Below are 144,179 nucleotides of genomic sequence, written 5' to 3' on the forward strand. Positions count from 1 at the left end.
AACCTTTTTGGCATCATGCTTGGATTAGTTTGGAGTTTGAAGCATATTCTATTTTTGCATTTCTCAAAATTCTTGCGTTGCTAAAAATGTCTGAGGGGGGAGATGGTGTTATCAATTGTTTTCGTTCCATTTAGTTTCTGCAGCACAACCTGGAATTTTTAAATGATTTAAATATTTTCCTACACTATGGCAAGGCGGCAGATGGACGTCCCGAACAGATGTCCCAGCGAACATTCCCTGGTTGTTGTTAGCAGCTAAGGAATAATTTTGCAGCTCAACTATATCAATATTAATGTTATACTGCTAATGGCTTTTTATTTCCTAGTACTGGACCAGCATACAAGGAAAGATTAAAATCCATGGTAAAAATGTTATAATATAATAAACATGAAAATATTAAATATATTTAACATGCTATGGACAATGGGGACTATTAGCAGAATGTGCTCCAGGAGGTTCACAGATTTTAAAAAAAACCTTAATTATGATTAACATGAAAAAAGAGTGCATTAATGATTTAAAGTTTGCCAATGGAATCAGGAAAAAAGGCAGTGTCAATTACGTATTGGCAAAGGCCATTTGCAGTAACTCTCATTTATTTGTTTTACAAATAGCATATCACTTCTGCTGTGTGTGAAAATCATGTATGCACGTGTATAAACAAGATGTAATTTGTTGCTATTTACACATAACTAGTGTATTTACCAATACTTACACCTACATAAAAGTTCCAAAAAATAACGTTTTTGCAGCAATGCCACTAAGGAACCATTTTGGATTCCTCAAATAACCCAATAAAGAACCTGTATTTTTTAAAGATATATATTTATAAATTATCATATGATACAACTTTGTCAGTTTACTTTACACTGAAATTCCCTTTGCATTCATATGATCATCTTCATCAAGATGTGCAGAACACACATTTACATATATAAATAAATGAACAAAAAAGTACTTTATTCTTTTTAGTTTTTTTTTTAAGTGCACTCCATGTTTTCCAGAATACTCTCCACACTTTACACTGCATGAACATGTAATATAGTGAATGTTTAGTTAATTGTCTGCTCAACCTTTACAGTTCTGTTGTTGAAGTGTTTTTCATGTTCAAATGCTCATTGGGAAACAACTTGACCTAGTCAAATTAATCAGTAGCCTTTCCTTTAACACCCCTCTCTTGCTTTCCCTTCAACCTTGATAAGACTGAACAATGTGGACTTAACACCACTGTCTTGCTTTTCCTTCAACCTTGATAAGATTTAACAATGTGGACTTAGTGTGTCCATGAGAATGTGTATGTGTGTATGTGTGTGTTCACAGGGAAGGCTGGGAGAGATATTGTAGATGTTGGATGTGACCCAAAACACACGTTAGCAGTCACCAGCATCCGTCACCACTTCAATCTCCCATGGGTTAATGGATCTGCCCTTTAACGTAACAGCTGACCATGATAATGGCCTTCAGTGGACTAAAGAGCTTTAAACAGAATTCATATTCCTTTAAATTAAAGCAAATTAACTGAATGCAAAAAAAGCTTCTAAAATAGATGTTTTTATTTTGGAGGCGTTTAGGGTGATTCTGATAAAAAAAAATAAGGACGTTTATTATTATAAAAATGATTTTACTTTAAAAGCTCATTTGTCCTTGTTATATAATTTCAAGCAGAATTATATATATATATATTATTTTGTTTTTTTGTAACTCTATGGTACACAATATGATTTCAATAAGGAACATTTATTTGTGGTGTTTTTCCTGCTTAAAATAGGACGCTTTAACAATAGCAATAAAAACTGTCATTATTTTTTTATTTTTTTATTTTATTTTTTACTTTGAATAACATTGTACCACAATGGACAAATTGAAACATTTTACGTTTTCATGTAGTTTATTGTAGTTAATGTGTTTATTGAAAACATAAATTTATTTAATCAGACACCTGAACAAACACATTTATCAAGTTTATAATGTATTACACATTTCATATTTAATAAAAAGTAACATTTCAATTTCAGCTGTTGCTCTCAGGCAACATTGTACCATCGTGGAAGTATTACCAAACCCATGACCTCCTCAAGTTACTACATAAAGTTATCAGATCAAGTTATCATATCCATCTTCATCCTCATCTCCATCTTCGATCTCACCCTCACTCTCTCCCTGCCGGATTGTCACAATATGACCTCCTCTTCCTCATCACATGACACCTCATCCTCACCCCATCAGTTGTGTTTTGTACTTTTTTTGAGTGCTATAGAAAAGTACAGATCATGTGCATTTATAATATATGTATTACTATTTTTATACATGCATTACAAGATCATGCAAAAATGCAAATATATTTCGAGAATTACAACTCTTTTCCTAACAAACATACTTGGATTCAACCTTGTGTGTCTGGTATGGCCTTAAGTGATTCCATTATGGTACAATGTTGCCTTGAGGCAACACACAGTTTTTTTTTTATTTACTCTGAAACATTTAATGATACATAATGTAAAATTCTTGAAAATACTTCTTTACTTACCAGTGAAGGTGACTCTTATTTTTTGTGGGTGATTAACTGGACGGAAATTAGTGAAAAATGCCCTTTTCATTGGAGAAAATATGGAGCCATGTGATCTGTGCACATGTGCTGAAACAGGACACATGGAGCCCTGTGGGTCATGTGGCCCATTTTGCACTTTCATTGATTAGTATTTGATTTCTTCTTCCCTGAGATATGTTTGATCAATAAATTGGTGTTTCATTTGATTAAAAATAATCTAAAATAGACTATGTTGCCTGGAGGCAACACCGTACCATAGAGGGTTAATGTAGAAAATAAACTTTGTATATACCTCATGGATAGGCTTAGTGAATAATAAAAGACATTTATTGTTTCATTGACATAATTTAAAGTGAGTTGCAAAAGTAAGTGAATCTGAAATCCACATTCTGCCTGAGCGCAAGAAATTTGGGTAGCTATATGAGCCCGTACAGGCCAAAGGTGCTTACTCCTTGTTTATGTAAGGTAAACCAAGGAGAGAAAAATGGTCCATAGGGCAAGAGAAGCAGTTATACCTATATATTTTAGGTTATTTGTATATTTGGAAATGTATTTGGTACTGCATCCGTAGAGGGGCTGCCATTGTTGTTTTGTGAGCTATGTGACGTCAGAGCGCGTAATTGGGAGTACATCGATCCAAAGTTCACGGATGGGAAGTCACGGGTTTGACTGGCGTTCCAGTGCACTATCACGGGTATAAAGGGTTGGAAAAATACAGGTTACGGGTTACCTGGATTTACCTGGATCATTTTAATGACATCTTTTCTCGTTAAAAAGAGGTTATGTCGTTAAAACAACATTTTTCTTGTTAAAACGACATCAAACGTATAGCGTCAGTACTATCAGCAGCTGTGGCATTTCTCCAGATCTCATTTACCCTCCTCCACCCCCAGCTCCTCCTCTTGTCGGTCAGGATTTGGTATTCTAATTCATTTATTATTTTGTGTGCGCCGGCAGCCGTCCGTGAGGGGCTGCCTCGTTACTTTCGTTTTGTTTATTTATTTTTTGTTTGTTTGTAATATTTTATTTTCCTCTCCAGTTAGCCTACGTTTTTTCTTTTTTCTTGATTGTTTTCGGTTTATGTGTGGGGTTCGACTTATAAGTTGGTGTCATTCTCATTCTTTGTCTTACTTTGCCCTGAAAAAGACAATTTGTTGGTTGAATGTTGGCTCTTGTATTTTTAAAAATGACTTAAGCTATACCAAATAAGGCTTTTTAATTCATTCCTTCTCCTCTGTTTACGTCTGACTGAGTGCCTTGGACCTGCCTTGTGTGTGTGTGTGTGTGTGTGTGTGTTTGTGTGTAAGAAGACCTAAAAGAGTTGAGGAACTATAGCCCTGTATTAGATGATAATGGGACAACTACTAATCAGGTTTGTAGTAGTTGCTTGTGAAACAGCTTGAGGGCTTCTAAATATGGGTTTTGGGTTATGGGCACAACGATGTCTTACACAGGTGAATAATTGCAGTGTGGTCCAACTTTTTGATCAAAGCCAGAAAAGACTGAGAACACAGCTATGAACAAAAGGCGGAAGGTGTTCTGTAATATTTTTAATAAGTGCCAGGAAAAAAAAAGAAACGGTTTCACTGCTCTACGATGAAATGTTGTTTTGATTTTAGGGCCGATCCTGCCCCTGCAGTCAATGTAACACTTCTGTCACTGTTCTGCCATGCTAAAGCCAGTTTGTGTTGTAAGAAACATGTTTTTCGTGCCAATATCAACAAGTTTGGTGGCTTAATAGTGAAAGCGGGCTCAGTCCTATACCTATACTAATTACTAATGCTAACATGCTTGCATAATAATGTAATTAACATATAAAATACATTGTTGATCATATACATACAAGTATTTTTTGGTAAAAACGTTAAACAAATAAAACATTTGCATAGAAAATAAAAATAATTTTGTAACAACATATGTACATTGAAATATTTACAGAAATACTGAGGAGTTTTACTGCATTTCCATATTTATCAAAAATTCGAATTAAATTCTTCACGATTCAACTGTTATTAATTTTTTAGTTTCCCAGAAGGTTTCGGGTTTGAGTCATGGAGAACGAAACACAGCTGCCAGTATTTTTCCATTGAAATCTTCCATTTTTTTGCTTGACCGAAAGTTCAGCAGGTCATGGTGATGTCAAATCATCAGTGTAATTGAGATGAGTGAAATCAGTGAGATGACTATCGGTGTTCTGCCTTTCATAGGTAAGTCATCATTTGAGATGGTTAATGTTCATATCGGATATCAAGGAAGAGTGTATCGTGCCAGAAACAGAGTCAGAAAGAGTCTGTAATTGTGTTAGTCTCGCAGTGGGGAGTATGGGTAAAAATAGGCAAATTGTTTTTGCCTTGAGTGTTAAGAATAAGAGAATCCATTGAGACTACAGATGAGGTTTCTGGAATTAGCTGACGATGATGTTGAGTTATCATCTGTCAACCGCAGTATGAAACAGTTTATTAATCTGTTAGTTTGAGAAAGGTTTTTTTTGCATGAGAAGAGACCTGTTTAATTGTGTGTGGGAGAGAGAAAGTCTGTGTATGTGTCTATAAGGGAAACCAGAGACAATTCATTTATTTCTCCATGCTTTAATGCATCCCATTTAGTGAAACATTTCATTAAGGCCTAAGGATCTGGATGCCATTGCTGGGAAGCTGATCTCAAAATGTACCGTTTATGTTTCTAGCTGATCCTGGACTGTGGATTTTGGAATTAGAGACATGGGCATTTTAATTGCCTCTTTAGAGATGTTTTATATGGCATGGCTTGTGGGATTGTGGGACTAATACCAAATATTTGCCCTTGTCCTTTAAACCAATAAAAGCAATGTTCCGGGTTCAGTGTTAAGTTAAGCATCAGAAAATCTTTTTAACTCACCCCTCACTTTGCAAAAATTGTGTTTACAGCAGTGCTGTTTTACATTATTTATAGTATTTATTAATATTTTGAATTAGCTTGAACACAGTGAAAACCAAACTGAACTGTAACTGCAGGAACAGGAGCACTTCAAGATCAGGAGTAGCCAGACGGAGACCCACCCTGCGTCTCAATCAGCTCCCTAGTTCACTAGTCAGGGCACTGATCAGGACATAAGTCAATGGGCTGACTCCCTGATCAGTGCCCTGACTAGTGAACTAGCGAGCTAATTGAGACGCACCCCCAGAGTGCAGCCGAGAGTCAAGAGGGGGAGGAGCCATGGTGGAGAATGTGCTGACAAAACCAAGAGTGATGGAGATGGAGCCGATGTAAGTAGGGGTGTCCCCGACTAAGGATTTACACATTTAAATCAGAATTGTCGAATCTTTCTATGGTCAACCGATAGTCGAATCATCTGTGTGTGTGAATGGGGTGGGAGGGGCACGACACTAGTCAGCAGGAGGGTAAAACTATTTTTATTTTCCTTTACACACTGCACACAGCAACAACTTTTAATAAAGCGACCAAAACTGCCTGCCAACTGACAGACAAACTGACAATGGCTTTCTTATTTAGGTTTAAATAAAAGGTAATGCGGTGGATAAACATTCGTAAAACGTTTTCTCATAACATTTTAACATATGTGATCGAAATACAGAACATCACACAAATATATAAAAGAACATTTTGATAAATAAACCTAAAAAAATACCTGTGTTTAAAGAACACCTTGAGTGCATTTATATGCACGTTCTTAAGCCGATTGTGCCTAAAGGTGGTCTCACACCGGACGCGAAGCTCAGCGCTGCATCTCGGGTATCTCACACAGCCACCAGACGCACACATTATATAAGCGCATGCTCAATTTGGACTTCTGACAGAAGAGCTGCACGATGGGTTTATCTTAGCGCAGGGTGAAATCAGTTTGTACATTGATAATTTGAGGGAAATATAATATAAATTTAATATAAAACCTTGAAATGGTGCTCTGTGGTGCGGCAGGATTTTAAACAACTTCCTGAGTCGACGCGGACAGGCGCCAAATGCCGCCGCCGGTGTGTGTACACTGATTGAAAACAATGTGTTCGGTGAAAACACTTATTGAAAACAATGAAGGCTCCTCCACACAGCTGAAGGCCCAGAAATCTGTGGGGCAGGCAGAGTGATTTCTGTACAAGTCGATGTCAAAAGGACTATAGTCCCAGGTGGAGCCAAGGCGAAGTCAACTGCCCTCATAATCCACAAGCAGTCCCATGGTGATGCACGATTCTGCCGGCTCACACACCTGGTCAGACTCTCTGTGGGACTCGGACACAGAGGCGATACTTGGTGATGGTTGGATGGTTGTCCTCTTGTCTGGCTCATACAATGCAGCAGACTTAGGGTCTCCTTCTGTGGCAGGCTCAGGTGTTAACTCCGTGCATAGTGTGGGAGGTGGCTGGCCGGGCTCTGGGTTTGGAGTGGGGCTGATGTCGTGTTCCTCGGAGTAGATAGTGAAAGCCGACCCATTGTGCACTAACACCGTCCCTGCAAATGCATAGAAATCCTCTTAGGGCCATTAACTGGAAGGTGTGCCTTGGACCACACAACAAGTAGTCTGGATCTAAACGAAGTCCCTTGTATGTTCCTCCATTGAAGAGTCTTTCTGCTTGAGGCAGATCAGTTGGACAGTGGGTCAGTCATTTTAAGGGTAAAAAAGGAGAAAATGCAGCAACAATAAACCTAATTTTGGCTCAGTTTTCTGTGAAATTTCGGTGTGGCTTGCCAACATACACAGCACAAGAGGCTCAAGAGCACAATCTTTCATTACGCAGAGGAATATATGCGAGCCTAAACAAAGAGACTACACATTAACATTGACATGACCAAACAAAGAACAGAAGGAACTCAGGAAGTCTACATAACAGAAACAGGTGTGACGAACTAATTAACAAACAAGGAAACTAACAAGGGAGGCAAAGCAGGGACTGAACAAAACCGAAACTGAACTGCACGTTACTTATGTTACATGGTCCATATAGTCTCATATACTTTATATTAAACTATTATAACAGTGGAATTTCAGTTATATCTTCTGTTGACATGATGCTAGTGATTTGCACAATTGTTGCAATATCCAGTCGCTATGATCATATGCTGTTTTCTCACTGTTGTCATTTTCCTTGTGTGTTTATTGAGAGGAAAGCATGCTAAACATATTTACATATTTACATCTAAACATATTCTACATATTTATCAGTGTCTGGATGTTCTGTGTACAGTTATTCAGGAAAGAAAGAGGCGGGAACCGATGACCGTGCAATCACTTAAAGGTCCCGTTCTTCGCGTGTTTTCGAAGCTTTGATTATGTTTACAGTGTGCAATATAACATGAGTTCATGTTTTGCGTGTAAAAAAACAGTATTTTTCACACAATTTACTTATCTGTACAGCGCTGTTTCCTCTGTCCTAAAAACGGCCTGATGATTTCCTTGTTCTATGAAGTCTCTCCTTCAGAAACACGTAACAAGTTCTGATTGGGCCAGCGCTTCCTGTGTTGTGATTGGACGGCAGCTTAGCGCACTTTGACCGGAAAGGTCACGCCTCTTACCATAACGGGGAGATGCAAGCGTTGAATGCGCGCTCTTCTCCACGTGGGAGAGCAACAAGACCACGCCCCCTATTTTGCGTGTTCTTGTGGGCGGAGGGTTAGTCAACAAACGGTTCTAGTGACGTCATTCCTGAAGGGTGTAGTCCAAACCGGCCGCTCGCTGTAGGCTTTGAAAGGGAACTTCTGTTAAATAAAATATCTCGCATTGAACTTTGAGCTTTATAATTTTTCAGGTATTATTTATGCTCTAACAGCAACATTTCACACTAACTAAAGTTTGAAAGAGGGAATCGCGAAAAACAGTACCTTTAAAACCAAAATAAACACACACTGAACGTAAAAACAACAGCCACCTCATGGTGGCCGCACGCACATAATAAAGCATAAACCAAACATGACATAAAGTCCAGGACTGTTCCTCTCTTGTCCTTCACTGTCGTCGCTCCTCCTTTTATCCACCTGAGCTCCTCTGTGAGACATGAGACCGGTGCGGCGCACAGCTGGTCACTCACGCCACCGGGCCTCGAGCTGTTCTCACGGCCCCTTTGCCTAGTCCTGGTTGCCACATACCCCCTTCGCCGCTCGCAGGCCGGGGTTCTCCTGAGACTGTGCTCTATAGACTCCCCCCCACATCACATCAGCTATGGCACCAGGAAGTAAGGACAGACGAGGCGAGAGAAAAAAAAACAGAAGCATGAGGAACAACAGAGATGAGAGAGGGGAAAGAAAATATATATATATATTGGTCCAGTTCCCGGACACACTGCCGCTCAGTCCTCATCCAGCCGAAAGGCTCTTCCTCAAGGTGCCATGCGATGATACTGGACGCTCAGTGAACGGCTGGACACTCCTCTGCCTTCTGGTGAAAGCTCCTCCTCCCCGTCATGACGAACGGCAGCAGGCTCCGGCCCACGGCAAACGGCGGCGACTCCTCCATTCCCTCTCGGATGCCACCCCACATCGACCCAGGAGTACGGCAGTGAGCTCTCCCACCTGGTCTGCATTCACTCCAGCACTACGACCTCACGAACAACTGCCACACACATAAAATATAAACCACGCAGCTGGTGTTCATTATCACTCACGGCCATAGACTGTAAAAAAATATGACATCACCCATAGGATTCCGATAAGCCGTTCTGAAGCGTAGAGACGAGCTGGCTGTTGCCATATTGGCAACGCGTCATCGCAAGTCACGCCCAGATAACAAAAAATGGGCAAAGAGGCAGGACTTGGAAAGAGCTTAGGTGATGCAATGACTATCCACCTGTTTCTCAAAGTAACCACGCCCTTAATTATGCAGAACTTTAAGGCTTTATATAATGTAAACAGATGAGTTATAAAAAAATTCACTCCACTCACAGTTGTCATGAAGGGCAAAATTAGCCATATAGACCAAAACCACAATTTGTACCAGGCTATAAATAAGTTTTTTTTTCTGCTGTAAAGTTGGGCATTTTAACATGGGGCTCAATGAGATTCTAGCTCCCTTCTGGAGCCTAGTGGCCAGTCGAGGAATGGCAGTTTAAATTATTTCCATATTGGCTTCAAGAGAGGCCACGGGAGGTTGCCACTTGCTCACGCCACTGGCCTCTCTATCCTCTTTTTAAAGGGGGGGGTGAAATTCTGTTTCATGCATACTCATGCATCATGCATGCTTTTTACACTGTTAAAGACTTGGATTCCCATCCTAAACATAGACAAAGTTTCAAAAACTAATGTTCAAAAACTAGAGCGAGAGAGGAAATGCACGCCCATAAACACTCTTTCAAGGTGCATATCCAGTCGTCCGTGAACACTTATGTCGGTTATAGTCCGCGCCGAGCTCCACTTTATTCCTATGGGTGACACCAAGCGACTTCAACGCCTCAGCACAGCATTCCGGGATGGCAGCGCTGCATTTGAACCGATTTGAACGCAGAAATGACGGGAAGCTTCACAACATTGCTTCAGTCGCGTCTCAAAATGGACTGCTGTCAGGACTTCACCAAATCATACCAAAGAAGTGTGTTTTTGACGGAGCGGTCCCAGCGATAAAGGTTCGGTCCTGCTTTGGAAGCAGCTGGTGAGTAAAACTGCTTCAAATGTCTCTGCTATTGGCTACCGTCGCATGAGTAAACATCAGTAAACGACACTCAAATACGCTAACGGTTACTCCATTGCTGTTCTCTGTATAACGTTACACTAGTCTGACGTGCAAAACCGTTTTGCTTGCTACTGCTAAGGTCTAACGTTAGTCGCATACAATAGTCCATAAATCGAATCATGTCCTCATAAACTGCGAGTAAACACCCCAATGTTGACAGGACCCTAAATACAGTACATACCACAGAGACGGACGTCCTGATGTTGCCGTTTCTCCTGTTCAATTTATTTCTGCCTCAGATTTGATTGTGGATCATTATCTGTATTAGCTGAGATAGCCATGGGCTTCTCCACACTTGAGGACGTCACCGCTTTGTTCGCAATCGTCATTCTTTAGCTCCGCCCACTCGATACGCCTCCAGGCGCTCGTTTTTTTCCGGAAAGACTCGGTAAAAGCCTATATTTCTTTTATAAATATAATAAAACTAAAGACTTTTCGGAGATATGAAGGATGCAATACTACTCTATAGGTACTCAAGATTGACATGAGATTGACTGAAACGGAGTGTTTCACCCCCCCTTTAAAATCATGTTCAGTCTCTTGTATGTTATGTGTGCATGAGTTCAAGTACGAGCAATAAGTCGCTGGCTGCAGTTCACTTAACAGCCACTGGTATTAACATGGGTTTCTGAATTCATCCACAAAAATGTTAATTGTTTACCAACCTAGTCTATATAAACTTACGTTCAATTTTCAACTCCTGTAATCATGTAGAGCCACTAAACTTCACATGATCCGCACAATGATAACAAAGGGGACTGTTTACTTACTGTACAAGCAAATGCAGCCACAAAACACTTGTGCAACTACTAAAAGGATGACATAAAGTTTACCACCCAAATAACAGTTTTAGAAGAATATTATCAGTGCATTGCTTCTTTTTAACTCTCTTGTCCCATAGACAAAAAGTGCATTTTGTTTGATTTGAGGGACACAACAAAATCATTTTCTGTGCTAATCTGTGCTAAACACCACAGATGCTGCCAATAGCACTTGAATCGAACCTAAAACATTCCTGCAAGATTGATACAACACGCAGATCCCTACATTAACTATTCAGCCATCTCGTGATTAATCTAAGAGGCCAATGAAACATTTAACAGGACATTACAGCAAGAGTTATGGTAACTAAAGAGGCCTTGGTGGAAAGTACAGAAGGCCATAGCCACTCTCAGACGTCACTTCATTAATCTTCATAGTCATAAATCTATGGTTATTTCTGGTAGCTGTCAGCAGAGGCACTTGTAGCGAGCAGTGCCATGACTTTATTTCGAGGATGGGCTGTTTATCAGAAGCTCAGTGTGGCACAGATGATTAACCTGCAAAGCCGGAGGGGTTTATAGTTCAGGAGCTGGATGTTTACAGATATCGATGCCTTAAAGGGTTGCCATCTTAGTTTGTAATTGCCTTTTTTCCCTCATGCGCAAGGACGTCTAAGGGTTATGCACACGATGCATGGCAGTCACAATACTGGCAGTGCCTCTGCATAGAGGATTTCTACAGAGACAGACATGCAGAGTTTAGTTTCACAAGTGAACTTCCTTTTACTACATCTTTCGCAATAAATACAGTGCTCCATTTAGTGTCCAGCAACAGGGTGTTTTGAGATCTTGAAGAAATCATAAGGAAGGAGTGAGACACTGCAGACAAGCCTACATCACTAAATGAATGAACATGACGTGGTTAGGGATATTTACCCATCATTTATTGTGCACTAAACAAAGTTTGGCTAGAATAAATGTTGTGAATGTTTTATTCACCTTAAAATGGGTTCCTATAGGCAGCTTTGTACACTTATACAGTTTTTTGTACAGTTTATACAGTGCACAGATAAGTTATTGTTGCAATGCCATTATCTTGATAAACGTTTTCATTATATATCAATACATAATTTAAGGCATAATTGTTTTAAATACTACATGTATTTTCTGTATGCATCGATATACATTATATACATGTTGCACTTAGAATTTGAAGTTTACCAAAGTGCTCAGCTTGGTCACTTTTTCTTTTTACATCACAGTTTTTCACCATGACTGTTGCTTTGCAGTTTTGGGGCCAAACATATGATTTTTATTAGACGGGTGAACATATCCCACTTGGATTTATTGATTACCAAAGTTAATTTGGAGGAACTGGCCTTTAACCATGCACCCATTGCACTCTGTGACCATCAGCCAGGCTTACAAAGCTCAGCTTCTTCCCCAGAGCAATCAAGCAACATTTATCCAAACATGTCATTATTCATACAAATCGTCTTCCCAAATTGAACCGTATTGTGGCGATTATGCAGTGCAGACTTCGCAATCTAAGTTTGAGGTCTACCAAAGCATTGTGAACTACCCTTAAGAAAAAAAATATACTTCAAGTTTATTTTAAGTACACTTAGTAATGTTCAAGTATATTTTAAATGATGTTTCTTAAAAAACTAAGTTCGGGAGAAGCACGTTCAAATGATCTACCTAATCATGATGTCATTCCAACCAGCTGTCAACAATCAGTAATCAACATGTCTACCAATCAGCTCAAGTGGAGGATCACATAAATACCCAGTCAACTCACCAATGTTCCTTGACAAAGTTTGCAGCATCCCTCCACCACCCCTTCTACCTCACACGCACCTGGTTAACTTTCCTAACCAGAAATATGGGGGGAGTACTCTGGGTTCAGGCCAAATACCGAGCTCGGAGCCCTCTCCTTGGACAGCACGCCAAATACGCATACCATTTATTCTATCTGAATTATTTGTAAGTGTGAACTCGTGAAATGTACTTTATTAAGTTAGTATTCTAATATCAATGTACTAGTAGTAAACTTTTAAATTTCAATACTGTTTGGAACTAAACTGGCCCATTTTAAGTATATTCAAGTATAAGTTTACTTTAAGTTTAATAGTAGTAAACTCTAAGTACACTAAGACATATTTTCAGTCAAACCTACCAGAGAAGAAAATATGGATTGCCAAGATGCTTTACACAAATGTTTAAACTTCACACTCTAACTCTCTAGGAATGGCCAGAATGGCAACGTTTCGATCTGTTGTTTTGATGCCTGTAAATCTTAAGACCTTTTTAAGCTCAGCTGCTAGAGCCCTTGGAGAAAATGGCTTTACATTTTTATATCACTTTCAAGTTAATCAATTATTTATCCAAATCTAAAATGTTTTGAGTATCATTTAGGTCAATTATAGATTTAAATACCGCTCACTACTTCTTTACACTCTACAAGCTTTCACTGGGACAGTACCCTTTCAAAGTACATAGCCACAGATACATATTTTATCAGGGGCTGATGGGGACGGGCTTGATGTGATGTAATGCTCTACTGGGTGGTTTCACTGCTCGCTCAATAAACAAACTCCAGCTGGTCCAAAATGCAGCAGCTCGAGTTCTAGCTAGAACCAGGAAGTCTGACCATATTAGCCTAGGCCTAGTCCTGCAACACTGCATTGGCTCCTATTAAACATTGCATACATTTTAAAATCTTGCTAATTACTTACAAAGCACTAAATGGTTTAGCTCCCCAGTACTTGAGCGAGCTCTTAAAATATTTTAGTCTTTACGTCTTTGTGATCTCAAAACTCTGGCCAGTTGATAATACCTAGAATATCCAAATCAACTGCTGGTGGTCGATCCTTTAGCACCTAAACTCTGGAACAGTGACTAGTATTGTTCGGGAAGCTGACAGTTTTAAACGGTTATCCAACCGGATCTCACGAAAATGCCTAGTACGAGTGTGCAATGTCATTGAATGTATACGCCAAAACTTATATTGGGGTGTCTATGCCACGCTGTTTTTCAAGTGCATATGATACGCACTTTATGGCGTATTATACATATGAACCCTACCCAAGAGCGTGTCATATATACGCCATAAAGTGCGTATCATAGGCATGCAAATAACAGCGAATCATATGCACGCCAAAATTAGTTTTGGAGTATACATTCCACGACATTGCACACTCGTACTATTTATACGCATTTACATGTGATCGGGTTGGGTTATCACAGTCAGTTTAAATCTAGACTAAAAACACATCTCTTTATTATGGCAAACACAACCAGTCAGCTAGCCTGACAAGCCAGACCCACATCAAGATGTTTGGTCTGGAAACTCACCATTGACAGGGCTCAATCCGAGGGGCGGGATAAACGGTTGTCTTTCAAACTCCCTCTGCACGCGATAGGATAGCGCTACACCAACCGGAGCAACGACGGTGAAGGGGAGCTCGCTGACTGATTAAACATTCCCCGTATCCGGTCAGCAAAACCCCGAACACATCTTCCCTTTTTAAGAATGACTTCAGTGCCGTTCTTTGTTCTTTTCTCAGAGAAAAGCTTAACTCCAAGTCTTCCAGAGTCGCGGTCAGAGCTGATTCGAAAGACCGCCGCCGTTCGCCAGTTTCTGTGTTTACTAGAAGCACGCAAACACAACTCAGCCGTCGTCATTATGGCCCCGCCCACCGACTCTATACACGATGTGATTGGCCCGGCAAGAGTTAGGGGATTACAGCTCAGAAGGGTATTGAGAGTTCCTAGACGACACTTGCGGGCAGATTAAATTTGCTGCCGCTAGGGTGCGTCTAGATTTCTAGGCTACCAGTCAGCCGGATCTGGGCCGCATCCAGATCAGATGGTGAGCCTACATCTAGACACGACCACAACACAGCCCTGAAGTGTCAGCAGAGATTGTGTCAACCAGACGTTCCCCTGTGAGGCCCTCATCGACACTACAGCCAGTGGCACTGATCCTCAACAAACCCGTCTCCAGCGTGTTGACTCCGATCCTTAACTGATGGAAATGTATAAATATTCTGAATGTTCCAATCCAATCTGACTTACCTGTAAATTTGTCTGAATCATAATCATACAGTTTGTTCGTTAGCCAGAGGAGAACTGTACCCCCCCCCCCCCCCCCAAGGAGGTTTGTTTCTGTGCATCAAGCATGTACACTTGAGCTTCTGTTTAAGTTTAATGATCAATGCTGTGAAAACCCTAAATTAAACCTGTTCAATGTATAAAGTGACCGTGTCTCTACTGAAAATTTGGACAAACATATATTTTTATTTTTATTATCCATATATGGATATGTTTTGGATTAGTTTTACGAACTCTTTATGAACTGTTTGAAACATGCAATGTGTCAGTTGTGTAGCTGTAAATGGAGGGACAGAAATCTCTCAGATTTCATTAAAAATATCTTCAATTGTGTACATGTTTGGAAAAACACGAGGGTGAGTTTATTTTTGAGTGAACTGAGCCTTTAAATACCAATGCAGTGAAAAAGCTGTCAGCATTTCACATTTCACAGAACGTCTAGTTCCATGTCAAAATATTTACCTGTACTAATATCCCCCCCTAAGGTACTAATATGCACTCTTTATGTACTCAAATATGCACCCTGTAGGGATAAATGCGTTAAAAAGGTGTGCCTTCTGAAACAGAGTGACAGCTTTTGTCTAGTTGACTTTTTAAATGTTTTCTGCAATTTCCGAAATGTGCTTCCCTGTAATATCTGATTATTTCCTCTCATAAGACAAAAAGATGAGTGAAATATCCCCAGTGGTGTATTTTGTGGGCCTAAAAGCCAATGACATCGTGATAGCTGCTAAAAATCATTTGTCTCTGTCAGAGATTCCTCACTGGAGACCAATGAAGTCATTAGTCACTACAGTACTTAGTCCATTTACAGCTTTTAGCGGAAAAAGAAAAGAAAAGAAGAAGACAAAAACAGCACCCTGAAGATTGTATATTGGTTAAAGCCTAGGGCTGGTACTCAAAAGATTGCTGGTTCAATCACCACTGTGCAAAACATGTCACCTCAGTTTGCTCCAGGGGGATTTGCTCTTTAATAAATGTTGTGACAGTTGCCTGCTAAATGTTCTTGTATGTGTTATTGTATATATTGAAGCTTAAGCTTGTAAAACATTGAATGTAGCAAATTTATCCAAGCCCTGTTCTTCTGCTTTTATTTCCCTTCCAGATTTACAGTGGGAAAAGCCCACTTTAAGAGATCTGACATACATAATGACCAGAGGAAAGTGCTTGGGCCATGGCCTGCAGTTTTGTGGTATGAAGATGTGGTCCAGTCAATCAAGACAACCAAAGCCTCAGCAAACTGTAGGAAGATGTTCAGAAATGCAAGGACCAAATACGTGGGTTCAGCCAACCAATCAAAGGACATCGTGCTTTTTGGGAGGATGAGAGACAGGAACTAAACAGAGTCTTGCTGACAGACTGGGAAGAGAGGAACTGCAACCTTGTCAAATATTTGTAAAATAATGTTTTTTTTTTTTAACATTCAGGCAAATCTATTAGTAGAACCCCAAAACAAAATCAAGACTTTTTAAAAGGGCATAACATATGTTTTTTCTTAGCTTTTTTTAGGATTGTTTTGTAACTATCTCCTGTTGTTTCAAGAGAACCTTAGACCTATATTGTTTATCTAAACTGTATCCTTATGCAGTACTCATTGCGGAAAGCCTGCAGGAATTGGTTGGGAAATCAAATACTGGTGAATGTTCCATTATCACAGACCAAGGTGTTCCTGCAATCTTTTCCATGAGACCCCAATTGCCTATGGTAAAAAAAAAACACAAGACTGCTTGATGTGCACCAGATGGCTTGGAACTGGCGTTGAGATCTTAGAAAAATAAGTGGTTATCTGACGAACATTTTTTTGCATGCATTTGAAACTTTCATAAACACAGGCTATAGTTCATGTCCAGCAAACACAACACTCATGCAAGCACAACAGTAGTATATGTGGAAATTGGTGCATGCTGCATATATTCATTTTATGCATTTTAGCAATTTTGCATTGTGCAGATTATTTTTATAGAAAGGCATTCAACATTTCTTTCTCTGAAGGTTTAAAGTATGACACAAAAGCGACCAACCCTGTCAGTTGCGACGGGCCAGTATTTCTTGTCCTTTTCTGTTTGGTGCCAAATTAGGTTGGCTGGGAAAAAGGGTCAGTCTGTTGTTAGATTCACTAGATTGCCCTCTTATGGCCAGCTGCTGTAGAATTTGACACATTCCGGCTTTATGTCTGCCAGAAGTTGGTCATGGAAGAAATGTTTAAATATTACATCTAATATTATTTATAACTCTTCTCCTCCCCTCACCACTAGTGTCCTTGAGTGATAGTGGGGACAGATGTGTGTAAATCTACTTAAAAAATAAATTAAAAACTTTCATAATTCCAAGAACTCCATATGTTTCTAAGTGAAGGTCTTGAAAATTAGAAGTCTTTAGATGGGATTTTCTTTCTTTCTTTCTTTCTTTAGAAAAAATGTCAGGCTTTTGTGTTTTGCATGGTGTTTTTGCTGAAGACTCAACATTTGAAACAACCCAATAAATATGTTTGTTCTTAAGAATGTATTGTGAATATGGTCTCATTATCAATACTTGTCAGATCTAAGACTCTTTTTTAAAGGAACCGCTCATCTAATTAGCAATATTGGACTTTCGTCATTATCTGATAGGAGGTCAGACCTCCATCCAGTTCATGAATAACTAAGATGCTGTTAAAATCTTCTTTGCAGACTTGATTTGTCACCTTAATTAGGATTGTAAATCTTCTAGAAGTAGACTACTGAGACCTAAATTATAATGAGTAGTTTAAATGAGATGCTACTGTTATTGATTTCACATATACAACTTAATTTCATCTGACAGGTCCGTGGCGTCCTGTCCATTCACAATTTGTCTCAAAACCTTGTGAACTGCCTACCTAGACAGTATACTTTCAGCGTCATGGTGTCGTAACTATAGGCTACGGCAATGCGCCAAATATCCCTAAAAAGTAATGTGCTGCCTTTCTAAAAAGAATATCTGGTTATCAACTATTAATATTTGATGCGTTTACATGTATTGCTCGGGCTCATGATGATTAAAAATGTTGCATGCATCAATGACGCCACAAAACCTTGAGACAGCGACGCTTCATTATTTAAGGTGCGCAGCAGCGACGGCGGTGCGAGTCTCGCGCACTGCTCGCTATAAATACAGAAGCGCGCGCGACCCGCGCCACAATCCGCCGAGCTCTCTGCTTGCTTTAATCTTCTTTATATTGATTTACATTGGACTTTTCTCAGTCGATAGATACTAAAATCATATTAATACCGCTGTACATTGTTATTAAGACTACAAAGGCACTTTTATTCGTACTGGAATAAGTTTGTTTCCCCACTCAGGAATAAGTAATAAGACTCTCAGACTAAATGGATGATGGGAGCCTGATATCGCCTTTCGATTCGCAAGGACTGTGTCAAGGACTATTTATTTAAATTTTCCGTGTTAAATGTTATAAAATGTTCAGATGGGGTGATGCAGCTTTGGATAATCTGAAACGCGTCTCGAATGGTAAATATGTATCTTTTTTCTCATTTTAAATTTAAATAACCATGTTGACAAGACTTGTTTCTTCCTCTTTACTATATATAAAATATTATAATACCAAAAAAAAAAACTCGTAAAATGTAAACTTATTCACATCATCAAATGACTGGTACTGTGATCTTGAACCACTGCAATTCAAATGCATATTGTATTGTGTAGGCTTTGTTTAACCTTTTAATTTCGGCTACCTGATCTGACCCGTTAAAATAATTTACAGTTGGTGTAATTCATCAGTTTAATTTAGACATTAAATAATATTTTTGAAAGAAAATACTGTATAACATTATATACAGTGTTTTATATATATGAGAAGGAAAAAGGTGCAAATTTCAACACTTCTGACCAGCAGGCTAAATAACAGTTTGGAGTTGCAAAAATATAGACAAAGATATATATATATATATATATATATATATATATATATATATATATATATATATATATATATATATATATATATATAAAATCTTTGTCTATATTTTGCAACTCCAAACTGTTATTTAGCCTGCTGGTCAGAAGTGTTGAAATTTGCACTTTTTGCCTTCTCATGTAGCCTACCCTAAAGAGGAAATTGTGAAAAACAATGTTCCTATTCACTAAATTTCTGAAAGGTGTGTCAGTTTATATTTACAGACCTCTGGACATAATTTCCCTCACTGAAAGTTTGTGCGCAAACATGACAAAACAGTATAAACAGGAAGGAATGTAGGCCTAATCACTTGCTAGTTAACTAATTAAATCGTTCCAAATAGCCTAGCTGAGATCTGTGGCCAAGATAAACACTACAAATCCTTATTTTTACATCTTTGTTTGCTTATTGTACCTAACAGTTACACTTTATTTTACGGTGACGTATTTGACTTACTCATAGAAGTACTGAGTAATATTAATTAACTACATACATCTTACGGTTAGGGTTTGGTTTGTGGTTAGTTTGTAATTATAGGCTACTTAATTTACTATAGTAATAGGCCTACATCTAGTAACATGTAATTACATCATCTTAAAATAAAGTGTTACCAAGCTTATTTGCATCGTATAATCTCAGCTTTATACTTCTTTTCTCTTTAGCTACGTGTCTCTAAGGTCAGTGGTGCTCGTCCCATAGCCTGGCGATGTTAGCCATCCAACACAACATTTCTGCCCAGATTGTGGATGAAGTGCTCAGCAATCAGACCCAGCAGGTGTCTGTGGTGCTACCGGGGCGCTGCAGGGAAAACCGGACCTCTACGACCAACCCCACAGCAGCGGGCCTGTCGATGACACTGGGCATTGTGTCCAACATTATAGCTCTAATCATCCTGGCTAAAGCGTACGCTCGCCTGAGGAAGCGCTCAAAAGCCACATTCCTGCTGTTTGCAAGTTCTCTGGTGGCAACGGACCTGGTCGGTCATGTTATACCAGGTGCCCTGGTTCTGCGCCTATACACTGCCGGGGGACTTTGTAACCATCCGGATGCTACCTGCCATTTCTTGGGCGGCAGCATGGTGTTCTTCGGCCTGTGCCCGCTGTTTCTCGGGTGTGGCATGGCGGCCGAGCGGTGCATGGGTGTGACGCGGCCTCTCCTTCATGCCCGCGTGGTTTGCACCGCACGCACCAAGGTGGTGCTGGTGATGATATGGTTGTTGGCTTTAACTGTAGCACTACTACCCTTCTTTCGCCTTGGCACATATACCTACCAGTACCCATGGACCTGGTGCTTCATTAATGTGTTACAGAAAACCAGCATCACAGACGTGGCTTTTGTGCTGCTCTTTTCTGGACTGGGACTGGCCTCGCTGGCAGTGGCATTGATTTGCAACACCATCAGCGTGATGACGCTGGTGATCGCCCGTCTCCGCAGGAAGAAATGCCAACGCAGATCAGCTAAATCACATGACATTGAGATGGTGACACAGCTGGTGGGCATTATGGTCACTTCTTGCATCTGCTGGAGCCCTCTGCTGGTGAGAATGGCCATTACATTACATTACATTACATCTATCTATCTATCTATCTATCTATCTATCTATCTATCTATCTATCTATCTATCTATCTATCTATCTATCTATCTATCTATCTATCTATCTATCTATCTATCTATCTATCTATCTATCTATCTATCTATCTATCTATCTATCTATCTATCTATCTATCTATCATCTGTATTTTATTCATCCTTATTAGATGATTAGTAATATGGATTTATCTGTTGAAAACAATCAGTTGGAATAATAATAATAATAATAATAATAATAATAATGTAATAATAAAATATAAATTGAGTTAACAATATATATATATATATATATATATATATATATATATATAGAGAGAGAGAGAGAGAGAGAGAGAGAGAGAGAGAGAGAGAGATTTTATTTTTTTATTGAATATATTTATATTACAAACCATGCCACAATGTATCATATCTTCTTTTTGAAAAATGTATTTGCTAAAAATGTATATGAGATCTAATGGTATACTTTTGAGGAATCAAATCAAATTCTTTATTCTTACAGTTTTTCTCAGTCGCTTTGGTGCATTCTCACATCACTATTTACATTTGCACAACAGTTAATGCAGTTCTCACTGCAAAACCTAGTTGCAAAAGCGTGCCACTTGCTGATTTTTTATGAACAAGATAGTTAAATGACTTTGTTTTCAGATTTCTCTGTAAATGTTTTCCAATGCAAAAAAGTCTGAAAATGCTCAAGACAGCACTATACACTATTTGCACAGCCATTTGAAAAATACAGTAAAGTTACACATTACTGTTTTCAGTGAGGTAACTGAATACAAGACTGAATATGTATGTTTCACATTTTTACTGCATATGCTTTTTGCAATTATAATTTGTTCACAGCATTGTGCAAAAGACAAAAATACACCCTTATTTACAACAAACATAAACTCAATTTGGGTGTTTGTAGTATATATTGGAACGGAACATATACAACATATACCTAAGGCTTCACACACCTCTTCTCATCAGTGAAAGTTGAGATTCACCTGAGAGAATTTTTTCAATTTAGGAGACATTTTCAGAAAAAAAGATTTAAAAATATAAAAATGTAAAAGACAGATTGACAGATTTTGACAACTAGTTCAACATTTTTGTATGTAATGACTCAAGCAATGAAATGAGGACAATTAGTTGTATATGGAATGACTATTCAGCATTCACAAGTCAATTTTGACTGACATGACATAAGCAAATGAGGGTTGTATGAAAGCAATTGATGCATGTCCAAAAGCATTTGCAATATTTTGGAAGGAATGCGAAACTGCTATGATGTGCAAATGACTAAATGTTGTGGAGGTTGAACTAACTGTTGTGCAAATGTTAATAGTGACGTGATAAATGCACCAAAGAAACTGAGAAAAACTGCAAAATAAATTTTCTAAATTAATCAATTTATCTGAAACTGTCAGTTGTTGGTATAATATTAATAACAATAATAAAGTTATTATTGTTGGATATATTTATATTAATGTTACAAATCAAGAGACAAAGTATTCTATTTTTGTCATATAATTAGTTAAAAAAATACTGTGCTTGGAAGATACCAAAGTCTGCTGTCAAAATTCATGGAATTTTAGTATAAACATGAATGAATGAATGAATGAATGAATGAATGAATGAATGAATGAATGAATGAATGAATGAATGAATGAATGAATGAATGAATGAATGAATGAGGCAATTATATAGTGCTTTATGTACTTTGAAATCTTCCCTTTTAAATTTCTCTGAGCTGTGCAACCCAAAACAAATTTGTTATGTTTCTGTTATTTTAATCCTTAAAAATTGAATGAAGTATTTTGATAGTCTTGATTAATTTTCTCAGTTTGGTTCCATACTAAAAACTATTTTATCAAGGTCAAAATGGACCCAAATGCATTGTGAAGACAAAACACATTATGTCTCCTAAATGAATGAGCAGCCACTAAGCCATGCAGTTGTCCTCTGGAATGCTTCATTTTTTCTTTTGCTGCCATAGCATGACTTTATATAGCTTCATCTACTAACTTCCTCTGTTTTTCTGACAGATCTTTGGTCTGATGTCAGTCATCCGCTCGCACAGAGGCTCTATGGACGATGATCTGGAAACCTACAGGACTTTAATGGTAATGGGAGTGCGCCTGGCCTCATGGAACCAGATTCTGGACCCTTGGGTTTATATTCTTCTACGCCGGGCCGTCCTCAGAAAGATCTACCGCTTAACCACTGGCCGCAGTGACCTGAAGGGGAGCACATTCCGGCGGTGGGAGATCAGCTCCTTCCAGAACTCAGTGAAGAACGCAATTAATATGAACTGATGGCGTGATTCCAGGGTGTGAGTTCTACCACATGGAAAAAATGGGAAAAGTTAGAACTAAATCGTTGCAGTGCAGCGTTACTGAAAGCAGATGTTAGATTCTACTGTAGGCTATTGCTTGAATGGTGGAGCAAGATACTGGAAGTTATAAAGCAATGTTCTGGATAAATAACAGAGACTTCAATTATCTTTGTCATTGAACATAGTGGGGTTCTGGAAGCAAAAATCCTATTCATTTTCTCTGTTAAGGAATGGACTTTAACAAGTCTGTGCGAGTTCAATAAAAAAAATGCATTTAATTGCCAAATGTTGCAATGAAATATTGTATTTTACACTCTCATCAATGACTCATTGCCAGTACTAATTGTGTATTATTTTTAATGTTTATTTACATCATTCACAAAGCTTCATGGGATGCGTAGATCATTCCCTCATTAAAGAATAGTCTTGTATCTTTGCTTTAGAATTACACATGCTTTTTTGCCTCAGTTCAAAGTTAGCTATAGTGTTGATTGTGTTGAGTCAGTTAAATTTGTGAAATGTTAAGTTATATGACAGAAATAACCCTTAGCTACCATGTAAACTACAAGGGAAGAGAAATATAAAAAGGAGAAATCATGATGCAGTAGCCTATAATGCAGGGGATTCAGAGGATAAGAAAAAGGCAAAGAAAATAAGTGTTTTTTGGGCCTTTGTTTTAATAGTAGTTTGCAGTTGTTTCTTTCAGGACAAGTATGCATCATCTCCTGTGGTAAATCATTATATGATTATAGTGACTTTACCAAAAATGTTTTTGACTGAAGCTTTTTTGGCTTTAGAGCTATTGCACAGGATTACAGTTTTTCCTCAATCGATTTGACACATTTCTCCAAATTAATGTAGTTGCTCTCAAAACTATTAACACAGCAAACTACGGTAAACACACTCTTATGTTGGCAAAACAGTTCAGTATTCACTGCATAATGAAGCACTGCAGTTTATTCTGTTAATGCATTTATCAAAAATAAATACTAACATTAAAACTACAAGTGTGTTCTCTGTTGATTTAATTAAAAAATTCAGCTGTAGATACACAAATACATGAATGAAAATATACATTTTTCATTTTCTTTAATTGTGTTCTTCAAAGTTCTTTAATGAAGAGTTTAGTTGTATACACTGTAAAAATATTCAGGTCTCCAATTGAAAATTTTCAAGTTACTGGTCACATCTAAATTTTTCAGTTGGCCGAATTGAATTTCTGTGAATTCAATTGCATCAATTCACAGAGTTTTGTTTGTTGTGTTTTGAAAATGGTACAAAAATGCTTGTGATCTTTGTGAAGACCAATGAAAAAAGCTGCAAATGTTTTTTCCTTATATATTAAAGATTCGGATGGCTGTATGAACTGCTGTGATAACATTAGGGAATTTTGTGCACAGTGTTTTGAGAAAATGATGCTTTTGATTTGTAATTTGTATAAAATGAAGGAGAATTTACTGTTTAGGACAATTACAAGGTGTACAGATCACTGTGTTAAATGTTTTAAGAGCAGTTACCTGAGTTTGAGACATGAGAAATGTACCAAATCGATTGAGAAAAACTGTAGAGTCCAGTGCACTTTGTTGTTTCTATTAAAATATATAAAAGTAAAATAATGAAAAAATACTGTATCCCTGCAACCTAAAAGTTGAACTTTTACATGTGCATGACAGTTTCAGTGCTGTGGACCGGTCTGTATATGTGTCTTGCCCTGTTATATTTTGACCAATAAAGGTTCACTTGTGAAGAGTTCTTTCTGTGTCTACTTCCAGTTCAATTCAGTTCATGTTTATTTGTATAGTGATTTTCACAACATAGTTTCAAAGCACCTTTAAAGAAAATGCCTGTGTTTACATTACAATTTAGTGATCATGTTATCAGAGGTGACTGTCCAATTTATGTATTTCAGAAATGTATACAAATCACACAGTTAGCCAACAATGTATTAATTTAAACAGTGTATTCATTAGTAATGTATATGTTAACATCTGATTTGGATAAGACTTTTGCATTGGTGCATGTTGTTTCAGAGTTGGTGTCAGCTGAAGTTGTCACAGGATAATTCATAAAAGGGCAAACTGGATCCAAACTGGAGCTGACGCGCTAGGGATGGGTATCCTGAGATAATAGCCAAATGCCAAAAGCTCTTTTTCCTGTGGTGGACACAAGATATCTTAGGTACTACCAGAAGCCCCAACCCCTGCATCTTGTGACATTAAAGAGTGTGATGCATTGTACGGGGATAAGCTAAACCGTTTAGGGCCTTATAGATCAGTAGCAATACTTTATAATTGATACGGAACTTAGGTATACTGGTTATAACCAGTGTAGAGATTATAAAATTGGTGTTATATGATCATATTTTCTTGACCTAGTAAAAACTTTAGCAGCTTATTTATTGAGGAAGCTTGGCAACCAGCAGGTAAAGCATTACAGTAATCTAGAGGTCATGAATGCATAAACTAACTTTTCTGCATCAGAAACAGATGGCATGTTCCATAGCTTCGCAGTTTCTGAGGTGGAAGAAGGCTATTTTTGTAACATACGAAATACGATTTTTAAAAGACAAGTTGGTGTCTAATATAACCCACATCTTTAACTATAGAGGATGAAGTTGCAGTAGCTTCATCCTTTTAAATGCACTGAGCCTAAGAAATTCTGTGTATAGGTTTTTGGTTCAATAATATTGTAACAATAAAATTACAATATTGTATATCTTTAACACACTCTGTCATCCTGGATAATTTAACTTCAATTTCTATTCTTTACAAAATACATTTGAACCTTTTCCTAAAGAGCAGTTTGATATCTAAATCCGTTCCTAAAATAAGAGTGGATCTTTTACTAGCCTACATCTTTTATCACCTTGACATTTTACTGTGGTGCAGCAAAGGAGAAGGGAATTGCTGCCTAAACTGAAAGCAGCCAGAGAAAAAGGTGAAAGAGCCAGTCTAAGGTATGACAAACTTATCATTTGGCCTGCCATTGGACAAAGAGAATAACTGACTTTGTTTACTATCCAACTCCAATTGTGTATTATTGATGTTTTTAATCTTTTGTAAATATGTCATCTTTATTTGTAAACTTGTCAAAGAAAGGATTACTTTTAGCTCATTTAAACATATGCAGTCTTAGAAACAAGATTCATGAAATCACAAGAATCTGTTCAACAGAAAATATTCATGTGTTAGCTTTATCTGAAACACATCTAGACGACAGTTTTGAGAACTCACAGCTTACTGTTGATAAATACAAATTATATAGAAGAGATAGAAATCAAAATGGTGGGGGAGTTGCGTTTTATATAAAGGAGAATATTGTTGCTACATTTAAATCAGATTTAATGTGCAGAGATATTGAAATAATATGGTTAGAGATTAAACTTCCATTTAATAAGCCATTTTTGGTTGGTTGCTGTTATAGACCTCCAAACTCAAATGTAGAGTATGTACAAAAAATATGTGAAAATATGGACATGGTTTCAGATCAAAATAAGGATATCTTTCTGCTTGGGGATTTTAATATTGATTGGTTTTCAAAAAAGTGCTCATTGCATAAAAAGTTGTTTACAATGGCTACTGTATGCAATCTCAAACAAGTGGTGACACAACCCACAAGAATTGCTATGGATAATACATCTAAATCAACATGCATAGATCATATCTTTACTAATGTTCCTGATTTATGTTCACAAGCTGTTTCTGTGGAGGTAGGATGCAGTGATCATAACCTGATAGCAATTTCAATAATGATGAAAATTCCTAAATCTGGTGGAAGGATCATGTATCGTAGATCATATAAAAACTTTAATCCTAGATTGTTTGTTGATGAGGTCAATAACTCAAATTGGTCTGCAGTTCTTCAGGAGGAGGATGTAAATGCTTCTCTTAACATTTTTATGGACACTCTTAGTAAAATAGTTGATAAACATGCACCTCTTCGGAAAAAATCTATAAAAATCAACAGTGCTCCATGGTTAGATGAAGAGCTAATGTCCCTCATGAGGCAAAGGGACAATGCCAAAGATATGGCCTTCAAATCAAAATGTGATGTAGACAGAGCACATTATCGCAAGTTGAGAAACAAAGCTACAAAACTAAATAACATAAAAAAGAAAGCATATTATGGACAAAAAATCTCCAATTCTAGGAATGATAGCAAACAATTGTGGAAAGTATTACAGAAATTGATGTGTAAAAAGTCAAATAATTTGAATATGTACATGGAGACTAATGATGGTGACATTTTAAGTAAACCTTGTGATATTGCCAATCATTTGAATGATTTTTTTTTATATGCAAAAAACAATTAAGATCTTGTATGACAATGCAAGATACTGAATCTCCTTGTGACAATGTTAGATTTATTATGAGAGGGAAAATTTGCTCCCTGTCATTTAATACTTGTGATGAGGACAACGTTAAGAAGTTGCTTCTCTCTTTATCTGATGAGAAAACCCCTGGTAATGATCATCTTGATGGCAAAATTTTTAAAATTGTTGCAAATATTTTGTCCAAACCAATATGTCACATCTTTAATAGGTCAGTTCTCAGCGGAGTGTTTCCGAAGATATGGAAACAGTCTAAAATTGTGCCTTTACTGAAAGATGAAAAGGCAGGGTTTACTCCTTCTAATTGCAGACCAATTCATATTCTTCCTGTATTAAGCAAAATATTTGAAAGGTTACTTTTTAATCAAATGCTAGAGTACTTTACATGAAATGAATTGCTAACGAGTTCACAGCATGCCTATAGACCAGGGCATTCAACTAACACTGCATTAGTGCATATGGTTGATCAGTGGCTTACATAAAAGACTTGTTGGTGCAGTACTTTTAGATTTTACAGCTGCATTTGATGTAATTGACCATGATATTCTGTTGTCAAAGCTCAAGTATTATGGATTCTCACAATTGTCTGCTTCACTGATAAGGAGTTATCTATATGGCAGAACTCAGCAAGTATTTTTTTAATGGTAGTTTTTCTGATAGTAAATGTATATCATGCGGTATTCCACAGGGCAGCTGTCTGGGTCCACTCTTATTTTCAATTTTTGTGAATGATTTGCCCCATGTTGTTAGAAATGCAGAAGTTGTACTGTATGCAGATGATGCAAGTTTATTTTGTGCATCTCCTTCAATAACCGATCTAAGTATGAACCTTCAAAACCAATTAAATTTGATTATCAACTGGGTTAATTTGAACAAATTAGTACTAAATATTTCTAAGACCAAATGTATTGTTTTTGGTACTAAACACTTGTTAAATAAACCTTGTAACCTAAATTTGAACATTGATACAACTTTGGTAGAGCAGGTTACTACAACTAAACTCTTGGGTGTCAAGCTGGATAATCAGCTCTCATGGACTGATCAGATAAATCATATTGTTTCTAGGATGGGCAGAGGCATTGCTTTAGCTAGGAAGTGTGTGCCGTTTTGTCCACCCTCAGTCATGAAAACAGTAGTCCAGTCTTTGGTTTTGTCACACCTGGAGTACTGCTCAGTTATTTGGTCCAGTGCTACACAAGAGCACTTGAGAAAACTTCAACTTGCTCAGAATAGAGCAGCCAGAGTTGCTTTTGGTTGTTCGTACAGGACCGGTGTGAATGAGATGCACACTATATTAGTATGGTTAAAGGTACAGGATAAATTAAAGATAAGTCTTCTTTGTTACATGCATAACGCTATCTATAAAAACAAGCCTACATTTTTTTGTGGATAAATTGGTGTACAGTGGATATTGCCACCAACATATTACTCGGCAGGTCAGCTCAGGTGATTTAGTTGTTCCTTTTGCACAATCAAACTATATGAGAAGAACTGTACTATTTAGATCCTCAGTAGCTTGGAATCAACTCTCAATGTGTATAAGACAAATAAGCAACAGATCTTATTTTAAAAAAATGTTAAAAAATGTATGATCTGTAATGATAACTAAGTGTAATGACTCAAATTGAAGTGTATGTAGGCTAGTCTTTTGATAACATATTTTAAAAAGTGTAATGTGATTGTGTATATTGTTTTGATATTGTAAAATGGACCCCAGGAAGATTAGCGACCACTCGTGGAAGCTAATGGGGTTCCAAATAAATAAACAAATAAATAAACAAATAAACCTTGAAAATTTAGATTTAGAAAGAAAGAAAGAAAGAAAGAAAGAAAGAAAGAAAGAAAGAAAGAAAGAAAGAAAGAAAGAAAGAAAGAAAGAAAGAAAGAAAGAAAGAAAGAAAGAAAGAAAGAAAGAAAGAAAGAAAGAAAGAAAGAAAAATAGTCTGAATGACAAAACCACGCCCTCTCCATTCACTCTCGTCTGTCGCTAGCAGGCCAATAATCCTATTGGTTAACTGAGATCACGTGTCTCTGTTCCAGCTTAACGCACGCTGAGTCTTTTCAGCGGCAGAGAGTAGTGGACGGGAGCATCTTTGTCGCGGCATTGGTGAGTTGATAAAAACATAAATATGCTTAAACATTACATGGTTTAAAATGTTTCAGGTCCAAACATACCGTTTTAATATTTTTTTCTGATCTGAATGTGTTGTTTCAACACGTATTTGTAGTGATAGTGTATACATATGTTTAGCAAAGAGCTGTGGGCTAGCAGTTAGCACGCTAGCTCTTCACGCATTTTACAAAAACAGCCAGCATTGAACTTTGTTTAACATTTTGCCTTATATGTACGCGTGAATGAATTAAGTAGTGTTCTTTTTTCTTTCATTATCTAGTTATATGAACATTCGGACACAGTTAAGTTCGTTTTTTAGTTGTTTTGGGGGGAGGGTCACGACCATTTTATCTCGTTCGCCATCGGCCGTGTCTCGAAACTAAATGCGTATCTTGCTTAGAAACCATTTTTTTGTATGAATAGCCAGATATTCGGGTAAAACAGAAATTTACCACCACAAATGCGATCTTAAGGACATCTGGTTTTATTAAATGAAGGTAGATGTGTAAGCACTTCGGTGAACTGCTGTCCCCATTGTTTGGCTGCACTAAAATGGCCGCACATCTGTGATGTATACTGCGTTTTCCTTGTTTTCTTCCACTGGTATGTTCATCTTGATACCGTTTCACTTAAACCTGTCCGTATATTGAATTTGTAAGAGGTGCATTTTGCTGATGTTTTAATTTTAACTGACCGGTTTTTGGTTTTAGAGTTGCGGGGGTAGTTTGGGCGTCAACAAGTGCTTATTAGAAACAATAGACAAACTATATATATATATATATATATATATATATATATATATATATATATATATATATATATATATATAATCAGCGCAGTGAAATGATCTTTTAACAATTAAACATTTGTTTCCCAAAACCTGTTCACATCAATGCTCATAGATTTTTCTATGCTTTATGGTAAAATTTGGGGAGAAAACAAAAATATTTTTTTTGTTATTATATGCATTGTATTTTAATATAATTTCTTTAATATAATACAAGGTTTTCAAAATGGGGGTCAGGGTGAAGGAGTGCTAGGGAATAAAACAAATTCACAGTATAAATTGTTCTTTATGCATGAAATACATTGCTGCCCTTTACATTGTTGGATAGTAAATTTAGGAATTTAGTTAGAAGTGGCAGACATGGGATGGTTTCACTTGTGAGTTGAAACATTCACTGACAATTCAAGGAGATATACAATAAATGACAAACACATTATACCCAGATAAAAAGACGAGAGTGGCACTTAAACTGTTTTAGCACATGTGCAACAAGGATGTATATATGTATGTATATATATATATTTATTTTCTTTTTTTTCTTTACATACACACTCTATATATATATGTGTGTGTGTGTGTGTGTGTGTATATATATATATAATTAAATAAATAATCTGTTTCAGACTGGTAAATAAAGGGGTTTCAGTTTCTGGTTCTGAGCTGGTTGTGCTGCATCTCCTAGACCTGGATGATGATATTAGGTTGTTTTTTTGTCACTGTCTGCATGGAGATCTAGTAAATTGTGATGCCTGTGTTTTGTGAACATTGGCAAAGATGTGCACAGAAGGATTAGTATTAGGCTATGATTTATGTTGTTTCTGAAATCAGAATTGCTTCAAAAAAGCAGATGGTTTTGTATATTGGAACTGCAGACTTTTCCTTTTTAATAATAAATGTAAACATGACTATTTTGTACCACATTTTGATTGACTCTGTCGTTTAAATAAGAATTTTGCCATGTTATGTTTTCCAACTAATGAAAACTGATTGTTTTCCATTACAGACCATCTGGAGCAGCATTTCTCTGCCACATTTAGACCAACACTGCCAAACTGAAGAACCACTTTGTAGCCATTATGGTAAAGTATATGCATTTCATTGCTGCTTCATTCTAAGAATGAATGTCTTTGCTGACAAAGTCTCCCAATAATTGCTGATTTCACTAAAGCTAATTATCACTGTCTAGTAGGGGTGGGAGATAATTAGAGATAATTATGAGAAGAAATAGATAATTATCGTAATATAATTTTCCTCGATAAAATGATAACAATCCAATAAAGTATCGATATAATGTTTACGCGCTATGCATAATGCTGCGCATGCGTATTGGAGACCGGGCTACTGGGCGCTGCACCGTGTTGTTTACAATCACAGTGACTGACAGGCTTGGGAGATCGGGGTGAAGTGGAGCTGGAAAACTCAGAGCTCACGACCAGCTCCGAGGACAGTCAGGACACAGTTAGTTAGTTGTAGTGGGTGACTTGCAAGTTACCAAACTATAATCTCTAAAACATGGGACTTGTACCTCACCATCATAATTGTTTGTCTTTGGTGATGTATTGTATCAAATACATGCAATAATTTGATCCGATGTTTAAAATGAATAAAATAGGATACAGAGAATAGGACTAGATGGTGAGGAAAAGTGAGTGTGATGCACGGTGGACCAATCCACTGTGAGGAGAGAGGGGACTCAAAATGTTTCATAACTTAAAATGCATTTTTTTTTTGCCTGTTTGAGTTTAGTCTTTTACTACTTGCACAATTAAGTATATATAATAATATTATTGATATACAGTGTAGAGTAAAAACCTGCTGACCACAGTTAAGATTTTAATAAATAAATCTACCTCGGTTTTAATAAATTGTTCACCTGTTTTGGAAGTTTGTCATGTTTTGATGATAATGTATAGTTTTCTACATCTTTCACTCAGGAGCAAAATATGCCTTTAAACTTTAAAGAAATAAAGAGTTTACATTTATCGATATCGACTGATATTTTTTTTTTTGGCCATATCGCCCAGCTCTACTGTCTATTACTAATTATATAATTGAAAACCATATATACATACTAATTTTAAACCAAAAGGTTGGATAACCAAAAACCCAATTTAAACCAAAAGGTTGCATATGCATGTAAATTAATATGTAATGTATATTTATGTTTTTCTCTTTGTTTCCATAAAGCCTCCTCCTCTTCGTCATCGCTCCATGCGCATCTTTGTGAATGATGACCGCCACGTGATGGCTAAGCACTCGGCCATCTATCCCACCCAAGAGGAGCTGGAGGGGGTGCAGAACATGGTGTCCCACACCGAACGTGCCCTCAAGGCTGTCTCTGATTGGCTGGACGAGCAGGAGAAAGGAAATACCAAAGGAAACACCATGGAGTCTGATGGAGATTGTGACAAAGAGACGTCAGTGATCTGAAGTTTTTTTTTTTGCCTTCTCTGTTGTCATTATATCAGGGTCCCCGCGGAGTCTTAAAAAGTATTACATTTTAAAATCAAAATATTAGGCCTTAAAAAGTATTAAATTCGCGGAAGCATTGCGTTCTAGGTCTTAAATAATGTTGAACAGGTCTTAATTTTCCTACGTCCATGTAACGCTACCTCATTGAAATGCTCTCGCCTCCTGCAGCGTGCACGTGTGTGTGTGTTAGTTGCGTGGTGTTTGTAGTTCTTTCTTTCGCTAGACCAACTATTGTTCGCTCTATTACAACTACAAATTAGACAAGCATGCCACGTATATTGCAGCCAATCAGCCTTGTTATTGGCACAAGCCTCTTTCTGATCGTACCCCACAGACGTTTAAAACTGATTTTATTCTTTTAGCTGGGTCTGAAGGTACTCGCAGTTCCGCGATCGTGAACGCGAAAGCGAATCTTTCTCACCATCTTACTTAATGACCAAATAAAAGTATAATATACCCAATTGCACTAAATAGAGTTAATAACAGTGATGCAAACTCCGAACTCAGGCTGCTTGTGTTTGCTGCCTGTCAGCGCTTGCGCGAGTGTATTGAATGTGTTATTTCTAGGCTCATTAGCCTAACGTTACTCTTGAACGATCAAATACGCACATTATGCATATGTCTATATCCTGATTTGAGTTAAAAAGTTTGGGACGTGTCAGTAAGTACTGGATCTGCGCATTAGTAAGTTCTCATAGTGAAAGCAAACAAATATAGCTTAACAACACAAACGGGGGAAACAGCACTTACACTAAAAGGAATACTACAACTTTTTTAGAAATAGGGCTTATTCAACATTGCTACTTTGCTACATTTAGATATGTGGGGAAATGCATTTTAAGCTAAGCTAGCGGCGACCCTGCCAAACTAAAACAATGCATGCACTGCCCACAAATGCATTTGCCCACATATCTAAATGTCTAAAGTTGAATAAGCCCTATTTCTTAAAACGGTGGAGTGTTCCTCCTTGTAGATATGCGTCTTTATGTTGTATTTATTTGTCCTATTGTCATTTGTTTATACGTATATATTTTATTACTGACCGATTACTTGAAAACGTTTTACTTATATTAAGCAATTATTGCTGTGGTTTACTTTTAAGATGTTGGTTATATTTCCCACCCCAAGCGATCGTGTTATTAAAGATAGATAGCACACCCTGGACCAGCCTTTTTTGTTTTTGTAAAACCAAACAAGATTCATGCATTTTGTTTGTTTTATTGCCATGTGTGACTATTGTGCATCTAACATAATATGGTTAATATTGCTTCCTAATTATAAAAATAAATAAAAATGTTTGCAAATTTATGGAAGTGACCACCACAAAATAAAAACTAATTTTGGTCACCAAATAAAGATATATCTGTGTGTGTATGTGTATATATTATATATCTCTAGATATATTATATATAGATCTCGATCTCCTGGTGGGATTGAGCTATGAATAATACGTTTACTAATACTTTGTTCAATTGAAATAAATTCAATAATATAAGTTTAAGTATTTGAGTGATTCTGCATTTCCTATGCATGTTTTTTTTTATTGCGTGATATAGGTCTTAAATTTTATTCATAATGGCCTTAAAAAGGTCTTAGAAAAGTCTTAAATTTGACTTGGTGAAACCTGCAGATACCCTGTATATGATCAGTCAGTATCTCTCATATAACTCCATATTTTGTTTTCCAGTGAACCAAAGTCTTTGGATCAGGCCACGCGGTCCCTGCGCGGAGTCATGCGTGTTGGGCTGGTAGCTAAAGGTCTCTTGCTGAAGGGAGATCTTGACCTGGAGCTTGTGCTTTTGTGCAAAGACAAACCCACCATCACCCTGCTGAAAAAAGTGTCTGAGAACCTTGCTGTGCAGCTTAAGGTATACCTGCATCTGTAATTTTAACATTTTAGACATAAATAAATAATGTGTAAACCTCATTGATTTGTCCTGCAGCTCATCACAGAAGAAAAATATGACGTTAAACCATGTATCCGCGATGCCACCATTGTCATCAAAAACTCCAAAGAGCCACCGCTGACCCTCACTATTCACCTGACTTCACCCCTCGTGAGGGAGGAGGCTGAGAAACAGGCTGCCGGGGGTAGGTTTGAAAATCACATGCCTATAGTTCCTCTAACCACCTCCACGACCCCAGAGACAGGCAAATACAGTTGGGATGAACTCAGGCAGGGATATTGTTTATTGGGCCTTCAATGGAACTTGGGGATATTGTGTACAGGCTAGTCATGTAACACAGATTATGTTTACTGCCATCTGAAGTCTTGCAGTTCCATGCAGAATTATGTTAAAAATGTTGATGGCCCAATATACAGTAACATAAGTGATGGGTAAAGCTTTAAGTAAGACCCAGTTCCCTTTGAAGTATTTAAAAGGAGAGTTTACTGAAGGCTTACTGAGAATTAAGAAACAAAATCACAAACCTTGTTGTTTGCATGTGTTCATATAATGGAGAAGAAATGGAACAGTTTGCATTGCAGCAAAAATGAGAAGCGGAAGTATTGTCAAGCTCTGGTTTGTTCGCCAGGTCTTGTTGACAGAGCCTTTCTCAAAGAGGCTGTACGGAGGGCAGGAGGGTTATAGATAATGCTAGACCGATATTAGGACACAATGTAACGCATAAATTAGACTCCATAAATTAAATGCAACGCAATAAAATATGGTCACAGTATCTCAAATAATCTGTAGGTAAGACCGTTTTGGGACAACTTTTAAATCAAGTCAAAATCTTTTCCGTTGTTTTTTTGTTAAATTTTTACTTTTTGTTTTTTAGGGCTAGAGTGTTGGGATAGGGAAAATACTGAAATAACTTGTTTGGGTTAGAGAAAACAATTGACCTATCGCTAAACCCTGCTTTGCAATCCTATCTTGGCAGCTTTCGCCATTCTCCATTTTTATCTGACAAATGTCTGGTCTTTTCAGTTGTTTGTCCATAGAAGTTATGTCTGTTTGCATAATTGAAATAAATTGACATGTTATTAGACTTGCTTCCCCCCACATTTGTAGTAATGCCTAAATTTGTTCTTAGGTTAAAGTTAACTGAATGCCATGTTATTTCTTATCTATTCTCGTTGTTATACAGACAATAGAAACTGATTTGCCATCCTACAATCACTTTAAAACGCTTCTCCCTTTTCTTGTAACTTTCTGCTGTATTGTCTTAAAGACATACAGATAATAAAGCTTTGCTGTGTCACCGTTTAATCCAATCCATGCAGTCAAGTTGTGCCCCTTTCTGAGTGCATTTTGCTTCAAATCTCTAGTTGGTTCCTTCGAAACAGGTGGCTGGGCTTAGCGACGGGTCAATTGAGAGCAAACTTAAGGCTGAACTCAAAGCCTAGCCCTATCTGTGACCCCATGGTTACTGACGCCTGCCTTTGACCATCACAAGCCATCAGTTTTGCTGCAGTGTGGACTCGTTTTGATCATACCTCTTGTGTATCTGACTACTGCTGTCTGTGGTTCAAAATCTGATTCTCTCTGTCAAGCCTTCTAGTTTGTCAATTTTAGGGACGCTGGACCTTTGACCAACTGGACGCTCTCTGTCTCGGAAGGGGCAAGGCAGTGCACCCAGAAAAACAAACTAGGGGGTGAGGGGGAGGGGTTCCCCCATGTCACACCAACTCACAAAGGACCTTAGATCTCACTGATACACATATTATATTTAGCCAGACTTGAACCTCCTTATAACATTCACTCATGCCTCAAAATACAGCTGCAAGGGTTCTGTTCCAAATCATAGTGTGCTGCCTACCTAGATGCCATCTATAAGCAGGAACTTTGCATACATTTCTGCATTTTGGCAAGAGGCTTTCATCCAAAAGCGATATTATGTTTTTATACAAGCTCAGTTAAATATTTAATTCAATTTTGAAATGTGATTACAGTTTAGTTAAAATGGTTCTGTCTAAAACTATTTTGGTGTACTGTATTTTTTTTTTACTTGCACGTATTTGAATAAGCTAGAACATTTTATATGCATGTTTTGAAATGTTTGAAAATAATTAGATTTAAATTATCTCTAGCCTACTAATCAACTTAGTGATTATGCTTTTATTAAAAGGCTCATTCAAAGTCACATTCAAAATATTTGTGTTGAAAATCAGTTAGGAAACGACTAGATTAATCCATTTTATTGTCAAAGTGTAGCCTCACTTGGGTTTGGAACAGAGCCATATGCTCCACCCACTTGTAGGTTTCTGTCCATGCTGATGTGTACTATCACAGGAAGGGTTGCTTTTGTTTGGGGGGGTTCCCCCTCCTCTCCCCTCCACTGCCTTTGGTAGGGGTCATCTGCCTCCTCCCCCCCTGGCCGTGAGACAGAAAAACCCCTTGGTCAAACTGTACCTTGTCTTCTTATTCCACCTGCCAATAGAAACGCTATCAGTCAACGATCCCCCGGATGTACTGGACAGGCAGAAATGCCTGACTGCCTTGGCGTCCCTCCGCCACGCCAAGTGGTTCCAGGTTTGCATCTTGTCTTTATTTGTCTTCTAGTAGTTGAGTTTGTTTTTAATTTTGTAATTGTGTTAACCTTATTTCATGCTGGATTTTTTTCAGTTTGTGTGGATTTTTTTCTTTAGTGTATGTGTGTAGGTTTTATTTGTGGGAGTGTATTTGCCTCTGGTAAAATGTCATATTCTTGCTGGATAGGTTTGAATTGTGTTGCCAAGGACATCTTTGTCAATGCTGTCTGACCTGACTGGCTAATTTAAATAAGTTTATTACTTCGATAATGTTTTTTTTTACCCTTGTGGCATGTCATCATCTGATACTTTTACAGTCCAGTTTAATTTTTTTAAACGCCTTAATTTTAACTCTAAATATTTTAATGCAAATGTCAGGTGCAATATTTCTGAAGCCGGCTGTACCGTTTGACTCATGACTTGCCTGGGCCATGTTGCTATAGAATATTTCCCCTGATGTCATCAAATTTTCCTTAATATTCTGGGTTCAATGCATCAGCATCTTTTGCATAATTTTGTTCGCCACAGTTAATTTTGATGACCTGTAGCGTTATAATGGAATTAAGGCAAGGACAAAAGTATTTAAATGCACCACTTTTCAAAAGTCTAGCCATGACACCTGTGCAAAGTTAGATCCAGTATTTCAACTCTTGTCGATAATATAAATCCTGAAAAACCTGTAGCTTTTGCATGATACATACACGGAAACCAAAAAGGGTTGATATGTGCCTAATCTATCGTGATTTTCACAAAAATAAGCAGCACAAATGTTTTCCACATAGGTAATTATTGCAGAAATAACAAACATATTCCTTCCTTTTAATAGTATTACCGTTACTTGAATTGTTTTGCTGTAATAAATTATAATATTAATTCTCTGTGCTACTTTCACTGCATTTTTATCAAAAAAATGCTGCCTTGGCGACAGACTTCTTACAAAAACGTGACCAAATCTTACTGACCCCAAACGTTTAAATGGTAGTGTAATTATCCATAAATCACTAGATCATCAAAAGTAAATGTTAGTTACAGTGCTAAGGGACCTGCTTTGAACTTTATAGATCATGTATTAAACAGTGATTTGTGCTGTTTTTTTAGTGTATTCATGCAGCTGCATTTCCCCATATTTTAATCCAGATCTTGTATCCACTAGCACATTCTCACGTGTATCAACTCATGATATATCTAATCAGAAGGCCAGCCACAAACACAAGCTTTGTTCCTCATTTCTTGAGCATATATTTAATCTGCTCTCTTAATGTCTCATATGTAGCTTCTCAACTGAGTAATATGCTCTCTTTGTTTTTTGTACCTCTTAATCATTTGTCGCCCTCTATATATTAATGCTTATCGACACATTATTCAGTATCGGCAACTCACCCCTTTTGTTTTGTTTGTTTATTGTTTTGGTGTTGTGCCACATTAAGTCCATGAGATAAACCAATTTATTGTACCCCTCCTGCTTTTGTCTCTAGGCCAGGGCTAATGGACTCCGCTCCTGTGTGATTGTCATCCGTATCCTTAGGGACCTCTGTGCTCGTGTTCCCACCTGGGCCCCTTTGCGAGGATGGGTAAGTACGAAAACAACCCAAAAACATGGAGGTGGTCAATGTTTTTTTTAAATTGCAGCATAAGCTGGTATAAATTTCCATTGTGGTGCAAAGCAGCACTGCATGGGTGTTCATTCTAATCAGACTGCATCTGCATGCAAAATCCCCTACTCTGAGTAGTTACTTGTTCTGGAGGAAAAATAGTATGTTCTATATAGCATGTGTGTGTCGTATGAATGTAATCTGGATGTGCTACATTTGCCATGTTGTCATTATTGTGACCTACCAGCCTCAGTTTTTGCTTACCTGCTATTCACAAATCCTCTCGTATGGCCTCATTGGATAGTAAAGCATCCATTGTGTGCACTTTAGAATCTCGCCAGTATTAGTATCCTAGTAACGTTCTTAATCTTTTGAGTACTGTCAATTCTGACATTTTTTCTACTATATAGTAGGGAAGTATGTGATTTTCAGATGCAGACAAAATTTAGTTTTGAAATGTAGAATATGTAAGTGATTTTTTTTTTCTTCGATGTTTTTAAAACATTAGTAGTTATGGCACCTCTAAACTACAAAAATGCTTTTATCAATTTATTTCATTACAATTTACATGGATATTCAAGGAGGGAAAAACAAAGTACATTTTTCCATTAAATTGTGTATTGTAATTGGCAATTTGAGAATTACCTAAATTTTTGCTATAAATGTATACTGGGTAAACCCAGCCTGTTCTGCTGGTGAGTTGATTTCACCTTTTAGCTGTACATTCATTTCTACTGCTTCTATTACACTTTTGTGAGAACCAATCACAGACTGGCTTATCCACCTGGCACGCTATTGGCGTGTTTAACATGATGACAGATAGAGAAGCGATGGGATGTTGCTTGTTGATCACACCTCTTGTGGTCTGATTGGTTGAAGGACTTTCCAGTTGCGTACAGAGTCACTTGAATAATGCTCATTTATCAAGCCTCTTGTGCAGTAGAATATACAGAGCAGACTCCCCAGACCAATGTTCAATCTTAAATTGAGCTTGGTCTGGTGATAGGTAGACAACTATAAACGTAGATATTTTTTTCTTTTTTCTTATTATGAACAATATAAGCAAACCTTTCATTTATATGTTGGCATCCATGTAATGCAGCCCTTGTTTCTTGAAGCCCTTAGAACTGCTGTGTGAGAAGGCGATTGGCACTGGGAATCGGCCAATGGGAGCAGGTGAAGCTCTCCGCAGAGTTCTTGAGTGTCTTGCATCTGGAATCCTCATGGCTGGTTAGTCCACCACCGTTGGCATCTAAAATAATTACAATAAAGACTTCTACATCTTATTACAGTAGTACAGTATTAGAGACCATTTTGAGTGCATTCAACATGTTTAGCTGTTAAATGTACTGGGTACTGTTGTTGTATTAACCAAACAGCAGTATAGAATACAACAAAGTATAGAATACAACAAAAAATACTTTAGAAATTTCTCTATTTTAATGTATAAATATCTGTTTTGAGATGGTTCAGGCATTTGTGACCCTTGTGAAAAGGAACCAACAGATGCCATTAGTCACATGGATCGCCAGCAACGAGAGGACATTACTCAGAGTGCTCAGGTTTGTCCACAAATTACTTTGTGTTATTACATTTTTGCGTTAATTTGTTTAGAGATCTAATTTGAGCACTATGGGTGATGGTTGTAATGCTCTTTTTATTGACAGCATGCCTTAAGGCTTTCAGCTTTTGGCCAGCTCCACAAAGTACTCGGTATGGATCCTCTTCCTTCAAAAATGCCTAGAAAACCACGCAGTGACACTCCTATTGACTACACGGGTAAGATGGTGTGGCTGTGGATATTTTTCTATTTGTTTTTGTGAAACTGCATCCATCCTTTTTGAGTGATAAACTTGAATTTTTTTTTTGTTGTCTTTGCATAGTTCAAATCCCACCCAGCACAACCTATGTTCCACCTATGAAACGCCCCATGGAGGAGGAGGAGTCTACTGATGAGAAGAATCCAAACAAGAAGAAGAAGAAATTGCAAAAGAAATGTAAATGTTCTTCATATGTGTATAATTTGCTTGTAGTGGAGGTTTGCACTTAACTCCTAACTTGTTTTTGCCGTTCAGCTCCAGAGGAGAAAGCAGATCCGCCACAGGCCATGAATGCCCTGATGCGTCTGAATCAGCTGAAGCCGGGTCTACAGTACAAACTCATCTCTCAGACTGGTCCCGTCCATGTGCCGGTTTTCACCATGGCTGTAGAGGTGGATGGGAAGAACTTTGAAGCTTCTGGTCCTTCCAAACGCACTGCTAAACTACATGTAGCTGTCAAAGTAAGAAACATTGGTGAATTATTTGTCTAATGGGTCTGAAACACTTTAAAGTGTTTGTTTTTGCCACAAAAGCTACATGAACCCAGAGCTACATTGACCCAATTTAATTTCTTAGTGATTCAGAGTCTTTAAAATTTAAAGGGGTGATGAATTGAGAAATCAACTTTCCCTTGTGTGTTTGATAGATAAAAAGGTCATGGTAATATAAGAATATCCTCTAAGTTTCAGAGCTGAAAACTTCTTTGTTAGTCAAAGAAAAGCTTTTATAGACACCACGCTCAGCAAGCGGTCTTGTGGTTCATACTTGCGTCATTGCACAACAAAACACCGCCTCTATAGCGCGTAGTCTATAGTAGCCTCGTAGCCTCGCCCACCGACTCATGGAGGGCTCGTGCTAGCTGGTCAAGACCAATAAACATGCCGAGGAAGATGGCAAGATATGGCGGTTCACGCTTATATCATCCGATCTTGCGGGCTATGTGTAATATAAAAGTAATAGTCGAATCAGTCGAGGGTGGATCAGAAATAAATCATTGTGTTTGTTTGATGAAGACGTTTATGAGCCCTGTGATCGAGAAAATCATTCCGGTTGCCACTTCTCCCTCAATCTCTTCTTTCCCTGAACTGACAGCGTATGTGTTTTGTCAAGCTCATTAAATATGCAAACCTTGTCCAATCCGTGGGCGTTTACTTCCAAGTCTCCAGTACAGCACGCCCACCAAAACCCAGCATTCAGGAGAGAGCCTCAAAACCAGTGTAGAAAATAGCCTATTGGTTATGATGTTTTTAAATGTAAAAACCACACAAACATCATGTTGACCTCAAGCAACAGTATACTTTTTTTTTTAAAGCCAGTTCATGACACCTTTAATGATGATTTTCCTTTTCAACATAACTATTCATTTCTGATGTTGAATATTCATATAGAAAACTTAAATCAGATTTTGCCTGTGAATTTTTGCAGCCTTAGCAGAATTAGTTTTTTAAAAAAATTTTCCTTTTCTCCAGGTTTTGCAAGATATGGGTCTGCCAACAGGAGTGGAGCAAAAAGTAGCTGAACAGGTGAAACCGGATGAGCCAGTGACCACACAAGAGACTTTGCCCCCAGTGACCCAAATGGAGCCAGAAGCGGCACCAACTTCAGACAGCCCCACTGATGAGGTATTGAAAACCAACTTTAGAACGTAAATCAACATAGTGGCCTGTAAGGACAAATTTATAATTTCTACAGATTGCATTACATTTTAAGAAAATTCTTAATCAAATCATGATCAAGCAATTTTATACCATGGTCTGTCTTAAATCTCGATTGGCTGGAAGGTGTGCAAGTTGGTTCCAAGTCTCTTTGATCATTGTTCTATATTAATTAGCTGTTTTCTTTGAAGCGCGCGCACACCACTCAAACACAGTGCCCATAAAGACATTTATAATAAATGCTGTTCTTTTGAACTTTCTATTCATCAAAGAATCCTAATAAAATGTATGAGTTTTCACAAATTAATTATGCAGTCTGTTTTTGACATTGATAATAATACATGTTTCTTGAGCAGCAAATCAGGAAGAATCATGTGAACACTGAAGACTGCTGTCATTGGAAATAAAATACTTTTTAACGTATTTAAATTGAAATTTTGCCGTATTTCTGGTCAAATAAATTAGGCCTTTGCGAGCATAAGAAAACAACCAAACATTTCATTTGAATAATTTACTTTTAATCATGTTGTTCATGGAGGAAAGTGTAAATTAAACTTAATTGATTTAATTTTGTCTGGTTAGTCGCACCTAAGCTCTAGTTTTGTTGTTCAGTCTTACAAGAGCTTCTTTCTTCATGCTTGCTCTCAGACCGCTCGGCAGCAGGGGCCTATCCTTACCAAACATGGAAAGAACCCTGTCATGGAGCTCAATGAAAAACGCAGAGGACTGAAGTACGAGCTTATCTCTGAGACCGGTGGAAGCCACGACAAACGCTTCGTCATGGAGGTGAGGACATGTCGTCATAGATACATTCTAGTTTACATATCGTGTCCTTTCTAAGATCGAATTTGCATCAAAAAATTATTTATTTTAGACAGATAAAATAACAATAACTGCTGCTTTTCATTGTTTTTCATTCCTGCTTTCAGGTGGAGATCGACGGACAGAAGTTTCAAGGTACTGGATCCAATAAGAAGGTGGCGAAGGCCTACGCAGCGCTGGCAGCCCTGGAGAAGCTTTTCCCAGAAGGCTCCAACTCAGAGGCAAACAAAAAAAAGAAAATGCCACCAATGGTACATTGTTTTTTTTTTTCTGTTTTCAGTGACAATGAAATCTCCTCTTATATATTCTTTTCTTTAATGGTCTGATTTGGTGACTTCAGCACCCCACTGGATTTGGGATGGTGAGTGGGCCACCTGCTGACATGATGGCCAATCCCAGGGGCAGAGGTAGAGGACGTGGCAGGGGCAGAGGCCGGGGATTTAACAATGGTGGAGGATTCAATCAAGGTACACCAGATCTGTCTGCAAGCATCACTTTGTTTTAAGGATTTGGAGAAACCTTAACTGTAAGAGACCCAGTCTAACTTTTAAATGTAGATTAAAACTACAAAAAAATCTGAAAATCTCAACAACAAAAAAATGCAGGCTGACAATAGGGGTTGGACTTTTTTTCTTTCTTTTTTTCCTTTTCCTCACACAATGAAACCCATTTATTGAATGTTAAAAAAACGTTTTTTATAATGCTATTTAAAAAAATTGCTAGATTTAAATAAAATGTAAAATTAGATTTAAAATCATTTATATGGACAAAGTGAGATTTACACCAACAAGTTACATCTCAAATTATGTCTAGACTGCTTTGTAGACAATGCAAGTTGTGTTAACTTGCATTTGAACTTGTCCTCTTCTTGTCCTCTTTCAGGTGGATATGGAACGTATGGATATGGCGGCAATAACAACTCTGGCTACAGTAAGTATTTTTCGATTTCTCACTGGGGCCATTGATTTTTTTTTACTCTTTAATTTTAAATGAATACCAATTGTCATTTATCCCTAATTTATTTTAACTGTAAATCTTGAATTTATGGCATAAGTTATGCCATTTTAATTTCCTTAGTTATTTTTGGATTTCTCTTTAGTAAAAAAAAAAAATCTGTGCACTTAGCTCTGAATGTATTTAAACCACTACTCTGGGTTGGTTTAAGGACATTTTTGATGTCTCTTGAGTTCATGTAGGTGTCCACTATTGTATTTTTCTTTTGATTTTACATTTCTCTGCTTTGTTGTGCCATGGGACGCAAACTTTCCTCGGCGAAAAACGTGAAATGTTCCCAACATGCCAACGCCACTCTTTCAGAGGAAAGCTGCCTTGAGGGTGACCGGAGCAGAGAAATCTAAAAAAAAAAAAAAAAAAGCACAGAAAACTTTCTTTGACCTTAATGATAACTGATTGACATCATATGCCCAGTGACATTTGTCATGGCATGCCGAACACAGAAGACGTCTAATTCTGTGCTTCTCTGCTCTGTCTCACCCTTTAGGTGACTTTGTCTCAGACTCCTATGGCTACCACGAGTTTGCAACATAAACCACCCAATGTTTTCAATGAGCACACAAACATGAAATGAAAAAATAGACAGGGGGAAAAACACTGGTTACCCGCATTTTGAACTTGTTTCCTTATGTATTGTCCACAATCTCACCTCAAAAACCTGCACCAACCGATCAACTAACACTGTGGATGTGAACGGGAGTTTCTGCCTAGAGTTGCTACGAAAAGCAAGATGTTCTGACGTATTATTTGTGCCACAATCAGCATTGAGCATTCTGATTGGCTGACGGATGGTCACAAAAGTAGCGGACTGACATTTCATCCTGACTATCTTCACTGCAACTGTGAATCACTTAAGTCATTTTTTGCTTACAGTTTAGTTGTTTTTCTTGAAAAAATGTTTTCCTTCGATACATTGCCATGTTTTAATGTTTTATTGTTTTGTTTTCTAGTTTATTTATGTTTCTTTTTTTAATTGTGGTGAATGCCATTGTTTGTGGTGAACGAGTTAGTGCCGATTTTTAATATCAGAATATCAATTCTGTGAACCATTGAACAAACGCGGGTATGTTTGCTGCATTTTTTTTTTTTTTTTTTTTTGATTGTGGATTTACTTTATTTTTTGCAATAAATTTGAGTTACTTTACAAATCTGTGATATCTATGTAAAGTTTACTTTCTTTGAATATTTCTTAAATAAATTTGCATCAGGTTTAGCAAGAAGGTTGTTTTTGTGGTATTATGATTGAAACCATTTTCAATCTACCAAAATATGTCCTCCGTTAAATCCAAGTCATTATATGCCTATATGCAAATACAGTACTTATTTCTGCAGTTGCTTTCAAACCACTCATTACAAGTTTTAGAAAACCTAATTAGTGCAAATCCATGTAGATTTGGGCACACAGAATTTCTTCACTGTGTGAAATGACATCGCATGCTGCTGCAGCTTATTTTTAAAGCAAATTCAGCATGCCAAAAACAATTGATTTTCAAATTGTAAATACAGTCTACTTCACTTTCCTGCAGCGCTTTAAACCTGTAATGTTAAACTTTGTTCAATTAAAAGGTCACCCCATGACTTATTAGTCTTCTACTGGATGTCTGTCTTCATGTGATATGAATTTGCAGGTTTGAATTCAGCAAAATTTTATGACCTTGAAATGTGAAACAACTTTGCACAGGCTTGAATTTTCAGGTGATCACATTTGCATGCATTTGAATGGAAAGTAAAGTACCCATTACTGTACAGTTTTTAACAAACTTCAAAGCCCAATAAAATGATTCTGTAAAAGCCTTCAGATTTATGATAAACTGAATTACAATTAATAGCCCTCTGTTTAACTTATGCTGTATTTTTCCACTTCAGATTTCTATAATAATGGCGGGTCTAATGGTGGATCGGTGTCCTCTGGTCCTGGAGTGTCAGGTCCAGGCACAAACGCCCCTTCTGTTGGTGGAGCAGGGGTAGGCGGTTTTGGCTCATACTACCAGGGTGATGGGGGCTTCACCTCCCCTACAGGAACCCCCAAACCGGCCGTCAAGAAGCCACCCATGCACCAGAACAACAAGCCTCAAGGTCAAGCGGGCCAAGGGGGTTCTTTTGGTCAGTACCAGGGCTTTGGACCGAAGAAGAACTTCGGACAAGCTCAAGGTGGGGGGGGAGGAGGAGTTGGAAACTTCAACTACAGCACTGCTTATCCCTCACAGGTGACTGGAGGACAGGACTACAGTTATGAAGGTGATTAAAACATTGATTTATGCTGCTGTCAAATGCTATCAGAATTATCGCAAATATAAGTTTCCTAGTTGGAAACTGGACATGAATGTCCTATCAAGTTGCACTTACTACTGGGAAACTTGATTTCCCCAAGAGATAGGCAAGCATAAACCCGGTGTCCTTCATGATCCCTATTCTTTCTGACATTAAGATGCTTGAACATGTCAAGCTTGAAAGCTGAAACTTCAGAAGTGAGTAGTAGGACATTTCTGATAGCACGTGAAGCCAGCATTATTGTGTCCAAGTAAAAATTTGGGGTGTTCTACTGTGTTTCATAAATTCTGATTGGTGTGTCATAGGTTACAACAACCAGTCAAACTACAACTCACAGGGTGGAGCCAACCAAAATTTTGGTGGCAGCCCCGCCTCATTCAACAGCGGACCAGTGGGATACGGACGGGGTGATCCCAATATGAACTACCAGTATCGATAAACCTGCCTTCCTGTGTGCAGTCCTGCACCATCACTTCCAAACAAGGAGCATCCTTTTTGATTATGTAGTTCTTGATTTTTGGTTTGTCACCAACACCTGAACTAAAACAGAATAGTGGTCTCTAAACTTTGTGCAAAATAGTGTATTTCCATGTTTCTTTTGAAGTATGTGTATTTTTATTTTAGTTTAGTTGCTTTAAATCTGTGAAATCCCCCAAGCTACTGCCCTTCAGAGGGACATACGAAATAAACCCGAAACAACGCATGCGAGGACCTGATATTTGTTAACATGCAGTGACGGGACATGCAGTCCTTGAGTGATTTTAACCATTCAGACATGTATAAAGATTCAGTCTCAAGCTGTAAATCATTAGTTTTATGGATTTTTTTTTCTTCCTCTGTTTGGCCAGCTACATTTCATGATTTTGCCTGTAATCATAGGCTTTTCTTTTAAACATGTGACATTGTTTTAAATGGTTACGTGATTGTGAAAGTTGTGACGTGTCGGGTCGTTGTAGCGATTGGCTGTTTTGGGTGGGGGACCTTTATTTTTCCGAACATTGTTTAAAGAATGTGTGGTGTTTGTAATAAAGGATTTTATTTTGGAGGATATCGGATTTCTGTGGTGTTTTTGAAATTACTTCTCCAGGTATTCGTTATACCGGGTATTTACATAATACATTTGTCTAAAACATTAAACATCACATTCAAATCTGCTATTCAAAATGTAATTTAAACAAAAATAAACTTTTAGGATGTAATTAAATATTTTTCAATGTTTTGGACCCCACAAATGAAAACTGATAATGTTTTTATTTTTTTAAGCAGTATAAATACAGAGCCACTCTACAAATACTGACCTTTATAATTTGTTGATACGATTGAAAAAAACGTATGTTTTATGTTCGAATAATTAATAATAAACACAGATTTTACATTAGCCGCAAAAAATCTGTTAACACTAGTAGTAGAAATATGAATCTTCCTTAAATATAAGTAATACAAACAGAGCTGTTTAAATGTACAGATTGTTTTAATTAAAGGTTTGTGGACGCCACGACAGAAAGCTAGTATTATATATATATATATATATATATATATATATATATATATATATATATATATATATATATATATATATATATATATATATTTATATTCAACAGCAGCTCTGTCTACATGGTTTACGGTAAAAGGGTAAAACCAATACTGTGCGTTTTTGTTTCGGTGGTTACGGGTGGCTGTGTGATGTCATGTCCGTTTCCCCATCTGAGAGCAAGGCAACTCCAGCATGGCTGACACCGGGCTTTTGGAATCACTTTTACGGCTAGTGGAGAAGGTAGACGGCGGCATTGACAGCCAGGATGTGGCCGTGGATCTCGGGGTGGATCATCAGATGATCGTCGGCGCGGTGAAGAGTCTGCAGGCGCTAGGAGAGGTGAGGAGATCCCACAGCAGAAACACGCACTGACTGATGCAACAGCGGCGCAAATGAGACCCATTCAGCCCGCAGGATCTGGCTGTACTTCACTGAAATCATGCCAATCCGCTCATCAGAAAGACATGATCTTACAGACTATGATACCACCCTATATAGCGGCTAAAGTAAAATCTATCTATCTATCTATCTATCTATCTATCTATCTATCTATCTATCTATCTATCTATCTATCTATCTATCTATCTATCTATCTATCTATCTATCCGTCTCTGTTCCATGGTGTGTATATAGTAAATATGTCTATATGTCCCTCTGTACTTAGTTTTTGTAGATAGATTAATAGATAGGTCTCTATAAATATGTGATTGTTTGTCTGTCTGAACCTGGTTGAATGATGTGGTCAGGTGATCTCGGCAGAGCAGAAGTCCTCCAAACACTGGGAGCTGACAGGAGAGGGGTGTGAGATTGCTGAGAAGGGCAGTCATGAAGCCCGGGTGTTCAACGCCATCCCTGCCGAGGGTCTGCCGCAGAATCAACTCATGGTAAGAGAAGAACATTTGTGTGTATTAACGCATTTCATGTGATGATGAAAATGTATATTTTTGTATTTTATAAGATTATTACTTTCTATTTTTTTCTCAGGACAACATCAGTATCTTACATTGCAAAATGCTCAGTTTTTATTATGCAGAAAAAAAGATCTTTATTAAAAAAATGTTGGTTGAGAGTATCTGTTAAGTACAATCAGACATATGCATATTGAAATTATTTGTTATACAGAATTCTTTAAAAAATGTTTTGACCAATTTTCCGAAGTTTCCGACCAATAAAAGAAAAGTGTTTTTAATGCAAAAATAAGTCAACCTTCAAATAATTATGTTCAGTTTTGCACTCAATACTTGGTCGGGAATCCTTTTGCAGAAATGACTGCTTCAATGCGCCGTGGCATGGAGGCGATCAGCCTGTGGCACTGCTGAGGTTTTATGGAGACCCAGGATGCTTCGATAGCGGCCTTAAGCTCATCCAGAGTGTTTGGTCTTGCGTCTCTCAACTTTCTCTTCACAATATCCCACAGATTCTCTATGGGGTTCAGGTCAGAAGAGTTTGCAGGCCAATTGAGCACAGTAATACAATGGTCAGTAAACCATTTACCAGTGGCTTTGGCACTGTGAGCAGGGGCCAGGTCGTGCTGAAAAACCAAATCTTCATCTCCATGAAGCTTTTTAGCAGATGGAAGCATGAAGTGCTCCAAAATGTCCTGATAGCTAGCTGCATTGACCCTGCCCTTGATAAAACACAGTGGACCAACACCAGCAGCTGACATGGCACCCCAGACCATCACTGACTGTGGGTACTTGACACTGGACTTCAGGCATTTTGGCATTTCCTTCTCCCCAGTCTTCCTCCAGACTCTGGCACCTTGATTTCCGAATGACATGCAAAATTTGCTTTAATCCGAAAAAAGTACTTTGGACCACTGAGCAAGCTTCTCTGTAGCCCAAAGTGTCTTGACCTGGGGAATGCGGCACCTGTAGCCCATTTCCTGCACACGCCTGTGCACGGTGGCTCTGGATGTTTCTACTCCAGACTCAGTCCACTGCTTCCGCAGGTCCCCCAAAGTCTGGAATCGGTCTTTCTCCACAATCTTCCTCAGGGTCCGGTCACCTCTTCTCGTTGTGCAGCGTTTTTTGCCACACTTTTTCCTTCCCACAGACTTCCCATTGAGGTGCCTTGATACAGCACTCTGGGAACAGCCTATTCGTTCAGCTAATTCTTTCTGTGTCTTACCCTCTCGCTTGGGGGTGTCAGTGATGGCCTTCTGGACAGCAGTCAGGTCGGCAGTCTTACCCATGATTGCGGTTTTGAGTAACGAACCAGGCTGGGAGATTTTAAAAGCCTCAGGAATCTTTTGCAGGTGTTTAGAGTTAATTAGTTGATTCAGATGATTAGGTTAATAGCTCGTTTAGGGAACCTTTTCATGATATGCTAATTTTTTGAGATATTTTTATGAGCTGTATGCCATAATCATCAGTATTTAAACAATAAAAAACCTGAAATATTTCAGTTGGTGTTTTTAATGAATCTAAAATATATGAAAGTTTAATTTTTATCATTACATTATGGAAAATAATGAACTTTATCACAATATGCTAATTTTTTGAGAAGGACCTGTGTGTGTGTGTGTGTGTGTGTGTGTGTGTGTGTGTGTGTATGGTATGTATATATATATATATATATATATATATATATATATATATATATATATATATATATATATATATATATAATATATTATAAGATAAACTACACTCACCTAAAGGATTATTAGGAACACCATACTAATACTGTGTTTGACACCCTTTCGCCTTCAGAACCACCTTAATTCTACGTGGCATTGATTCAACAAGGTGCTGAAAGCATTTTTTAGAAATGTTGGCCCATATTGATAGGATAGCATCTTGCAGTTGATGGAGATTTGTGGGATGCACATCGAGGACACCAAGCTCCCGTTCCACCACATCCCAAAGATGCTCTATTGGCTTGAGATCTGGTGACTGTGGTGGCCATTTTAGTACAGTGAACTCATCGTCATGTTCAAGAAACCAATTTGAAATGATTGGAGCTTTGTGACATGGTGCATTATCCTGCAGGAAATTGCCATCAGAGGATCGGTACATGGTGGTCATAAAGGGATGGGCATGGCATTTAAACGATGCCCAATTGGCACTAAGGGGCCTAAAGTGTGCCAAGAAAACATCCCCCACACCATTACACCACCACCACCAGTCTGCACAGTGGAAACAAGGCATGATGGATCCATGTTCTTATTCTGTTTACGCCAAATTCTGACTCTATCATCTGAATGTCTCAACAGAAATTGAGACTCATAAGACCAGGCAACATTTTTCCAGTCAACAACTGTCCAATTTTGGTGGTAATTTCTTGTGCAAATTGTAGCCTCTTTTTCCTATTTGTAGTGGAGATGAGTGGTACCCGGTGGGCTCTTCTGCTGTTGTTCCCCATCCGCTTCAAGGTTGTGCATGTTGTGGCTTCACAAATGCTTTTGCTGCATACCTCGGTTGTAACGAGTGGTTATTTCAGTCAAAGTTACTCTTCTATCAGCTTGAATCAGTCGGCCCATTCTCCTCTGACCTCTAGCATCAACAAGGCATTTTCACCCACAGGACTGCCGCATACTGGATGTTTTTCCCTTTTCACACCATTCTTTGTAAACCCTAGAAATAGGTGTGCGTGAAAATCTCAGTAACTGAGCAGATTGTGAAATACTCAGACCGGCCCGTCTGGCACCAACAACCATGCCACACTCAAAATTGCTTAAATCACCTTTCTTTCCCATTCTGACATTCAGTTTGGAGTTCAGGAGATTGTTTTGCCTAGGACAACACCCCTAAATGCATTGAAGCAACTGCCATGTGATTGGTTGATTAGATAATTGCATTAATGAGAAATTGAACAGGTGTTAATAATAATCCTTTTGGTGAGTGTATATATGTAATATCACTAATGTTGCCTATTAATCATTTGAATTCAAGACATTGTTATGCATACATATCTAGACTTGTCTAGATATCTAATAGGTGTTTTTATTCTTTTAGAAAATGCAGAGCGGGAAGGTTGGTTTCAGCAAAGCAATGTCCAATAAATGGATCCGTCTGGATAAAGCTCACGAGGGAGGACCAAGAGTCTTCAAAACTGTGAGTTACATGCAGTGCTGCTCAGATCATTAAATAAACCCAAATAACTACATGAATGTGTTATTAATGTAGTGTGTGTGTCTTGCAGGTGGAAACGATTGAGGATGCAGTAAGGGATAAACTACAGCTGGTGCAGAAGGGACAGTCGGCAAAACTAGAGGAGAAAGAAAAGAATGAGCTGAAGAAACGTAAACTGCTTGCGGAAGTGTAAGAGAGCTTTGAGTTTCCCAAGTTGGTGTTCTTGGCCCTGTTTACACCTGGTGTTTTAATCTTTCAATTTTGTCCACTTTCCACCACTTCTGTCTTCATTTCTTCAAGGGGAGGATATATGGGCGGGTAAATGTATGAACTTTTTTTTAGGTCTTCCAATCTAATGGATGAAAGCAGCTCACACATTGGGCCTCATTCATAAAACCTAATAGCCTAGAAATCTAGACGCACCCTAGCGGCAGCAAATTTGTGATCTGATCAACCAAAACACAACTTAATACCAGTTGTAAACAGGGCACTTGATTCATTTAGCGTGTTTGATTAGTCTGGAAATGATGCAGGTTATTATTTATTGCATGAACAGTAGGGGGCGCTACATCTCAATGATCTCATCTCAGTTACAATTTTTGTAAGGCAGAAGCATGTAATTTGTGTGTATGCATGTATATATGTATGATTTTAGGACAGTTAAGTCTTACTGGATCACTAAAGGCAGCAGCTTCAGTACCACCATCACCAAACAAGAGACAGAACTGACTCCAGAGATGATCGCCAGGTGAGACCAATCGCATTAAAATTGGCTGTAAAACACTGTCAGATCCAGTTTTGAAACACAAGACCCTTCCACTTGTGACTTATGCTGGGTTTTTATTGTTATTATTATATAGCAGCACACTCATTTGGGTTTCAGGAAACACTTAAAATAAAGATTTTGTCTTTGGTTGACTTGTTTCTTTCAGTGGCAGCTGGAAGGAGAAGAAGTTTAAGCCGTATAATTTTGAGGCGATGGGTGTTGCTCCAGACTGCGGCCACCTGCACCCGCTCATGAAGGTCCGGACACAGTTCAGGCAGATCTTCCTGGAGATGGGGTCAGTCCTTTATGCCTACAAAACTCTTCTACCTTAGATGAGAAAGTTATCAGATTTATTTGTTTGGTCACCGTATTTTGGACAATTATTTCACTCATTTATTTTACAAAGTTATGCATTCAGCAGGCGCTTTTATCCAAAATGGAAGAAAAAGCAGTTTGTCACAGAGACAAGAATATTCGTAATATAATATTGCAGGTTTTTTGACAACTTTAGGAAGCAGGCTCGAGTGTGTGTGTGTGTGTGCAAGTTCTTTGTCAGTGTTTTAGTGGAGCATAGTTCCCATGACCTATATGAATGGAATGAAACCAATCTGAATGGTTTCTTATTATATTTGTATGATGCTGATTGGGAGCTTATTACTCATTAAACAAAAGGACCTAAAAGCACCATGGTACTACTATTTCTTTTTTGAACATGGTGCCATGGTATTTTTTTAAGTATGTTGGAGTAACATTTAAATACTATTTTTTTAGAGTTTCGGTGGGTCTTAAAAACATCTTTACAAAGTCTTAATTCACCCGTACACAAATGAAGGCCTATCTTCCTCAGTATTTTGTCCTGGTTTTTTTTCTATACAAATATCTAAAAGTCTTTAAATCAAGATACAAATATAACATGAAGTGTTGCTAATACATAATATGCAAATATAACATGAAGTGTTGCTAATACAGCTCATTGTGTTTCACATTACACTTTCTGCCTAATTTGAATATGTAAGGTGGTCTGGCGGAAGTTAGATATGAAAGTAATAACGTCTTCATTAACCCCCCACAGCTGTGTGGATTATGTTTATAATGGATGGATGCAATTTTTTGTGCATACAATTTTGGGCTGCCATTCAATGCTTGGAAACATCAGGATATTTATTAATAGATCTCCAATTGTATTCGTCTGGAAGAAGAATGTCATGTATACCTAGGATGGCTTGAGGGTGACTAAATCATGAAGTCATTTTCATTTTTGGGTGAACTATCCCTTTACGGTAATCGTTAAGAAATGTAATTACCAATTGTGCCATTCATGCAAAACCTTTTGCTCCATACCAATGTTTTGATCTTAGATCATTAATCTACAAGAATATTCCTTGTATTTGTGTCTTTCACTCATAGATTCACAGAAATGCCCACTAATAACTTCATCGAGAGCTCGTTCTGGAACTTTGATTCTCTGTTCCAGCCCCAGCAGCACCCAGCAAGAGACCAACACGACACCTTCTTCATCTCTGGTGAGAAACGTCCACCTCCGTGCTCTCCGCGGTATAATCTCTGTGGAGTTTTGACGCTTGCTGTCAAAGCATAGTTTCCTGGTCTCAAAGTAATTGTTTGTATTTCTCAGACCCGGCTCTGGCTCACGAGTTTCCTCAGGACTATCTGGAGAGAGTGAAGAAGGTTCATTCTGAAGGAGGTTATGGATCACAGGGGTAAGATGAGTGATATATGGTGTCATTCAGTGATTTGCATTGTTGTTTATTTCAAATGTTGCATTTACATTCAAATGCTTGGGGCCAGTAAGATACAAAATAAAAAAAAATAAAACAAAGGAAATTAATACTTTTTTTTATTATGGTAAAATAAACGGATCAAAAGTGATGGACATTTATAATTGCTAATTTATAATTTGTGAACATGATCCTAGAAATCTTAAAAGCATCAAATCAGAATGATAACTGAAGAATCATGTGACACTGAAGACTTCAGCTTTGATCACAGGAATAAATTACATTTTAAAATGTATTACAATAGAAAACTGTTATTTTAAATGGTATAATAATATTTCACAATATTACCGTTTTTAATGTATTTAGGATCAAATAAATGAGCCCTGGTGAGCAGAAAAGACTTAAAATACTAAGTGTCCTCAAACTTGTGCGCATTTGTAATTTCAACATCTGAAATCAATTTTAAGATACAAGTACGACTGGAAGATTGAAGAAGCGCAGAAGAACCTCCTGAGAACGCACACTACGGCGGTTAGCGCCCGGATGCTGTATAAACTCGCACAGCAGGTGAACACACACACACACACACACTCGCTCACAGCTCGTTTCACCGCCGTTTACTTCAGATCTCACTCGACTCTATCATTCCTTTCAGGAGAAGTTCACACCAGTGAAGTACTTTTCCATCGATAGAGTTTTCCGTAACGAAACTCTGGACGCCACCCACCTGGCAGAGTTTCACCAGATCGAAGGCGTTGTGGCCGACTACGGACTTACTCTGGGAAACCTCATGGGCATCCTGCACCAGTTCTTTACCAAACTGGGTACGGCACTCCTTGCTCTTTACAAATAAGAAAGAAAGTCTTGTTTTTATGAGTATAATTGGTATAAGTACCCATTTATAGTGGAGGAGGCTTCTTGAATGTTCCAAAGATTTATGATCATGATTTTGAAATATTTACCCCAGGAATCACAAAACTGCGTTTCAAGCCGGCATTCAACCCCTACACTGAGCCAAGTATGGAGGTCTTCAGCTATCATGAAGGTAAAACTCCATATAAAGTGATATGTGACATTAAATGTATGTAATATGCATTACGTCTTAATAGCATTAAGTCTAATATAACATTATTTCATAGCCTGCTGTTTAGTAAGTGTAGAATAAATGAAATCAAGTATAGAGTATAGAATAATATATGAAATATATAATAAATGATAGACCATTAAGAATGCACAAAATATCGTCCATCATATCGGTATCGGTTGTTATCATTATTGGTCGAACAAAAGACATATTTGCCATTATATTAAATAAATATGTATTATTTCCTTCAGCTGAGACACTTCAGATGCGCACTGTTCGCCATGATGGTTTTGTATTGCTTGAAATGTGATTAAAATCACTTCATTAAAAAAAAAAAAAAAAATACAGTTAAGTGCAACATGTACAGTGCAAGTCTGTCATATAGGCCTCATATAATTATAATTAGAAAATTATCATAATTTTGTGCTTGGGGCATGGATTTAATGGTGAGAATTTTGTTTTTGTGATCATGCTCTAAATAAATGTATAGGTTTTTATCGGTTATCAAATATAACAAATTATATTATCGGCCAAAATTATCATATTGGTGTATCCCTACATTCAATTATTTATAAATGACATAAAATGACATGGTCATGCAGTAACACACTATTTCTGGTTTAGGATGCTTTTGGAAGCAAAACTACATGATTAAGTAGTAAAATAGCATTTATATTGTAGTCGGCATTAAAGGGAAATTGCCATCTTTTCACTTTTGTCATGTGTATCCAGGTGAAACGGCTTTTCGAACAAGGAAAAATGTAGGACAAGATTTGATTTTGAATTTGAAAAAAAGAATGGTGTGCATTGTGGACCGATAAATAATTTATCATAAACACTGTGTAAGACATAAAATGATGTATGTCCTACATCACATCTTGTGTCAGTTATGCTTTTTTTCTTATAATTTGAATGGTGGAAGCTAGATATTTTTCTTTATAAAGTTATAAATATGGATGTTTTTCTTGCACAAATCCATCGCCTCGCCTCAGATGGTCTTTATTAACCCCACGGAGCTGTGTGGAGTACGTTTTTAGGGGATGGATGCACTTTTTTGAACTTTAAACTCAATAGGGACAGTCACTGTCATTATTAAACTTAGAAGCGTCAGGATATTTATTAAACTAACTTAGATTGTGTTCATCAGAAAGAAGAATGTTATATACACCTAGGATGGCTTGAGGTTGAGTAAATCATGGGCTAATTTTTATTTTAAAGTTAACTACTCCTTTAAGTGCTGTCTTGTAGCTATTTTCAAATTTGTTTTGCTTCAAATCAGTTTGTAATGGTTGTGATTTACCTCGCAGCTGGATGTTTCGTGGCTTGTAACTCTATGGGGAAAATGAATGGGAAAAACACTTCTGGAACCAAGACATTGTGTTGCCCTCTGTAGACGGAAAGCTAACTGTCTGACTCAGTGATCATTATTAACCTTTGTCTCTCTGAATCTCGTAGGTCTGAAGAAGTGGGTGGAGGTGGGTAATTCTGGGGTCTTCAGGCCTGAGATGCTGCTGCCCATGGGTTTACCCGAGGGGGTGTCAGTCATTGCCTGGGGTCTGTCCTTGGAGAGGTACATCAACCCGCACATATAATCGGTTGCAAATAAAAATTTCAAGAGTTGCTTGATTGTTTCTTTTTTTTTTTCCCTCCCACGTTCAGGCCCACCATGATCAAGTACGGAATCAACAACATCCGAGAGCTTGTGGGCCACAAAGTGAACCTGCAGATGGTGTACGACAGCCCTATATGTCGACTGGACTCTTAAATGACACGCACTCATCATCAGGCTCAGCGTATGGATTCATTTGTGCTCTCATGACTTATCTGCATTGTCTGCATCTATTTAAGCCACACCCTGAACTACACTTTGCTGCTCGGGCATTAGTTTTGCGGATCACGTTGAACAGGCTGACGTCAAAACTGGGAAAAGATTCATGTCTTTGCATGAGGAGGGTGACATTGACCTTGTTACAATGTCACTACACATTATAGAAATCCCTACTGGCCTCCACTTGAATCAAAGCTTCACTTTTGTTTGTTTGTAGGTTAATACTTTGGTTTATATATATATCAATTCATTTGTCATTTTCCACGGCTCGTTTTTTAATGACAGCTCTGTAAAAACAGCCACCCAGTTTGTTCTCACAAACCAGAATGCAATGTAAACTAATAAAGTCCCCATACTGTAGAAATATTAAATGAAAAGTGTTGCAAATCTCCAATTTGACTTAATTAATGGTTGTTTATTCCAAAAGCACAATTCATTTCAGAGCATTTTTTGTGCTCCTTTTTTCATGGCAGTAGCATCAGATTCCAGTACATCAGTGTTCATCTCTATTGTGCACATGTACGTTTGTGGATGCCGAGCGGTTGAGAGGTCTGGATAAGGGTCTTGAGTCATTTGTGTAAATCCAATGAAGAGGGTTAAGCTTTCTTCAGGCTGAGTAAATCTCCCTGTTGGTTAAATGGTACAGGTCCTTCTCAAAAAATTAGCATATTTCATCCGACCAATAAAAGAAAAGTGTTTTTAATACAAAAAAAAGTCAACCTTTAAATAATTATGTTCAGTTATGCACTCAATACTTGGTCGGGAATCCTTTTGCAGAAATGACTGCTTCAGTGCGGCGTGGCATGGAGGCGATCAGCCTGTGGCACTGCTGAGGTGTTATGGAGGCCCAGGATGTTTCGATAGCGGCCTTAAGCTCATCCAGAGTGTTGGGTCTTGCGTCTCTCAACTTTCTCTTCACAATATCCCACAGATTCTCTATGGGGTTCAGGTCGGGAGAGTTGGCAGGCCAATTGAGCACAGTAACCATGGTCAGTACACCATTGACCAGTGGTTTTGGCACTGTGAGCAGGTGCTAGGTCGTGCTGAAAAACCAAATCTTCATCTCCATGAAGCTTTTTAGCAGATGGAAGCATGAAGTGCTCCAAAATCTCCTGATAGCTAGCTGCATTGACCCTGCCCTTGATAAAACACAGTGGACCAACACCAGCAGCTGACATGGCACCCCAGACCATCACTGACTGTGGGTACTTGACACTGGACTTCAAGCATGTTGGCATTTCCTTCTCCCCAGTCTTCCTCCAGACTCTGGCACCTTGATTTCCGGATGACATGCAAAATTTGCTTTCATCTTGCTTTCATTAGATTGAGTCTCTAAACCCCTCCTTTCTGAGATGGTTTATTATGATGTGATTGGTCAGATGGCTCAGTCTGTTGTGATTGGTCTACTCTGCTCTGATTGGTCAGATGGCTAAGTCTGTTGTGATTGGTCTACTCTGCTCTTATTGGTCAGATGGCTAAGTCTGTTGTGATTGGTCTACTCTGCTCTGATTGGTCAGATGGCTAAGTCTGTTGTGATTGGTCTACCACTTACAGTGCGTGTTGGAAATGAAACGCCCATTGACAGATCTGAATTTCAGCTCTGGATCTTCCTCAGCACTTGATAAACAGTGATATTAATGTATGATGGTGTTGGTTTTACCGTATCAATTTGAGCCAAAGGGTCAAATTAGACGTTGTTAGCAGGCAACAGATGAAGACCATAGGTGGGCATTATGAAAATATGTTTCATAGGTTTGTAAAAGGAAGTGAGACTGGAATTTCAGCTGTTCAGAATTGACTCTTTCCATTATCCGAAAAACCATAATAGTGGCATTGTAAATTAACCAATATTCATTTTTGTGATTCCAGAATTTTCAAGAACGGTGTGTACTATGTCATGTTTAATATAATTAATTACAATATTTTATTTACATATTTTTATTTTAATTTCACTAATTTAAATATATAACTTTTTAAATTTCCTGATGCACTAGAGTCAAATTTAAATGAATGTTTCCGCTAAACATCTCATTTTCTCTTATTTGGATGTTCTCTGGTGTTCTCTAAGGGATATTTCCTGGCAGCATTGTTTCTGTGTTTTAGTTTAACGTTAAGCAGTATGTTTTTATCTCTAGGAAACCGCTCTACCTTGTAGTCGAGTTCCATGAACAAACTAAATAAGATTAGTGGCACTAATTCCATTTATTTCAGCAAAACTCATGAGTTCAAGCTGCTTCCGTAATCTCAGCAACTACGACTTGTGTGCGACACAAAAAAAAGTGATAAGCATACACCCTTGTTCAAAAGCTCAAAAGAAATGCATAGGATTTATATAAAAAAAAACAAATATTTTGTAACACTTGCGTCATTGCTGAATAAAAGTTTTAACTGATTTGCAGGCTTTGAATTGCCATCCGCTTACACCATGGAAAAATGGCTTCTGTAATCTCTTCATTTCCCTGCATCTCGTGTAGTTGGCACACATGATATTATATAAAAGCACATGTAGACAGGATGTTGGATGAGGATGAGCTAGTTGTTAAGACTGGACGAAGCTTTGAATCTGAGAGGGAAACATTTTTTACCACTGAAATACATTTGAGATGATTTGAACACAATCCAGTTTACAGCGTATTGTAAATCTGTTGGCCCGCCGATTGCCCTTTGGGGGAGGAGAGGTTGAGGGAATCCTCTGTGACACTGAAGGATTACATCTTGTTTACTTGCTTAAATGTCGTAACATCTTAAGTGCCCGGGGCAAGATAATCCCATATCGAATGGAAATAACCTGTCTGAGAACAGCCACTGCTCCATTTACTACCTGTGTGGATGTCTGGTCTTACAACGGCTAAACATCCCACTGTAGTATTTTCTTCTTCGTTGTGTTTGTATCTTCAGTATTAGGTATGCAGACACTATTACAATGAAATATTTCTATTTTACTTTGTTATGGAAATTACTTTCCCAAGAATGTCTTAAGGGTTAGCACAGATCTTTATTTACAGCATTTGTAACCGTTCATAACAGCATTAGTTCAACTCTTGCCAACAAATCTTGACTGTAAAAGGCTTGGAAAAAAAAAAAAGTCAGTAAACTTGAGCAAAAATGGCATTGTAAGCATATGAGGGTGTTCACACAACACGTACTTATGTTCAGAAAAACTAGTCAGAGCACTGACGAATGGGCCAAACTGAATATGAAATGGCATTCGCAACCTGTTTTACATTCATAATGTGACATTGAACAAGTGAAATAGGATATTTGGTGAGAATTTTTGTACAATAATGCAAGTTTGCTAATACATAACTGGCTATAAGTTAAAGATGTGGTATGTCTTTTTTTACAGTACTAAAACACAAAAATACCATAATTGCAGATATTAAGGAAACATTCTACGTTCACATTTGTTTCTCTGAAAAAGGATGCTAGAGCCAGTTGCCAGAAATGTGTGTTCCATGTCAGAATGTCTGTTTCTGTTTTGCCAATTTACCTAATAGTATTCCGACACTCCAGGTTGCCAAAACAGCGTATTGTAGCCATGGAAGCCAGCAAACAAAATGGGTCAGAGGTGGCAGATTCTACCCAACCTAAAAAGCCTCGGAATCCATCTAAAACTATGAACGTGAGTATATTAAAACACAGCTAAATCAACTTGCAGTTTAAGGCACATTGCCTTCCAATGTCAATTGCGCTCACTCCTGTTGCGTGCCCTCAATCTGGCAACCTGTGAGTGTCTGCGAATAACACATACTGTACCTTTAACCTAATACATTAGTGATGCATTCCTGTAGCTCAAACTGTAGAGTATTGTGCTATAATAGCATGGTCATGGGCTCGATATCCAGGGAATGGAAATCTTGAACTACTAAAAAAAATGTGTTCCTCTACTGCAATACAAGTTTATTTGGATAAAGTGCTGCCAAATGCATAAATGTAAATGCTGGCAGATTAGGAGTGTTCTAATAGAAAGAGAAGGTTTTTATATTTTGATGATAAACATTATTATTTGCTGTGGGAAAAAACGTGCCCTGATTGGTGGCATGTTGACCAATGTTTAAGAGAAAGAGAAACAATGAATGTGAAAAGAATGTTTCCTGTGTGAACAACCCCATGTGGTCTCCAAAATGCACACTAACAAAAACAGATTTTCAAAGACTGGTGGATCCATTGATTCAACATCAGCTTGACATCTAAAGCCACTGTTCACATTCAGATGAATCAAAGATTCTCAATAATCCATCAAACTTCTCAACCCTTTCAAGGGCATTTGGTGTTGCTTTTTAGGCCTCCATCCAAATAATGTTCCCTTTTTATCCTTTCGCCCTGCTCGTCTCTGATTTCCAAGAGACTGTATCCCGTAAAGAGATGCTCCTTTGAGACCATCATTCACCGAAGTTGGACTTGGGGTTTATTTTTTGCTGGCATGAAAAGTCTAGACTTGAGTTATGTCATTAATACCAACTGAGAATATAATGCAGAGTCATTCTGAGCTTAAGTCCTGGTGCTTGTTTTTTTCTTCTTTAAAAAAAATAAATAATCCTTATTTTGGGGATGAGATGTAATGATGTTCAACAGCGCTCATAACAGAGCTTCTGTAAATCATCTTACACAACAGGGAAAAGAAATATCTCATGCATTCATCCCTTTGTATTTACAAGTGACCTTTTGGAGTCCGAAAAACTCTGAACAAGGCTTCCAATGAAGTCGATCCTGTGGCTCAAGCATGTTTCTAGCGATGCCAAGGTTATGGGTTTGATTCCAAGGGAAAGCACAGACTGGTCAAACATGTAGCTTGAATGCATGATTGTAAATGTTATCGGATTCATAATATCGTGTCGGTTTTGAAGTCATATGCCAGAATAGCAATAAAAGAACATGCACAAAATCTTTTTTGGTGTACAACTCTCATCCTTCAATGTTCCTGTTTCACCTTCATCTGTCTTTCTTAGACCTCCCGTGGGATAGTAGACGTCTGCCCGGGACTGTTGGGCATTGATATGCTGTTGTTGGAGCTGGATGTGGGGAAGAATGAGGGGATGTAGGGGATAGTGGACAGCAGCAGAGGACTCATCTGGGGACTGTCGTCCGATGGTAAGGGGATCACCACATCATCCTGGTCCCACACGTGGAAGGCATTGGCGTGGGACAGAGACAGAGCTGGGGGCAGACGAGTGGGTCTGATATTCGATATGTCGTCTTTTTCAGCATCATCTTCGTTTGGGCCAAGCACACAGTCTAATGAGACACAAGGAAACAATTATTTTTAAATAAAACTTTACAATAAGGATCCATTTATTAGCATTAGTTTTACACATTAGTTCAAATTAACTTAGATTAATAAATGCTGTAGACACATTGTTAGTTCATTTTAACATCTACTAATACATTTTTCAATGCACTGTGAACTAACATGAATAAACAACTGCATGTTTATTAACTGTCACAGATGATGTTAGAAATATATTGCTTGTTGTTTCATTATGTTAACTAATGTTAACAAATGAGACCTTATTGTAAAATTTTACCATTTATTTTATGGTACAACTACAAAACTTTAAACAGTAGGGTACGAAATGTTGATGTATGGGTATTGTGCCAAAATTTTACTTTATTAAAAGACCAAATATCCCACCAAAACCATACTTGAGTGAAAGTTTCTATGTAAAAGTAACAGTAAAGTTATTATTTTCTGTGCTTTAAAGATTTAAATAAAAAGAAAACTGTAAAGTGGAATAGAAATGTTCTTATTAAAATACTTTGGATGCACAAAACAACCTATTTATTTATAAATTTCTCTATGTCCTGATCAACAGTATTCTGAAAGCAGTATGCCAAATGTATTCATTTAATTGGCTTCAATAAAAATGTATTATAAAATAATGGGTTATTTTATTTAACTTAGTAAGACAATCTTATTATATATAACATAGTACTTTATACTCATGGCTCAAACATGTTTGTGATCAGTTCTTGCATTTTTTAAGGTTAAAAATAAGGTTTTTTTAAGGTTAATATTTTTAAGGTTCTTTTTATTTTATTTTACACTTCGAGGACCCAGTACCATGGTACAGTAATTGTATCCTGACATGAAACAATGATTTAAAATATATATACATTGCATTGATGTAAGTGTTTTTTCTAGAACATTGGGATTTATGTGAGGGCATAACATCCTCACTACAAAAACATGGTATTGATTCTTGTCCCATGGCATACAGGGATAGTAATACCCTGGCACGCTAACTGATATCATGGTCATTTAAAATAAAGCATTGCCAAAATGCATTATTACATGCACCATGTATGCTTAACATGGTACTTTTTTGAAGTCACAGAGTCTGATCTTATCACAGAGGTTTTTTCTCATAAAGCAAATAATAGTAGCCTAGACTACACTAACAGAAAATACAGTGTTATTGGAGTAATTCGAGATTAATACTTTCATAATGGCAATGCTATGAGTTTTGTGACAGCCTGAATCATCATTAAACACATGACTTACTTTACTAAAGGGTTAGGGTTTAGGGTTTGAACAGCTTGCAGGTTAACCACAAAGTCATCATCATAGATCATTCCTTACCCACTATATCATTTGCGAGGTCTTTGATTAGATGTCCCACTATGGCATAGGCGACCGCAACAATCACCAACGCGGCCATTAGCAGGTACAAAACCCCCTTTGGTAAGGGAATAAGGTCCCGGGTCACTGGCTTGTAGTCTTTGAACATCGGGTCCTCGTTCGGAAAGGAGTGTTGAAAAGCATGCCCAGTCTTATCCGATAAGTTCAAACTTGATACGTTGAGAGAATTCATTACCAGCCTTTCTTTCGACAAATAATCAAATATTTGAGGTTTTTTTTTTCACGAACTTGCCGCCAATGAATGGTGTTTTGATTTCTGATAAAAGGCTTTTTGCTTTACAATAATCTGGAAAAGTAAAATAATAATTCTAAGTCAAGATTTTGGAAAGAGAATGCATACTATAATTATTCTGTATATTTACACTTGTAGCCTATCTAAAACAGTTTAACAACTTAGTCACAATCATTTAAAAGACTATTAAAGGTGTCCTCACCTTCATTGTTGAAGTTAAGTTTCTTTTATTTCGAGGTTTATTTAGTTTGGGTTCATTTAGTTTCGAGCTTCATTCTTCGTTGCGTCTGCATCTTCGTTTCTGAGGGTATCACACAGACTAAAGCGAAAAGTCTCAAGATTCAAATAGGCGTGCTGCGCATGCGCTTGTGAGCGCTGTCCGCGGTGCTAAAGGCTCCGCGCGACTCTCAGTTGACGTCAACGTTATCAATAAGCCAGGAGAAAATTTCCAAGACCGCCCACTTTCCACCCGCTTTGGATCATTGGATAGAGGTAACTTAGATCAATTACTTTCATCCCGCCTCCAAGAGCTTTAAAATGCCGCCACTGGTCACGTCCCAAGTCCTTTAATTCGATTGTCCTTCAATTAGGTTGGGGATTCCGCGAACATAGTGATCCCTCTGAAAAGACCTGTTTTCCATATTACACGCGATAAGTCCAGTTGATCAGACTAATCTTGGCTTTGTTTTGGGTGAAAATAAATGATTGTGCATGACAACGCTTTAGTCTGACATGTTGTAGCCAGAGATAAAAAAAAATTATTCAATTAAAATTATATATATTTATATTTATATATATTTTCACAAAGCTTTTTTACAAAACATGCAGTTTTTTTGGCGACCCTGAAAATATACATATTTTAGGTACAACACAGGTATTTGTAATTTTGGTTATGAACATCTATATAAAAAGTGTCTTTGTTTATGATCCGTAAGAAACTCATCCTAACGGAAAGCGTTCGAGCGAGCGGTTTCTGTTGCTATGGTTACCACTTCACGCTACTTTGGTTCACGAGCGTTTGACGAAGTTATATTACCGATAATACACACTGACATAGGCCTACTAGTTTTGTTTTGGAGAAAATTATCGTCTTTGCTGGTAGTGAAGACACAGCAGAATACAGTAAGTCCGCCACATTTTTCTAAACATAAACTGTCATTTAACGTTACATGGAAAAAAATTGCACCCTTTATGACAGTTGACAGGTTTTTGTTTTGTTTTTGGTAACGTTACTATCGATATACAGTAGCACAAACCATTCTTTATGCATAATAGAATAATAACAAATGTATTTGTTTATTTTGACAGCCAGTTTTCTCCTATATTTTTATTGCACATGTTGTAGCCTAACGTTACTTTGTAAGTGATTCAACTTTTTTATCTACATGGCCAGACAATAAATGAGCAACAACACACACAAAACAACACTGAAAATATATAATTATAGAGATTATTAAACATTTAGTAATGCAACAATTAATCATTATATAAAACACAGCAAAACCCTAGCAACATGTTATATCAATATAAACTGAGTATAAATACCACTTGGTATACTTGTTGCTCTTGTGTGGATCAAAGAAATTAGCAAAACATCTTCTTTACATAAGCTGAAAACCTGTAATGCTTGTTTACAAAGAAATATTTAATGTAAACAAAATATACTTTTTTCCCCCATTCTCTTAAAGGGATAGTTCACCCAAAAATTTCATGACATCATTTACTCGCCCTCAAGTTGTTCCAAACTCGTATGAAATGTTGCTCTTCTGTTGAACACAAAAGAAGATATTTTGAAGAGTGTCAGTAACCAAACAGTTCATGGGACCCCATTAACTTCCATAGTATTTTTTTTTTGGTCCACAATATGGAAGTCAATGGGGTCCCATGAACTGTTTGGTTACCGTCAATCTTCAAAATATCTTCTTTTGTGTTCAACAGAAGATTTTTTTTATTATAAAAAACATGTTGACAAGTCTCAACACAAATACACAAACAAACAGCTTGACAGGTTAAGATAATGATGACATACTTTTCTTTTTGTTTGTCACATAAATAAGAGCCTTTGATGTTGAATATCAAGTGAAATCTTTAGTAACATGAAGCCCTCTTATATTGATGTAATAAAACAACAATTTTATACTAAATTTAGAATTGGGGGAATTGGAAAATTCTTTTGAAAGTTATCAGAATATTGTCAAATTAATTTTAAGCTACAGCTAAGCAGTATTCCTCTTACATAACCATTTGAGCTTGAGCAGGATTTGTTGATTTCATAATGGCCCTCTTCAAAATCAGCATGGCTTGACAAAAGACTATGAGCCGCCAGTGGTAGACTATACACAAAAGGCTTTATCTGTGTATTTTCCTGATGGATTCCTCTTGAGACCTAGGCAAAGGGTCACTATAACAGAGATTATCACACAGGGGTCGAAGAGGACCAGGAACAGTGTGTCCTAGCCTCAGTGAATCTAAGAATTTTTGTCCAAGGGTGCTTATGGGAGGTGTACAAAGAGTATACAAATATACAACGGGTTTAACAGTAAAGAAGGGGGTCCAGTGTTGTGTGGAACAAATGCGATTTCAGGAAATTATTCAGAAAATCTCCAATAATATGATACAACCCTCATGTCATAGAATGTAAAAAATATATTATTGCATACTGGACTTACTAATGATGATACGTGTGGTTCTTTTTGAGACTGAAGCTTGTTGTCACACATTTTACAAAATTTATTTTTGAATTTTACAACTACCATAGGCTCACATACACTGCCATTGAATAGTTTTCGATTTTTAACATTTTAAAAATGTTTTTAAAGAGGTCTCTTCTGCTCACCAAAACCGCATTTATTTGTTAAATAGGCTGCAAAAACTGTATTTTCTCGTTTTCTATTGTATATGTTTTTAAATGTAACTTATTCCTGTGATGTAAAGCTGAATTTTCAACATCATTACTCCAGTGTTCAGGGTCACAATCAGAAATCATTCTGATATGATTATTTGATACTCTAGAAACATTTCTCATCAATGATGAAACAGAAATCTTTTGCAACATTATAAATGTCTACTTTTTTCAGATCAAGTGACACTAAGACTGGAGTAATGACACTGAAAATTCAGCTTTACATCACAGGAATAAATTACATTTAAAAACATATTACAATAGAAAACAATTATTTAAAATTATTTAAAAAAATAATCATAATATTACTGTTTTTGCTGATTTGGATAAAATAAACGTAGCCTTGTGAGCATACAAGTTAAAAAAGTGTAGAGCTCTAAAACTTTTTGAATGGTATATGGGGAAAATTGTGGAGAAGCTGAGCAGTCATGACATTTAGTGCAAAACACTGATGAATATAAACTTTCTGCAATAATGTGTTTATATCAGATAAATTGTCTCTCTAAATCGACATCATGCTTTCATGACATCCTGTTCTCTTCTCTGTATCCCTCACTGTTTTCTATTTTTGGATGGGCTTTTAAATGAAATCTGGCACCTGGTTTGACTTTGAACATTTGTCCACCTATTTTTTATTTAATTATTTATTTTTGTGTTCCTGCTAGAAGTTAGTGTCCTGGAAATATTCTTCATTGTGTGATTCTGCAACTAATTGGTTAATTTAATATCTCAAAAAAAAAAAAAAAAAACAACAACAGGGGAAATAGGTACTCATGTTTCAACCCAATCTTTGTGTTTAAAATTTTATTTAAACCAGCGGTTGGGTTTGTCAATATTTTACCCAAACATGCATTTTTTAGAGTGTGGCATATTAAGCTGTTCACATGTAAAAAATAAAATAAAAATAAAAACCTTAGAATTTTCAGTATCTTAATTACCGTAACTAACATTAACAAAGGCTGTAAGAATGTATTGCTCATAGTTCATAACTAATGCATAGGTGTTTTTTTTTAACTTTAAAACATTGTGCAAATGTTGATCTTTGCTCCTGGTTGTCCCAGCTGGCTCAGCAGCAGCAGCAGCAGGGATTATGTGTTCATCTCATTAATACAGTCCATTATGTTCTGAACCAGTGAGGCCGGGCCTGAATGTATCTCCATTTACGGATTAATGGTTGCCCCTCAGACACTGACCTGAGACTGTAGTGCAAATTATGAGGTGAGGTCTCCCTATAAAACTCACTGCTGTTGAATTTAAAACATTTGAGGGAACTTGCTTGATCAGATAACACAAAAATGTCATGGTATAATATTTTTGGATTTGTAGCCTATACTGTATACCATGTCATTTAGCAGGGTTATTAACTGTAATTAAACTTAAACTAAACGAAAATTAGAAATGTTGCTTTGGCAGTAAAATGAAATTAAGTTGAGTCACTAAAATTATTGAAATTATAAATAAATAGAAACTAAAACCAAAATAATACAAAATAAAAACTAAATAGCAGCAATATAAAAATAAATAAAATAAAAAAACAATAGCACAACAAAATTACAAAACTGTAATTAAAATTAAGATAAAATATAAAAATTAAATCTAATTAAAAATATTTAAAAAATCGATGTGTGGTTTAATTTTTTTGTGTTAAAAAAGTAAGAAAGTGACGTTTTCCTATATATTCTCACGGCGCGTGCAGGTCACGTGCATGAGTGCGCGTTGTGGATTTTTAAACAACTCCGACAAAACGAGCAAAATTACCTCTCTATATTGTTACTTTGTTACTTTGACGGTTGAAAACCACCCCAGACATTATTCGACGTTGACACATTGAAAGTGTGTAAGTTTAAGTCATTAATGTGTTTTAAGCAACGAGCTAGTTACAATATGATAATTTAACATGCTAATGACCGCAAAGTGTAACGTTAAAACTGTAAGTTTGACCTCATTTTTAGTTGTGAAATTATATATTGTTTACGAACCATATGACCATTACTTGTACAATAGAAGACTGGTGTTATTCTTTGACGTTTTTTAAGTACAAATCACCGCACTACACCGTGTTGTATGAGGACGCAGGTTAGTTATCATGTTAGCGTGTATTCCTACTGCGTAAAGTATGTTAATGTGTACATGTGTATTATGTTTTTCAGGTCATGGCTCAGCTTTTTTTCGGAAATTCAGGCTCTAAGATATTGCAGTCAACACCCAAATTAAGTCATCACCATGCATCAGCAAAGGTACATCTGACATACAGTGCTTAACGTTAGATGTCTGATAATGTTGAAGTATAATGCTAAAGTGAATAATATCTGTGCAGGTGCCAGATGATGGTCTAAACTCAACCGGTGAAACTTTGTCATTTGTTACCATGAATGACAGTTCGCAGCATCAAAGGTGAGCCAGTAATAGAAAACATTATTTTATAATACTTATACTATTATTGATTATATGTACAGTAATTGTACCTATTTGTCATCCTGTGACAGCGAGGACTCTGGTATCGGTGTTTCAGATACCTCAAGATGTTCACCCCTCAACAGTACTGTGGAAGATGTTGCTGTTTTATCTCCCACAAATTCACGTATAGATGAGGTTGGAAAAAAAGCACAGGACCTTATTGAGAGAATCAATGAAAGAAGGGCCATGGACCAACATGTGATGAACAGCTTTGAGGAAAAGCTCATTAAAAAGGTACCCATCACTACGACAGACGTAGTCTCGTGCAGCCAGACCTTCAAGCTGACTCATCCGGTTGTTAAGTCTGACGTCACGCAGCAACGCTTCCGAGTCCAAATGCTCTATCTCATACCACAAGAAAACCACAAACAGTGCTAATATACATACACACACACACAATGTGGTATAATACTACTAAACAAATTATAATCATAACATATATCTCATACCAAAATTCCAGATAGCCAGACAGTTATTCATCTTTTATAAATCGTTAAAATTTTAATGCTTGTGGCGCTGTGAGCACAGACACTGTTGTGCATACTGTAAGTATTTACATTTTTTTGCTTTTTAAAATGTTTAATATGAATAAATAGCGCACATAAACGGCTGTAGATGGTATTCTCAAGTGAAACGAGTTGAGGCTTGGAGCCAGAAACGGCGTTTCTTACATCACAAGCGGATTGCAGGTTTCATTGGCCAAGGACCGCCCAAGAAGAGTAAAAAATACTAACGTGCCTAAGACTTTTGCACAGTACTGTATATACATTTTACACATTTTAAAATATATTTTAAAAAAAAATCTGAACAAATAATGTTGAAACTAGAAATATATCTTTTTTTTCTTCAAACAACACAATTGCAACTCTGTGATTGTGTTGATAGAAAAAAAACGAGATACATTTCTAGTTTCAACATTATTTGTTGTTGAGATATTCTTCTTCTTCTAAATTCTTATTCTTCTAAAAAAGCATCCGCTATATGCACATTTTATGATATCAGTGACCCACTGTGGTTTCTACCCCTGAAAATGTTCAATTGACCAATTTACTCATGGAACTACATTAAGATCTCCATATCTCTGTGAGATATGTATATACATACATGCATAAACTCACCTAAAGGATTATTAGGAACACCTGTTCAATGCCTCATTAATGCAATTATCAAATCAACCAATCACATGGCAGTTGCTTCAATGCATTTAGGGGTGTGGTCCTGGTCAAAACAATCTCCTGAACTCCAAACTGAATGTCAGAATGGGAAAGAAAGGTGATTTAAGCAATTTTGAGCGTGGCTTGGTTGTTGGTGCCAGATGGGCCGGTCTGAGTATTTCACAGTCTGCTCAGTTACTGGGATTTTCACGCACAGCCATTTCTAGGGTTTACAAAAAATGGTGTGAAAAGGTAAACATCCAGTATGCGGCAGTCCTGTGGGCGAAAAATGCCTTGTTGATGCTAGAGGTCAGAGCACAATTGGCCGACTGATTCAAGCTGATAGAAGAGTAACTTTGACTGAAATAACCACTCGTTACAATCGAGGTATACAGCAAAGCATTTGTGAAGCCACAACACGCACAACCTCACAACGCCAGCGTTCTCTCCCCCACGTTGCTAGGCTATCGCTATACTATAGGCTATACTTTAGGCCCCTTAGTTCCAATTGGGCATCGTTTCAATGACATTTAATATTTTGGCTTTTTTCTTCATTTATATGTTTTCCTCTAGAAAAAAAAAAAGATTTTAGCCGGGGACCTCCAGTTAAAAGACCTCCAGGGTGAAATGCTGTTTCATGCATACTGAGCTTTTTACACTGTTAAAGACTTGGATTCCCATCCTAAACATAGACAAAGTTTCAAAAACTAATGTTGGACGTTTGATGGAGTATTTCTGTGTTAAAATACTCCTTCCGGTTTCTCACAAGTTTCGGAGAGTTTTTTTCGAGTATGGGTCGGCTTGACGTTAATAAGAGCGGAAGGTCCTTGTATGGGCCGTACGGGCTCTTCTCCCGGTAGGGTGCGTGCGCGTGACTAGAGCGAGAGAGGAAATGCACGCCCGTAAACACTCTCAGGTGCAGATCCAGTCGTTCGTGAACACTTATGACGTTATAGTCCGCGCCGCGCTCCACTTTATTCCTACATCAAGCGACTTCAACGCTTCAGCACAGCATTCCGGGAAGGCAGCGCTGCATTTGAACCGATTTGAACGCAGAAATGACGGGAAGCTTCACAATATTGCTTCAGTCGCGTCGCAAAGTGGATCTCCACGGTCACTGCTGTCAGGACTTCACAAAATCATACCAAAGAAGTGTGTTTTTGACGGAGCGGTCCCAGCGATAAAGGTTCGGCCCTGCTTTGGAAGCAGCCGGTGAGTTAAACTGCTTCAGATGTCTCTGCTATTGGCTACCGTCGCATGAGTAAACATCAGTAAACGACACGATCGCGTGCTTCGTCATTCAAATGCGCTAACGGTTACTCCATTGTTGTTCTGCATAACGTTACACTAGTCTGACGTGCAAAACCGTTTTGCTTGCTACTGCTAAGGTTTAGTCGCATACAATATTCCATAAACCGAATCATGTCCTCGTAAACTGAGAGTAAACACACACAAATGTTGACAGGCCACTAAATACTGTACATACCACAGAGACGGACGTCCTGCTGTTGCTGTTTCTCCTGTTCAATTTATTTCAGCCTCTGGATCTGATTCTGGATCATATCTGTATTAGCTGAATCTGATCGATAGCTATGGGCTTCTCCACGCTTGAGGACGTCACCGCTTTGTGCGTGATCGTCATTCTTCAGCTCCGCCCACACAATACGCATCCAGGCACTCTGTTTTTTTCCGGAAAGACTTGGTACAGCCTATATTTCTTTTAGAAATATAATAAAACTAAAGACTTTTCGGAGATATGAAGGATGCAATACTACTCTATAGGTACTCAAGATTGACATGAGATTGACTGAAACTGAGTGTTTCACCCCCCCTTTAAGTTAATCCTATAAATGATTTTGTAACAAGGCTCAGCAACAACTGGCTGAGCAAAATTAAAGCAAAATCATTAATGCAGACTGTACATTTAAATGTCGAGGTAAAAACCCTTTTTTTAAGTGAATTGTAATTTAATTACGATGTAAATATTATGTGTGGTGTGTGTCCGTGCAGGTGAGTGAGATGTGTCAGCGTGTGAAGGAGCAGATGTTTGAGTATTATGAGCAGCACAGTCAGGGCATGGAGGCCAGCATCGCTGAACTGTCGGAGGTGCTGGAGAGAAGCAGTCAACTGAGTATGGAGCTACAGGGAGCCAGTCAAACCCTAGACGCCATCAATAAAGGCCTGCAGCCCAACACAGAACAGTAGATACACAACCAAACAATAACATAATATGGGGCAGAGTACACTAATATCATTTTGAGTTACTCATGGTACATACCTATAACAGAGCCACAGTCTGGTTTACTTACAGTAATTGAACTTAAACTTAAGGAGTAACTGTTCAAACGTGAATATTTTAAATGTTTTTTTTTTCTTCTACATTTTGTTAAAGAAAGTTCAAATGCAGATGTATATGCTAATCTGACTTGTATTTATATGTATTTAAATGTCTGTTTAATTCCTTCTAAAGTGCAATAGTGGTTTTGTTAACCACACCATTGTTTCAATAACTAAGGTTTGAGATTTGTAGGATTAAGGCTTTTCTCCTCCAGAATTAGTTACTGAAAACTCATTTCATTTGTTGCCAATTCTCTTTATGGCTTTCTCAGTACAAATGAGAAGCTCTAAATAAACATAGATGCCAAGATGCAAACCATTACAAAATGAAAATTTCATAACGCACCATCTGTGTAATGAAAACCAAAGGGGAAACGCTGTAAGATTTCACATTTTATTCACCTGAATTAAATATAATTTGTTCAAAGCAGCCTAATACTGAGATTTTTCTATATGTACAAACAAAAACATGCACTTTTCATCTCTGCAATCTTTACAAATCTACTTAAAAAACCAGCAGTCAAGGCTTCATTCAAAACGTTGTGGTCTAGTTAGAAAAATAGATCTCTGATAAAGACTACATAAAGTACAGACATTCAAATACCACATACATTACCTGTAATACTGCTAACATGTGTAAGTTATAATGGTAACTAATGCAAACTCTACAAGCGTTCAGAAACTGAATGGTTTGTAGGTCAAAGGCAGCAGAAGTCAGAGTACATGATGTGTACAGTAGGGAGACGGCAGCTCATTTGTCCACCGTGAAAGACTGCAGTCCAGTGATGGCTCTGCCCAGGATCAGGGCATGGATGTCATGAGTACCTACAAAAGATGACAATAATCAATGTTGTGTTTGCCAAAAAGTTACTCAGTAGCCTTCAATCAATGGATACATTGATTATATACATCAGAACTAGCTCATTATTAAATTAGGTTTTTCCTTTGGTTTTGAGATCAAAATACTACATACAAGCCATGCTGACACTTAAGTGAAACTGAACAAGAAAACATGCTCACATTAAGAGCTAATTCACAGTAATGGCTATAAATCTACATTTGCAATCTGTTAACTTTCACCCCCCTTTTTTGAGCATAGGTCTGAACTCAAATTCTTGAAATTCAATCATTTTGAATACAGATTTAAGCTCGGCCTCTTCTTAAACACTCAACAGATTATTGAAAGCAGAATTTTTATAAATGCGTCGTCACTACCTGCATTGTTTGGTAGTTAATTTGGTTGTAGAATGCAGGTTTCACTTCCATAAATTACTGAACTGTGATCTGACAACCAAATTAAACTGTAGTGTTTGTGGTCAAAATGAAAACTCTTTTGAAACTGACATTGCATTACATGGAAACAGTATGAAATTTAATATACAAGCCCATAATAAACCAAGACAAATCCAACTGGTTTATATTGGGAAAAAATGATTGTGTCCATACCTGACCACTTTAATATCCCTATAAACTTGATCGCTCTATGAGACACAATCAAACAAGCCCCAAAATGCCTATTAATGGACATGATAAAACTTCATGCTCTGCAAACAGAAACAAAACATAATGCCTCTGTAAAAAGTGTTTTAGTTCAAATTGCAGAACATGATTCTGACAGAACTGATTCGCTCCTATACGGTTGTCATTAGTCCTGAAACTTTACATTGTGTAAGTGGCCTTATAACTGTTTAAGGATTCGAATGATACCAAATTAATAATGATTACTAAAACAAGTGATAAGGAAAAAGGCAATAAATTATGGAGGCCCTAAAGGGACATGGAAAAAATATGAAGAAAAATTATGCCAATGCATTTGCGTTCTCTCACAATTGTTTTGGTTCTTCTAAACCTTTATGGTGACTAATTAGTGCCAGTATTTGTAGTTTTTATTTTGGGTTACAATAGCAGTGTTTATGAATTTATATATTATTCCTCTGAAAAAAGAATAAAGCCGTGTTTTTTTTTTATAAACATGAATTCAACATAGTAATCTACTCAACATTACTGCATAAATATATTTATATATTCTACCAAGAGGTCAGGCTGTGATGTAATGCAGAGAAATGCAAAACTGTTCAGATGTTGACTTCCATTCAAACGCATGAGACTCCGCCAGACTGGCTTGACGCAGTCGCGTGCGTTTGAATGGAAGTCAGCGGATCGAAAAGTGCAGTGTGACCGCCCTTTAAGGAAAAAGACAAGATGTTTTGAATAGGTTTGTTCCTGTTTAAGGCAACCAACAACTGGAAATAGTATAAGTGCTTTAATGCAAGCTTTCCAATGTCTTCTAAAAATATCTAACTTGCTTTGTAATCCTGATCACTTTCCGAAAAGCTCAAAGCATGACAAAACTCTCGTCTGTGCGGTGACCACCAACAGGAAGTTTAAATCAGGGATTATAAATGGGTTTCTCTGTAATGCCTGATCTCATTACTTTATTCACGTCTCCTTCACTCTGACCTTCATAAGTGTTGACGGATTCCAGGTTCAGGACGTGACGAATGACATGATACTCGTCTGCGATGCCATTTCCTCCCAGCATATCTCGGGCCTGTCTAGCGATATCCAAGGCTTTACCACAGGAGTTCCTCTTCAGCATAGATATCATCTCTGGAGCCGCTCTGTCAATGTAGTTTAGAGAGTAAAGACATTAGCTTGAATATGATCAGTTAGACATCTTTGATGGGTATGTTTATATATTGCTTACATATTAACATCATTATTTTCATAAAGGTTTTACATTCTAAATTAAATTGTATGTTTTTGAGTAAAGTTCAGTTTAATCACAGTTTTAAAATTCTTCTGATATGTTTTCCATGACCATGTAAAATCTTTGAATTGCACCAAACATTTATCTTTTTCTGTTCCATTCTTGATCCCTGCATCCTCACAAAAATGCTAAGGATTAAATGCTAAGGATTTAAGGATTTAAAAATCCTTAAAAACTAGGGCAGCGTAAAGATGAACACCACTTTTTCTCATCTATCAGTCGGCCCAGCCGCAGACACGACTGCAGGCCGATGGTGATCTCGGTCAACATGTCTGCCATCTTCTTCTGGATCAGCTGGTTTCTGGCTAGAGGAACTCCAAACTGGATTCTAAAGAAAACGTTACAAGTGATGTTACATTCTGAAAAACAACATCTGCAAGAACCAGTTAGAAATGAACTATAAGGAGAGCCAATATTAGCAAGCAAGCAATAAAATGGAACCAAGCTAATTTACTTACATTAACATTTACAGTTTAAAAATCCTTCCACACCTTCTTCATTATCCAGTCACTCATTCATGTGTTCTGACCTGTCCAGTGTGTACTGGCGTGCTGTGTGGAAACAAAACTCTGCAGCTCCCAGAGCTCCCCAAGCGATGCCATAGCGAGCGTTATTCAGACACCCGAATGGACCCTGGAGAACAAAGAAGAAAATCGTGGCTCTATTCAATAACAGTTATAACAAACAATGTATTGTGCATTTACAAGGGGATCAGTAGTTTAGAACTGACACAAGGGCTGATTATGATTTCCATGAATCAGCTGATGAATCTCAAAATGGCCTACAATGCAACTGGCTTGAGTGATATAAAACAGGCTAGTTAAATCTTTTTTATTTGGTTGTATTGGGACAGTACAAAATTCAAAAGAATAAGTTTTCTAATTACTAAAATGACTAAAGGTCAAGTCATAATGAAATCAAAATAGTATTTTTAATGCAGTATTTTAATGCAGTATTTATTATAAATTATATCTTTGTGAACATTTACTTGTAATCTTTAATCAAATAACTTCCCCTCTTGCAGCTCTTCTTGTCTCTGATGACGTGTCTGCTGGCACAAGGGTGGGATCAACCTGTTACTCACATGAGATCCACCAATGCCAACACTCAACCATCCAATCAATTCCCTATTAACAAAATCAAGCCCAGCCCTACATTTATTCTTGCTCGAGAGGCCATTTCACTCGGATATGCTTCACAATAGGGAAACCTATCTTCTGTTTAATGCCGATTTCAAGCCAGTGCTTCATCACTTTGTAAAAGAGTTTATATCTTGCATTGACTTTATTTCTATGCCTACTAATAATAAAGTAAAGCCAATAATCCTTAAAGCAGTGTTTCTTGCTGGTGTGTCTCACTCACCGCCAGTCCAGAAACTTTGGGCAGCAGGTTTTCCTCTGGCACTTCCACCTCATCCATGATGATCATGCCGGTGGCTGAAGCCCGTAGAGAAAACTTGCCCTCGATCTTTGGGGTGGAAAGACCCTTCATGCCACGCTCCAGGATGAAACCACGCACCTTCCCGTCTTCGCATTTGGCCCAAACCACACAGATATCAGCAATGGGTGAGTTTGTAATCCTGTGCGAGATATGAGTGCAAGTGTAAGATGATAGAAGAGACTCTTTGTCACTTCTGTTTTCCATAATATTGATAATTTTACAAAATGTGTAAACAATAGAGTGCTGCAGGAATAAGCCCTAATACCTGGAAACAAGCATTTTTGCACTTCTAGTTCTATCGTCCAGAAGTCAACTGGATTTTTGTTAAATGTCTAAAATAAGCTATGTGAACAGCACAAGCTCAAGATGTTTTTTAAAGAAAAATGACAAAATACACCAGCAATACCCTATACTTCATAAAATATACTATAAAAATAAACAACATTTATATAATGAGCAATATAATATAATAATGTGTTTTTGTCTTGCCCTGAATCAATGCGGTACACCTTTAATAAGTGTTTATATTCCAGACTATTTTAGTCGGTTCGGGTCGCACTGCTGCCATACGACTCGCCATAGACATAAACAGAGAAGAATCTCCGGCTACAATGTTCTTTAGCGAGATGCATACAGGTCTGTTTATTAACGGGTAGAGCGCCACAAGTTATAGACTGCAGCTTTAACAGGTGTAGGATGACCATATTTTGATTACCGAAAACCAGGACATTCAGCCTGGCAAGGATATACTCAAATGAAACTCGAAATTTACTCAAAGATTCCTTATTAATTTCAATACATTTAAAGTATGCCCCCTCTGTATGGATAGAAAATTGTTATATTAGGGCCAGGACAGGAATTAAAATCAGGGCATGTCCTGGGAAAACAGGACGTTTGGTCACCCAAAACAAGTGGCTAAATTTATCATCATCATACAGAGCAGATAACTCATTTTCTCACTAGTCCACCACCTTTACAGCTTTGTAATCTTAACTTAACCTTTCCAACTAGTAGATTTTAAATAAAGTTGTTGGAAACTTGGTGGTGGTGAAGTTAAAGTCAAATGACCGTAGTGTAGTTCACTCATAGTCTAATTTTAGATCTTTACTCAGGAAACTATATGTAACCCCTTCTGTTCGAACTGCTTGCTTCAAGTGAGACTCGAACGCGGGGTCCGCCAGCATGAGAGTCGGACACTCTAACAAGGAGGTATAAAGGCTGCAACCTCTAGCGTCAGTCGCTAGAGCGTCTCTTGAGGTCAGAGGAGTGAGGTTTACTTGCACAGCAACTAGCTGGCCTCCGTTACACCCCCACCCCGCCACCCCACCACACTCACCCCTGGGTCACGGCACCAACGTAACCCCTCATGTATATAGGCTTTAGAATTAATAAAAGTTGTGTTAATTCGTGGAGATTTCAATGATGAACAAAAGTTGCAAGAATCCTGATATTTAATTGGTTACAGAGCTGATATTCTGCAAAAGTCAGTGAAAAAAAATTATATTGGGTTTTAGTCAAGGGAACCAGGGTGGCCTACAAAAATACATCATAACTGCAGCATTCTGACTGGCAGAAACTGTCCATTAAAGGAGTAGTTGTCTTCAGATTTAAAACTTCCTGATAATTTACTCCCCCACACATCATCCAAGATGTTCATGTCTTTATTTTGTTTTCCTCTGAAAATTCATTTCTTTTTGACTGAAGACAGAAAGACATGGACATCTTGGATGAGGTGGAGGTGTGTAAATTATCAGGACATTTTAATTCTGAAGTGAACTACTCCTTTAAGTGAATAAGACCTTAAAAAGGCTTATGGCACCACCATGTGGACATCAACTGTTACTTATAACCTTATGTTTTTGTACAGATGGGTTATGATCTCTTCCATGCATGTGTGAACTCTAGAGCAATAAACCTGCTTTATATGACCCTGGTCCTACCAGACTCTTGAACTCTTGATTTCATCCATTAGACCGGTTAAAATGGGATCGGAGAAAACCAGAGAATATACCGCAATCCCAGACGGAGTACTGAAGGAAAATTGAGCAGAAGTATGCAGGAGAGCCAGGCTAGCTTTATATAAGAGCTGCGCAGGACCCACCAGGTCTTGGAGCCGGTGAGGGTGAAGGTGCGACTGGATGGGTTGTATTTGGCCCTGGTCTCCATACTGCCTGGGTCACTGCCGTGGTTTGGCTCCGTCAGTCCAAAACAACCTAAAATCTCTCCTTGTGCTGCACGACACATAGACAATACGAGGTCTGCATGGTTTTGAACTTAAGTGGGTGAAACTTATAAGCAAAATGTCAGCCCAAAATTTAAAAAATAAGGAATGTGAACCATTAAGAATTTTTTTGTGGATTGTGACACATTTTCTAAATTTTTATGTAGTCTCACCCAGTTTGGGCAGGTATTTCTGTTTCTGTTCCTCTGTGCCGTAAGCATTGATAGGGTGCATGACCAGCGAGGACTGCACACTCATGGCCGACCGATAGCCGCTGTCCACCCGCTCCACCTCGCGAGCGATGAGACCGTACGCCACATAACTTGTGCCAGCACAGCCGTAACCTTGATAGGATTCATTATTATTATTATTAATAATATTAGTTAACTACATTAGTTAACATGATCTAGCAACAAACAGTGCTTCTACAGCATTTATTAATATTAGTTAATGTTAAGCTCAACATTTATTAATACATTTTAAGATGGAAAGTTGTATCTGATAACATTAGTTAATGGACTTGGAACTAAAATGAATACGTACATTTTTATTTACTGACAATAAAGGTGCACTATTCAACTTTCTGTCCACTAGAGGTCGCCTATTCAAAACAAATGCGTAGTTTGATGATGAAAAGTGTGAGCGCAGTATCTTGGGACATGTGGTATTCACCTCACAGCTGGAAAAATAGGACTTGGGCAGAAATCATGTTCATGCATGCGGTTATTAATGTTACTGTAGTGTTAAGCAGAGCAGGACCGAGTGTTGTGGAGCTGAGCACGGCCGCTGGAGCGATTGTTGCACAAATACCCGCCTCGCGAGCACCGGGACTTTTATTATGATGGGACACACTCGCCGGGCGCCTGCACAGATTCGCTCTTCTGGTTATGATTATGAGGTAATGCAGCTCTGTTTATCATATTAGATACATTTAAGTGTGTTGAAAATGATGTTATGACGTTACTCCGTGCGTTCACTTGTTCACACTGCTAAGAGTAAAGTGCTTCTGGCAAAATAAAACCTGAAACCGAGGGTAGCGCAGATATGACGCAATTGACAGGCGACTCGCTTAAACGCTATGCTGAAACGTCCTGGGTCCTTGGTTAAAATAGCAATTTTCTCACAATTTACAAATAGTTGGAAACATTTGGGATATTGTAGGTACTGAACAAAATATATAACACTGGCCTAGTGTTTTTTGGATATTTTACTGCAAAAATACTACATAGTGCACCTTTAACAAAGGTTAATAAATGCTGTATGAATATATTGCTCATTGTTAGCTCATGTTAGTTAATGCATGAACTAATGTTAACTAATAAGACCTTATTGTAAAGTGTTACCAGTTACACTTTCAACAATGTATGTACATGTGTGTGTGTTTGTGTTCATGTGTGTTTTTAAATCTCTAAATATTTAAGTCTCTAATATAGGGCTGCACAATTTGGTGCTAAAAATAGCAAAGGCAATTTGAAAATTAAAGATTAAAAATTACTTTTTTGTTTGCTTGTTTGTAGGGTTGCATGATTTGGCAATTTTGTGATTATATACTTCATCAGTATAACTATAAAAATATTATTAAATTATAATAAATTATAATTTTATTATGATTATTATTACTCAATGAAAATATTAACAAGATAAGACTTATTAAATATTTAAGAAAAATAATAATAGCCATTTTGCAAAGTTTTACTATCATTATATTATTTATATATATATATATATATATATATATATATATATATATATATATATATATATATATTACATTTGCATTTTAAAACTAATATTTATTTATTTATTTATTATTTCATATTTATGTATTTATACTGTCTTGATTTAATTCTCACAAGTTACCAGCAAACCTTACTTTTGATGTAAAACCATAAAGTGTCTCTTTTGTTGATCAGTTGGTGTATAGGTGCTATTTATTACAAGTTTAGGAAGATAGTTTGCGCACAGTGTGTTCCCAAATGCACACAATAAAGGATGCAAACAGAGCAGATGCAGTGGTGGAGTTTATGTGTGTATTTCCTGTGAACAGAGGTGCTCTGAGACACTAAAAATAATGTATCATAAGCTGCTCACGTGTAAATTAAGACAGAGCTGCGCTTGAATCTATTCATTAAAAAAGCAGCTTTTGCAATTTGATAATCACATTTTCTTTTCTAATATCAACTATTGACCAATATGGGACTAATATATTGTGCCTACCTTTAATGGTTGGGCCCAAAACACCAAGTTCCCCCATCTCAGACACAATCTCACGATGAAAAACTAGTGGAGAACAAAGAGTAGCTAGTTTAAAAAAAGCTTTCAATCAATGGTAACTAACACCCTACTACATAAACCATAGCCCATTTTACAAGTTCTGTTGTAAATACAAGCTTTCAATGTGAGAAAATATGTATAACTATACACTCACCTTCATTTCGGTTGGCCATCAGGATTCGCGGCATGAGTTTCTCCTTGCAGTAGGTGCGAAAGGAGTCTCGAATCATGACCTCCTCCTCCGTCAGGAGACCCTCCAGCTCCAGAGCATCATGCCAGTTAAACTGCGCTTTAGCTGAGGTTTATATGACAGGTCAGTGAACAGCAGATATTCAGAAGGTAATATTGCAAAAGAAGTAAACATACGTGTTTTCACTTGCTTCTTTTCACCAGACTTCTCTGCATCTGATAGAAGAAGAGTGCAATTATACATTTGTGCGTCTTTACAGTGTTATACATTTGAGAATAGAAATATGCATTAGAAATACACTCCCATTCAATGATTTTTAAATACTTTATTCAGAAATGACGGAAATTATCAGAAAATGTTATGTCATGACTTATATTCTGAACCTGAATGTTGTTCTTTTTATTTAAAGAATCTTTACACTGCATAATGATTTGCATGAATGATCTGATATGAATAAAGACTCAGTTTTAGTTTGTTCATCACATGAATACAATGCATGGCTTCATTAGTATGGAAATATCTCTAAAACAGCATTGATTACTGGTGGACTTTTTTGAGCTTGAAAGACATAATCAGTATGATCCCTCAAAAAACAAAAACTTCTGGGTTTGGAACAACTCAAAGGCGACATATATAGGACAAACTGCTGTTCTGACCCGATGGAGAAGCTGCAGCAGTTTTCTGTGATCTGGAAGCTGTAAAGAGGACACATCTCTGACTGTTCACAAGCAGACGACTCACACTCCTTAATGCCATGATGAGTGAGCCGCTGTGAATTAAACAACACATGCCATGAATGTCATAGAGCAACCATACATTATAATACATATCAAAAAAGACAAAAATGCCTTATAAATGTCTATGCATTAGTATTATTAAAATTGTATTTGACCAAGTTGGCAGCATACAATATCATCAGAATACAAATGATGGAATTATGTCAAACTATGCTGAAGTAACTAGTTATAACACTAAGACAAGATATACAGGATATTAGCATTGTCTTTTATATGACATATTTTATAATGCTAATACAGCTAGGAGAGTTTCAGTCACTGTACAACGTAGGTAAACAAATTAGCGTCACAGTTCTTGGACACAAGTCATGCACACAAATAGCAGTTGACCCAAAAGCACAGGTATAATCCCGTGGCTAATAAAGGACTCCAGTATAATGTCATATACACAGATAAAAGCTTTACGTACCAGGAAAACAGGCAGACAGTACTACAAATTAATTTGTCACGCAACTATAAGGACGTTAAACAGGTGGGATTCTTTTCCCCCCAGGTTGACAGCGCATGGAAGTCGGAAGAGGAACTTGAATGCGTGAAAGATGGAGAGTCCAGGGCGCCATTTTGAGTGTGGCACATATACACCGTCACTAGATCAGATCAGGTATTATAAAATAGGCACATTTTGGAGGAATAATATTTGTTTTAAAATATGGTTTTTAAATTAATCCTTTGTTTAATGAAGCGCCTCTCATTTCTAAAATTGCGCATATTTGGTTACTTTTTCCATCTTTCATCGCTCCTTCGTGTGTGTGTATGTGTGTGTGTAGACGGTGTATACACCGACCAGGCATAACATTATGACCACCTTCCTAATAATGTGTTGGTCCCCCTTTTGCTGCTAAAACAGCCCTGACCCGTTGAGGCTCCATTAGACCCCCTGAAGGTGTATGTGTCAAAGTAACATCCACATGGATGGCAGGACCCAGGGTTTCCCAGCAGAACATTGCCCAAAGCATCACACTGCCTCTGCCGGCTTCCCCTTTTCCCATAGTGCATTCTGGTGCCATGTGTTCCCCAGGTAAGCGATCACGAGGACCCCCCGGCCATCCACGTGATGTAAAAGAAAACGTAATTCAGCCGACTAGGCCAGGCCACCTTCCAGGGCCATGACCCTGTTGCCGGTTCACCATTGTTCCTTCCTTGGACCACTTTTGATAGATACTGACCACAGCAGACCAGGAACACCCCACAAGAGCTGCAGTTTTTGAGATGCTCTGACCCAGTCATCAGCCATCACAATTGGGCCCTACTTATTTTCGTGTGCATTACTAGTTTGGATTGACGGCTCTACCATATGTAATTCCCAGAAGACAAACTCAGTGACTGCTTTCATAAACCATTTATTTACATTTCATATGAATAAAAATGGAAATAGATTACATTTTTTCATATTAACTTACCCAGAATCATATTTTAAATAGTGGTTGATTACAGAAAAATGTTTCTTCTTACTAAAATCCATCAAGTGCCGCTGCAATTTTAGTTTGTTGAAATAAAACCTTATATTTGACCCTGAAGCCTTTGTTATTAAAAGAGAAAATATAAATCATAGCTTTTTCTCCTTTAATCTGTGAATCTATTCACTGAACTACAAAATCCCAGAAACAACCCATTAGAAATGAAGTTATGTAAACATTTTGAGAACAGTGCTTGAGTGTGTTGACAAGAATGACTGCTCTCTATGCTGAATGTGAAAACTGTAACCGCTTTGCCATGTTGTGGCGTAATGTCCTCTCAGCTCTCTCAATATTTCCAGTCTAAGTCTTTAGCCACTCTGTGTAAACTGATGAAGAAGTCCGGGAAAATACCAAAAATGTTATTCTTTTCAAATTCATTTCTGACATTTCTGTTAGAAACAAAAGACAAGAGTTAATTAAAATCAAAGCAGAAGCATTCCAGTTAAAAAGATAAACGGGAACACAGATGTAACAGATCTGGGGAAATATTTTTGTCTCACTTACCCATGCACCAGTTTGTTGCGCAAAACACGCAGCAGGCCAAGTACGTCCTCCGGTAGCTTTTTGTTAATGTCTTTCCATATTTCTGAAAGCTGCAAATAAGATTTTCAATTTTTGTGCTTGACAGGCATGGATGGTCTAGTGTTACATTACTAGTCTCAACACAGCCTTGAATTAACCAAGAACATGTACAGAGCAAGGAGAGGAAGGCTCTTGTCTTGTGCTGAGGTGAGTTTTGTTGTTTTACAGTTGTACTCACCGTTGATTGCCAATTAGAAAAGGTTTTTCCGTCTGTGGCCGCGTTTGCTGTGTTGAAGAGCTTCCAAAGCTTTTTTAAATCCTCACCCACTAAAGCAAGGATGTCATTTTTCCTGAAGGACAAAAAATAAATAAAAAATGAGCAAGAAAAGAGTTACTCATGAATCAAACAAACTATGTTGTATTCATGCTTATTTATACGTTGTATCTGTGTTTATGTCATGTGAATTATTTTGAATTCTATGGTTTTACTTATCAGGACATACTAAAGGGAGCTGTCTGTGCATAAACAAATGCCCACAAATCGCAATGAACCGAAGAAACGTTGTAAAGAGAAGTGGGACAAAATTTGTCCACAACAATGTGAGAGTGATAAAGTCATAGAAAATGAGAACTTCAAGATATTGCTGCTAAAGGCGGTTCTACAAGCATAGAGTGTTCATAGAGTGTACTTCGTTTTTCACTCGCTTTTTGTTAAAAAACCATGACAGTGTAATATGGGATTGTATTTACCTTGTTTTAAGACCTGCAAAAGGCCAGATTTTTCCCCATCATGTCCTCGTGATACATAAAACCATAGAATTCAAAAGGGTGTACTTTCTTTTTCACACGTCATGACTGTATGTGTATATTTATATATAAACCTTACTTCTTTTCATTCTCGATTTTAAGTTCACTGAAGGCCTCACTGATGGTCACTGTTTCCTCTGTGCGCTCCTTTTCTATGTAGAGGTTGCGAAGTTTTGCTAAAGTCTCGTAGTTCTGGACTTCAGGCCTATCACCGAGCTTCCTGAGGACTGCATCTTTGCTGATGGAAATAAAAGGCAGGCATTGAGCAGGGCAATTTGGCAACAGAACAAGGCTGTATGTTGAGAAAGTGCACGCCGAACCCAGCATTTATTATATGAATGTTTCTCTGAGGTACGTTACAGTGTTTTGAGCTTTAACCCCTAATCCTTTCCTCTCACTTTGTAACAAATCCTTCCCTCATGGGTCAAAATGACCCAAAGCACTAAATTATACTTTATTTTGTCCAGAAAGCTAATTTCATTTCATTTTAATATGTTTTCTATTATTTAATAAAACAATTTGGGAGATTATTTATTATTTAGTCTACCTATTAAGTACTATATTTGATCAATAAATTATAAATAAACAAATAATTAAAGCACATTCTTCACATTCTTTCAATTTAAATTCAAACTTGTGGAAACAACTTATGTAACATGATATTTCATGACTCATATGAGATAACACTTATAACTCTATATGGAGTGAATGAGCTGTCAGTTTTCTTCAGCATGAATTCAGTTACACATGTAGACATTATAAAATATTTTTTGCGTATTACAGTATAACTGTAGCCTAGAAATCTAGACGCACCCTAGCGGCAGCAAATTTAATTTGCCCGCAAGTGTCGTCTAGGAACTCTAGATACCCATCTGAGCTGTATTCCTCAGAATCTGGACGGCCCAATCACATCGTGTATAGAGTCGGTGGGCGGGGCCATAATGACGACGGCCGAGTTGCGCTTGCGTGTTTCTTGTAAACACAGAAACTGGCGAATGGTGGCAGTCTTTGCTTTGACCGCGACTCTGGAAGACTTGGAGTTAAGCTTTCCTCTGAGAAAAGAACAAAGAGCGGCACTGAAGTCATTCTTAAAAAGGGAAGATGTGTTCGGAGTTTTGCTGACTGGATACGGCGAATGTTTAATCAGTCAGTGAGCTCTGCTTCACCTTCGTTGCTCTGGTTGGTTGTAGCGCTATCCTATCGCGTGCAGAGGGAGTTTGAAAGAAAACTGTTTATCCCGCCCCTCGGATTGAGTCCTGTCAATGGTGAGTTTCCAGACCAAACATCTTGATGTGTAATATCAAGCAATATATTTAATCACCGCTCAAACAAATAAAAAAAGCACTTAAACATTTGAATTGGTCTGTTATTTATAGCAGCTTTATTATAATACCAAGCATACGTATATAAATGTTACGGACCAAGAAGGCAATGAAAACACTGCGACAGCGCGTGCGAGTTAGCCTGACAAGCCAGACCCACATCAAGATGTTTGGTCTGGAAACTCACCATTGACAGGGCTCAATCCGAGAGGCGGGATAAACGGTTGTCTTTCAAACTCCCTCTGCATGGCGTGCACGCGATAGGATAGCGCTAAAACCAACCAGAGCAACGAAGGTGACACGGAGCTTGTTGAAAGATAAAACTTTCGTCGTATGCGGTCGGCAAAACTTATAACACATCTTCCCTTCTTAAGAATGACTTCAGTGCCGTTCTTTGTTCTTTTCTCAGAGAAAAGCTTAACTCCAAGTCTTCCAGAGTCACGGTCAAAGCTGATTCGAAAGACCGCCGTTCGTCAGCTTCTGTGCAGCAGAATTATAAAATAAATCTTGATTTAATCGAGATTTAAGATTAATCATTGTTGGTGCAACCCACCGGGTCTTGGACCACTCCAATGAACACTTTTTTTTTAATAAAAAATTTGTTTCGGTTCAAAATTACCAGTGGGAAGAAAACTGTCATTATTATACTCTTTCAAATTTTTAAGGTGAATTATCTGGACACACTTATCAATAAAATTAAAGAAAATAAGGCCTGTCAAGTAGTGATGGGGAGTCGAATACGAAAGAGTCGATTCCTTGAGTCTGAATAGCGCCAGAGTCAGGGTCGACTCCAGTACGGGAATCCATGCTCGATGTCAACTCTGTTTGCTGTGTCCGAAATCGCTCTTGTTTACTGATCGTTTACTGAATCTCTCATCTAAAGTGCATGGCAGTTGAGTGCACTATAAGCAAGGAGTGAATGAAATGAAGCGAGCCGTGTGGTAATACACTAAAAAAAATATTTTTGGTTTAACTTAGGAAAGTAAGTAACCTTGCCTTAAAATTTTGAGTTTATTGAAATACATCTTTTTAGTTGATACAATGAAGGAAATTGGTTTAATAAATAGAAACTGAAAATTGTATTGTATCTGAACCACATAAAAAATATGATAAATCATGAAATAGGACAATTTGGCATGTTTCACTGTGTCATCACAAATAAAACACACACAATTACCCAATATGCTTAAAAAGTCTTTAAATAATATTTAAATAAAGGTTGTCGATTTTCAAAAATGTTCGTTGTATTAACTCAAATTTTTAATTTCAATGAACTCAAAATTTTAAGGCAACCAGGTAACTTATTTTTGAAATAATTTTTTACAGTGCTGACATAATACACCGCGTCAGAGAGCTGTCGCACAAACTTTGTCACACACATTTTTTTGAGTGCTTACTTAAGAAATAGAAAACAATCACAGCGACTTTAGTTTGTAATTATAGGCTTCCATGCTAGCTTTCATTTAATTTATGGGATATATTATTGCAATATAGATTTGGTTTCCCATGGTTAACCATGTGTTCATTAAACTAATCATAAATCATAAAATACTAACATCAAGAAGAAACGCATCAATAGTGTGCATTATTTTATGTATGGTATCTTTAACTCACCTTTTAAGACAATGATCAAGTGCGTTTAGCGCCATCACTTGACAACATCTTTTTTCGTGACTTTTTCTATGTAAAATTATGGATTGGCAGTAGATACAGAAACGTTGATAGCCACGAAAGTCATCGCAATTGCACTAATTTGGACGGCCAAGCTAAAAGTGTGTGGTTTTAATAAGAGGATTTTAGGACTTTGTGTCGGGGGGAAATAATTTAAGTGTGGAACAACAGCAATTTTGTCTAATTTTTAACCCTGTTTTGATGTAAAGTAAATGGAGTCGAGGAGTCCCACAGTGGGAGTCGGGAATCGGAGTCGACTCCAAAAAAACTGCAATCGAACACCCCTACAGTGTCAAGCTCCTAAAATGACAAAACAGCATCATAAATGTGGTTCTTGTGACTGGTGTGCTCTTTGGTCACACTTATTAGTTTGAAATGAGATGAGAGAGCGAAAATAATGGCAGAATTCTAATTTTTTGGTGAACGATTCACAGCTCAAGATAGATGCCAAGATGAAGAGTCTACAATCTAAAACAAGGTCCTGGCAGTGACTCAGTTTAAGACAGGGGATTCAAGCGCTGTTTTTGTCAGAGTATCATGCAAGAATACCATTTGATGAACTGGTAATAAACAAAAGAAACAATCTGAGCATTCCAAAAATGAGAAATCATGGTGGAAGACCACCAGAAGATTGATCCCAGAAAAGTAGATGGCAAATATCACAATCAATCACAGTGAATTTTAGTTTTATAGTACTTAGAAATATTGTTCGTTCCACAAAGATGAAAAGGAAGAGGAATAAGATGAATGCAAGAAGTCAAAATTACCAAATCTTTGTACAACCATCACTTATAATTTACCTGTCATCATCCCAGAAATAAGGGTGCCGTAGGACCTCATCAACAGTCAGTCTCTCTGCTGGTTCTTTGTTGATCATCCATTCAATGAGATCCTTGGCTACTATATCTTGTACATGTTCAAGAGAATACATCCCATTCTTGATGTTCCCCTCGCGATCTTTGTCCCCAAAAGGATGTTTTCCATCAGAGAGGATGTAATACACCATCATCCCAGCAACCTGCAATAAATTGGGCAAAATGTGAAGCGTTTTTTATTTACTCATCCATATCAATTTTATTTTGTTGACACATCAAATGGTGAATTTTCTGAAAGATTTGTTTGCTTTTTCATATAATGAAAGTGAATGGGGCTACCAAGTTTCAAAAAAAGACAAATAAAATAAGTAACAAGTAATATTAATTTAAGTTACGAAGTAACAAATTAAGTTACGGTTAGTTACTTGTAATTATGCATAATTTAATGTTATTACTTAAGTAAGTACATGTTCCTCAAGTTACAACAAGTTACAAGTTACCTTAAAATAAAATGTTACCAAAATACACCATAAAATATTAGTCTTTTCTTCAATATCTTTAAGCAAGGAACAGAACAATAAATTGTTATATTCAATGACAAACCGTAAAATGACAAAGTGTAAAACCTGTAAGCAACTTTTTGACCCCCATATATTTGTTGTATTTATAATATGTAATATTTACCACAAAACTGCATGTTTTTATACTATTTTTATTAGCAGAGTTGATATGATTTGATAAGAACAGAGGTACAGTAACTAAAAATATTTACTTGAGTACTGTACTTAAGTACACTTTTGAGTATCTGTACTTTACTTAAGTATTATTTTTTCTGGAAACTTATGACTTTAACTTCACTACATTTGAAAGACAAATATCATACTTTTTACTCCACTACATTTCTATCAAGGTCCTCGAAGTCGAAAGTCAATTCTGTAGCAGCTTTGAAAGTCAGTGGAAGATTTTTTTCTTCTTTAAAAGGTGTTTGGGTTTTTGCAGAAAGCCTTTCAGGAATCACTCTTGTAGAGTCACGTGAAGTTCAATGATTTCACTGCATTTATTGAACATTGATTAATAGTTTATAGCAAAATGGAAGACACTGGATGTCAAAATGTTCATTTTGTCGAGTATTCACATAAACAAAGTTGATTATGTCTTAAGTGAAGGTAAACAGTTGTGAGAATATCAGATGTGTATCAGTGTATTGGATCTGTGCATTCTGCCTTAAAGTGACAGCAGCTTTGTTACTTTTATACAAGTATTTAAATGAGTTTAAGTTAGTCGTATGTTAGTATGTCAGATGGAGCATCACTGACTGGCTTAAACCATGATGGCATAATGTGCATTTTTTACAACAATAATAAAATAATGCATTGACATAAAGAAGGAAATTTACTTTTGATACTTAAGTACCTTTGAAAACAAGCTACAAAGTACAGTACAATCTTCTGTACTTTTACTGACTGTACTTTATCAAGTAAAAATCTGTTTATACAACTTTCACTTGTAATGGAGTAATATTTGACCAGTAGTACTGTTACTTTTACTCAAATAATGAAGTTGTGTACTTTGTCCACCTCTGGATAAGAATTGGTATATAATATTTATGTGACTATAAATCATTGTTTGAATCTTTTGCATTGGTCATATGGACTCCTTTTGTGTCCTTTTTTCTGCAATGAAAGTGAATAGGGACTTGAAGCATGGCACCAGAATCCCCTATTTACTTTTGTTTAAATCGAAAAACATAATTTATATTCCATGGAACAAAGAATGTCATGGGTTTAGAATAACATAAGGCCAGTTACTGATGACTGATAATTCCTTTAAGTTTGATGTAATAATCTTCTTAACTGCCTATTTGAACAGGACTTTATAATCAGCCTGCACTCTCTCAGTGATTTTCATGCACAAAAGAAGCTGACCCAGACTCTATGATCATTATCACTTTGACCACAATTTAAAATTATTTAAAGAATAGTTCTTTAAATAATTACAAGTATTTAAAGAACTCATTGTTTAATCACCAGTAAAAATGAATCCACAATCCACCCTTAGCTTGGTGAACTCTCAGTAACCTCATGACTGCTGTATTTCACAAACCTGAATGTCTGAGCTCTTTTTATAACCACTCTTTTCAGACTGATTCAGAATCTCCGTTGCCTCCCAGCCTTGTGTTCCAGCTCTAACAGTATGAACTGTGCTTCTGCCCTCCTCAAGTTTTCGACTTAAGCCAAAGTCGGCCAGTCTGGCATTTTTTCCTGAATCTGATGAGAATATTTTTAAGAGCTTTTATGTCATCTCATTCACTCTCTATCTCTATATATACATAAAGTTAATGTTACAGTCTAAATTATGATATTTTCATAGTAAAGCTACAAAAGTAGTACATAATACCTATCAAAACATTTCTAGGCTTTATGTCACGATGAATCACTCCAGCACAGTGAAGAACTTGAAGGCCAAGAAGCACCTCCTTCACTATTTTCCTCAAGGCGTTTTCTTTGTCCTTTTGTTCCTGTTGACGAAGATCGTCCATGTAGTCCTCCAAATCATATTCACAAAGCTGTAGTGCAAGATAATAAAAATCTTCATCCTCTGCTAAGTCCACATACTTGACGATGTTCTTGCTCTCAAGCTTTAAATTTCGTAGATGCTTCAGTTCATTTTCAAAGTCTTTGCTCTTCCGTGGGTCCTTGGTTATTCGTTTAATGGCCACCTCAGTACCATCTTCCTTCAGGCCAAGATATACTGTGCCACTTCCCCCAGAGCCAATAATGTAATTATTACTTCTAGAAAAGTAGATGTTACTGACTTTTTTCTTGGAGGGATCTTTCTTGAGCTCCTCTATTTTGCTTCTGTGTTTTATTGAGGATGGGTTGCACCTGATGAGATCATCATCAGGTCTGTCTGTCTGATCTTCCCTTTTTTCTGTTTCTACTTTTTGATGGTAAGACTCAGTTCCCGGTTTGCCATGGGCGGTCTGTGAGGATGAACCTGGAAAATCCATTGAAAATAAAAGTTGAGTTCCAGTATATAGTTTACATTTGTTGTTTTTGCCATTTTTTTTCACCTACTGTTACTGTACCTTCAAATTCTTGAATGACCTCAGGCTCAAGTTCTTGCAGTATTTCATAAAAAGCAGATTTTACTGCAGGTCCTCCAGATTTTACAGCCTTTAAGAGCTCTGTAATTTGGGTAATTTTATTTGCATTTGTAATCTTTGAATACATTCCCCAGGTTAGCTTTCCGTTTTCATACAGCTTATCAGCGATGGGCATCACAGATGTAATTCTTTGAAGGAGATATTTATAGTGCGTGTCCACAAATTCAGCATCTGAGTAAATATCAAACATCAGGTAAAAAAATGTAGTTTTTATCTTCATTACACAGTAACAAACAAATAAATCAACCCCAGACAAAAATAGGTCAAGTGATTTTTGAATGTGCTAATATTATTTTACGTGTTGCATCTAAGTTGGATTTAAAAAACGGCAACTTACGCTGATGTTCCATTTTTCTTCTTCAATCCTTTTAAATTAGCTAAAAAGACAAAAAAGTTAAACAACATTAACATGCTGCCTTATATATTAATTATTCTATACAAATAATAATTTGAATAAATCAAATGCCTGATGCCAGTTAATTCTTATTAATTTCTGCGAGCGAAAATAATTGTGCGTAATCATAATTGTTTTCCTGTGACACTATATGCTTTGTGAAAAAAAAGAACCACAAACACCATCGTTTACTAAACTGTTTTTTTTACGTTAGTCTCTAGAGAAACTGACTTTTACAATGAAACTACACTGAGAAATACAAGTTAAGCAGTGACATCTGAAATCGAAAGTAAATTACTTTGATACTGAACCACTACTGCCAACAGCCCAGTCAGAGTGTAACAATCTAACAGGCAGCTAATAAACACTCATATTTGATGCATATCCAGATGTTCCACATACCTGTAGTTTATAAGAAAACAAGGATTTACTTCTTGTCGTGCAAAAATCGGGAGGTTAGATAGAGTGCGGAAGAGGAAAACGATACAGCCAATCAGTGCTAGCATACAACAACACGAGACTTGTGGCATTCCATTCGGAGAAATGCACACCCCTGCATTTAAACAAACATCTTTTGCAGTCTTCACATACTTTCGTTAATAAAAATGTTAGCTAAATAGTTGAGAGATGTAAAACTACGTCGGAAATGATGACAATATTCATGTTTGCCCCCGCCCAAGCAGCCTACTGTTGCTGTGGTTACCAATAGTATCCAGCTGCAGCCAGTGGCGCCACCAGGGGTGGCCACCCCACTGGCCAGGACGTAGGTCTGGGGGGGACGCTAGGTACTAGTCCCAATCAATATTTAGGAAAAGCAAAATGATGCACAAGATTGCGTTTTAGCGGCGCTTTGCTGCCATAGCGACGGAGTCTCGAGAACATGCGCTGGAAACTTGCGCGGTTTTTTAAAAACATGTCCACAGTTTGAACGCAAGAGGACTTCCAGATATAGGGCTGAATAGAAAAAAAAAGGTATCATGAGTGGGTCTGTCCAGTAACTTAAGATGAACCTAAGACAAACTGCACCCTTTGCAGAGAAGCATTTCAGTGTCTCAGACTGTCTGACTTAAAGTATGCGATGACAGACACATCCGTGAACTAAAGGTAGGCCTATTGTTTTTTTAATAGATAATATAATATTCCATACATTATCAGAGCTTGGCAGACTTACTTTTCTAGATATTAGAACGGTTAATTAATAGATTATAGCCTATTAATGTTATCAATTTATCATTTAGCAGTTTAATATTTAAAAAATATTTAGATTAAAATGGGACAAATAATTACATAATAATATAGTCATAATAGTAAATTAATAAAGAGGATTAACGTTAAACATTTTTGAATTTCAGAATTGTCATTAAAGTAGCCTACAGACTCGTTTATCATTGGTGTTTTGTCTATTCTTGTGTGAGTTATGCTTTGCATTCCAGATATAAAAAATATGGTTTTGTAATGTTAGCCTTGCGTATTATATGTAAATTAAACCATTAGCATGTGAACCTGAAAGAAACATTGAAAAAAAAAAAAAAAAGAATTGTAGCGATATATCACATAATATTTTTCAGAGGATAGTTCAATCTGTAGTTCAAAATTGTATTTTGTCCATCAGTAATTTTCTTTTAATTGCCCACACTCTTTATTAAATAAATAAATAAATCTACTGCGTAGCCTACTTAGTCAGTGAAAACAATGACATTTTTTGGGAATGCAAAGATGTTTGCAAAAGCGATATTTTGTGTAAATGTATTTTTAAATGAAAATTTTAAATGAAACGATAACGTAATATTGCATCTTATTTGGATAAGGGTGTTGTACGGTCTTCAGAACAGCAGGAGGCGCTGTTTCTTAAAAACGAGGGGTCTGAGAATGCGGGACTGTGGATGCAGGCTCCGAGTCTGCAGCTTCATAATGTTGGAGTAAAGAGACAGTGCACCCAAAAATGAAAAATCTGTCATAATTTCCTCACCCTCAAGTTGTTCCAAACCTGTATGCATTTCTTTATGTAGAACACATATGAAGACACATTCCTACCATGGAAGTCAATGTTGCCCCCAAAGCAAACATTTGGTTACAAACGTTCTTCAAAATATATTCTTTTATGTTCAACAGAACGAAGAAACTCATACAGGTTTGGAACATCATGAGGGAGAGTAAATGATGACAGAAATTTCATTTTTGGGTGAACTATCCCTTTAAAGTACACCAATACAGGCTTCTAAAGAGCTCTTCAGAAATAAATAAAATAATCAAAAGTAAAATAATTTAAAATGTGTTCTGTTGCAAGTTTACATACATGATTCCATGTTTATTGTTGAGCTGCTGTCATTGTTTCATTGTCACTCTTATCACTCTTTAATTGCCAAGTTCATAAATTATTTTCAATAATTTAATTTCAAAATTCAAAAATCTGTTGAAAATAATGATCATATATTTAATTTACCTTGAAGATAATCCCCTCAGTATCGATCAAAACAAGTTGTATGCGGTCTCAACGCTGAATGAATTTAGTGCAAGTTTACGTCTCCTCTTCTCTCTCATTACCTAAATCCTCTCATGAACAAATAAGCAAAGACACGATTTAAATAGATTTAGCCTATTGGGAATTTTAGTCAGATGTTTTTGATTTCATTAGAATTTGTGATGTTAATTAGCCTATTTTAACACTTAAAGTAACAAAAATAGAGATAAAAATATTGTTATATTAGTGATTTGATCATCTATAGCTAAAATACACGCAAAAGAAAATAAATGGTAAACTGATAGACTAACAAAAAATTGTCACTGCACTAATTGCTGCTTCCGTACTCTTCATTTGTAAGTTGCTTTGGATAAAATGTAATTGTACATGTATAAAATAATAACTGCAATGTTACAGTATAAAAATATAAAGATCATTGTCTTTTTGACATAGGCCTATGTGTTATGTACAATGACTAATAATGTAAATGTGCAGTTTCTGTACTATATTTTGTAAATTTAACAGAAATTGGCTGTAAAGGTTGCTATTTATGTACAAGTAGGCCTACTTAGAGGTTGAAGTTGTGAGTGGTTCTTTTAAAATAAAGATTAATACAGTAAATATGCAAACATGTTTTTTAATTGATGTGCTTACTGCATTTTTATAAATAATATCTTAGCTATTATAGTACATGGAAAACCTATATTTTAAAATTAAATTACTGTAGATGCCGGACAGAGCAGGTTTGTAAAATACATTTGCTTGAAAATTTGTTGTTTTATGTGTAATTTGACATAATTGATCCGTTTTTCCACAGTTTAATAAATTATAATTAACGTCAATATCCTGTAATTAAATTTTTTACAGTGTAGTTGAACATATAGGTGCATATATACACACATATAAGTGCATATATATATAGGTATATGTGCATACATGTACATATAATATAGGAAAATGGCCAATTTTATATAAGTCTCATATATTAAAAATCTATATCAAATCCTATATTGAAACATATGTTTATATAGGTTCTTTCCATGTGGGGTGGTAATTTCTTTTACCAATTTAATGTTCTTAACTTACCAATGTTATTTTATGATTCTTGAAGCATGCACAACAGGTGAATATATACATAAATGATGCTAGCATATACAGAATTTACACAATAAAGAAGCTTTAAATAGTGTTTCAAATCAAAACAGGGCAACCAATTTAATTCAACTCAATCTTTATATCAGGCGCTACGTTCTTCCTTAAATGGGCCGACTTCATATGAACACATTCGACAGAAAGATCTCAGAGACTCAAAACTGTTCAAATATGACAGATAACATCTGGATATAGTAGTTTTAGCAGCGCCGCTCACGTTATCTAACTGCAGTTAGCGTCTAACGATCTTATATAACAATAAACATGACGTCATTGACGTCAACGTCGAAAGAATGAAGTCAACCTAGGGGCACTCACTTCCTGATGGCTGAGCGAACTGCGCAGGCTCAGACTGAGCTTGACGACGTAGATGTGACGTGAGCCTCCTGTCTGACAGCTGTAAGTCTTCTAGTAGATGTGGAAAGTGAAAGCTGAATCACGTTGTTTAAATATTTTCTCCCGTTGCTTTTGGCTCACTATGGGCTTCTCCCCATTCTTCCCCCTTGACTTTATCAGACTTTATGTCTCCACGTCCCCCCGACTGTCTCATAGACAGTAAAAGATTGCCTGCGAGCGTCTCCTCAGGTCTATACGGTAATTTCTCAACTGTGCGACAGAGTTGCGTTGGTTATGACGCAATCGTTAGCCTATTTTTACAAAAACAGCTTATGCGGGGCGATAGTGTAAGATACAAGGTAACGGAGCCTTTTATGCATTGTCGTGTTTCTTTAGAAATAAACAATGGACAAATGGAGTCTTTAAACGTCTCAGATGTAAAGTTATTTACTGTCAAAGTGACTCAAAAATGAATGGGAGTCAATGGGATGCTAACAGCAGGTGATGGCTTGGTTAGCAATGGCAGCCCCTAGGGGTGGAACGCTTTCCGAGCGCTAGATTACCCCCTTGCTAGAAATCTAGACGCACCCTAGCGGGAGCAAATTTAATCTGCCCGCAAGTGTCGTCTAGGAATTCTCAATACCCTTCTGAGCTGTATTCCTCACAATCTGTACGGGCCAATCACGTCGTGTATAGAGTCGGCGGGCGCAGCCATAATGACGACGGCCGAGTTGTGTTTGCGTGCTTCTAGTAAACACAGAAGCTGGCGAACAGCGGCGGTCTTTCGAATCAGCTTTGACCTTGACTCTGGAAGACTTGGAGTTAAGCTTTTCTCTGAGAAAAGAACAAAGAACGGCACTGAAGTCATTCTTAAAAAGGGAAGATGTGTTCGTAGTTTAGCCGACCGGATACGGCGAATGTTTAATCTATCAACAAGCTCTGTTTCACCTTCGTTGCTCCGGTTGGTGTAGCGCTATCCTATCACGTGCAGAGGGAGTTTGAAAGACAACCGTTTATCCCGCCCCTCGGATTGAGCCCTGTCTATGGTGAGTTTCCAGACCAAACATCTTGATGTGGGTCTGGCTTGTCAGGCTCCTGCACTGACCATAGACCGTAAAAAAATATGGACGACTCGACATCATCCTTTTCCGCTTGGCAGATTTGAAGCTTTTAGGCGGCCTGCACGGCGCGGACATCTTGGGACCGAGTCTGCGCAGTAGCGATTTCGGGACCGGAGTTGCGCAGTAGAGAGCAGGAAGTAGAGCAGGAAGTACAGCTGCGATATCAAAAGCCCGCCCAAACTCTCGCAGATGCAGAACAATTAATTATGTTGGTGTGAAATAAACAGTTATGGAAATGTAGAAATTAAAGCTAAAGCTCCAATCAGCTCCCAAAAATTTCAAAAAAAAATTTTTAGCATCAGGCGCGAAAGCGTCAGTAAATGAGAGAGAGACTACAGGCTTGCAGGGTATATACAGCAATCCTTAAGTTAAATTTACTACTTTTTAATACCTTTTTTACTACCTTAAGAATATTTTTTTAAAAACCATCACAACACTGAATTGCAGGAGAAGCATTACTGTATACACATTTGATTTCAATTAATAATTGGTAATTCAGCAATTAAATCATTTAGTGTTTTTTTTTACCAACAACAAAACCTGTGCCAAATATTACATTTCTATAACTAAGTTGTTGAATTTAACAAGATACTAAAGATACTAAAAACTATAGTGCTGTCAATCGATTAAAAATCAAATTGGCTTCAAAAAGTCATAACAATTTTTAATTTAAGTAAACTTAAAACAATGCTAACATAAACCCATAATAAATGTCATGTTTACTCATGCCCTTCCTGTCTTAACAGTTAGGAAATATACAGAAATGTAATAAAGTTATTAAAGTTATATGCAGTCTGCACTGCATAAACTATAAATTAAATAGTTAATCCTTATTAAAGCTACAAAAGTTATTTAGTTAAGAGCAGCGAGTCATTTTCTCTGTTCCGTTTGTTCCTAAACTTTACTGACAGGAAGCTTTATTGGCTGCTGTCCCTTTAAGAGCAAACAGACACGCGGATCTCACTGTTTATATCGTAGACCGTAAAAAAATAGGTTTATATACTGTCTATGGATCGCGCCTCATTCTCTCACAACTCTTTTTGTTCATTTTAGACTTTATATAAATCATTTAAGATTGCTCTTATGAGGACAGTCGTTGAAGATATGCCTTGAAGCAAGTCTAAAATAAAACGTAAGCCAGACACTTCTGTTGAGCGCGCTCTGAGATGATGCCGAACGATCACTGAATATGACGTCAGCATCAAACATAAGTTAAGACCGGTTGAGACCAAGGGGGTAATCCATAGACTGTATTGGGTAATCTAGCGCTCGGAAAGCGTTCCACCCCTAGGGGCTGCCATTGCTAACCAAGCCATCACCTGCTGTTAGCATCCCATTGACTCCCATTCATTTTTGAGTCACTTTGACAGTGAATAACTTTACATCTGAGACGTTTAAAGACTCCATTTGTCCATTGTTTATTTCTAAAGAAACACGACAATTCATAAAAGGCTCCATTACCTTGTATCTTACACTATCGCCCCGCAGAAGCTGTTTTTGTACAAATAGGCTAACGATTGCGTCATAACCAACGCGACTCTGTCGCACAGTTGAGAAATTACCGTATAGACCTGAGGAGACGCTCGCAGGCAATCTTTTACTGTCTATGAGACAGTCGGGGGGACGTGGAGACATAAAGTCTGATAAAGTCAAGGGGGAAGAATGGGGAGAAGCCCATAGTGAGCCAAAGGCAACGGGAGAAAATATTTAAACAACGTGATTCAGCTTTCACTTTTCACATCTACTAGAAGACCTACAGCTGTCAGACAGGAGGCTCACGTCACATCTACGTCATCAAGCTCAGTCTGAGCCTGCGCAGTTCGCTCAGCCATCAGGAAGTGAGTGCTCCTAGGTTGACTTCATTCTTTCGCCGTTGACGTCAATGGGATCGCTCGGTCCATTTCTTTTACTGTCTATGGTTGAGACGGAGACGAAAGATCTTTAATTATGTGCCCAGATATGCTAAAGCGCATATTTAAACGAACTAACGCAAACGCAGATAGAATTTCAATCAGAATAGGACACCTGATAGTCTGAAAAAATAATACCTAATTTGGAAAAAAATAATACCTCTGAGACCACATTTAACACTTTTAATGGCCTTAAATTTGATTTGGATTTGGATGTATCACTTTTTTATACTTAACTGAATTAAGTTCTTTTAGGCTATATGTAGCCCTCACACCTTCGAGATTATCTTTTATTACGAAAACCCCAAATTACTGTCCCTTATTGTTAATTTCTTTATCTTGTATGCCCTATGCTAAATTCTTTTAGGCTACCACAAGCAAAAATGGCTTTAGTCTCCTTTAAGCTTTCCTCTTTTTCTTGCTGAATTTAAGTCTTTTATTTCATCCTTTAAACTTATAAATAAAAAAAGTGCAAAATGTTTGATGCATTATGAAGATTTATTCTAAGAGATGTCTTAACCGTATTATTATGGTTTTCTTTCTGTGACTATTATGATGTAGCCTATGCAAATCCAGGGCATTCATGTTTTCTGTTCCTTGTTATTATTCAATGTAAGATTTACAAACCTTCATTTCTTCATTTCCCTGATCTTGTAGCCTATATAGGCTATGTAGCCTATAAGTTCTGCTTTAAATAAATAAAATAAAAATCACACACACAAACACACACACACACACACACACACACACACACACACACACACACACACACACACACACACACACACACACACACACACACACACACACACACACACACACACACACACACACACACACACACATATATATATATATATATATATATATATATATATATATATATATATATATATATATATAAAAGCTTTTCCCATCCCTGTTGCAGTTTGCTGTTCCACAATTCCAGTCCCATAAGCACTGCACTATTGCACTCCCAATCACTCCCAATAATTTATTTACAATCATTCTGGGCATTCACTGTCATCACTAACCCAAAGAACTACTGAATAGTTGAACAAAAAGTTGTGTGTTTGTGTGAGTTGTGTGTGCATAGGTTAATACAAGCAGAGTAAAATACTTTATTAATACACAGGCAATAGAAAAAGGGTGTGCCCACACTATGACAATTTGGTTGCTCAGGATGAATAGATTTGTGTGCGATGCATTGCTTTGCACAGCAGGTGTCACTAGGGAGCACACTGTTTCATGAGGCTTCAGGTAAATGAACCTTTTGGCGAACCAATGGGCTGGAAAGCCTCAGTGGTTCAGGAAGCCTCATTTGGCCATCACTAGCTCCGTGACAACAGTGGATTCAGGCACAGCTTTCGTTTACACTCTATATTACAATAAAATATAGTAAGTATAATCCATAATGATTACAGAACTTGCTTAATTCACTTAATATTGTTTTGTCCATCTTACCAAGCAGATACGGCAGCCTCCTATGCTCAAGTGCAAGCGCCAAAAGAACGTGCAGTGAACTCAGAAAAAAATTAACATTTGGTTGTTAAGAGATCTATCTTTGAAAGGCAGAACTCTGCTCACTAAAGCAGAAGGGATTTTATGACTTATGAATTATGAGTGCAAGCGAATCCGATCTAGCAAAGTGTAAGAAAGTTTCAATTAAAACTAACTTAAAACTAAGAATAGCCTACTGTTGTGTGCAAAACATGCAAGGTGGAACTTGCTTTTTAGAGGAGCAGAACTATGTGCATGTTGGAGTAGAAACATCCCAGAACAATAAGGAGTCAGTGAGAGGTGCATTCTTCAGCTGAAGTGAACTAACTAGTGGTAAATCTCTTTATCAGAGAAGGCAATACAACTAATAATAGTAATAGTAATAATAGTATTAATAATGATTACAGTACAAATAATAATTGCAGTAATGTGATTTATTTTGGATAATAAAGCTTGATCGAGCTTATTAGTCATTATTGTAACACAATAATCGTTTGTTGAAGCCCTGTGTAGCCAGGTTTAATAATGAGAAACCCTATTAAGCGGTCTAACCCAGTCACGAAAGGGTTAACTTTAATTCTGTATCTTTGATGGACTTGAAAGTGAGCCAATGGGTTAACCCTATGAGGTACTGAGCTGACCAATCAGCTGCCAGCTAGGCTCCGTTACAGTTACGCCTCTAACTTTGCTTCACTGCACGTTCTTTTTTTTTTCTTTTTTTGTGTGCCTGTATTATTTTTTTTATTGCAAAATTAACAAACAAAAAATTCGATACATACAAGAAATACAAACCATCTTTCAAATCAAAAGGTATGTAAAAAGTTCAATTCTATTGAACAATAAACCTAAGAAAAAAGGAAGCAGAGAGAAGAGAAAGAAAAGAAGGAAGAGGGCAAAAATAATATTATAATTCGCGCTGTTTTTTTCTACGCAATAGCATTTGTACGGGCTGCATTACACTCTAGCGCTACAGCGCCATAGCGGTCAAATCGCGATATTGCATGCCCTTACATTAGGTCACATGAGATCAAAGACTAGCCTACTCGACAACAAAGATATTTTTTATTGTCTACACTGTCGACTAATCGTTTCAGCCCTAGGAAGAACATTTGTGTGTTTGCTTCATTTCACAGCAGAAGCGTTTGAAAACAAGTCTCAGTTGACGCTGGATTTGTAGACACATTGAGATTAAAACACAATGCTGTTTCTTTTATATTGGATCCGACCAGAGGAATGATGCAACTCACTTATGTGAGGAAAACATTTTTTATATGTAGTACTGCATTGTTATAGATTGTTTTGCTTATGTGTGTCTAACAGAACATACCTTAGCTTTAGCACACGCTTGACTCAGACATGTATGGGCCAGGGCTCGCAAAGCTCAACATCCTGATTCAAAGGCAGATGAATCTCGTAATATTCCTTTCTTGTTCTGCTATTCTTTCTCTCTTGACGTGACATTTGACATTTGAAGGGCGCGTGTGTATGTGAACTGAACCGAACAGTGAGCTGAAGCTCATTAAATATGCAAATCTTATCCAATCCAATCCTAAAAGCCGCGGGCGTTTACTTCCGAGTCTCCAGTGCTGCACGGCCATCAAAACCCAGCGTTCAGGAGAGACCCTCAAAACCAGTGTAGAAAATAGCCTATTACTTAATATTTATGATGTTTTTGAATGTAAAAACCACACAAACGTCATTAGTTGACCTCATAATAGTATAAAAAAATTTTTTAAAGCCAGTTCATGACACCTTTAAACAGTTGAGTTTTACCGTTTTTGAGTCCATTCAGCCGATCTCTGTATCTGGTGGTTGCACTTTTTATTATAGCATCCATCATATACTTAATACAAGCATAATACAACTGTATATTATATATATATATATATATATATATATATTATATGTGTGTGTGTGTGTATATATATATATATATATATATATATATATATATATATATATATATATATATATATATAATATACATACATATAGCTTATAGCATACATCATGTTTCACAGAATACCAACGAAAAACAAGTAACGAAAGAATCAGTGGTTGGCTGTTCTGAACCACAGATATCAAAACACCAGTAGATTCAAACAAGAAACTGCGTTTTTGCTCAAAGCATTTGGGACCAGATGACTATTTGGAAAACATGGACAGTGTTACCACGGTATGGCATCTAAAGGATATGGTCAGACAGGGCGAAGTGTATCATCCCCAAAGGCAATAAGTATTACATTATTATTATTTAGCTTGAACGACCATATTGAAAAGCACTTCAGTTGTCTTTAGCCAACGTTACCTGTGAATGTCATCACTGAGTGTGAGGGTTTGCACGGCCATTTGGTTGGACTTAAAGGGTTAGTTCACCCAAAAATTTGAAATTTATGTCATTAATGACTCACTCTAATGTCATTCCACACCCGTAAGGCCTCCGTTCATCATCAGAACACAGTTTAAGATATTTTATATTTAGTCCGAGAGCGTATCCGAGTGTATGCACACTATACTGTCCATGTCCAGAAAGGGAGTAAAAACATCATCAGAGTAGTCCATATGGGACATCAGTTAGTTAATTAGAATCTCTTGAAGCATCAAAAATACATTTTGGTCCAAAAATAACTAAAACTACGACTTTATTCAGCATCAGTCTTCTCTTCCTTGTTTGTGTTCAAACCTCAAATAAAGATTCAAATAGCTGTGAATCAGTGAAACGATCAATGATTCGGATTGCATGCCAAACTGCTGAAATCACGTGACATTGGAGATCCGAATCATTGATTGATTTACTGATTCATAACCGTTTGAATCTTTATTTGAGGTTTGAACACAAACAAGGAAGAGAAGACAATACTAAATAAAGTTTTAGTTATTTTTGGACCAAAATGTATTTTCGATGCTTCAAGAGATTCTAATTAACCAACTGATGTCTCATATGGACTACTCTGATGATGTTTTTATTCCCTTTCTGGACATGGACAGTAAAGTGTGCATACACTTGGATATGCTCTCAGACTAAATATATAATATATCTTAAACTGTGTTCTGAAGATGAACGGAGGTCTTACGGGTGTGGAACGACATTAGGGTGAGGAGTTAATGACATCAATTTCATTTTTGGGTGAACTCACCCTTTAACCCTTTAAATGTTTAAATAAAAGTGTCTCACTCTTGAATTATGCTATAATTATATATATATATATATATATATATATATATATATATATATATATATATATATATATATATATATATATATATATATATATAATATTATATATATATTAGTTGTAAAGTTAATTTAAAAATACATTTTATTTACTTTTAATTTTTATTTATAATTAAAATGGTATTTATTTTTACACCCATTTTATTTTTTATAATTTAAAAATAAAATGGTCAGATCCACATTAATGGTCTGAAATAAAAATAAAACATCCTTCAGTTTACAGCCTACATACATGTCCCATCTTAATTAGAACACCTATCCTTCAATTCTTTCTCAAACATGTTCATAACATTCATTTCAATCACTATTCCCTGATTTTTACTCAGGAACCTTCTTGTTTAAACCTTTACTCACTCATCATACCCTCCACAGATTTACACATACTCAAACCTTACTGTCACACTTACTATTTCCATCAAACCCAGTTTTCACTCATTATATTTAACTCAAATAAACATAAAATAACAATAACCTAAGATAAGAACAAAGGTACACTAAAACAATTATAAAAAGAATATACAGATAAGATAAGGTGCAATCAGTCGGACGTACAGTGGCTCAGTGCTCATTCAGTAAATGCACAGCTAAACAGAAGTGTTTTGAGTCTGGATTTGAATGTGGCTACTGTTGGAGCACATCTGATCTGTTCAGGAAGATGGTTCCAACTACGGCTGGCAGGCAGACTCTCCTTGCTTTGAGTGAACTCTTGGTATTTCTAACTGATTTGATCCTGCTGATCTGAGTGATCTGTTGGGTTTGTCAGCATATCTGCGATGTATGTAGGTCCTAGCTCATTGAGAGATTTATAAACAAGTAGTAGTACTTTAAAATCAATCCTAGATGTAACTGGAAGCCAGTGTAAAGACCTGAGGACTGGTGTGATATGGTCATATTTTCTGCTTCTGCTCACAATCCTGGCAGCAGCGTTCTGTATGAGCTGCAGCTGTCTAATGGTCTTTTTGGTAAGGCCGGTGAGAAGGCCATTACAATAGTCCACCCTACTGGTGATGAAAGCATGAACCAGTTTCTCTAAGTCTTGCCTGGAAAAAAAGCATCTAATTCTTGCAATTTTTTTCAGATGATAGTATGCTGATTTAGTTATTGCTTTGACATGACTACTGAAACTCAGGTCTGACTCCAAAATCACTCCAAGATTCCTGACTTGATTTTTGTTATCAGACCTTTCACCTCAAGATATGCGTTCACCTTGAGAATTTCATCTTTGTTTCCAAATGTAGTGATTTCAGTTTTGTCTTTGTTTAACTGAAGATAGTTTTGGCACATCCAGTTGTTAACTTCATCAATGCATTTGCACAGCGAGTCAATGGGGCTGTAGTCATTAGGTGACAGTGCTAAGTAGAGCTGGGTGTCGTCAGCATAGTTGTGGTAAGCAATTTTCCAGCCTGTCTAGAAGTATGTTGTGGTCAACAGTGTCGAATGCAGCACTGAGGTCCAGTAGTACCAGAATTGATGTTTTGCCTGTATCAGTATTTAAGCGAATATCATTTATATTTTTATTATCATTTATATTCTATTGCAGTTTTAACGGAGTTTGGAAACATTCCATAGAGAAGTGAGGAGTTCACAATGGGATGTTTCCAAACTCTGTTAAAATTGCAATAGTTAAGCCTCTCCTGAAAAAGAGAAATCTACAAACTACAGACCAATCTCAAATCTCCCCTTCAGGCAAGATCATTGAAAAAGTTGTATTGAAAATATGGCCACTCATAATAAGGCATTATGTGCTTTATGAGTACTAATAAACAGCTAATATTGTCAGAGATTGTAGAAAGGACCCAAATGCAAAGGTGCAGAACAGAAATGTTTATTAAGTCACAAAAGGAACTTAGGCAGATCACTTAGGCGTTCACAGCAACGGGTGTTGCAGATCTGGAGCATAACACAGGGATTAAACAAAGGAATACGGTCCTCAGAAACGGGCCGAAGTCTTGAGCTCGTAGCGGGATGGCAGTGGCGAGCGAAACCACCCCAGACAAAGCACTCAGCACCACAGACAGCGTCCAGAGAGTACTCACATACAGCAGGAGACTGGACAGAAACACAGGTGAGACCAGCACAAACACTGGACAATCCGACCAGACTAGACAGGGCAAACGAGAGATGAGAACTAGATCGAGATGCATTCAATAATAATCTGGCAAGGAAGCCACAAACACAAGTCACTAAACAGCCAGAGGGAAGCACGTAAAGAGGAACAGCACCGATTGTGATAGCACACAGCTGAGAGAGAGAAAGGAGCCAAACCTAACTCATGACAAATATAGTAATATACAAGCAACTAGTTATTAACTAAAGCATTACATTAAATAAAAATGTTTGTGTGTTTTGCACACATGCGTAGTACTATAGGCAGCTGACCAACAGTGACAAACTCCGCGAAAGACCGTGGCAGTTGCATTGCCAGAAGAAGTCCGTGACAGCTGCCACAAACTCTGGCAGCTGCCAGAAGAAGTCCATGGAAGCTGCCGGTGCCACCGGAAGTGGCGCTGCGACCTGCTGCTGCCAGGATTTGCGCTTACTCTTGCTAATTTTAAAGCAGAAAAAACATTTCCACCACTGTCAGGGGGGTGAATTTTTTTTTATAACTCATTCCTTTACATTATATAAAGCCTTAAAGTTCTGCATAATTAAGGGTGTGGTCAGGTTGAGTGACAGGTGGATTGCCATTTATCCACTGACTGCTAGTCATTGCATCACCTAAGCTCTTCCTACATCCTACCTCTTTGCCCATTTTCTGGCAAGATGGCAACGGCCAGCTCATCTGGTCATCGTAATGACGTCTATGAAGTAGTTTTGACTAGTCAGAATATTAATTCCAGATATCTACATTAAAAGTCCTCCTAGTCACAAAGATAATTAACATAAAGATAACATAAAGATTTTTTTTTTTTTTTTTTTAAAGGGATTTGACTAGAAAGAATTACAATTCAATTCAATATATCAAATTTTGCCTAGTCAATCCCATTTAAGATATCAACAATTGTAGTTTGACAAATGATACATTATTTTCAGAAATCTACAAATATATTTTGGACATCTTAAAAAAAACCAAATTAAAGATATATTAAATTTGATTATGACTAGTCAAACACCAGTTAGAGATATCTCTAATTAGAATCACCACTAGTACAATTATAATTTGAGTTATCTTTAATTACAATATCTACTAGTCAAAACTCATTTGAAGCCATTTTCCAATGGAAGACAATGGGACAATATGACTAGTCACATTCACATTGATATCTTAATCCCAATTATGACTAATCAAAATTGCAGAACAGATATCCGGAATTGGAATTTTGACTAGTCAAAACTAAATTATGATTAGTACAGCCAGAGGCATTGCAAATTCGGCTTGCTAAAGTATATGAAGCTCCACCCATTGGTTCTGCAGTGAGCAACAGTAACCCTTGAAAAATTAATATTTTTATACAAGGAATACACTAGGACGGATTGTCCATCAGTAATTATAAAATAAGTACACGCCGTTAAAGACTAAAAATAAATTAAGCAATCCTGTTTAACTTTTTTTCTCTCACCTGAAACACAAAGCACGTGTTTAATGCTCCGAATTGCGAACGAGTGGTTCCTTTGAACTTGATCGTTTCCTTTGTTATGATTCGTTCGAACCGATCACAGAAATAAATCACAAGAGTGACGTGTGTGACCCAAACAATTCATAATAAGTAATGATAACCCATTAGTCTTCCAAATGCTGTTAGAGAATCTACTTTCTTGTTTGTTTAATGATATCTGAATATGTATAACATACAAAACAAGATTTTACTGGTCTTTCAACTCGACTTGTCAGATAGCAGAAAGCCCAGTGATTGGTTACAGAAACTGCCAATCAAAGCACTCGCTCATGTAAGGATTCGCTAGTCTGCTCTGCAGTTTGTTGTGAACTGAAACGCATGACCACTAAGTATAGTCCACCAGTTCGTACACACGCGCACACCTTAACCTGAAATGGATATGGAAGAGAAGCTGAAATATGGCAAGTTTATTTCGGTTTTATATTTGCTGTAAATTTCTGTTTGTTGTGAAAATGTGTGGTTTGGTGATAAGAGTTCAAATATTAACGCTACCAAACAGAAACTGAAATAAATTTGAATAACTTCGCTTCCGCTAATAGTATGATCTGTTACCTATTTTGACTCTATTTGCCGTGTTAAGGTGAAACATAGTTGTGTTATGTGTGTTAAAGCTGCTGTGTTAGGAAGGCAACGCCTAAAATCCCCGTTATTTATCGTTAATATGTCAGAATACAATTTGGGATTTGCTCAGAAAGTACTTTACCTTTTTTTATGTGTAGCCTAGTGCTTTTTCTTACTACTAACAGTCATATTTGTAAACATTGTGGCTTTTGTCTTTAATTTTAAATTTGTAAATGTAATTTTAAATTGTAAACTTAGAGATTGACCAAATAAATGCTGTACTTTTGGCTTCTCTTCACATGTTTATTGTATGTGGCAGCATGATAGAAATGTTTAAGCGTTTATTGGCACTGATAGTGTGCGTGTTTGTTTATATTCATTAAATAGTTGAAAAATATGAAAACAGTAGATTTTATTATTATAAAACTGGGAAAAAAAGATGGGTGTCTCTCTTGTAAGAGAACTGTGTTTCCAGTTTATGTTCAAGCAAATACAGTAAGTTGAAACTGCATACAGATATATGAAACTACACAGCTGTTGTGTGTATGAACGCATCTCCTTGGACACTACATGGACACCAGTGAAAGGGTCAGTTGTGGTTGTTCTAATAGTTTGCATGTGGTTTTTGTCCTAGAGTTCAGTTACCCCTCAATACAATGTTGCTTTTACATTGTTGCTTAGTTGTCGGCCACCAGAATATTTGAAACAATTAGCAAAACTTGCTTTAATATTAAGCCCTGGTTTTAGCATCTCCTTGTAAAGTATAGCTGGTGGTAACCAAAGTCATAGAGCACAGTCTGCTCCCATGAGTTGGAGTGGATGTACCAGTAATTATATAGGATGGCGCTTTTTAAAGATATAAAATAAGGCGTTTACCTTTTAATTTTAAACTTGCACGTCCTTCTGAGCTATACTTATGTGCTATTTCTGCTGTTGAGGGACAGAGTGCGACTGCAGCTGTTTCAAATTAGGGAAGGGATAACTTTTACATTCAGTGGATTTCTCTATATGGTTTGCGAGCAATGTTTGTTACTGGGAAGTTTATATTGTCTAAATGCAATGTGAATTCTATAGCAGACACATTTCCATTGTTTTAAAGGCGAATGCTTAAGGGGTTGGTTCATCCAAAAAATGAAAATTATCCCATAATCTGTATTTGTGTATATGACATTTTTCATGCGTCAGGTCAGAGGTCACTCTTCCACCGGAACAAGACTTGTGTATGGCTGTTACTGGAAGCCAGTGTTTATAGTTTATAAAGTTATGGATATTTTTTTCTTACAAAAATGTATCCCTTCACTTGAGAAGGCCTTTTTTAACCACCTGGAGCCGTGTGGACTGCTTTTATGATGGATGGATGTGCTTTTTTGTGGTTTCAAAATCTATGGTAACATTCATTCCCATTATAAGGCCTGGATATTATTTAATTTAATAATCTAAAAAATAGAAATAAAATATAAACAAACATTTGTACATCAAACCTACAGTCTTCATGTCTTTTGCTGTAAGGCTATAATGGTCTTCTATACTTTCATCTAGTATTATTGTCACGTTAACATGATGTAATGATTTATCACAGCGGTTCACTGAGAACTTGAGGGGAAAGCCTGAATTTATCAGTGTTTTGTTTCCTCATTAGCCAGACGACAGGAAAAGACTGATATAAACCGGCACAGCATTTCGGATCCTTTACGTTTTCTCACTGATTGATATATTCTTGATTGTCAGTTGTCTTTTGAAATGTCTAAGCTCCATTTACAGTAATAGTTAGACTTCTTGTGATCATATCCGGTTGAGGGAATGAACTGCTGATAGCAGCTTCCCTTCCATTAGTCATTTAAAAAAATGGAAGTGCTATTGATTTGATCTTTTCCTTTACTTATTTAAGTACAGGGCATATTTTTATGGGCAATGACTATTTTGGACATTACTGGTCATTTGGTCATTGCTTCTCAGTATGTTTCAGTCATTATCTTTTGCACGTATCTCTGATTTGAATTCTATAAAATGAAGCTATATTAGTGAATAAAGATTATTAGCAGCTTCACATCAAAAATCGTGCTGAATAACACGCAATTTACTTTCATTTTTGTGAGAAAACACAGTTTCTCTGAGGAATGGACAATTATTGCAAGCAGTGACTTATTTTTTCACCACCATGTCCCTTTAGAGGGGTCCATAATGAAGGGATTACAACATTACTGAAAAATTATTTCACCTACAGGAAAAGCAGATGGCAGAGTAATGTATATAGGCCCTAATGTATGTTTTAATAAAATAGTGTAATAAAAAAATAGTATTTTTATTAGTGATACTAAAAACTGCTTTGCACATTTTCCTCAGGTTTGTAGTTACTATGACTAGTCAGTTTCGATTACATTTTTATTGATTTGATTGTTTTCACTTTCTATTTGGTCTGATTCTAAGCACATTTCTGCCAAAACATCTGTCACTTTAATGACATGACATTACTAGCTCTAATTAATGACAGTATCTGCATGAGTGGAGATGCACATAAGCAGGTACGACTAGATATTGTGAAACTTTTAGCATATTTTGATATACCACATTAGATTTCACACACTGATAAATGTACAAGCAATAATTGTGTTGCGACCTAAAAAAAAATCACTCAGGCTGGTATCATGGTATGCTTCTAGAGATACTTGCGCGATAAAGTTGCTTTGCAAAACTGTCTACAGGACAAAATTAATCGAGCGGGTATCATTGCCGTCACGCCCAGCTCTGATCTCTCCTGATGTTACAGACACAAAACCGCTCCATTTAGTCCTTCAGAGACAAAAGGACAAGAAAACTGAACTTAAAGACCATTCAGAAGGGACACAAAAAGCCATGTTTAGAAAGGTCAAATCGAGAAATCCAATATTTTCTTGCTTGAAAAGGGGGTGTTTTCATTTAGTTTAAACCTGTTCAAGACTGGTTCAACCAGTTTTCAACAGCAGCAAGTTTGAAATCAGGAAGTCGGATAGTGGGACGTTATGCTAGACTTACAGTGAGAAAGGAATATCAGATCATCAGATAGAGCCACTGAGCATCAAGATGCCTGCGGAGGAAGGTGCTTACAAAAAAAGTGGTAAAAAAGTCACTTCATGCTATCTCCTCTTGTATGTAAGTGTGCATGTTTTCTTGCTTTCGGCATGTGAACAAACCCTTTGAAGCTCTCTTTGAGCTACTTACCACAAATTGAGTTGTGCTATTATGTTTTCTTACATGAGTAATGGTAAGGATGGGAGTGTTTAGCTTAATCCAAATATTTTCTGTGCAGTCATCCTGGTTTTTATGTCAAGATGTTGGTTCAAATGTTGGTTTCCCATAATGTGGGAAATTTCGGTGACTGACATTTTTCAGAGACATCTCTCACTCTCAGAAAGAAAGGTACAGAAGCTGTCACTTGGGAGGTAACATTAGTTACAGCTTCCTCTTTGTTTTTTACATTAGTTACACCTAAAAGATGCAAATTAGTACCTTAAAGGTACAAATAAGTACCTTTTGAAAGGATTCTATACCAGATACTTTTTTGTACTTAATTTCTGAGAGTGATTTGGGACTTTTTAGAATTTGTGTTCCTCCTGAAGCTGCTTTTATGGCAATACTGTTGGCTTTTATGCCATTTGCTGTTTGCATTCATTCAGTGCATTGGCAGAAGTATGTTAACACTGCATTAGTGTCATACTAGGCCTTTGTCCATCTTCACAATACCCTGGTCTGCCTGGGAACAGAAGCACTCAGTCTTTGCATGTCTGTCTTAGAGCGGAGGGTGTGGATGTTTACAGTCAGATGCCACAGCAGAAATTCCCATGGCAGTATCTTTTCCTTTAAGTGGCCTACATTTAAGCAATCCACATTTTTTTTTTCATACTAGAATAAAATACAATTTTGTAAAAAGCATATACTTAATATAAGGCTGAATTATATTATTAACAACTAAGGCTATAAGCATTTAACTATTACTCATAGGCACTTACTACTATATAAAAAACTGTTTCTCTTTGTTAAAATGCATTTCACCTTTGCTTTTCTAGTGTGTACTAAACTTTGCATTGTGTACTATGAATGTTGTTGGCTCTTATGATAAATTGTTTGTGGTGTTGCTAATTTAGCTTAAAATCATCCACTAAATGATTAAATGTAAATGTAGTGCATTGCCACTTTATGTTGAACATTTGCATTTAAGTGTTGTTTAATCAAATGTTCTTGGGTAAGTTATTATGCATGTTTTTTGTGAGTGTTTGAGACAAACTTAGCATATTTTTTTGTTCCAGTACACAAGACATTTTGACAAAGTGAAAGGAAAGATTTGACCAGTTTTTTCCACACGAGCTCTGTGGTTGGCATTGTTGAATAAGAGCATTTGCACATCTGTTCTTAGTTTATTGCAGATCACGTGATGGAAGTACAATGGCCTCAAAAAGTACAGTATTTGGACCCACTTAAACTATCGGAACGTAATTATGTTCGATCCAAAATTATCAAAGCAAGTAGCACCTGTGCTCAGTTTATACTGCTTACTACTTTTTTCAGAACTGCTCACTTCAATTTTTTTTCCATTGAAGGAACAGGAACTGCAGGGTAGCCAGCCACCTCTTACACATTTGGTTTGAGACCCACGCTTACAGCCTCTCACTCTGCTCAAGTAAATCTATCTAGGTTATAATACAAAATTCAAACAATAAATACTGGTTTTGCACACTTAATGTGGCATAACCGATCGCTGTAGTGCCTCAGTTAAAGCCAGGGCCATTGGAAAACAGAGTTGCAAGTCTTGCGACATGCTTTGATTTTGCTGCCCTCGCCACCACACGGTCACGTGGTTCATGGAGCTCTCGTTCCAAACAAACCAGCGCTGTCAATATTTGAATGGCTTTAAGCAGGATAGACAACATCTTCACTATAATAGTGGTATTTGCAGCAATTTTTGGTAAACATTACAGCATCATGTGCATTGATTATTACGTCAACAACATTTACAGTATTATTTTATCATGGAGAGTGATGGAGCAGCATTGATGTTAATGTTTTTCTTGTATTTAACCCTTAGGTATTTCATACTTATTAGTCATACTCCTCGGTGGTCAAATGTGACCATACACCTTAACTATTGTTCAATTAAATAAATGTTCTATATTTTAGTTCTAAAATATAGAATAAATTCATTTATTTTGAGAAGATCTTAAGGATCTTTATATATAATTATAGACCATAATTCTTGCACAAACCTGCAAAATAAATAAATAAATAAATATAAATAAATGATATATTACAATTATATTATTTATATACAATTATTTATATTACAATTAATGTATTTAAGGTTAAAATAGAGAAAAAGTGTATTATAAATTACAATGCAAAGAGAGAAATTTTGTGGCTGGAAAAATTATATTTTACATTTGTAAGGCAGTGATTTTCCTGTAGGGCTCTTTAATAAATATGTAGTTTAGTTGCTCTAAAGTGTATTGCAGGTCATAACTGCTTACTTAATTGTAGGTTTTGCATTTAAATAAATATTTACACATGATAAAACAATAGCTCTTTTAAAATGTGAGGTTTTTTTTTTTTTACTGTAATTTAATGTAACTTACGTCCTAATATATAATATAAAAAAAGGCAAACAGCATTCAGCTAAATATTTGTATCTTTAAAAGTAGGCCTACGGTAGGCTATATACATATAAAGTGACTCTGAATCAAGATCGAAATCAATATTTTTGTCAATAAAAAATTCTCACTCCAACCTGAACTTAAAAGTTAGCAACCCTGTGAACTGGTTTGGAAAACCAGAGTGGCCACATAAGCTTTGTCTTTGTTTTCAATAGTATATCTGTAGAGTTAAAGGGTTAGTTCACCCAAAAATGAAAATTATATTTCATTAATTCCTCACCCTCATGTCGTTGGACACCTGTAAGACCTTCGTTCATCTTCGGAACACAAATGAAGATGTTTTTGTTGAAAGCTGATGGCTGAGGAAAAGGCTTCAGAAAGGCCTCCTTTCGCATTCCGTATATTCCCCACTCACAAGACCCATAAAAGGCACTAAAGACGAGAATAGTTTCTGTGCACAAACAAATCAAAATAATGACTTTATCCGCCAAGTTATTGTCTTCCGTGTAGGTCTCTGACGTGAACTTGTGCGATAGCAGCGCTCCTCTTATTCCGGGTCATGTATTCGAATGGTGGAGCTGCGTCATATTCTCGTGCATGCTTCGAGTTCACATCAATAACTTGGTGGATAAAGTCGTTATTTTGATTTTTGTGCGCACAATAACTATTTTCGTTGCATTCTAAAATTATTGTACAGCCACTGTAGTGTGATGGACTTTGTAACGTCGTCTTTAGTGCCTTTTATGGGTCTTGTGAGTGGGTCAGTGGAAATGTACTGAATGCCAATGGAGGCCTTTCTGAAGCCTTTCTCAGCCATCAGCTTTCAACAAAAATATCTTCATTTGTGTTCTGAAGATGAACGAAAGTCTTCTGGGTGTCGAACAACATGAGGGTGAGTAATTAATGAAATAATTTTAATTTTTGGGTGAACTAACCCTTTAACATTAAAAATCTAATAAACATACAATGGCATTCAGATATTTGGCATAAGGATCCGAATACTTCCAGCTGACTCATTATTTGAGTTAAATTAACTTAACGGTGGCTTGGTGGCTGTTGAGCACAACATTTCATACCACATGACTTTATTTTAGGAGCAACCCCCTGCTCTTGATCTTAACTGACAAGCAGCAACAAATTAGAAGTCGGGTTGCATTAAAAAGCTCTCTCTTGTCTTGCTCTGCTTACACTTTCATTGCCATTTTATGATGGGAGGTTTCATTCCAGGGCTGTAAATTGGGAAATATTTCCAAAGCAACATGTGCGTGGGATGTTGTTGTTTCTGGTACAACTAAGGGTGCTTTCACACCTGCCTCATTTAGTTCGGTTGAATCGTACTAGAGTTCGTTTCCCTCTTTGGTGCGGTTCGTTTGGTCAGGTCTGAAAGCAGCAATCGCACTCGGGTGCGCACCAAAAGCGGACCAAACAAGCGTACCGAGACCTCCTTGAAGAGGCGGTCTCGGTACGCTTTCAAACGAACTCTGGAGCGGTTTGTTTGTGGTGAGAACGTGATCCGACCTCGAACAGAACCAACTGCAAAAGTACTGATCATTTTTGGACTGAACCAGCTGCCATAGTCGGCTGTGCTGACATTGTGTGCATGACATTATTACCTGATAGATTGTTGGCAATATTTTCGGGAAGATGGAAGCATGTCAAGAGTTAATAATTAATGCACGCCTCTGCTTGAAGTGACGAGCGATGCGCGTTCGCCGTCTGCAGTGCATTAGAACATTTTCACGTTGCATCCGCGCTTCATTATAGAAATGTATTTGCATACTGTGGTAAATACACACAGTGTAGTAGATTATGGCCAGGGACAAAACTAGCCCGCGCAGTCGTCTCTCCATAGTGTTATTATATTTTGCTGGCTTTGCCTCTTCTGCTGGAATTTTCCCACATGTAAATTCTGACCAATTGAAAAGCAGTTTAGGAAATACGCCATGGCCAATGAGTGATGTGGATGTTGTCACATGCCTGCGTTTTGGTTCGTTTCAACTGGTTCAGAACAAAGCAATCAGTGTGGTGTGAAAAGGAACCAAAAAAGCTGAAAAATGCAACAATGTATAATTGTTTGCCCTTGGTTCGGACCAAATGAACCGAACTAAAGATGTGAAAGCCTAAGTGTACTTACACTTGTAGTTCGGTTAGTTTGGTCTGGACCAAAAAACAAAAACAAAACATGTAGTCCTGGTCCGCTTAGCGTCCACACTGGCATTTTTTTAACAGCGCACCCAAATTTACCGAACCAAAGGCATAGGGAGACGCTCACAACCTGATTGGTCGGCTTATATGATGCAGGAGCTTATATGGAGCTTGCTTACCGAACAGTCAAAACAATGCTGTGTGCTGGATTAAACGTGATCATTTTATGCGTGTACATATGGCATTATTTTTACCCGCTGAGATCTCATGAAGAGCTCATAAAATGTTCAAAACATTCAAAACAGCAGCAGCAATTTCCTCCATTGTATGCAGAAAAGAGACGGCCGTCTCCTATGCAAAAGAGTTGGCAGTTCTGTCTTCTGTACCAGATAATAATGGGCAACACTGCAGGTCCTTTGATGAGAAGAGCCAGGTATGCTTTTTGTGCGTTTTTTTTTTTCTAGCATTTTCAAAACATGCTCGTCAGACCAAATATTGATGAGGCATTTCCTCGTTGCTCTACGTTTGCCCTCTAACGTTAAAGTTATTCATTTTGGATACACCGATCTTTCCGTATCGTTAAATCAGCTGACTATGCGTCGCATCTTGTGACATTACGTCTGGTTTTTGGTCCGGTTACATGTCTTTGGTCCGTGTTGCGTTCATATATCAATCGAACCGCACCAGAGTTTGTTTGGAAGCGAACCGAGACCCATCTTTTTAGCGGTCTCGGTTCGCTTGTTTGGTGCGCACCAAGGTTTGGGTGGCAGCGTTCACATATGTTCAAATGAACCGCACTAAACGAGCAATCGCATCAAGGTTTGTTTTAATCGAACCAAACATGACAAGTGTGAACTAGGCCTACTATTTATTACCCTAAGACTTTCTGAAGGAAATGTGAGTGTTTTTTTGCCCATGCAGAAGTCACGAACACAGTGCTAGGAGGATGTGGTTTTTAACATTCTGTGCCTTGGGTGGTTGATAGGGTGTCGTAGGTGGTGATTCACTATGTAGCAGAAGCGTTTGCTCACTCATTGGGCTGGAATGTGATTTTCCAGATGTGTGCTGAAGAAACTCGCCTGCTGTAGATCAGCAGTCTTTCACAAAGTGTGATGCATGCAAGCCTGACTGAGCAAATAGTGGTTGTCTTGAAAGGGATAGTTCACCCAAAAATGTGATGTTTATCTGCTTGCCCCCAGGGCAACCAGGATATAGGTGACTTTGTTTCTTCAGTAGAACACAAATTAAGATTTTTATCTCCAACCTTTGCAGTCTGTCAGTTGTATAATGCATGTGAATGGTAACATACACATACAAATCCATATTAAACCCTGTGGCTCGTGACGACACATTGATGCTATACTTTTTGGTTTCACGCACAGACTGATCCTTTCATGTCTAAAGATATCAGTTGTGTTGTCACGAGGCGCAAGGTTTTTTTTGGGGTGAACTATCCCTTTTAATAAAGTTTTGCATAGTTTCTTACTTTCTTTGTGGTCTAAAGATGTCTGAATTATTAATTGATTTAGTTCAGTTGTATTTAATTTAGTTTGTCCTTGTTGTTCTCACAGGAGAGCCCAAAAAATATGACCCCAGCTTCAAAGGACCCATTCAAAACAGGTAAGAATTGAGCTGATTAATGTGAATAAACATTGAAGTGATAGTTCACAATCAAATGTAATATATATGTATATGTGTCCCTACTGTGCAGAATCAGTATAATATATTAATCTAAAGAATAATAATAAAAACTGCTACAACGTGCATTAAAAATATAACAATAAAAGGCTTTTTACAATGGCATATTAAATTATTGCACTTGTTAAGTGGCGCCATATATATATTTATTGCACAAGTATACTTCAATTTTTTCAATATTTCAATTTCCCAGTCCAGTTAACATTCACTGCAGGGGATTCAGCGAGATATAGTGCTTAAAGGGTTATTTTGAGTTCAGGAGTCTGATAGCCTGTGGGAAAAAGCTATTGCAGAATTTCGCTGTTCTGCCTGAATGCTGCGAAACCTCTTACCCGAGGGCAGGAGAGAAAACAGTCTGTGATGAGGATGGGTGGGGCATTTGTGTGCGAGATCCTGGATGGAAGGCAGTAAAGAGCCAAAGATGTTTTCTGCTGTCCTCACCCCTCTCAGTACAGACGTTCAGTCTGAGGCTTTGCAGTCTCCAAACCAGACAGAGATGCAGCTGGTCAATAGATTCTCTGTAATATCTCTGTAGAAAGTGCTGAGGATGGGAGGTGGAAGATGGGCTGTTCTCAGCTGGTTCAGAAAGTAAAGACGCTGCTGTGCTCTCTTCACAAGAGAGGTGGTGTTGAAGGTTCATGTTAGACCCTTACGTGATCTGCACCCCCAGGTGCTACTGACTAAATCCCACTGCAGTGTTGTTGATGATGAGTGGTGTATCACTGTGCTGCTTTCTCCTGAAGTCAACGATGATCTCCTTTGTTTTGTCAACATTCGGGAGCAGGTTGAAAAGTAGCCATAATTTCCATGTGCCAAATTCCAGTCCTGAAGCAGTACAACAAAGTCAAACATTGTTAATTGCCAAAAATCCTTTAAAAATCTTTTGCATTAACTATTTTCCACTTTTGGTTCAATCTTCATGTGGTGTCATTGTTCAAGAGATTTTATCAGGATTGATTTATCAGGTTTAATCTTTATTAGAAAGAAGATTTTACATGCAACCATGAATGCTTCGTCATACAGAAGACATTTAATACATTTGTTCTGGTTTGAAAGCATGTCATAACAGACCGTTTCTTTCTGCACCACAGAGGATGTACAGACATTATTTGCTGTATCTTGTTTATCGTGGCCATTGCGGGCTACGTTGCAGTGGGAATACTGGGTAAGTACCCTTAACATTTTAATGTTATATGTAGTGATTATTAATGGTTTTGTTTATGTTAGGATTGCATGACTGATGCCTAAAAGCCTTGGAGATATTCAAAATATTTCATAATCTATTAGCTTTAAAAGTCAAAATCTCTGTTTCAACTCTCTTGACATGATCTAATGACATGATTTTGGTAAAGGTAGTGGCTACATAAAAAGTACATTTAAAATCTGTTGAAAGCTGTGAGATGTCCTGCTCTGAGTGTGAGTGTATTAAATACTCTTCCCTCAGCCTGGACTCACGGTGACCCGAGGAAGGTGATCTACCCCACAGACAGCATGGGACAGTACTGTGGTCAGGGAAATCTGGAGTAAGTTGCACCAAATTTAAGATTATTATGATTTTTGTTGGATTATTTGTTTGATTATTGCAAGTTACGACCAAAACTCATGACTCAATACGAGTCTAGTTACAACCCTTTTGGACCATGAGACTGGCAGGATTCGGACGAGTGCACCTGTGCCAATGCTCTTCAAACCATGCACTCAGATCGTTCAAATTAGGTGCTTTCTTTTCTTTTCTTATGCATACATATGTTAAAATGAGGCCTTTTTTCTTCTTCTTATGCATACATATGATATTGCTTGTTTCTGCTGCATCGTGGCATTTGTTTTGATCAGGATATTTTCTGCAATATTTATGGCCATGCGAGCAGCTTGTTTTGATGATTCGCTCCATTTCCGCCTGACAATGCACATGTTTGGACAGATGCAAATGTTGGGGGCGTACATATAAATGATCCCCAACGCTTGCGTCACTGTTGTGTTTATGTTGAGAAGCACTTTTTTTCCGTTGTGTTATGGACTCACGAGAGTTACATAAGAAGGAGGAGGCAATGATGTTTGAGACTCATAGTATGTGATGTCCATGTACTGAACTCTTATTATTCACTATGGCAAGGTTTATTACATTTTTCGTTCTAGGGCACCTTTAACAAAATGACAATCTACAATTAACATTTTGTCAGAACCTCTGGTTAATGACTTTTTGTTTAGTTGTCTGTTTAGAATTGTGATCTCTATTTTAAACACAAAATTCTCAAATTATCCAGATTTGTGCAGCTCAAGTGTTTACTTCTAGGAACACTTTTGAGCGATGTATCAGTGAAATGAATGAATAAAAGCCTCAATTAATTGAACATTTGTTTTTGTGACGTGTGTAACAGGAAGCAGCCCTTGTTGTTCTACTTTAACATGATGAAGTGTGCCAGTCCCATGGTCCTCCTAGAGTTCCAGTGTCCCACCCCTCAGGTTTGTGTCCTCTCCACCCCACCTGTTTCACCCTGTGGCTACCGTATTTTTGTATTTGTACATTTATTTACAGGACTTGTTTAGCAGTCATTTTTGCACCAACAGTGATGTGTTTTTTAACATGTTTTTATATCCGGATTCCCACTGCCAAAAGTGAGCAATCGTGTAACTCCGGTTTAAGATTCAAAATAACTATTTATTTTATAGGTGATTAAATTGACACCATTTGTCAAATAAAAAATGTAACTTAGTGAATTCATGTGACAACAGTGTAGCATACTCCTGTTTGACGTTTATTGTTGCATAGCATACCGTTACTTCTTCACATACTATTTTAAAATGTTTGGAACTTCGCTGTCATGTGCAGTATGCTAGCATTCCATTATGAAGCTGGTCTCTCTTTTAGCACTGACATCTCGTCTTTCAGTAAACAAGTGCATGCAAAATAAGGTTATAAGTCATATACTTTTTAGTTTTGTTTTTTGTGGTGAAAAACCTTTATATCTTATATCAAATTGTTTTTTTTCTGTGTTTAGGTGTGTGTAGAGAAATGTCCTAATCGCACTATGACTCTGGTAAATGCCATCTTGAATCCAACTGATTGGAAAGATTACAAAGTATATTGCAGAGAAGACCCTGGGGCGAAGGTAAGTTAGTTTTTTAACATTAAGTTTCATTGCAAGTATCTAGTTTTTGCAAATGACTGATCGATACCATCTTCCTCTAAAGTCTGTGCCGCAAATTTTGAAAGAAAAACTGTGCCCTGCATATCTGATTTCCAGCAAACCATGTGAGACTCGTGTTCTTGTTATTACACTTTTAATATTTTTGAGGAATTATTACAAATTGAGTTATGTCTTTTTGTTACATAATGCTGTTTCTCTTCTCAGTTTTGCAAAGGTGTTTTCCGTCTCTGGGCAAAAAGGGTGAAGTCATCACCGTGGGCGATCAAGAGACATTTAATGATGGACAGACAACAAGAGATGCCAAAGACCTGGTGGCTGGGATGAAGTAAACATGTTTATAATACTCAAGCATACATTTGCAAGAAAATAAATCCTTTGCATGCCACTGCTGCAAAAGCAATTGGAGTGCAATTAATGGGGGCTATTTATTATGAATCCATGTTTGCTTTGACAATCGCAGGAACGCCACAATAGTCATGGAGGGTCGTCAAGTTGCAATGAAGATCTTTGAGGATTACACAAAGTCTTGGTACTGGATCCTTATGTAAGTCATTTTTTTATTTTAGGGATCTATAGTTTCAATACATTTGTAAAATCTATTTTTTACATTTAATGTTAACATTTGGATCAGTGTTCTTTTAATAGTATCAATATATTGTACTATAATAGTATTTTTTGAAGAATTTGTTTTTTTTTTCCTAGTTTAATTTTAATTTATAATTTTTTAACTTGTAGTAAAATTTATTTCAGTTTTAGATTAATCATTTTCAGTCTTAGTTTAAGTTATTTTAGTACTGAAACTGAAAGGAAATAGAAATATTGCCTTGGAAACTGGCTAAAATAATTCAAGTGGCCCTATAATGCTATTTTAAAGTCTCCTAATTTTGTTTTGAATGACTGATGTAACATAAATGTTCGTAAAATAAATCTTGCTTCATAGTTTATCTTTACTCAAAGTAGTAAGAAAAACAGACAATCTGCGTTAATAGACACAGTTTTATGTAATAGTAGCACACAGCTGATTAGCAGAAATATTTCAGTAAGACGGTAATAATGTGAAATAACACAATGGAATTCGAATTACAAGTGACTTGTATATGTGGTTCAGAGTCCATTCTTTCTTTTGGGAGACAAAAACATTATTTATTTTGCACTTTGTAGAACTTTGTAGAAAGTTTACATTCACATATATTACACACTGCATTAAAGGGAATTTTAAATAAAAATAAAAATAAATGTTTCTAATAGTTTAAATTTGATGGTAATTACACTGGTTTGGATGTGTTCTACCTGCTGTGACGGAGTGGTAATCTGTTCTTTATGCAGTTGTTTGTTAATTGCTGTGGTGTTGAGTCTGATCTTCATCGTTCTTCTGCGTTATCTGGCTGGAATCATGGTCTGGGTCATGATCCTCATGGTCGTCGCTGTCATTGCCTATGGTACTGTCTTCATACACTAAGATATATTCATCTGCTGCAGTACATATGTTGATAATGTAAGAATGTATGAAACAATCACTCATTTTCTGTTCTTTACACAGGTATTGCTCACTGCAGCATAAAGTATGTCAATCTGAAGGACTCTGCTGGCTCTAATATCACCCTACAGCAGCTTGGCTTCCAGCCTGATTTCTCCGTCTACCTGCACATCAGACAGACTTGGCTGGCCTTCAGTGAGTAGTTTCGCTTTTACTATTGCTCATATTTTAGGGGGTGGGACAATTTGGCACATAATTGATATTGCACTGTTTGACTAAGATTTAAGGAGGTTCATATGGGTCAGAATATAGAGACTTGTGGTTAGACACTTTTAAAGGGTTTTAATTTACTCATACAGTTTTAAACTTCTAGCTGATCTTGAGCTGGACGATATGGCCAAAATTCATATCACGATATTTTTCTTAATTTCGGTCGATACGATATAATTCCGATATCGATATGAACTATATAAAAGCTTTAGAAGAAACTACTAAAAACTGCCACAAAGGATGTCTGTACCTACAAACTTCTGAAAAATGTATTTGCCAAGTCTATGAATAGTCCTCCTATAAAACTAAATAATATTTTAGAAATAAAACCAGTACAAATAAATTAATGTTCACCTTTTATTTGTATTTAGCCTTTATATGAAAAATAAATGTGCAATCAACATCAAATAACTCTCACTTTATTAATATTAATATCTTTAAGTTTAAACTACAACATAGGCTGATTATATTATTCTTAATATAGATTAAACAAAAGTGCTTCAGCCAGGATTCAGCCTGACTCAGAATATTCTAGTGGATGGATCTTCTTCAGATGGTGGAACCGATCACTGACGGTGATGTCACGTGCATAACCTCAATACAGAGCGGCAAAATGCACTTATGTGCATCCCGTGTGCAAAATGATGCGCTATAGAAGCAATGCAGAGTCACAGCGTACAGTGCTCCTATGCCACAGACGCAGTTTATTGAGCATTTTCTTTTAAGTTTTAAATTTCAGTGAAGAACAATTCATAGTGCTCTATTTTCTATTTATGCAAAACTATAGCATTTATTTAATGCTGCATTTATTTAATTAAAAATCCAGTAAAAAAACTTAATACAGTAAAATATTATTCTGATCTACATCATCTGTTCACTACGTGAATATATAGTAAAGTGTCATTTATTTCTGTGATCAAAGCTGAATTTATCATCATTACTCCAGTCTTCAGTGTCACTCATCATTCTAAATATTAGGATTTGATGCTCAACAAACATTTATGATTATTATCAGTGTTGAAAACAGTTTTGTTGCTCATGATGCTCCTTCATTACTTTCATATATTGTCGCAATCGTCTGACTGTCGTCGTCACCTTTCAGCTCATAACGATTGTTTTCCTTCAGCCGCAGCTCCAGCGTGACAGTAAGGTTCTACGAATCCGCTTTTGGACTTTCTGTGAGAGCGCCCTCCTCATATTTAGATACGAATAAAATGACAGGTCATGCATAGATTATTTTTTGTCTCTGAATTTAAATCTTGATGTATTCACGTTGGTTTCTATGTATACACTTGCCCGTGATCTCAAGAAGCGCGCAATCAACCGAGGTTAGAGAAAGCGGTCTTTAGCGTCTCTGTTAACTTGCCCGCCCTCGCTCCAGGTAATGCCGTTTGGAATCCCGCTCGGAGCGGGTCGACTAGGACCGGTGAGACCCAGTAAAAGTGCGGGGGATGAAAATACACTTTATTAAAAGTGCGGGGGACACGCCGAACCACTTCCACCCCACTGAATTAATGTTAGTCTTTCTCCTCATCAACTCTTTCTTTCTACTTACTTGTGGAAGTTCGTTCAGTCACATTTGTGTTGCGGTCAGGGAAACTCTTTTTGTAGCTAAAACTTGCCGAGTTGGATCTATCAGCCTACTACTGCTGAGCACTGACTGCGTTTACGTCATCGCGCAAGTAGCCAATCGTGTTCTGCTCTTTCTGACGGCTGCGCCCTGAACGTCAGTCAGTGAGGAATGCTGTAATGTATTTATCGAAATATCGGAAATGTGTTTAAAAATCATATCACCGTTATTGAAAAAAATTATATCGCGATATATATTGATATTGAATTATTGTCCAGCCCTAACCAAAACTATACTCATACACGTCGTTCCAAATCCATAAGACTTTCATTCATCTTCAGAACACAAATGAAGATATTTTTAATGAAGTCTAAGAGATTTATGTTCTTCCATTTGAAAATCTATTCACTTAAAAAGTAATTTATTAATTTGTTTTAATTGTTTGTAATTAATGACAGAATTTTTTTGGGGGGGCAAACTATCGCTTTAAGCTTAATTTAAATATTACAATAATGGCGCATAAGTAACTTGTGTTTCTTTCTTCAGTAATCATTCTGGCTATTGTGGAGGTCATCATCATCCTCCTTCTCATCTTCCTCAGGAACAGAATCCGCATCGCTGTTGAGCTCATAAAGGAGGCCAGCAGGTTGGTATTTTTTGGCACAATACATTTCATATTAATCAGTAGTAAAAACATGTTTCAGTGTCAGCATCTTCTTATGGGCATTCTGCTATTATTTAAGCATTTAACTTATTTTACATTTAATCTTGTGTTTGTATTAGTGCTTAAAGGGTTAGTTCACCCAAAAATGACAATTCTGTCAATAATTATTCACCCTCATGTCATTGGACACCTGTAAGACCTCCGTTCATCTTCAGGACACAAATGAAGATATTTGTGTTGAAATCCGATGGCTCAGAAAGCCCTTCATTGACACCAATGTCATTTCCTCTCTCAAGACCCATAAAAGGCACTAAAGATTTCGTTAAAAGTCCATCTACAGTGGCTTTACAATCATTTTATAAAGCAACGAGAATAGTTTTTGTGCGCAAAAAAACTAAATAACGACTTATATAGTGATGGGCCGATTTCAAAACAAAGCTTCGAAAGGTTATGAATCAGCGTATCGATTCATGATTCGGGTTGCGTGTCAAACCGCCAAACTGCTGAAATCACGTGACGTTGGCGATCTGAATCATGAATCGATACGCTGATTCATAACCTTTCGAAGCTTTGTTTTGAAATCGGCCCATCACTATATAAGTCGTTATTTAGTTTTTTTGCGCACAAAAACTATTCTCGTCGCTTCATAAAATTATTGTCGAGTAGTGAGATGGGCTTTGTAATGACGTCTTTAGTGCCTTTATGGGTCTTGAGAGAGGAAATGACATTGGTGTCAATGAAGGCCTTTCTGAGCCATCAGATTTCAACACAAATATCTTCATTTGTGTTCCGAAGATGAACGGAGGTCTTAAGGGTGTCGAACGACATGAGGGTTAATTAATGACAGAATTTTCATTTTTGGGTGAACTAACCCTTTAATTATTAGTCTTGTTTACTCTCATTTTTGTTTTCTTTGACCTCTTTCAGGGCCATCGGTTATGTGATGTCATCACTGTTCTACCCTATTTTTACCTTCTTCCTCCTGACCATCGTCATCGCTTACTGGGGTGTCACTGCAGTGTATCCTTCACTGAAAAAGAAATTATAAGTATTGCCACTTTTGGACAGGATCTTGCATCATATAGTCACTTAAAATAGTTTTAATGGAAGGTCAAAGGGCGAAAGGTCACCCACTAAAAGAAATGCATATTAATCCATTATATGCTTTTAAGAGCCTCCAATAAAATAATTGGCCACTGCCAAAACATCTAATTCAATTAATTGATATTTAAATTAAATTCAAATAATGAATTCCATTAGAATACACAGATACTCACTTTTATATGAACGTCAGTACTGACAGAAGCTTTTTTGCTCTCATATTGGTGTAGTGACAGCTTTTGCCAGCAGGGGATAATAGTGCCATGCTAATTAGCCAAACCTTGACCTTAGCATAATTTTCTAATAAGATAAAGTTGGAGATATTTTATCATAACAATGCTATAGTTTAACATCAAGCAATTCTTCATATATTGTAAAAAGTGTTTAATATATATTTGTCATGATCACACCAGTACTAGCCCTTAATCACCCTGGTCAGTTTTCTCTCTACATCTAGTGAACCTGTTTATAAGGTTTTCAATGAAACAGAATGCCAACATGCCAGACAAACCTGCATCCCTGAGGTACGTATAATAAATAATAAATCTATTCATGCACAATCATAGTATTAAAAAATTAGGCACAGTGTGCGTGCGCGTGCACGTGTGTATATCTCAAATATGTAGCACTTAATAAATGTGCATACACTAATACAATCAGCTTATATGGGTGAATATTGTTTAAAAAAACATGCAAACACCTGAAAGCAATTGGTTTCCAATTTTTACACTATAAAGAAATATAGGGGAAAAAAAAGAATGATTCTTGTTTATTGTAAAGTTGATATACATGTCTGACACAGAATCATTTTCTGAGGATGTGGGGTAAAATGCAAGAGCAGGCTAGATGGAAAAATCGAGTCTTTATAAATTATAATATAACCATGTTTTACTGTAAGTGAATGATCTAAATTTCTCATTTTCCTGATCCTTGCAGAACTTTACTTCGTCTCAAATGAAGACAGACTGTCCGCAGTCGGAGTGCCTGTTTGCTTTTTATGGTGGGGAAACGCCATATCACAAATACCTGATCTTCCTTCAATTCTACAACGTCTTCTTGTTCTTCTGGTGTGCCAACTTTGTCACTGCTCTGGGTCAGATGACTCTGGCAGGGGCGTTTGCATCCTACTACTGGGCTTTAAATAAACCCAGCGACATGCCTGCATTCCCGTTGTGTGCCTCTCTGGGCAGATCCCTCAGGTATGGTTTTAGAAACAAATATATGCAAAATGCATGTTAGCAAAGTTTGTCATTAGGGCTGATTTAATTTATATATTTGGTGCATTTTTTTCCACACGCAGGTATCACACAGGCTCTCTGGCGTTTGGTTCTCTCATCCTCGCCATCGTTCAGATTATCAGGGTTCTGCTGGAGTATATTGACCACAAACTCAAAGGTAAGAGAAAACATTTCAACAGAATGGTTACAGTCCGCTATAACTCGTTTTCTCTGGAATAGTCTATACTGATTGGTAAATCACTGCAATATGTGATCAAATATGCACCAACACTGAAAGAAGAAACAGTGTTCACTCAGAAACTGCTAGTAAATTTCACAGTCAATGGCAAAGAAAGGCAAGTAACACATTAAATTAAATGTAGCTTTTTAAAGTAGAAACAGAGAAATTCAATTTTCTTGTTAATAGTATTTTCAATTTAAAATTTGTTTATTTATTTTTTTGGCTGTTAAAGTATAATTGAGTATTGTTTGCCAGCTATTCTAGTGTCATGTCTCTCGAAACACTTTGCAGCCTTTTTTTCTCACATAACTTCTACTGGTTATCACAAAATAAACCCTTTTGGTGCGATTAGAGACCCTTTAGCTTGCTCTTTTGAGATGAGAAAGAACATTATCCCTTGCCATATCTCACACTGTCCAGAATGATCTCTTTGAGAACTTGCTTTTGTGCCCACAGGAGCAGAGAATAAATTTGCCAAGTTCTTGTTGTGCTGTTTGAAATGCTGCTTCTGGTGCCTGGAGAAATTCATCAAGTTCATTAACCGGAACGCTTACATTATGGTGTGTGTTTTTTCACTACAGCGTAATATTTAAAAGCTCTTGGGATTGCTATAACTGTACCTGGGGTGTCCAATCCTGCTCCTTTTCAGCTCCAACCTTAATCAAACCGGAACCAGCTAAGATTGTCAGAACTCACTAGAAAAAGATTCAGTGTAACCCTGACAGTGCATTATACTGTAGGTATTCTCTAGCTATTGAGCATACATCAGTTGTACACTCGTTATTGTGATTCATTGTGGGATTGAATTAGGTCGGCGATAACGTCCACTATGGTTTCAGACACCACTACAAATGACTGTCCCCTCAAATAGTGTATAGAGGGCATTTTCGGGCACAGGCATAGTCTTATTATTGGGAGATACGAGGGTCCATGGCTCTACCATTGGAGAATAGTTGTCAAGGCATACATGATCCATGTTAGTTGTTAAACTTTCACATTACAGCCTTGACATCATTGAATTACATTCAGAGTTGTGCGACAGTTAATCACTTGTAACATTTGCGGATACCATAGTAATGAATGAGAAGTCCCGTAAACTGAATCATACCTGTTGCACAATTGTCTGTGATTTCAGTGTAAACTCTGAACATATATCAATCTAAAACTAGTTTAAGAGCAAACATGTTTAAGATAAGCCGATGCGCCCTCAATTCATTAAAAAGCTATTTCCTCGCAAATGAGGTTTATGGAGCGTTGTGAAGCTCTGTGTCTCGGGTCTCCTTCCCTGTGTACCGCAGCATAAGCAGGAGTTATGCTTTTTTTGACTAAGGTTGCAGGGTTTCTATCAAGACAGGTGTGTTAAGGCCGGCTGGAACCAAACATCTGCAGAACAGTGGCCCTCCAGAACCAGGATTGGACACCCCTGAACTAAACTGACTGGGTTGATCCCTTTTTGAGATTTAATGTAGTTTTATCACTCTCAACTGGAGAAATTAAAACGTAATATATCAAAGAAGAGGTTTTAATTTTTTGCGGAAGCCTACATATTTCCTAATATAGGCTGCAGAGGATCTTAATTACAATTTAAGTAAGTGTCCCTTCTGCCACAGGTGGCCATATATGGTAAAAACTTTTGCCGATCAGCACGTGATGCCTTCTTCCTCCTGATGAGAAATGTAATCAGGTGGGTGATATCCTGACTCTGCAGTATAGAAGAAACTGGAACTAAATACAGGGTTTTAACATTTTAAAATTAACCCAGTATCTTAAAAACACCATGCTTACGGTGTGAAACCCTAACAAACAATGTAATGAGATGCTGATAACAGCAAGAATGTACTTTACATTTGTAACGATTCTAAACAAATGCAAGGTAAATGTTTTCACTCTTGTCACAGGGTTGTAGTCCTAGATAAGGTCACAGATTTCATCTTATTCCTGGGAAAACTCCTTATTGTTGGGCTTGTGGGTAAGTTATCTGCTTTAGACTGGAGAGAATGAAACAATGTTTAAATAACACTGACCTGAGCCTTTTCTGATTTCACTTCTTTTTTTTTTGTCCAGGGATCTTCGCTTTCTTTTTCTTCTCAGGACAAACGGATGCGTTTAAGGGTGCTGCACCCAGTCTTCATTATTACTGGGTTCCTATTTTGGTAAGTGGTTTGAGAGTGAGAACATTTTATGTGAGGGACATGCTGCATTTATTTATTTAAACAATATAGTGAAAGCAGTGATATTGTGAAAATGTTATTACAAGATAAAATAATTGTTTTCTGTGAAAATGTATTGTAAAATATAATTTTCAGCATCATTACTCTTCAGTCTTCAGTGTCACATGATCCTTCAGAAACCATTCTGATATGATGATTTGATGCTCAAGAAACATTTCTGATTATTATCAATGTTGAAAACCGTTGTGCTGTTCAAATTTTCTTGAAACTGATTTCGAGGATTGTTGAAGAGATTATTTTAAACAGAAATCTTTTGTAACACTGTAAATGTCTTTTACTGGTGGTTTATGCTATCTGTCTTTAGCAGCTGTCTGTCTGAAACACATGTTTGTGTTCTTTCTTCAGACTGTGTTGGTGGGCTCTTACCTCATCGCCCATGGGTTTTTCAGCGTTTACGCCATGTGTGTGGACACACTCTTCCTCTGCTTCTGTGAGTACTTGCCATTTAACTGTTTTCACCTCAGAATCTGGTAGTACAAGTGTAAATAGCAATCCATCGAGATCCACTCTTAAAATGTAAATCTACTCTTAAAGTGTAATTTTTGATCCTTTTAAAATGGTAGAGAGTTGCATTTAGGGAAGTATTGAATCGTCACTAATGACTCTTCATTGCGCATGGCAGTGCATGTAGCTCGGTTTGCTTTTAATAAACCTCTCATGGCTCGCTAGTCTGGGAATTTACCCTGCGTTTCAGTTATATATTCTGGAATGAGGTGTTTCTAATCTGTCTATGGTGCTTTTCTGCCCTTCATCTCATAATAACCTGATTCTTTCTCTTTCTCTTTCTATGGTTGTTTTTGTTCCCTACTTTTCTCATCATTCCTCTTTGGTTTTTCTTTTCTTTATATTCAACATCTTTTCATCACAATCTAAATATCACACATTAATCATTACACTAAACTTCACACACTCACTACTAAACCCACTAACACACAAAGGTGAAGACCTTGAGCGTAATGACGGCTCCACAGGGCGTCCGTATTACATGACCGCATCGCTGCACGACATTCTGATGAAGGACGCAGACGAGGCTCGGACCCCTGCTTCACGTGACGAGACCATCCAGCTGACGGATCCCAACAAAAACAATTAAGAACTGTTGAATACTGTCTAGAACATTCGTAATTATATGTGGAAATATAATCTCTTTTATTACATTTCGAAATTGAATTCCCAGAAGATTCAGTCATAACTGCAGTTAAATAATCATGTGTTAAGTCGACTGATAATTTATAATGCATGTTAAGGTAATGGAGGGGATAGAGAGGGAAAATGGTCCTGACAGCCATTGCTGAGAATAGTTTACTTGAAGTCAACATGAAACATTCACAACCCATTTTACTTCTATTATGTGACATTTCTCCAAATAAAATAGGATTGTTAAAGGGGTCATATGATGCTACTTTAAAAGTTCATATTTTTTATTGGCTGTAATAGAATAGGTTAACATTTAACAAACGCATTCCGAAAAGCTCATAGTCTGATTGGCCATCAGACCCAATGCGGCGTTATTGGCCAAACACTTCAAGCGTGAGAAGTTTCACATAATCACCGGTGTCGCCAAGTCCGCAGTTTTAACGAAGTCTTTTGTTTTAAAAACGTTTTGCTGGAAGGCATTTTTTTTTCCGATAGCGGCTATTTACACTGCGATAGATTTTATTTACAATATGTAAAAATAACAGTCACAAGCATTTTTTTATTTACCTTCTCCGTCCCAACCAGACATTTACACTGTGCACTTTTTCTGCGGGTTAATTTCCACCTCGGTAGGAATGATTTTGCCACTCCAACACCACCAAAACACAAATCCCTGAAGCTTCGCCTTTTTTCTTTGCGTATGCCTTTAGGCAGCGTTATGCTAATATATCCAATTGTGACGTAGATGATGGAGGAAGTTATATCCGGACTTCGATCTTGGAGTTTTAGGCAGGTCTAGATCAGTTCTCTGTTAGATGAAATAAATCTCTCTGTGGAAAACCATGAGCTTTGTTACTTTGCAGATTGTATACACGCACATACAGATACATTACACACAAAAGGAAAAGGAAATGACTAAAAAGCATCATATGACCCATTTTATTTTTAACTCTTTAAAATAAGGTTTCATTTGTTAACATTTGTTAACTACATGAACTAACAATAAACAATGTTTTTACAGCATTTAATGTTAATTTAAGCATATACATTATTAAAATCAATTGTTGTATTTTTTTAAATATTATTAATGGAAATTAACTTACAATGAAGTTGTATTTTTTATTAACTTTTAACAAAGATTAATAAATGCAACAAATGTATTGCAAATCATTAGTTAATATTAGCTGGCACAGTTACTGGCATCACTAATGGGACTTAGTTACGATAGTGATACTTGGATAATGAAAAGTCTCTATAACTAAGGGCTTGGATGTCAGCTGAAAAAGAAAATATTACATTTTAATAAACGTATGTGAAGATGACCAATGAATCATGCCCAATAGAAACCGTTAAATAAGGTTAATGTTGATTTCATGTTGACTGTAAAGTAGCCTTTTGCTTTGCGTCTGTTTATTTAATCAATTTATAGTTATAATATTTTTATTAGTTGTAAATAAAACTAGGTTTAAAAATAAGATTATTTTTATCTGTGCTGTCAGATGAACAATGCAATTAGTACTTTAATGTACTTTTTTTTTTTTTGAGTGTTTGTTTTTGCTGCTACTTTATTTAATGATAGACTGAACATCCAATGTTACTCTTACACAGCTGATGATATGTCTGCATTTCCTGTAGATTGTAAGCCATATATATTTAATGCACTTTAAGGTTGTTTATTGTTTTTGGTAGCAATTTGCAATCGGTTTGGTGAAACAAAAACACCTCATTGCCTTCTTGAGAAGCCTTTAACTTTGTCTGCTGCCTTTTCCACTGTCTTTTGGATGCTTTCATTCTTAATGTGTCTTTTTTAATATTTAATAAATGCTATGCAAGAAGTTTTTTTAGGTCTGTTTGTGTGTATGGTGTTTGTCACTTTCCTTTCCTCCTAGCTAAAGGTAAGCAATGCCTTATTAGTTCCTCAACTCTTTTCTCACATTCTCCATTTATCGCAGTGGAGGACCTGGAGAGGAATGACGGCAGCCCCGAACGACCCTATCTGATGTCTGATAACCTTCTCAATGTTTTGAAGAAGAAGAACCAGGCCAACTAGTCCAAGCTGACGGTCAGGGTTATACGTACAGTACGTGCATGTTTCCTGTGAGGCCTTGAAAAACTGGAGGTACCTGACATCAGTTTCATTGCCATATTCACTGTGCCTTAGAGAACCAGAGACAATCATATTAATTATGAAACGCATCAAACGTGACTGATCTCTGCATCTCAGCCATACATTAAAATGTACAATGCAGGAACACTACCAAAAACTTCATTTTAGAATTAGTAAAGTTACACCTCTGCTTTTTCAGAGGCGTTTTAAAGTAGATTTATTTAGTGTCTAAAAAGTTTTGTGATACCTGCCAAGCATTTTAAAGAATACCAGAAATGTCGGGAAGTGTTTTGTTCTGATTTGCAATTTTATATTGTTACCTTTTCATATTCATATTTTTCATGTTTTATACATATATAAAAACACAATTCAGTGTTGACTGTGCTGTTGGACAGGATTGTTGAAGAATGTGTATGCGGAAACGATCATAAAAGCAATGTTTATAATTTAATATTTCAGATACTTTATTGTTAGATCATCCGTTCATGTTCCTAACAGCTGAAGCTGTGGCCTTGTGTACATTTATAATAAGAAGTGCCTGTATGCCGTTCAAACAGCTAAACACTTTGACTTTAACCGTGTTCATGACTTTATTTCGTGTTTTAACATGTTGGTATGCCTCAATATATGTTAAATAAAGAATTTTCTACAAAAAATGAATGAGTAAAGCTTGTTTATGAGACCTTATTGATAGATACTTTTTATCTTAAACATTAAAAAGTGAATTAAGGTGCCATATCAAATGCTCCTCACCCAAAGTTTTTAATAGCTATAGCCTATGGGACGTTCTCATTTTTAGTTACCCACTAGGTGACGCTGTTGTCCAAATATAGGCTCCAGAAGTTGCTTTATTTTGCATATTATTTTTTTGAAGCTGTGAACTGGAGCAAATTGGACTTTTCTCACTATAATTAACACATGTATTTGTTTTAACAAGGGAAAAAAACGGCTCTAAAATAATGAAAAATGATTTCATCATTATTTTGTAATTTACCACCTGTTTATCGGTTTGGAATCAAGTTTTATTTTTTATTTTTGTTTACATTTTAGTTACATTTGAACAGTGTACAGGGTGAACTGAGGTCAATTTACCCAAGCACACTCTTCCTTTCTTTTTTTAATGCCACAATTCATTCAAAATATATACTGCTAAAAATTTTTTTAAAGGAACACTTAAAAAACACATCAGATCTCAATCTCAAAAATATCATGCTGGATATCTATACTTATATGGACTAGGTAATGCGTTATGACAAGGCACTGGTTCTCGCCTACAAAGCAACCACCAGCTCTGCTCCAATATACCTAAACTCGCTTGTTCAGACTTACACACCCTCCAGAAGATTGCGTTCCGCAAATGAACGACGCCTCGTGGTGCCATCCCAAAGAGGCATGAAATCTCTCTCACGGACCTTTTCCTGGACCGTTCCCACCTGATGAAACGACCTGCCAATCTCAATTCAAGCAGCCGAGTCTGTAGCTCTTTTCAAAAAACATCTTAAGACACATCTTTTCCACCTGTACCTAACCAATCAAGACTAACATTTAACTACCCAGTTCAATTTTCTGTTTGTTTGCTTGTTTAAAAAAAAGAAAACAAATTGTTTGTGTACTGTGCTCGTTTAACTGAGACTTGTTACAGCACTTACAGGCTGTTGCCCTTGTTTGTTTCGTTGCTTCTATTGCTCTCCTCTTTTGTAAGTCGCCTTGGATAAAAGCGTCTGCCAAATGATTAAATGTTATGAAAGAAAGGATGCCACATCCTTTTATGGATATGAAAATGATCAACCTACAGAGAACTGATTTCAAAGCCTCCCTGAAAATCAAAGTGAAAATTATGCAGCAGGCTAGTCCATTTTGCTGAAAGTTCATTGCAGCAACTCAAAATGGTACTCCGTAGTTTGTATGGCCCGCACATGCGTGTATGCATGCCTGACAACGTTGGTGCATGCTCTTAATGAGACAATGGATGGTCTCCTGGAGTATTTTACTCTCAGATCTGGAACAGGGCATAAATGAGCTCCTGAACAGTCTCCTGAACAGCACAGGGCACAAGTGGTGAATCTGCCAATTCTGGTGTTCAATGGCAAATGCCAATCAAGCTCCACGTTGCTGCAGTGGCGCCTCCAGAAATTTTTCATAGGGGTGGCCAGATGGGGCCACTTAAAATCTTGGGGTGGCACACCAAAACTAGAAACCATAATTTCAGAATTTTATTCTACTGGTGTAGTAAACCGGCCTGTAGCACGTCATGACACATAATTCCCCGTCGTCTTTTACTAAAAAATATTTCAATGAATATTTCAAATCACTGGCAGATCGGGCTGGGTTTACCCAGCCTATAGGCGTTCAACTTAAATGTTTTTTTTTTTTTCTGACATGACTTAAAATATGGAAAGACCATGGCAAGATGGATAGGAATTTGTGATATCAAGAATTTTCACTTTAGTTAATTAAAATGTAATTCTACTTGATTCTACTTGTAACAATGGCATGTTTTGATGTCAGGAATTACATTTCCACAAGTAAAAACTATACTTCTTTATATCTGCAATTGCATTTTAACTAGTGAATGTCACCATAGGCTGCCATTCAAATGTAATTGCCGATATAAACAATTAACATTTTTACTAGTGGAAATGTAATTCCTTCTGATATCAAAAATAACCACTTTAACTAATGATAATTTAATTGTTAATATCAAAAAATCCTTTCCTGTCAATGATTCAAACGTCAAAACGTCTTGTCTTAACTATGGCAACTTACAGTTCATGCCAACTTTAAAATTACAGTTGCTATTAGGCCTGTCTTATCTATATAACCAGAAAATGAAAATGGTTTCTAATATTTTACCATTAAGTAGGCTACAGTCGCATATTGGGGAAGTTGGAAACTATAAAATCATATTCTCATAAGGAAGTTTTGTTGCACTACAAATAACCATGGAGTTAAAAAATCATCCTAGGTTACACTGTTTTCAAAGTGACTGATTTCCCTCAACAATACAGAAGCACCGCTCCGCTCCCATAGTGACGTGTGTGTGTGCTTCTCCATGATACCCACATCTCCAGGGACTGGTTTCAGTTTTATATAGCTCATACACTTTTAAAGTTCAGTCCACAGCTCAGATTTCAAGTTATTGTTTATTAACAGAATATAGGTGTTATGTGTGCGCAGCGAAAATTGACATCATCAGGTTTTCTGGCCTTAGCTTCTAACTAGCTATCAATTTCACATGTCCTAATTACTAGCCTATATTCTCACCTAATTTACCTTCTTACTTCTGAGATACAATATAATTTGAGTTTGGAGAGTGACACCTGTTTTAATGAAGCACACACGTCTCTACCAGAGTGAAAAATAATAATTGGAAAGCAGCAGTTGGATCAGATGCTCAGCATTGACGACAGTAACCACGTCACACAAATCACGCTGTGCACCAACCAGAAGAGCTCTACCCTAGGGCGGTTCATTCTGATCTCGAGCCCTGTAGTTTATGAGGATGGAGGAAGTAATTCAAATATAAGACTGACTGTCAGAGCCTTTATAATAGTTGACACAGAGTAGCCTACAAATCAAAGTGTTATGAACATCTCACTATATATATATATATATATGTATGTATGTGTATATATATATATATATATATATATATATATAGTAACCATGTCACACAAATCATGTTTTTTCCCATTACCAAAATATGCCAATAGGAAATGCCAATTATTATTGATAAAATGGCATAAATAGTGATATTCATTTATTTAGCTTATTTTTTTTTTTTAAGTCATTGACCTTTTTATGAGGATAGGTTTTGTTCAGGTCATAATGAAATAGCTCTAGATTCATAAAAATAAAAACAACTTATTATTTATTATAGCTTCTTTTGCTTTAAGATCACTATCAGACTGAAGGCTGACAAAACGTATTTCAAAGTAAAGGTTATTCATATAAATTCATTTTACATATTTACATACCACAAATATAACCGTCGTGTTTTCTCTAAAACATATTTAAGAGAGTTTACTGTGTCTGTGAGTTAACGGCACCAAAGTGTCACGAGGAAGGAAGATCAACAGATGCGACTCGAAACTTTCAGTAAAAAACAAACTATTTTGATTCGACTTCGAATTATTTCGAAAATCAATTTAAAGGCATCAGTGTTTAATATAATGGCGTTCTAGTTTTGTGGCGTCGCTTACAGTGTAGACTTCCTTCTTTAACACCTCCCACTTGATGCCCTTATGAGCGAGCGCAGGTGAAACGACACACAGCAGTGCGATCAGTCTGGCTCAAAGGAAGGATGTTTTACCATGATATGAATTTTAGATAGGCGTTTCTGAAGTTAGAGGGGAATATAAGCTAATAGTCGTTTTTTTTTAAATATCTATGATCATCGCTTATTATTAAAAACAAAACACAAAAAAATGTATATGCAGCTGCAAGATGCTATATTAAGCGTCCAATGCAACTCTTTAATTTCTTAGCGAATTCTGTTCTCTATAGTGTGTTTTTTAATAGATAAACTTGAATGGTTATTCATAAGGATGGAAAGGATTCTATCGTAAAAGCATCCTCGTAGAAATGGGAAAATGGGAGTTGACAATGGTAAGGTGATGAATTATTTATTTCTGAAGTCTGTGTTAAATGAAAAGTAGCCTAGTTTACAGTCGTACATAATGAAACTGTGTTATGATTCGAGTTGTGTGAGTTGAATGTAATGTGTTGCTGTGCCCAGAATGCTCTCTAAATAGAGTAACAGATCGTGTTCAGAAAATGTGCTGTCCCAGCACCTGACAGATATACATCAGTGCTGACAGACGAGGCCATTCAATGTGGGTCAGAAAGAGAGAGAGGGGCTGGATGTTACTGGGTTAAAATAAATGGTCATGAATCATAGAAATACAATAGGAGAGAACGGGGCAAGTTGTCACGATGGCTATATATTAGTTTATATCAAATGTGCATTGGGTTTGAAATATCTGTTCAAAACTAAATCATTTTTGTAATTTTATATTTTTGTAATGCTGTAAATCCAAGTTATTATTTTGCAATTAATTCATTACCATGTCTGGCAAAACAGCTATTTATTTATTTAGACCATAGTACAATTTAAATGCATAAATGTTTCATATAGGTAAATAAAAATAATAAGGAAGCATATGTCCACAGAAATATGCAGTAGGCCTACATAAAATAAAAAAACATAAATATGATTAAGTAAATTTATGATTAATTTATGTAAAAAAAGTTTTTTTTTTCTCATTTACTTTGACTCCTAAAAATAATTTATCCAATTGCAACTTAATTTTTTAAGTTGTGCGAGATTAAGCTTGTTCATTTAGGTCAGTTTAATATTATATCATTTAAATCTAAATTAATTGTACAGCAAAACTGATTATACTTTAAAAATAAAAGTCAGCATCTATTTATTTTTATAGAGTATATACTTAAGTTTTCCATTTTATTTCTATCACATTTGTCTTATTGTGCTAAATAATTAGCTTATGATGTACCTTCTGAACCAACTAATCTACAACAGCCACCAGTTTGTGTGTCATGTGCCTGTGTTTTGTCTGCTGTGAGATTTGGGCCGGTGAATGTTGGCAACAGACATTAAGCCAAAGTAAATGACCTAGTCAGCAGCACTTCCAGGGCAGCTTTTGTTGAATAGCTTGTTTTATTTGGGGGGAAATATGCTTATGTGCTACTGACAGCAGAAATATGAAACTGAGTGTTTGTTGGGCGTAATATGAAAAAATAGTGATTCATGTCCAGAAATGAGATGTAACCTATTTCCTTGTCATTGAATAATAGCCAATGTATCTCGTGTTTCCTTCTATCAGATGGAAAATGGCCATGACCTGGTGTGATCAAGTAAAAAATGTTATGAATGTGTCTCAGTAACTACTAATGTGTAGTTTAGATGAGATCTAAAGCTGAAAGAGCAACCAGAATGGGATTGAAGTAGGACACGATTTTAAAAATGGCTTAAAAAGGTTTAAAAATGTAAGCATGTATAGATTTTCAGAAACCGTATCATAGTGCATGTCTTATTATGCAGCTTTAATGATATGTTCTGAATATATAATGATATGTTTTTTTGTCCCAGGTGCATGTCCTTTGAACTGAAGTGCTCTGCCTGTGAGCTATGGACAGGTTTTCATTACCTGTGTTGTTTGTTAACTGGAATAAATCAAAAGACACTTAATTTTGCTTATTAATCAGGACAGACTCATGTTATATTTAGAAATGGATATTATAAATTACAATAGCTGTAGTTATTAGTGATTGCTGGGGCAAAAAGCCACTGCTCTAAAACAAGAGTTTGAACTTTCCTGACCATCCAGAACACCCTAGTGACCATCGTAGAACTCCATAGCAACACCCTGGCAACCGACGACAATAGCATCATGCTGGAGAATTTTTCATACACACTTTACATAGCAACCATGCATAAACGCCCTAGCAAATGCATAGCAACACTCTGACAACCCGCAACATAATCATGCTTGTGCATGTTCATACACTCTTCACATATCAACTACCCAGAAAATACATAGCAACACCCTTGCAACCTGCAATACAAAAGCATCATGCTTGTGCATTTTCATACACTTTTGACATAGTAACCGCATAGCAACACCCTGGCAACCTGCTACGCAGAAGCATCATGCTTGTGCATTATCATACACTCTTAGCATATCAACCACTCAGAAACTGCATAGCAACACCCTGGTAACATCAACACAACAGCATCATGCTTGTGCATTTTCATTCATTCTTCACATTGTAACCACCCAGAAATGCCCTAGCAACTGCATAGCAACAACCTGGCAACCCTCAACACAGTAACATCATGCATGCGCATTTCCACACGTTCTTCACACAGCAACCACCCAGAAAATGCATAGCAACACTCTGGCAAACCGCAACACAGAAGCATCATGGTTTTGCATTTTCATACACTCTTTACATAGCAACTGTATAGCAACACCCTGGCAACCTGCAACACAGAAGCATCATGCTTTTGGATTTTCATACACTCTTTACATAGCAACTGCATAGCAACACCCTGGCAACCTGCAACACAGAAGCATCATGCTTTTGGATTTTCATACACTCTTTACATAGCAACTGTATAGCAACACCCTGGCAACCTGCAACACAGAAGCATCATGCTTTTGGATTTTCATACACTCTTCACATATCAAACACACAGAAACGGCATAGCAACACCCCGGCAATCTGTTACATAATATCATTATACTTATGCATTTTCACACACCCTTCACATTAAACGCCCTAGCAACTGCATAGCAACACTTTGGCATCCTGCAACACAATAGCATCAAGCTGGTGCATTTCCATACATTCTTCACATATCAAACACACATAAACTGCATAGCAACACCCTGGCAACCCGTAACATATCATCACACTTATGCATTTTCATACACTCTTCACATAACAACCACCCAGAAACACCCTAGCAACTGCAGAGAAGCATGCTTTTCTTTAGTTTTTTTCTCACTTTAAGCACGATTCATCCACCTGAAGCTTTGGATTTGAACAGTAGTCTCTTGTTTTGCTTGCTTGTGTTTTCACATCTGCTGCTCTCCTCTTGTTTATCCTTTTAACTCGTCAATAATGGGCTGTAATGGATAGTCTTAGTGTCATACCTGCTTCTAATAGTAGTTTACAGTCAACACACAACCTATACTCAGCAAGAGAAGTAATCCTGACTCAAAATTTCTCAGGTGTGCTGGTGTGGACTTGCCCTAATGTTATAGTGACATCAGCTTCTAGTCAGCCAAATGAAGCTTGTAATAATGACTCTTTGTCCTCATATCTGTGGTTTGCAAATCCATGCTGCTTTTAGCTGACAGGTCAGTCACAGTGTTGTTTTACAAACAGTGCATTATGGGTAGGGTTTTTGGTGAAAAGGGTGCATAGTATTTGATTTAGAATATGGCTCACCCATTTAGTTGCTGTTATAGTTTCTTTACTTGACTTGACATTTATAATATTACATTTTTATATGTATATGAATTTATAAGGGAGTGTACACTGTTCTAAAGTTTGGGGTCAGTAAGATAAAAAAAAAGAAAGAAATTAATACTTGCATTCAGAAAGGATGTATTAAAATAATCAAAAGTGACAGTATATCATGTTTCAAAATATTTATATTTAAATAAATATTGTTCTTTTGAACTTTATATTCATCAAATAATCCGTGAAAAAAGTATTGTGGTTTCCAAAAATTTAAAGCTGCATTTTCTGAACGATGATGTGAGACTGAAGACGCTGAAGACTGGAGTATGATGATGAAAATTCAGCTATGATCACAGGAATAAATTACATAAGAAAACATTTGATTATTTTGGATATTAATATTTTACGATATTATTAGCCTATTATTATTGCACGATATTATTATTATTATTATTATTATTATTATTATTATTATTATTATTTCAAAAGCATTTTATAATTCTTATCAACCCCTAAACATTTGAATTGTGTATATTTTAGGTTGTGAACTGTGCGTGTGTGCGTGTGTCCGCGTGTGTCCGCGTGTGTGTACGTGTGTGTGTGTGTGTGTGTGTGTGAATAATACAAGGATTATTAATAATGTCTTCTGTATCGTTGGTGAAGGAGCCTGTTCAGGAGTGGGGTGAGGAGCATGAAGACGGGGCGGTGTTTGGGATAACCCTGCGCAGAGAGCCGGTCCAGCAGTCAGCCGAGCCCACGGAGGCTTTCGTTCAGTACCGCACATGTAAAGTGCGCAGGTTAAAAGCGGCCACGCTGGATAGGCTGGTCTCTCACCTTCTGGACCCCTGCTGTCAGGAGCAAGACTACAGCAGGATATTGCTCTCCACGTATCGCACCTTTACCAGCTCCAACAAGCTCATCGAGATGCTCTTCCACAGGTGTGAGTTTAGATATGCATATGGAAATATGTGTTTGACCGGGTGTATTTGGCAGTCTGTTGTTTCTTTACGTCATTAATTCATATAGTGCGTTTCCTCAAACTCAAAAATTACTACTAGTCTCTGCATGGGGATGGGGTAATTTAATATCCTTCTTTATGAGAAACCTTGCATATATTAATTAGGCACTTTTTAATGATATATTTCACACTGGGTTGAATCTTGCATCTAAAGGCATTACTTTTACCCTTATTCCCCTCCAGAGTTTTTAAAACGAAGTTACCAGCCAAGGTACTTTATTAAACCAGCATAATGCGTGTCAACAAACTCTTTAATCTAAATATAATTTTCTGAAAACAAGTCTTAATCTTATGCAGTTTTGCTTCTGTAGTAAATGCAACCTCTTTTTTGTAAGGATATTTAGGTATTTTTTTAACTGTAAAACCATACTAATAAGGAAAGGCTATATGCAGTTTTGCGTCAGTCATTCTTGAATGTGTAAAATGAAATGGTGTGTCTTTTATAGCTAATGTCTATTATAATACTGTTTTGTCAATAAGGTTTCATCACAAGACAATATATGTATAGCATTTGTAACCTTTTCATCTTTTCTAATAGGGACAATTTTGCATCTGCGCTTGACAGCACCAATTACCCTGACAGGTAAAAATATATGCTGACAATAAGATGTTTGACATACTTTTTTATGTATAGTAGACCTTGATCAAAACATTTCTCTCTACGGAGATGTTTTTTATCCAACCAATAGCAGATGGAGGTAGCAAATTATTTTTGAAATTACACTCTAAAGCAGCTCTAAAAAACACAATAGTGCCATTATTCAGCTGAAGTGTGGATTTAATTAAACTTTGAACATGTCTGTTCATTTCATTGAGTTTCTGTCATACAATTTTCAAAATACAGCTTCAATATTTAATTTGTTTTACCCTATTTCCTAATTCCCTCAAAGCTCATTGTGGGCTTTGCTTCAGCTGTGGTTGGACGAATACAGTGATGATTTCAGGGAGCCTCCCATGCACTCTTCCCTGCGTCTCATGTGCTTACAGCTGAGAGGACGCCCCACTCTCTTCCCCCTGGCTAAACGCTATGAAGCGCTCCTGAAGAAATTCCAGGCTGAAGGTCTTTGTTGGATTATATTTTGTTGTTGTGCACATACAGTGGAGCAAAAACGTATTTAGTCAGCCACCAATTGTGCAAGTTCTTTCACTTAAAAAGATGAGACAGGCCTATAATTTTTATCATAGGTACACTTCAACTATGAGAGACAGAATGAGAAAAGTAATCCAGAAAATCACATTGTTAGATTTTTAAAGAATTTATTTGCAAATTATGAAGGGAATTAAATTGGTCACCTACAAAAAAGCAAGATTTCTGGCTCTCACAGACCTGTAATTTCATCTTTAAGGGGCTCCTGTGCCCAGGCCCGTCTGAAGTTTGCTAGAGAGCATTTGTATGATCCAGAAGAGAATTAGGAGAATGTCATATGGTCAGATGAAACCAAAATATAACATTTTGGTAAAAACTCAACTTGTCATGTTTGAAGGGTAAATAATGCTGAGTTGCAGCATATCTACTGTGACACATTGAGGTGGAAAATCATGCTTTGGGTATGTTTTTCTGCAAAAGGAACAGGGCAACTTATCCGTGTAAAGGAAAGAATGAATGTGGCCATGTATCATGAGATTTAGAGTAAAAACCTCCTTCCAAGGGCATTGAAGATAAAACGTGGCTGGGTCTTTCAGCATGACAATGATCTCAAACACACTGCCTGGGCAACAAAGTAGTGGCTTCATGAGAAGCATTTCAAGGCCCTGAGGTGGCCTAGCCAGTCTCCAGAT

The 144,179-nt window shown here is 37.1% G+C and overlaps 8 protein-coding genes across 17 annotated transcripts in view; 6 read left to right on the forward strand and 2 right to left on the reverse strand.

Annotated features, from left to right (window-relative positions):
- Positions 1-18,185: 18,185 nt before the first annotated feature.
- Positions 18,186-24,638, forward strand: ptger1b (prostaglandin E receptor 1b (subtype EP1)). The gene is made up of 3 exons (XM_067422081.1): positions 18,186-18,565; positions 19,673-20,547; positions 22,632-24,638. The coding sequence occupies exons 2-3, from the start codon at positions 19,717-19,719 to the stop codon at positions 22,899-22,901; spliced, it is 1,101 nt and encodes a 366-aa protein (XP_067278182.1). The 5' UTR covers positions 18,186-18,565; positions 19,673-19,716; the 3' UTR covers positions 22,902-24,638.
- A 4,639-nt stretch (positions 24,639-29,277) lies between these two features.
- Positions 29,278-47,319, forward strand: ilf3b (interleukin enhancer binding factor 3b). 4 transcript variants are annotated; one of them, XM_067422092.1, is made up of 19 exons: positions 29,278-29,358; positions 31,155-31,230; positions 32,339-32,568; positions 34,311-34,491; positions 34,567-34,714; positions 37,007-37,098; positions 38,573-38,668; positions 39,808-39,919; positions 40,154-40,251; positions 40,357-40,468; positions 40,573-40,686; positions 40,765-40,970; positions 41,979-42,131; positions 42,813-42,950; positions 43,094-43,237; positions 43,327-43,453; positions 43,869-43,916; positions 45,867-46,238; positions 46,577-47,319. In XM_067422092.1, the coding sequence occupies exons 2-19, from the start codon at positions 31,228-31,230 to the stop codon at positions 46,708-46,710; spliced, it is 2,508 nt and encodes an 835-aa protein (XP_067278193.1). In that variant the 5' UTR covers positions 29,278-29,358; positions 31,155-31,227; the 3' UTR covers positions 46,711-47,319. The 4 variants fall into 4 exon arrangements, with proteins under 4 accessions (XP_067278193.1, XP_067278210.1, XP_067278202.1 ...); XM_067422109.1 differs by having other exon boundaries at positions 43,094-43,207; XM_067422101.1 differs by having other exon boundaries at positions 40,163-40,251.
- Positions 47,320-47,945: 626 nt separating this feature from the next.
- farsa (phenylalanyl-tRNA synthetase subunit alpha) lies at positions 47,946-57,692 on the forward strand. The gene is made up of 13 exons (XM_067422129.1): positions 47,946-48,147; positions 48,555-48,692; positions 51,768-51,866; positions 51,955-52,073; positions 52,540-52,632; positions 52,817-52,945; positions 54,058-54,173; positions 54,284-54,368; positions 54,854-54,953; positions 55,042-55,210; positions 55,354-55,431; positions 56,926-57,040; positions 57,130-57,692. Exons 1-13 carry the CDS (start codon positions 48,001-48,003, stop codon positions 57,233-57,235), a joined length of 1,494 nt encoding a protein of 497 aa, XP_067278230.1. The 5' UTR covers positions 47,946-48,000; the 3' UTR covers positions 57,236-57,692.
- A 6,836-nt stretch (positions 57,693-64,528) lies between these two features.
- On the forward strand, positions 64,529-73,262 carry syce2 (synaptonemal complex central element protein 2). 4 transcript variants are annotated; one of them, XM_067422174.1, is made up of 5 exons: positions 64,529-64,662; positions 69,223-69,309; positions 69,390-69,466; positions 69,559-69,763; positions 72,694-73,262. In XM_067422174.1, exons 2-5 carry the CDS (start codon positions 69,226-69,228, stop codon positions 72,886-72,888), a joined length of 561 nt encoding a protein of 186 aa, XP_067278275.1. In that variant the 5' UTR covers positions 64,529-64,662; positions 69,223-69,225; the 3' UTR covers positions 72,889-73,262. The 4 variants fall into 4 exon arrangements, with proteins under 4 accessions (XP_067278275.1, XP_067278282.1, XP_067278258.1 ...); XM_067422181.1 differs by lacking the exon at positions 64,529-64,662 and adding an exon at positions 65,241-65,292; XM_067422157.1 differs by lacking the exon at positions 64,529-64,662 and adding an exon at positions 68,771-68,909.
- Positions 73,263-73,400: 138 nt separating this feature from the next.
- Positions 73,401-83,260, reverse strand: gcdhb (glutaryl-CoA dehydrogenase b). Its single transcript, XM_067422144.1, has 12 exons — positions 83,122-83,260; positions 82,572-82,684; positions 82,092-82,130; positions 81,880-82,020; positions 81,669-81,731; positions 79,625-79,795; positions 79,332-79,461; positions 77,153-77,369; positions 76,320-76,423; positions 75,993-76,118; positions 75,481-75,641; positions 73,401-73,845 (listed from the first exon to the last, which is right to left on the reverse strand). Exons 2-12 carry the CDS (start codon positions 82,669-82,671, stop codon positions 73,772-73,774), a joined length of 1,326 nt encoding a protein of 441 aa, XP_067278245.1. The 5' UTR covers positions 82,672-82,684; positions 83,122-83,260; the 3' UTR covers positions 73,401-73,771.
- Positions 83,261-84,044: 784 nt separating this feature from the next.
- LOC137054782 (probable serine/threonine-protein kinase irlA) lies at positions 84,045-93,631 on the reverse strand. The gene is made up of 10 exons (XM_067429033.1): positions 93,269-93,631; positions 92,810-92,849; positions 92,395-92,643; positions 91,704-92,303; positions 91,410-91,573; positions 89,292-89,509; positions 85,578-85,736; positions 84,930-85,041; positions 84,674-84,762; positions 84,045-84,558 (listed from the first exon to the last, which is right to left on the reverse strand). Exons 2-10 carry the CDS (start codon positions 92,820-92,822, stop codon positions 84,456-84,458), a joined length of 1,707 nt encoding a protein of 568 aa, XP_067285134.1. The 5' UTR covers positions 92,823-92,849; positions 93,269-93,631; the 3' UTR covers positions 84,045-84,455.
- A 14,829-nt stretch (positions 93,632-108,460) lies between these two features.
- zgc:63569 (choline transporter-like protein 2) lies at positions 108,461-134,047 on the forward strand. Of its 3 annotated transcripts, none has more exons than XM_067422208.1 (22): positions 108,461-108,599; positions 118,097-118,145; positions 119,315-119,388; positions 119,668-119,746; positions 120,602-120,686; positions 121,223-121,333; positions 121,416-121,476; positions 121,577-121,697; positions 121,833-121,916; positions 122,699-122,811; positions 122,913-123,044; positions 125,236-125,335; positions 126,281-126,373; positions 126,894-126,978; positions 127,391-127,653; positions 127,755-127,849; positions 128,369-128,472; positions 129,523-129,596; positions 129,811-129,881; positions 129,977-130,065; positions 130,489-130,573; positions 131,082-133,226. In XM_067422208.1, the coding sequence occupies exons 1-22, from the start codon at positions 108,572-108,574 to the stop codon at positions 131,234-131,236; spliced, it is 2,151 nt and encodes a 716-aa protein (XP_067278309.1). In that variant the 5' UTR covers positions 108,461-108,571; the 3' UTR covers positions 131,237-133,226. The 3 variants fall into 3 exon arrangements, with proteins under 3 accessions (XP_067278309.1, XP_067278303.1, XP_067278317.1); XM_067422202.1 differs by lacking the exon at positions 108,461-108,599 and adding an exon at positions 111,769-111,853; XM_067422216.1 differs by lacking the exons at positions 108,461-108,599; positions 131,082-133,226 and adding exons at positions 111,773-111,853; positions 133,233-134,047.
- Positions 134,048-137,679: 3,632 nt separating this feature from the next.
- The window catches only part of LOC137054798 (ral guanine nucleotide dissociation stimulator-like 1), a 20,312-nt gene continuing 13,812 nt past the window's right edge, over positions 137,680-144,179 (forward strand). Inside the window, exons 1-4 of one of the 2 annotated variants that reach the window (XM_067429035.1) lie at positions 137,680-137,995; positions 142,046-142,320; positions 142,939-142,983; positions 143,291-143,460. In XM_067429035.1, the coding sequence (XP_067285136.1) occupies positions 137,972-137,995; positions 142,046-142,320; positions 142,939-142,983; positions 143,291-143,460 (514 nt within the window). In that variant the 5' untranslated portion in view covers positions 137,680-137,971. The remainder of the gene's footprint in view (positions 137,996-142,045; positions 142,321-142,938; positions 142,984-143,290; positions 143,461-144,179) is intronic. The other variant, XM_067429036.1, reaches the window with a different exon arrangement.

The sequence above is a fragment of the Pseudorasbora parva genome, chromosome 2, assembly GCF_024679245.1.
Source record: "Pseudorasbora parva isolate DD20220531a chromosome 2, ASM2467924v1, whole genome shotgun sequence".
Classification (NCBI taxonomy): Eukaryota; Metazoa; Chordata; class Actinopteri; order Cypriniformes; family Gobionidae; genus Pseudorasbora; species Pseudorasbora parva.

What these genes read in the sequence shown, in the direction of transcription:
- ptger1b (XM_067422081.1), top strand. Translation starts at nt 19,717, where the DNA reads ATGTTAGCCATCCAACACAACATTTCTGCCCAGATTGTGGATGAAGTG. An exon ending in TCTGCTGGAGCCCTCTGCTG is followed by an intron (nt 20,548 to 22,631) that starts GTGAGAATGGCC and finishes TTTTTCTGACAG; the next exon opens with ATCTTTGGTCTGATGTCAGT.
- syce2 (XM_067422174.1), top strand. Translation starts at nt 69,226, where the DNA reads ATGGCTCAGCTTTTTTTCGGAAATTCAGGCTCTAAGATATTGCAGTCA. An exon ending in ATCACCATGCATCAGCAAAG is followed by an intron (nt 69,310 to 69,389) that starts GTACATCTGACA and finishes ATATCTGTGCAG; the next exon opens with GTGCCAGATGATGGTCTAAA. An exon ending in GACAGTTCGCAGCATCAAAG is followed by an intron (nt 69,467 to 69,558) that starts GTGAGCCAGTAA and finishes ATCCTGTGACAG; the next exon opens with CGAGGACTCTGGTATCGGTG.
- zgc:63569 (XM_067422202.1), top strand. Translation starts at nt 111,820, where the DNA reads ATGCCTGCGGAGGAAGGTGCTTACAAAAAAAGTG. An exon ending in GAGAAGACCCTGGGGCGAAG is followed by an intron (nt 121,334 to 121,415) that starts GTAAGTTAGTTT and finishes CTTCCTCTAAAG; the next exon opens with TCTGTGCCGCAAATTTTGAA. An exon ending in CTCATAAAGGAGGCCAGCAG is followed by an intron (nt 125,336 to 126,280) that starts GTTGGTATTTTT and finishes GACCTCTTTCAG; the next exon opens with GGCCATCGGTTATGTGATGT.
- ilf3b (XM_067422092.1), top strand. An exon ending in ACCTTGCTGTGCAGCTTAAG is followed by an intron (nt 34,492 to 34,566) that starts GTATACCTGCAT and finishes TTTGTCCTGCAG; the next exon opens with CTCATCACAGAAGAAAAATA. An exon ending in CACTCCTATTGACTACACGG is followed by an intron (nt 40,469 to 40,572) that starts GTAAGATGGTGT and finishes GTCTTTGCATAG; the next exon opens with TTCAAATCCCACCCAGCACA.
- LOC137054782 (XM_067429033.1), bottom strand. An exon ending in AAAAGAGCTCAGACATTCAG is followed by an intron (nt 89,510 to 91,409) that starts GTTTGTGAAATA and finishes AATTTATTGCAG; the next exon opens with GTTGCTGGGATGATGGTGTA. An exon ending in TTTCTAATTGGCAATCAACG is followed by an intron (nt 84,763 to 84,929) that starts GTGAGTACAACT and finishes TCTTATTTGCAG; the next exon opens with CTTTCAGAAATATGGAAAGA.
- farsa (XM_067422129.1), top strand. Translation starts at nt 48,001, where the DNA reads ATGGCTGACACCGGGCTTTTGGAATCACTTTTACGGCTAGTGGAGAAG. An exon ending in GTCTGCAGGCGCTAGGAGAG is followed by an intron (nt 48,148 to 48,554) that starts GTGAGGAGATCC and finishes TGATGTGGTCAG; the next exon opens with GTGATCTCGGCAGAGCAGAA. An exon ending in GACCAAGAGTCTTCAAAACT is followed by an intron (nt 51,867 to 51,954) that starts GTGAGTTACATG and finishes TGTGTCTTGCAG; the next exon opens with GTGGAAACGATTGAGGATGC.
- gcdhb (XM_067422144.1), bottom strand. Translation starts at nt 82,671, where the DNA reads ATGGCATTAAGGAGTGTGAGTCGTCTGCTTGTGAACAGTCAGAGATGT. An exon ending in TGCTGCAGCTTCTCCATCGG is followed by an intron (nt 82,131 to 82,571) that starts GTCAGAACAGCA and finishes TTCTTCTATCAG; the next exon opens with ATGCAGAGAAGTCTGGTGAA. An exon ending in GAAATACCTGCCCAAACTGG is followed by an intron (nt 79,462 to 79,624) that starts GTGAGACTACAT and finishes TGTGTCGTGCAG; the next exon opens with CACAAGGAGAGATTTTAGGT.